The sequence below is a fragment of the Pituophis catenifer genome, unplaced genomic scaffold (assembly GCF_029215685.1).
Source record: "Pituophis catenifer annectens isolate HBS135680 unplaced genomic scaffold, rPitCat1.0.hap2 SCAF_3, whole genome shotgun sequence".
Taxonomy (NCBI): Eukaryota; Metazoa; Chordata; class Lepidosauria; order Squamata; family Colubridae; genus Pituophis; species Pituophis catenifer.
The window spans coordinates 22963464-23085359 of record NW_027256883.1 but is presented as its reverse complement, the minus strand read 5'-3'; the positions used below and the strand labels follow the sequence as shown (position 1 = coordinate 23085359).

At 37.8% G+C, this 121896-nt stretch overlaps 2 protein-coding genes across 2 annotated transcripts; one reads left to right on the top strand and one right to left on the bottom strand.

Annotated features, from left to right (window-relative positions):
• The first annotated feature begins 19520 nt into the window (after positions 1–19520).
• Positions 19521–62705, top strand: EMC2 (ER membrane protein complex subunit 2). Its single transcript, XM_070940375.1, has 11 exons — positions 19521–19586; positions 27133–27246; positions 30066–30130; positions 33818–33903; positions 36651–36708; positions 43130–43215; positions 43370–43429; positions 45676–45757; positions 46415–46525; positions 48199–48303; positions 62322–62705. Exons 1-11 carry the CDS (start codon positions 19547–19549, stop codon positions 62406–62408), a joined length of 894 nt encoding a protein of 297 aa, XP_070796476.1. The 5' UTR covers positions 19521–19546; the 3' UTR covers positions 62409–62705.
• A 55468-nt stretch (positions 62706–118173) lies between these two features.
• On the bottom strand, positions 118174–119115 carry TMEM74 (transmembrane protein 74). Its single transcript, XM_070942058.1, has one exon. It carries the CDS (start codon positions 119113–119115, stop codon positions 118174–118176), a length of 942 nt encoding a protein of 313 aa, XP_070798159.1.
• Positions 119116–121896: the final 2781 nt, after the last annotated feature.

The window sequence follows — 121896 nt, the reverse complement described above, 5'->3', positions numbered from 1 at the left end:
GGAGTAGAATTCCTGTATCCGCTATTCTTGGAGAAGTTGAAAAGTTGCTGAAGGCTGAAGCCATGAAACTGTAGCATGACCAATGTACACGCAGAAAGCATGCTTGCCACATAAAGTAGGTATTAGGTTTGAAATCCCACCTGCAAGAGCTGAAAGGCCAAACAACAGCAACAAGAAAGTTCAGCAATTTAGACTGTGCCTAGACCTTCACGCAGGAATGGAAACTGAAAGACCTATCAAGTCCCAAATAAAAGCCAGACCTTTATTTTTTTCAGTAATGGAAAACAGCATTTGGCTCCTATGCTGGAATTTAGGGTTATTCACTCTAGTCCAAACCGGAAAAAAGGAATTTCCCTGAAAAAAATAGAAGTGAGAATTAGCTATGTAGCCAGAGTAACTGCAAAAACTGTAGAAACTCACCTCAAAATGAATGTGAATTTCAGCAAAAGCCTATAGAAGTAAATGGGTGTTTCCTATATATATTTCAAATGAACATATAGATCTGTTTTCCCAGATCATCTGTGATATACACACATGATATATGTATAATATAAAATAATGAATTGTTTTAAGACTAATCCCAGTTTTTAAACATTCAGTAAAAAATGTGTGCTTTCTTTTTCCCTTTTTCTTTAAATGAAGGGAAACATTCTTCAATAAAAGCAAAAACTTTTTTCTCACAATATAAATACAAATCCCAGTAGCATTAATGTTTGGACCAGATCATAAATTCTTACAAGTCCTGTAAAATACCAGGACTATTCAATCTTTCTAATTTAGAAGAAATATTTAGAGAAATACCAGAGATCCTTGGAATAAATCCATTTGCTCAAGATGAAAAAAGTTGAGGAAATCAGGAAAGCTTTCCATAGTCTTAAGATTTCTGCTGAATCTAATATCCAGAAAAATAACATTCAGATCGTAACTTTATTTATTTCTGCACAGATGCAATTTGGATAATACCTCAGCATTAGTAGAATTAAGTCACCAATTTCAAGGAAGCTTTAATATATGACACCTTTCTCACAAATAAACGTCTGATCTCAGTTTGTTTAAGCCCAATTTCTCCTAGAGACCATGATTTTCTTTGAAGGTCTGTCCGGCCCATATCCATTTTAAAGGTCAAAAACTACAGGTAGACAGAAAGTCATTAACAGTTAGCATCTGGATAGCAACTACGTTTCATTTATATTTAAATTGGAGCAATGGCCAAATGTGTGTTAATAAAAACTGTACTTTGTATACAAACTACACTCCCTTTTATTCTCTACTGTTTAAGTCATTGGTATTACAGGGATCAGTGAGTACTTTTTTGTGTAAAGAAAGGCAACCCTCATCATCATCATCGGTTCCTTTCATGCAAAATGCATAGGGCAGCAAGCTTCTTCCAATGAATCTATCCACAGCAGCATCTTCAACATCTTCTGATTTGATGTCTACTATCCCTAGGTCATCTTTTAATGTCTGATGCCAAGTGTTGCGTGATCTACCTTGCCTCTGCTTTCTCTCTAGCAGCTCCTGTCGTGCAGCGTTTTTGGGGTATCATTGTTTTGGCAAGTGAAGAATATGGCCAGCTAGACACATTCAATGTTCCATCACAATAATCTGCAACTTCCTGGAACCACTTTGCTGCAAAATTTCCTCATTGGTAGTGACATGGTCGCCCAAGTGATACCCAGAATTATCCACAGGCAACATAGGTGGAACCCATTGAGCTTTTGTGCTGTGCGTGCTGTTATTACCCTTGTTTCACAGCACTATAAAAATAATAATCCATGTGTGCCAATCAGTCCACTTTTTTTTACAGACTATGATATGCAAGGCAATCTTAGGATTGCCCAAAGGATAGTGCATGTAATGCTTCTGCTCACAAGCTGCACCGCATGCCAATTTGCTTTCAAATCCAATTCAAAGTGTTGTTATGACCTCTAAACTCTACATGGCATATGATCTGGTTACCTGTGGAGCCTTCTTCATTACATCAGCCCATCCTACCTTTCAGGCAGGAAGGCAGGGGTGAAATCCAGCAGGTTCTGACAGGTTCTGGAGAACTGGTAGCGGAAATTTTGAGCAGTTTGGAGAACTGGTAGCAGAAATTTTGAGTAGTTCAGAGAACCGGCAAATATCACCTCTGGCTCGCCCCAGAGTGGGGTGGGAATGGAGATTTTGCAATATCCTTCCCCCTGGAATGGGGAGGGAATGGAGATTTTGCAGTATCCTTACCCTGCCATGCCCACCAAACCACGTCCACAGAACCAGTAGTAAAAAAAATTGGATTTCACCACTGCAGGAAGGGTATGCTGTGGATCACGTTACATCATTCCAACTACTGGGGTCCAGGAAAAGAGCCTTCTCTATCTACCATTGGCCTTACTGCTTGGAACATTCTCTCTCCTCCCCAGAGGTAAGGCAGGCACTCTGCCTCCGCTATCTTGCTTGGGGCTCACAGAAGAGCACCCAGCCATGGTGCTGATTAGTGCCCTGAAGGCCCTTCCTCTGCCTTATAATTAACTTTTAATGTTGAATTTTAACTATCTTTGCCTCTTTTATAAATTTCACGTATGGTTTTTATGTTGTAATATTTTACTTGCACACAGCTCGGAGTCTCTCTGTGAAGGATTTGGGCTGCTTCTAATTTGATAAGTGAATAAATTTTGCTACATCAGTAGAAGGACCTTCTCACTCCCATTATATGCATAGGGTGATTGTTCCAACCTTTATCCTTCTCCCAAAGGACCATAACTAAACATGGAGCTACATGGGTAGTAGAAAGGAAAGGAATGGGATCTTAGGTGATAGGATAAACTGTATCATGCGCTTCAAACTGGAAAAATGAATGCCAACATTTAAATCAAGAACACCTTGCATCAAGGGAGGCGTCAAGGACGTTTCTCCTGATGTGCTATTTTGGTATATAATTTCATTCTGCTGCATGAATGGATTTTGCTAAACTCTTATTGCTTACTGAAAAACAGCTGTCACCATTTCACTATCGAGAAGCAATCTTTCAGAATGAGAAGCAGAGTTAGGAGGACCTCATGGTCCTTTCATGAATATATTGTTTACAGTATTACTAAACAGTTGTTTCAATCTAATTTCCAATATGGCATTCAATCTAACATTAGTTTATCTTTTTTGGGATGGGGGAAGGAACTTAGCTTTGAAGAATATACAGCGATGACGATGTATTATGTATATGTATATATATATACATAATATAAAAGTTTAACTAAATTTAAGGAAAAAAGATTGCCCCTCTCCCCAAATTCATCATCCTCCAAGAGAGAAAAAAATATTTCAGCAGAGACCCCATGACTTTTTTTCTTTTTGTAGCTGAAATCTGTATTTAGTTTTAAGTCTGGCAGAACTATCTACTCTTCTCCAAAATTGCAAACATCTTTTTTTTTAATGACCCCAGCCATTTGTCTCATCAAGAGGTCACAGTCTTCTGTAGCTCCTGTCTTGAAGCCAAAAGAAATTTAGAATGGGTCCTTTCATCTGACCTTCACCTACACAGGACTGATTAAAGTTGGCTCGGTTATGTTGGGATTCATAGTTTTGTTCCCGAGAGTCTTTCATTTACAACAAAGCTGTCAATTTGCTGGCTGCAACCAATCCCTTGCTCAGCCCTTTTAGTGAATCACTCAGAACCTGTAACATTTTCACAAGAGTCAGACAATTAACTGTAGACAATTTTCTGCATTTTAAGAAAAGAAATTAGAAAAAAAATAAGTGCGATAAACTACTAAGTCTGGTTTTTTCCATAGAACTTCTGCCTCCGTATGAAAATATATTTCAAAAGGAGAGGGAAAAATTCCATCCCTGTGCCCAATCCTTAAAGTACTTGTAATATAAAAAAAAAATGACTACAGTGGAAAAATGTGTGCCTCCCATCTCCTTGATTTATAGAATGAATGCACACACTAGGTGTATCCCTCAAAAGCTATTTTGGTGGATATTTTTCCAACTGGCTAGCTAATCATACTGTGATGCAAAACAGATCTCTGTTTTCAGTAGCAACAGGAGGTAATGGATTGGTTCTCATTGGCCAGTAGATCCATCTCATCCCGACTTGCACTTAACACATAGTTCTCTTCCAGCTACTGTATAATAGCAATCTTTTCAGATTTGCAAGTAAATCATTGAGAAAGGTAGGGTTGGACTAGAAGACTTCCAAGGTACCTTCCAGCTGTATTCTGATTCTGATTCCAGATCCTTCTGACAACCCTGCTCAAGATAGTTGTAAGGAAGTGTGGGAAGTTTGATATCAAAATATATTTTATTCTTTATACTGTTTCCATCTTCCCTTAAAATAACTATTTAAAATGACTACATCTTCCTGTCAACGACTATTTCAGCTTCAGTCACAACAATACACGAGCAAATAATAGATACAAACTCAAGGTAAACTGCTCCAAACTCGACTGCAGAAAATATGACTTCAGTAACAGGTCAATGCCTGGAATGCCCTACCTGACTCTGTAGTTTCTTTCCCCAAACCCCCAAAACTTTCACTTTAAACTGTCTACTGTTGACCTCACCTCATTCCTAAGAGGTCTGTAAGGGGTGTGCATAAATGCACCAGCGTGCGTACCGTCCCTGTCCTAATATTCCTTTTTACTTACTCTTTTCATGTATTCAAATTATGTTTATACTTTTACCTGTTATCTTATATATGCTTGATAAATAAACTTATGATTATGATTAAAACATTAACAGAATCCACAATGGACCAAGAATCAGAGCCTCCACTAGATAATTGACAGTCAAGCTGAAACTAAGCTAATCAAGTTTTTTAAAAAAAACCAAAGATCTTTTGCTCAAACTTCCTCAAAACCCCAAATAAGTTACCCAGCCCTAATCCACATATCAAAAGAGAAGGTCTGCAAACAGAAATAGAGTTCATTAAATTGGTCTCCCAGCAGAACTGCACATTCACAAGAATATACACCATACACACATGCCCCACAAGTGTCACCCTAGAATCAGCACATACATGCTGCCACACCCAGGACAAGCTTCTCTATAAAAGCATCCTGCTGTACCCCACTTCCCTGCAGCTGCTCCCAAAGCAAACCCCTTTGCTTTTGGGAATAAATATTTGTCCTTTCCTCAGAGCTGTCTGGATTTCGTTATTTATTCTTGTGCAACCTCATCTTGTGATGGAACCCCAAATATAAGGGGAGCTATACATGGGTATAATTTGTGTTACTGTATTTATGTAAAAGAACAGGCAATTGTTTTGCTTATGTCCACTTCCTCCTGGCTTCAATCCACATGTGGTTCCCACACCTCCCACAATAACTATGGCCCTTGACCCCCAAAATAGATTATGGTCCATGATTTATGGTGTGTAGCAATTGCATGTAGATTCCATGCAAAGTTGGCACTCTGCCCTCCTAGGTCTTGTTGAAAATGATCCGAGGTTGCACAGCAGCCGTCTTGATAAATCACCTCCAGGGGTCATTCCTCCATCATTAAAAGGGATATCAAATGAGTTTAGTGTCTTGAAAAAGAGCAGGCACAACCTGCTACCTGTTATGTATGTTTGTTGCCCAGCGTGCAGCATTCTTATATCCTTGACGATTAGCTTTAATAATTTCCAACTCCAAAAGGACAGCTATAAATAACTTGAAATGAAACACATTATTTGTGCTGGTGCCATTGCATGCACTTGTTTAGGTCTCTTATTGCTAACTGGAAACATATGTTCCTTTAGAAGCTGACCGTTTGATGGCAGCAAGTAGGGTTCCCAGGATGACTCACGTGTAGAATGGCAACATTTGACAAGTTTCAGTGGTTGGTTTCTGGGCTTGGGGGAAAGGTACAGTGAAATGGAAAAATTTGGTATCATGCTTGTTGTTTTATTTTTTAAAAGCAACCATCTGTCTCTAATGAAGTTTATATAATAACACACTACAAGCTACAGCATCATATGGCAATGGGGGATCTTTAATAATCTCCATTTCCTCTATCTCCAAATCTGATCCAGATCATAGTCACTATGAGGCATTCTAACAGAAGTTAAGTCATTTTGGTGGAGACAAGTGCCTTCCAAATCAGCATCAGATCATGTCATATGAATAGATGAACGAACACCCAATTCCTTTTCCTGAAATATTTAAAATCAGGTTCATTTTAGCTAACAAGACATGGATCAAGACTAAACTGGAGTCACGTTAACTGGCAGAAGCACAGAGTGTCTCTAGCAACTATGTCCATATTTTTGGAACAATATTTGCACGATACCTTTTCAGATGTGTCAAGAATCACAGAGAAAGGATATGTGCATGAGTCACAACTCCTCTTCCTATTTCTTCTGAATCTCTCAAGTGCTGAAATGAAACGAGGTACCAGAAATTAATTTTGAAATCATACCATATATTCCACTAGTGGGCATCTGTGGGCTCCAATAAGTCCACACCATCTTTGGGCTGCTGGGCATTGGATGTGCTTCTTCATTCAACTGTAACTTCATTGGCAGGACAACGTTTCTGCCTATTTTAGGATTCATACATTTTTATCTTGAGCTGATAACAGTAGCTAAGTCTTTCTGCCACTTGTATGGCTTGCTAAAAAGAGAGGAAAGAGTGTGAGGATTTTTGTATTCTGACAGTTCATGTAGGTGCAGATTTAGAAATGACTAGTGCAGTTAAAAACGCATCGCACAATATTTGAAAGATTGAATATACAGTATTCATGAATATCTGATCCATCTACCTTCCAAGTGTAACTTCAAGGGTTGCACACTTGATACTGATGTTAACCCTGAAATGAGCCTGGATGAAGCCATCTTGGAGACTCCAAGGTTGCCACACACCGGTGGGAGTGGGGGGGGGAGGAATAGTTAGATGGGGTTTTGTAGCCAAAACAATATAGTTTTCCTGTGGGAACCAAGGACATTTGCACAGGTGGCTGGCCAGAGGAGGAGACATTACCCAAGTGACCAGCCAGCACTTGGATTGGACAACTTGACCATTGACTGGGGTGGGGGGAAACCTTTACTCAGGTGAAAGCTGTGGGAAAACTCAGAGTCGGCTTTCACCAGTTTGTGCCAATATGATGTATCCAATAAATAGTTCTTTGAGGAACTTGCCTGCCTCAGAGTTTTGTTTCCTATGGGTGCATTACTTGGAACACTGACAGATGATTCTTTATCACTAAGGGACACATGTTCTCTATAATGTATGATACATGCCCAAACTGCAAAGCACATCCTCTGACAATTATAGACAATATTAGACAGACGCTTCTCTTTCTAGAATTCACAGAGGAATCTTTAGGTCACATTTTTGAGAGAACAGACTCCTATTCCTTATTCAAGGGTCTTAAAATCTCTACTAAACTTTGACAAGTAGACACACTTCCATATTAACAATAGCAATAGCACTAAGACTTATATACCACTTTACAGCCCTCTCTAAGGTTGACAGAGTCAGCATATTGCCCCCAACAATTTGGGTCCTCATTTTACCCACCTCGGAAGGATGGAAGGCTGAGTCAACCTTGAACCTGGTGAGATTTGAACTGCCAAATTGCAGGCAGCCGGCAGACAGCAGAAGTAACCTGCAGTACTGCACTCTAACCACTGAGCCACCGTGGCTCATTTAACAGTTTGAATCCCTGCTGTCACTAGCAGTTAGTGTTCACCCACTTAAAACTATAGTAAAAACAAGCCATGCATGCCAATACTGTTGGTCAACTTGCTGTCAAAACAAGAAAGCTGATGCCCTACCAACTCATTGGGTGTTGTTTCTTTTGCTGTCTGAGTCCTCTGGTGGCTAAGAGCTTGGCAGATGCCTTTAACAGCTGTTCTGGAGTTTGTTATAGTCAGAAATATATGTTAGATCTGGCAGGGTTGTTTATTGGAAGCTGAAAGAGTGGAAAAAGTTGATCTTGAGGGACTGGTGAATGGGAATAGAATTAATGATGAGCTTGACACTTGGAAAAGAAACCATCAGGGCCAAAAGGCCAGCTAAGCAAACACAACGTGGTTCTCCTGTGATGGCCGGTGTTTTGTATTTAGAAGTGGTCTGGATAATGAAAAAAAGGAAGAAAGGGAAACAAAGAGAAAAAAGGTTGTATGGATAGAAGCATGCCTTGAAAGATAGATGTGGTGAAATATATCACAGTTGATCTGATGTCACTGAATTACTTATCTGTGACATTAAAGTCCACCTGGTGTGCTATTCATTCCATAATGTCTACCAGTTCTCTATCTGAAATACATCTACATGATGTATGAAGATGTAGTTAAGGCAGAGAAAAGATAAAAGCAAAACCACTGGAAAATACAGGAATCAGAACAGATTTATAAGACTGTCATAAACTAAATTACAGAGGAGCTTGCAAAAATATTTAAAGAATTATTATCCAGGCACAAAATTGACCAAGGAAATTTGAAAACATATATTAAAAACTCAGAGGGTAAAGAATTGATTTAAAAAACATAGCCAAATATTAAGCAAATTTATAGTAGCTAAAGAAGCAATAAAGAAAATTAAAATTGGTAAGGCACCAAGCCTAAATGGGCTAATGGTCCTATCTTACAAAATGAGCTACAAGAACTAGCAGAACCACCATTGAAGACAATGAATGACATTCAGACAACAAATCAATACCCCCAAAACCTGGAAAGAGGTAAATATAATACCTCTTTATATATTATATAAAGGTATATATTAATACATAAAGAAGGGGATGAAGCCAGTCATATAGACTATTTCTTTATAATCAAGTGAAGATATTCACTACTCTAGTAGCTATTATAGTAACTATTTTCATTACCATATTAGTAGAGGAAATGCATTTCCAAAATCACGCATACAGATCAGACAATTAAAAAAAAAGATGAGAGGTAATAGAAGATATATCATAAATGCATTTGAATTCTCCAACAATAAGAAAAAGAAGAGATATATTTCTAGATATGGAAAAAGCCTTTAAGAATTTGGAAGGAAATTTCACTAGTGGACAGACAAAATGAATTTCAGAGAGCAAAAGATACAGTAGGTACTAGCAGAGATCAGAATGAATGGATCATTCTCCATAAGCTTTTCAGTTAGCAAAGGATCACAGCAAGGGGGTCTATTCTCCCCTGTAGCATTTGTAATTGTAACTGAGTCTTGGTCACCAAGATTTGAAAATATAAATCAGTGGGATCAAAATTCAGCATGAGGAATACACGATGAAGTGTAACACAGATGATTCTAACAATTAGGAAACACCAAGCTCAATACGACAATTGATGGAAATAGCCTAAATTTTAATACACCACTTACTACTGTATGAGCTTTCCATTTTTGTTTTTATCAGTCCAAAGATACTAGCACAGATTCTCTGGAAATCCTGCTCCCTCACTTTCTGTAATCTAACCTCAGTAACAATGATACAATACAAACTGTATTGTTTAAAAAAGTTTGATTATTAAGTTTGAAATTCAGAGCTGCCAGACCAAATCCTGTAATATATGTAATCCTAATTTTTTTTATTATAATGTACATATTTTGTTACTTGACACGTACTTAATATACTATTTTTAATTTTTAACCTCCCAGAGTGGTTGAATTGAGCAGCACATAAATTTAATAAATAATTTATTATTATTATTGGTCAATGATAATCATGATGATAATGTTTGGAATAATTTGGTCAGAAAATTAAGGCTTGACCAAATATTAATTTTAACTGCTTCAATTCTTCTTAACCAAGACAATTTAAAAGTTTTCTGTATTGCAATATTTGGCTTATATATTGTTTCCAGATATGTGAAGAATTATTTTTAAAGTACTCATTATTTTATAGTTGTTGCACAGACAGCCTGATGCTTAAATTGAATTTTGCATTTTATCTACCTATTAAGTTCTTGCCAAGGACCTGGGGTCCACAATGCCTATTACCAATGATACTATCTTTGCTTCCTTTTGATACAATCATTCTACTTCTATTTGCAGGTCTTCATATTATCTTCTCCAGTTCTTTCTCTTCTGTTCTGCTGTTCTTACTGACAACTGTTAAGCCTACGGTGTTATGTAGCAGGTGCCTATCTGTTTGAATTCTAAAGTCACAGAGCACTTTACCTTCTTCATTTTCTATGTCTTTCTCTATTTTATTGTCCCATCAGTTCTTGCTTGCTAGTATTTCTAGCAGATGTTGCAATTATTATGGTTTTGTCGCAGTCAGCCAGATGTTCACTCGATTTGACATTTTTATCCATTTATCGAGTCCTACCCACAGACCTGGGAGAGGCACAGGTTGATATTATTATCATAGTTGACTGATGATGATGATGGTGATGATTACCTTATGACAAAATGAAGGCTTTGGTCAATATGTCTGGCAATGTGTTTATTTTCAAAGTTATCAGCAGCATCTTTTTCTCTGCGATATGGCTCCAACTAACAAACCCAGTGGTTTTTTAGATGTATTGATTCTTCTATATCTGCTGCTATATTTTGAACATAGATTTTTTAATAGATCATTGTTTTGAGAGTTTTATAAAAAATAATAGTTGTGATTATGGTATGTTATAACTCTCTATGGGAAATCTCTGCTTCTAAGGGAAGAATATTTAAAATAAATGCATCCATGATAATGTAAAAACAAAGAGTCTTATCTGCCATGAATTCTTGCATTCTGCCTGTTAAAAACTGTCAACAGAAGTAGCCAATCTTACAGTAATAAATTTCATGGGATAATTATTATGGTTTGTGAAGCAGTCATTCCTTTTATTTATTTTGCAGCTGATACCACTCATCTTCCATAAAAGATCTTGGGTTGTATTTTTATAAAGGGTGTTTCTCTCCATCCATCTTCTTAGGCTGTGTAACTTCACAAATGCCTTATTATAAAAGAAGTACAAAAATCCTTGGCTTCACAAGATCAATTATTTGTCTTTTACATATTGCCTATTACAAATCAGATGTGAAATTGAAGCTAAATAGGCAATTTTGGACCAACTATATTACTATTCCAGAATCAATAATACATATATATTATAAAATGGAAAATTCAGGATTTTATAATTTTCTGCTTAAAATAATATTATACTTTGTACATGAAATATATAATGTTCTGCCCTGAGACTTCAGTTTTCTTCAATTGGAAACTGGTAGAGTTTAACTTGGAGAAACAACAGTCAATTACAGATTGGGTGGTCCATTATCCTACTGGACACCCAAATATTACATGGTTTCCAGAAAGACTGTGGTTTAATTGTGGCTATTTCATTTTGGTTCTGAACACTAAACTGTTATTACAGAATATGTATTTACTGGAGAGATAATTGCAACTCTATTAACCACAGCTTGATAGGATTATAATCAATATCATACAGACCACCACTGTAATTGAAAAGATTTTGACATTTGCAATTATCCTTTGCACATTTGTAACTATGCACCTTTATTCTTTTATGGATAAACACCGGCATTTAGCCCTCTTTATTAATCATGTCTCACACATTTTCATTATAAGGTAAAATTACATGTTAATCTCCTTCCCTACCTAAAAATATTCTCCTGATTACAGCCTAGTCTTTCACTTTCCCAAACAAATCTTTTTCTTTTTAATTATAGGTAGATCTTCTAAACCTTTTTAGTTGTCTGATTTATTTTGTTTTTATCACCATTAAATGTATTAAATTAATAACACTGTTATAAAATATAAATATATTGCATTTATTCATTTATTTGGCTTGTTATGCCACTTTCTAAACATGCAGGTCATGGACAAGTGAGTTATGCAAACACAGGCTTTGGGAAATTTATTAGTGGTAGCATAATACAGTACTACAGAAAAAAACAGTTACATTAAGGCGGAAACTCTGGAACTGTAACAAATATTAAAAATGAATTACTGTTGTAAATGTGCTCAAGAACTCAAAAAAATATTCCTAGTGTGTGTATTTCAGAACCTAATTCTGGACCGCAAGCCACACTAATTGTTAATGACTTTCTAGTAACAAATTCAAATATTTTTCCTTGATCCAGTAAAATAATTCAGGCAAATCTAATTGTGGAGAAAATACATCTTGCTAACTATCAAGACATTAGCTGTGTAAAAGACCCTTCTTTGTTTCACATTGGTGCCAATAAACATTGTTTTCCCATCATAATCACTGCACTTTAAAAAAAAGAAGAGAAGGAAAAAAGTACTATTCATATTTAATATAATCTTGATTTCATGAGGTTCTACGAAAAATGTGGTATTTTATTCCTTAAAAAAAATAGAGAATTCCAATTCTCTATTTAAGTAGCTCTTAAATATCTTGTAGAGGTTTCAGATATTACTTAATAACATCCATGGCCTTGATTTGGGGCCCAAGCATTTCTCGAACTTTTGGTTTGCACATCAAAACATTGAAGCTGGGCTCAAGTCAGTTTAATTAAAAGTATAGAGAATACAGAACAGAAAGTTACCAGTTACCATCTGCAGGAATTGTCCATGAAAGAGGGAAAAAAGCTCTGTTGAAAAGGAAAAAAAGATGAGGCCCAGAGAGGTAACTAGGCAGAAGCTTGCTAGATCATTAAAATAGGAGCAAAAAAGGGGATCCTGCTGATTGGTGGGTTTCCCCCATTTTTCTCTCCCCCCCCTCTAAAAGCCTCAATTGAGCCTGATTACTTCTGAGTTATGTCTGAATATTCGGCACCTTGTTTCCAGGTGAAATATTCCTGCAGAAAGCAAGGTCATGTCAGTCAGTCAGCATCTCAAAACATTTTAAAGCATCTCAACAGAGGGCACATTTGTTGTTGTTGTTAGTTGCAAAGTCATGTCTGACTCATTGTGACCCCATGGACAATGTTCCTCCAGGCCTTCCTGTCCTCTACCATCCTCTGGAGTCCATTTAAGCTCACGCCTACTGCTTCAGTGACTCCATCCAGCCACCTCGTTCTCTGTCGTCCCGTTCTTCTTTTGCCCTCAATCTTTCCCAGCATTAGGCTCTTCTCCAGTGAGTCCTTCCTTCTCATTAGATGGCCAAAATATTTGAGTTTCATCTTCAGGATCTGGCCTTCTAAATCAGGGTTGTTCTCCTGTAGGACTGACCAGTTTGATTGCCTTGCAGTCTAAGGGACTTGCAGGAGTCTTCTCCAGCACCATATTGAGATGTTAATAGAATGACTTCCCATTTAAACCCAGTTAAGTATCTGTTTCCACTGAACCATGTGGAATGATGGTTCCAAATGACAAAACCACGCACATCCCTGAAGAAACTGAAAAGGATCCTAGAACACCAGGCAGAAGGATTTTTTTAAAAAAAGATTAGGGCGTTTTTATCATGCCTTTTTGTCAAAGGACATCATCCAGAAAGACAGAGAACACTGGATATTATGAGCTGGGTCCTTTGATGGTACCCAAGATAACAGCGTTTGGACATATTTCCAAGATGAGGGACTTCTGGCAAGAGATGAGCTACACTTCCCAAGCACTGGAAAGAATGAGACTGAAATTGGTCTGGCAAATGTGATCCAAGAGAGACTGAACCTTATGTCTGACAATTTGGGTTTCTAATGAGTCTCAGTGTATTTTTAATTATTTTATTTTATTTTATGGCAATCCTTCATTTTTGTTTGTTTGCCGCACAGAGATTATTGAATAGATATAGGTGGCAATGCAAATTAGATGAATGAATAATTGAAGTCCTGTGAGGGAGGGAGAAGAGTTCAGAACATACTGTGTGAGATGGAAGACTGCAACTGGCATGGGAAGGGATATGTAGGATGAAGGCGGCAATGGAGAGAACTTGGTAAATATTGGTAAATATTGCTGACTTGTGTTTTACTGCTGACCATTATGAAGATAAAATATGCTTTCCTGGCTTGAAAACAATGTCACAACATACAATGTGCAGTGTGTATCTTTATGCCTGTATTAAAAGAGACAAGAAAAGAGATCAGACCTCAGATTGCAACTGAAGTATGATTATTTTCATTTTTGGGGGGGTTTGCTTCCTTTTTATTTGTAGGTTGCCCAATAAATTAACAACATTTTGTTTATGGGTAAAACATCTTCTACTAAGGCCACTTGCTCAAAATAATGTCTTTAAAGAATTATTCCAAATGCAACAGCTTTTTGAGGTATAATATTGTTGCCAAAGGGCCTAGTTAAATATGTTACTGGAACTTGTGCTGGATACTTCCAGATGATGCCAGTGGTTCCTGCCACTTCTAATATACATGACAACTCTGAACTAAGCGTTCTCAGCTGTTGGTGACATAAACACGTACAACATTTGGATTTCAACTAAAGATTCCACGATCCCCAGAATCATATATATTATTATCCTAACAATGGTTTATTCGTTGCATATTAGGCAACCCAGAAAGATAATATTGCTATTCTGGATTTTGAGTATGTGTGTGGTCTGTAATTTTTTTATTTTGCAGTATTTTATGCAGTATTGCCTTAAAATCATTCAAGAAAACATCTGTATCATTCGGGGCTGAATTATTTGAGTCTACATCTGTTGTTTTCCAGACACAGCATCCTTTCCTTGGAGATGCTAGACTTTGTTCTATGCCTATTTAAATAAGCCTTGATATCTTAAGCACACCAGGCATGTCTCTGTTAAAAATAATGACATATTTCTCAAGACAAAATAAGAATGCTCATAACTAGCCCAAAACATGGTTTTCAACAATCTCTTTTCTGTTTTTAATTTGCAGCCTAAATAAAATAGCATTCTGCTTGCAATTAAACATGCCAGCAGAAATCAGAACCGGAGTTTTATCAACACTAGGATCCAATCCAGAAACAGTCAATTGAGCCAAATTTCACTTGAGTTTATGAGCTGAGTTCTTCTTCTTTTTTTAAAGGAAATATGAAGAGTATTATGACTTCATCTTTATAAAGTTCCTATAAGATTGGAGAATAACAATCTTGCAGAACCCTTCAGTTTCACAAAAGATCATGATTGAAAACATTTTTTTTGCAAATGTGAGCATTTGCAATGGAGGGAATTTTTATGCATTGTGATTCAGTTGACAGCCTGTCCCCATTTCTGTTGCTGTAAAACATGGATTGTGTAGGTTAGAAGAGAATGGTGATGTGAAGTTTTTATATTTTTTGCTATTTTTATGCAGAGCATAATTGCATAAAAATGCAATTACCATGATATCTGGTAATTTTCTTAAGAGTTCCTTCATTGTGAAGTGGGTGGTAGAAAGGCTGCTGTAGGTAATAATATAGATAAATGGGGAGATATAAAATTTTCATTGATCTTAGATTCCTGGAAGTCAAATGGGATATAAAATTAAGTAACAACAATAAGAAGGATCACATGATAGACAGACACCATTATGAGTAGTAATGGTTATTCAGTACAGGTGGTCTTCAAGTTACAACAGTTCATTTAGTGAGCATTCAAAGTTACAATGGCATTGAAAAAAGTGGCATGCTTATCTTCCCAAACTGGTGAATGCCATCTTTAGGGAGCTTTGCCCATAATCTTCCTTTTCAGCTAGGCCTTCCTCTTTGAATTGATTAATAATGATTAAATATTTTAATCAACTTGATTAAAGTATACTTGATCTTTTATTTTTAGCTCCTTGGAAGTTGCTTACTACAAAATACATTTCATTATAAAAAGTAACAAACATTGTTTGTTAATATAAACATTGTTTATATTAACAATACTATTACTTATACTAATAAATATTATTTGTTGATCAACAAAATTGTCCAACAACATGTCTCTGTAAGGCATCCACATCCCAGATTAATGATGTTATTTCATGGATTTATTCAAATGTTGTGGTTTATTTATTTTCCGTGGACATGTTTATAAACATCTGCTCTAGATCACTGGCTTTTTTTCTCCACAACTGATAACAAATGCAAGACACATTTGGAAAAAAAATCACACTACTAAGGAGTAACAGTTACTGTATGTTATAAAACAGAGAGATTTTTTTTTTTACAGAAGAGCACATATTCTTGAAGATTTATTTATTTACTTATATTTATTTAAATTTATTTAAATTGATTATCTGTGTACTCCAAAGGACTTTTGACAAGATGTCCAATGTTTGTAAGGAGTTCCCAGAGAACATTCTAACTAGCAAATTCATTAATAGGAATTAATAGGATTTTCATATATTGTCTATATGATCTAGGAGCGTCCTTGAAATATACAATTGTAAATGTCTGAGGATTTCCTTTGACTTTTGGACACATTTTAGAATCCAACTTAAATCTATCTTTGTTGCCTCACTAGGCTTTGTGTAAGCAAGGGAAAAGAGGGACTTTCATTATGATGGAAGCAGCCAATATACAAGAGGTCACAAGTTTAAACTATGTTTTGACTATGTGTGCATATTTTAAAATACACAGAAGCTCAAAATGGCTGTGATTCCAGGTTTTAAAAAACCCACATTAAGCCCATAAAACAAAACAATGACCAGTTTTATATTGGCATGTTGCCACTATGGTTAGTAAGAGGTTGGGTATATCTAAACACAAATCTAGGCAATTGTGGCTAATTAAAATGGCTAAACAAACCATGATTTAGGAAATAAACTCATCTAGTAGATAAATCAAATTACGATTTCACATATCTTTTCCTTTCTCTCCTTGCTACTGGTTTGTAGCTGAATTATGCAAAAATATCAATGTTCCCATGCTTACTATGCTCAGCTGTGACTTTAGTATTACTGAAAAGAATGCAGAGTTTTGAGAGTTATGAATCCTATGGTTTCATTTGGATTCTCTGAGATAAAAAGGAAATGAAAACTAGTTAGTTCAGTTACAACCCAGTTCCTTTCCCTGCTAAAGTGGTAATTGCTGAGTCTTGCTAAATATAGCTTCTAAATTCTAAAATCTTGTGTTATGTTATATGCAAAGTTCTGCCTATTGATTCACTAACAACAAAGTGATATACTTTAGAGAAGCAGTAATTTCAGAATCCTGGACAGAAATATATCTAGCCCCATTCAATAGAATTATAAAGTAGAATCTGAAAACTTTATCAAAGTTTCACCAAGAATAAAATGAGTGTGTAGAGAAAGCATTACTATTATTGCAGGATAAATAAGTATGGCAATCAAAATAATTCATAGTTTTGTGTGTTTACATTCATTGTGTAACATAACTTCATTGGTATTTGGAGTGAAGAAGAAATCTAATACATGTTCATTATTGCATTCCCCTGGTTTGTTATGTTTCCACTTACAACTCTACTCCCAAGTGGTTTTGACACCTATAGCCAAAGCACAGTGGTCTGGCTCATGCACCATGTTAAGTCACAGTGTGCCTTAATCATGATTAAGCATGGTTAACCGTAAGCTGGATTCAGACTTTGCATTAAGCCCAAACCAAGCAAACTAACTCTGAATTAGAAAAATCTGCCTTATTCCTGAGATATTTCAGAAGACACTTGAACTCATGCCAAGAAATGCATTCACTCAGACCTGAAGTTCAGCCATCTCTGTTGTACACTAATGGCAGCTTTAAGATATGTAAACTTTAACTACCTGAATGTCCCGACATCTTGAACTTAACAAGATTGGAAAATTCTGCTGTAGATGTTTCTCCAGAAAACCTTTTCCAATGACATGTAATTCTTCTTTGGCTAAAGAAGATAAAAAGCTGATCCCTTCCCCACCCTATGTTGACACTTCCCCTTCCACTTCCATGTGCTGGCATCGTGGCATCTGCCATCAATCCTACATCCTTTTACTGATAAAATGCATCAGTAAAATATGACACATTTTATCAGTAAAAGGCATCTGGTTGCACAGATTGCAGGTTACAGATGAAACTCTCTGTCTTCTCTTCTTTTCTTCCCTGCAATCCAATTTCAATCCTCCATCAGTCTAACCACTATATGCATCCGAAGAAGTCGGTTAAAACATACAAAAGTGTCTTTTCTATCTTTTTTGACACTTTTGTATGTTTAAACTGACTTCTTCGGATGCATATAGATCAAGAGGAAGGAGGAATAGACCTAAAACAAAACCGATTGGATAAATTATTAGAATCTAAAGAAGGGAAATTAATTTTGAAAATTTATAAATACTTACTTGAATATGATTTGGCAGAAGAATTGGTCAAAGGGCAGATGATAGCGTGGGCGAGGAACATTGGGCACAGTATACAGTTAGAAGAATGGGAAAGGGCATGGGAAAACAATTACAGTATGACAAAATTGGTAGCTTATAAAGAAAATCACTATAAGATGTGGTACCGATGGTATCTGGCCCCTGCAAGGTTAGCGAAAATGTACCTGAATGTAAATCCGGTTTGTTGGAAATGTAAAAAAACACAGGAATTGGTGCATATGCTCTCAGTGTACATAAAATAAAAGATACATTAATCAAGAATCATAAGGTACAACACTTAATGAAAGTCATAGGTTACAAATAAGCAATCAGGAAACAATATCAATATAAATCGTAAGGATACCAGCAAAAAGGTTACAGTCATACAGTCATAAGTGGGATCTCTTATATAAGGTTGCTGAGAATATGTATTTTAAGTTACAAGCAAGGCTACTTGACAGAATCCGCATTTTACTTTTCACAAGAAGTTACTTTAGCTACTTGGCAATTCACCCAGAGGCCTTATCTATGCAGTTGGCACCTTAGGTTACAATGGAGCTATTCTCAACAGCAATTAACAAAAGCTGAATTAGGTTACACTCTGTGTATGCTCCAGTGGTGGGTTCCTCCCGGTTCGGCCGAGCCGGTAGCGGTGACAATATGACGTCACCGAACTGGTTCTCTTTGTTTGGGAGCTGGGCCTTCCCGCCCCCCTGCGTTATTCTTACCTTTTATTTGGCCCCACCCCCAATCTATTCGCTGCCTCCCGAGTCCCAGCTGATCGGCTAGAAGGAAAAAAACTGTTTAAACTCTTGCTGTGGGGCTTCAAAGGGCCTCCCTACAGCTGATCAGTGTTAAAAGGCAGTGTGGTGGTAGACCAGTGCCTCCAAAAAGAAATGGGTAGACCAGTGCCTCCAAAAACGAATTGAGCAGACCGGTACAGTTCTGCAAGCAGTTAAAAGCCTGGTAGACCAGTACCTCTGCTAAATCCTAAAGAATTGTCACGTGACCATCAAGCCACACCCACAAAATAAGCCACACCCACAGAACCGGGCTGGAGAATTCTGGAATGGAAGTCCACAAGTCTTAAAGCTGCCAAATTGGTGACTCCTGCTCTAAGCCTTTCACTGCCTTTTTAATATTACTTAAAATATTTCATTCTTCTGGGCCGGGCTCACGGTTTCCCACAGATGCAATGCAAACCCAAGCAGGTGAGCATCACCAACATGCCCCCTTTCTTGCTTCTGAACCAACACCTCCAGAAGGAGCCCGGCTATACCCACTGATTGGCAGCAAGACCAGCCAATCGCCTCCGTCTTTCCTCAACCGAGCGAGTCCCCCGGGCCGTTTGACAAAGCCTAAATCTCCTTCTTTCCCGCCCTCCGCGCTCTCAGCCAATCAAGATCGCGTTCGCAAACCTGCCGGCACGGGCTGGCAGTCTGAGGGCGGGGCTCTAAACGGGATCACGTGAGCCGGTCGCTCGGCGAAGGGAGGGGGGGGAGCCCGGCAAGATGGCGAAAGTCTCGGAGATGTACGACGTGACTTGGGAAGGTAAACCGGCGGCTGTGGAGCGGAGGGGAGGGAGGGCGGTGTAGACGTAAAGGGCTGGGGTGCTTACGACGTTTCTTTGGTTGCGTGAGAGGGACTTGTTCGCATCTCCGGGAGGTGCGACTGGGGGGTGGGGGGCTTGTAATTCGCCTCTCGGAAGCCTCGCTCGTCTCCGTCGCTTTCCTCCTCTCGAGGGAGAAAAAAAAAAGTGCGTTGGGAAGCAATTCTCAAAGATAACTTACGCAGAATCCGGAGTAATTAACCCTGTAATCGCCATCGCATCTTGTCATTTGCGTAGTGTGTTCAAAGGTATATATATAATAACCCTTCGCACTTCTGTTTAGAGGAAAAGGGATAATGGTGGTGGTGGTGGAATCTGATCCACTGGGAAGTTATGAATATAAAATAATAATCCCTAATTTGATCCTCTCCGGAGACACTTGGCGGCTTCCATCCCAAGAATTCATATCCAGGGGGAAAGAATTATACACTGAAGAACCTGGAGTGTGAAGGTGAAGTATTTCACGTTTGCCTATGTTGCTTTTTTCCCCCCCCTCTCCAGGTTTCTTTTCAAAGCTGTCAACCTTCTAGAAAGCTTTTGTCAGGTTTTTCATGGTTCCCCGAATGACAGACACTTGCTTGGGTTGGCACATTGGTTCAAGCTACACTGTTGGCTCAGCATGATGTGTAAACCAAGCCTTTTTCTGAATCAAAATTCAGTGTAAAAATGCAATACATAATCAAAAGCGTGTTGCATGATCCGTCGTCCCTTATAATCTGTAGTGGAGATTTTTTTGGGGTAACAAAGTCTGTCTGGTTTGCTTTCAGTGATGGGATAAGCAGTAGTTAAGATGATATAAAAGTAGGGTGATCTTGAGTGTGTAAATTTAGAGTGCAGGGAATGGATGTTAAAGGGAATGGTCTGCCTGCCTTTTTTTTAATATATATATATTAATATGCATACTGAAGCTAAGGAAAAATGATGGAAATGTGGATATCCTTTCATTTATCAGGCTTTCAGAACAAATACTTTCTGAAATATGAACGTAGGGGGGGTTATTCAAATAATGTTCAAACATAAGACTTGAATCTTACATGGAATGCAGCTTTGGGATACAAACAATACTGATATTTATTCAGAAGCCTGGGTAGATAGAGGACTGGGCATAGGCCTGCAGACTTGATGTGGGTTGATGTTTTGGTACTTCTGAATTCAGGATAGTTAATAGGTGAATTTATTTATTACAGATGTATTGATTTTAAGCTACTAGTCTCTTAAGATTGAAAAAAAAATAGTTTCAAGTTCAGTTCCTACTCTATAAAAAATTTCTACAATACTGACAATGGAAATGCTGCAGCACTTCCTAAGGAAACGCTTGACTTTCATATTTCTCCAAAGAGCCCATGGTAGCACCTGTTATGTTCGCAACAGCCCTTTGAGGTCAATTAAATAAAAGTGACTAAGTACAATTTGCATAACTGTGCCCTGTGAGACAGTGGGAGACATCGTTAGCAAAATACTTTTGTTTATTTACCTGGAAATAAACAATGTTTATCCTCTAAAAATATGTGATATTGTAGCTTTAGAGTATTTATTTTGTCTTTTTATTGTGATTTTTGGGCTTGCTTTGATTTAGGATCATGAATTACATGAGTTTGTTCTTGGATAATAGATAATATAGGTGCAGTAGATAGGTGTTTGGATTGGTCTGTTTATTAAAGCACCATGCTGGAAGCCAGAGGACTGAGTTCTAGTCCTGCCTTTAGCATGAAAGTTGGGTGACTTTGGGCCAGTCACTGTCTCTCAGCCCCACTTGCTTCACAGGTTTGCTGTTGTGAGGAAAATAGAAAGAGGAAGGAATATTAGGTATGTTTATTGCCTTGAATTATATATAAAAATAATACAGACAGGATAAAAAAAATTGATGTGAACTAGTAACTTTGAGCTGACCACAAATTAACAAGATTCTTCTATTTTATATTTATAATGGTATGTGGGAATGACCTTGAGAGATGAGGGGAGAGATGCTGCTCTGGGAGTGATCAAATAAAGAGCAGTTGGAGCCTTCAGCTGAATAATCTGCAAAGAAAGATAATAATAGTAATAATCTGCCCTAATTTATCAGGAGGTAAAAAGAGACAGTGTGAGATTTGTATTTTCAGACTTGCAAGATTGTGTTAATGTAGCCTTACAATAATTTAGAATTAGCTCATGTGGTTTTGTTTCTTGTCAGGTCTACTTGACATATATTCTGCTTCCTCAATTTTTTACCATGTTTTCTTAAAGTAATAAAGCAAATTGGAATATTTTGTTTTCATTCATTTGAGTTAGCAATGTGTAAATATGATTTTAAGGTTTCTATACATTTTGTGTATTGTATCTATATAATATATATTGCTCTAATTATATATTTGTATATATTAGAGCTAGTTGTTGTAGTGGTTAAGGCATCAGGCTAGAAACCAGGAGACTCTTTCTAGCCCCGCCTTAGAAATGGAAGCCAGCTGGGTGATTTTAGGCTACCCTAACCCAAGCCCCAGGAAGGAGGTAAAGGTAAATCCTTTCTGAAGAAGCTTGCCAAGAAAACCTCAGAGACTTATTCAAGCAATCTCCAAGAATCAGACACAATTGAATGGGGAAAAAAGTGTGTGTAGGCACATATACATACACATACATACATACATACATACATACATACGTATAGGTATTGTATACCTATACGTATACGTATATGGAAAAATCAGGACATCCAGGCAATTCAAAATCAGTATAAAGGTTTATAGCAAGCTCATGCTCTCTACAAGAATCTGAACTACTAACAGTCAAAGCAAATAGGCGGTAGATAAGAAATAATGAAATTCAAGGCAGACTAGACTTAGATCTCTTGTGGGCATGAAGGGACGCAAGACTGTTGATGCATTTGGCCTCTTCCTTGGGTTCTGCCTCGTCATCTCCAGGTATTATTTACTGTTGCTCTGCATGTAATTATACATCTAAAACCATAGAAACGTAGAAGATAGGAAAGTCTAATTAAATCTTTTGCTATTAAGATAAATTAACCAACAATTCTGTGTAGATAAACAGAGCCCAACCTATATGATCCTTGAACTTTATTAGAATGTTATTTCCATATGGATTTCCCATGTTAACATGTTTAAACCTATCTTGTGTATAGAGGATAATCCTTCACCTATCCACTTTTGCCTAAATTTAGTGGGAGATCAGAGTTTATAGGACACTGTTTAACTGAAAATAGGGGAAGCAGTTTCCATGAAATTCAAACAGGATTTTAGGTAAGCATATTTTTAACACATGTAAAATGACAGGTAAGATTTTATGCATGTGCAGAAGGATATAGGATGTAGATTTTATATTTTGTATCTGAAATCCATTAAGTTAAGGTTTATTACAGTCTTATAAAATCACTATATTTATCCCTCCTCCCATTCCAACAACAAAATACGGAGAAACGGAGGATCCCGGATCTGCGCACCTTCCGCCGCGCTCTTAAGACCTTTTTATTCCATCAGGCTGGCCTGGCCTAATCTTTTCCCTTTTTCCCTTTTTAAAATGTAAATTTTAATCTGTTTTAAATTATTGGGGTGTTTTAAATCTGTCTTGGGCCAAATTGTTTAATTTGGTTTTACTTTGCTTTTAAATTTTGTATTTATGTGTTTTATCTTGTGGCTGTTCACCGTCCTGAGTCCTTCGGGAATAGGGCGGTATATAAATCAAATAAAATGAAAAAAATGAAAAATGAAAATGCTTTGAATAGGATTGACCCATTTTCAAACTTAGTGCTCTATTTAGTAAGAATTATATTGGATATATTCAGAACTAGAGATATTTTCAAAGTTACTATGACTGACACTGATCAATATTAATCCAGCTTCCCATTTATTTTTAGTGAAAATATGCCATTCATATATTTGCACAACAAAATGTCATGAAATTAATGAAGGATATGGGATTAATGAATACACATAAGTGGGGGAGGGGAGTGAGTGAGTGAGTGATTTCATTTGATTGTTGTGTAAGTGCTGTTGCTGTTGTGTAAGGGCTAAGAAATATCAGTTCTTGCCTCACTTCAAATAATCTTAGGAAATCTGGTCCTTGTCAGCCTTGAACTGTTTGGATGCCTTAAAATTAACAATTTGCTAAATTCATATATCATGCCAAACCATAAACCATGTTTTCAAAGTGGGTGGATTTATAAACATATTATGATTACAGAATCAGATCTGTAATATTGGGATAATATAATGTTAATTATATGTAATAATTACATATTATTATGTAATAATAATATTATTATATAATATATAATATAATACAGAGTTACAGAACTATAAGGATTACTGATGTAACTCATTTGGCTATATTTGGCATGTCTGAATCCAGCTGATGTGACTTCAGAAACCTTAATTAAAACACAATATAGCAGAGCATAATGTGTTAATCCAACTGAGTTAACTGGGAGAAACCAAAACTGCCATTGCTTCTGGATTATGTTATGACTATTTCAATTCATAAATGGGGACATAGCAGTAGAATGTCATGTTATTTTAAAATATGAGAGGAAGCATATACTTCTCTACCCTCATAAAGAAGGTAGGAGAACATCCAAAGACTTTTTCTGATGAACTATGTCATGGTTCAAATTATTACCTGAAATGAATCCTATTATATAAAGGTCAAGTCTTAAACTGTTACACTCATACATCATAAATAAAATACATCATAAGTAAATAAATAAAAAATTAAGAAACGTTAGATTATCCCAATCTTTAAGGAGAAAAAATGAATAATTTTCAAACACACACACATTTTTTTTTTTTTAGGATTAGGACCTTTCTGAGTGGTGCAGGGAGCCTGAAGACAAAAGGAAGCACTTTTCATAAATGAAGTTTATAAAAGGTGTCTATTTTTTGTAATGACAATGTCCACTCTTAAAGGAATATCCAGTATTCATTTGTAGCTGGATATAAAAGAATATTTAGCTTTCCTTAGCCTTCATATTTCTGGAATTTCACTTTTTTTTTTCAGTGTTCATACTTCATACATTTAAAAAAGAGATATAATCCAAATATAGACGTAAATGAGAACTTGTATAAGGAAGATAAAATTATCAGCTTGAATATTTATTGTGCATTGCTGAATAATGAGTGAACCATAGTGGAAATGTTAGAATAAAGCTCTGAGAATAATCTTTCTTTTTAAAAGCTTATCCAAATGTACGATGAATACAAAAATATAAGAACTAAAAATACTCAGAAATAATGTGTAGAAAACCATACAGGTCCTGGACTCACAACCACAACTGAGCTGAAAATTTTGGTTATAAGCCATTGTGGATATTAAATGGGTCACTGTCTTGATTTTATAATTGTTTTACAATGACCATAATCATAACTCAAGCCACCATGGTATTTCTGTTCTATCAGGTTATTATAAATTTAAGAGATACATCAATAGGTGTAATTTTTACAATCAGGTGCTATAATTCTCCTTGTTTCCATTTTTGAGAGAATTAAATGTATTAAACTAATTCTAGCTGTGGAAAAACTGTAACTTTTAGCCTGATAGCTTTTTTCATAAATGTAATTAGCTATATGAATTGTTTGAAGTATATTGTAATCTCTCTCTTAAAAGTAATTCTTAATATTTTCAATAATTTTGAAAGACTCAGAACAATAATAAGCATTGCATCTAATTTGGTAATAGAGAGCCATCTACAGTAGAAAACATTTCTTCTTCTTCTCCTTCTATATATATCTTAAAACCTGGTCCTTTAGCTTATTTTAGGCTACAATATTTGTCCTGCTGCTGAGAATAATGCTCTTTGAAGAGTAGTTTTCTTCTATTCAGCAGGCAGACACTTCAAGTTACTTACATTCTTTAAAAAAATAATTATCAAATGACAAAACTTTTTTCAATATTTGAAATCCTGTAGTATACTCTGACATAGAATCATTTTTTTTGTATTGGAATTAGTCTTACATAAATGTTCTACCAGTGGTGAAGTAAATTCACAGTAAAAACACAGCTTTTAATATTTTAATCTCTTAGTCTCGGTAATAGATGCAATATTCACTCAGGTTGTTTATGTTCATTTTTTAATTTCCAGGAATCGTCTTGAGTCAGGAACCATTTAGCTCTACTCAGGCACATGAAACATAATATACAGTGGTTTTGTTGACTTTTAGAATAAAATGCAGTATGTTTCCAACATACTGAGATTTTTTTTAATGTTGGGGAAGGAGGAATGGAATAAGAACAGATTGTAGAAAGAGGTTTATTGAATCTAAAGTTGACAGTTTTATTAAATTTGCACATCTTGTAATAAAGGCTAATTAATTCAGAGGTATGTATTTCATATTAAATATCAGGTAAAGTATTCTGCAAGTCTTTTCCTTTTATTAATAATAATAATAGCATCAATTACAAAGCAAACCTGATGTTTTCTTTGGTAAATGCTGATTTTTTTTAACCATATAAAATTGTTAGGCTTAAAACAAATCTTCAGAGCACTCTGCCGTACACTGTGATTTTAAAAACCTGTAGAAAGATTTCATGATCTAATATGATGTTTTTAAGCTTTAAAGTTTTATATTACTTAGCGGCATATTTGACATCCATTATATTATTCTTGACATTTACTTTTATTATAGCCGCATCTATGATAACCTTAATACTTTCAAAAAATAAGTGAATTGTAGAAAGAAGCACTGTTGCTAATAAAGTATTAGTGGATACTTTATTAATTAAGAAAAATTAATACTTTAAAAATATAAAGTGTACACATATATGTTACTACATTAATTTTAATAGTAATATTTTTCACCTATATTTCTATTTTGATTTAGGAAATAGTAAGAAATATACCTGTATGAGTTAACATTACACTTTTATAAGTTTTATTAAAATAAGAAAATTATATGAGTTAACCATTTAATTATGTATGGTTTAGAGACTGCTGAAAACAACCTGAGAATTCTCAGAGGAAATTGTAAATGGGATGTGTGATAGTATTATTTTTTATCTATAATTGGATATTGTAATCTTAAAATAAAACTGTTCAGCATTCAGAATAAGCTCATTTTACATTTGCAGTAAAAAATGGTTCCCAGAATAATTATAAATTGCAACAAATATTCATAGAACAATAGTCTTAAAATACCAATCAGATGGTTTCTAAACAGTAAGATAATATTTAGAAATTTACAGTTTCAGTTCTGTAAGATGTTTTTGTAGTACTATGTATTTTTGGCACCAAGAGGGGTAGTAATTCAAAATCAGTTTGGAGTTTTATACTCTGTAAAGATTAGTCATTCCCAATAAGTAGAAGTATGCTGAACTACAGCAGTAAGTTTCCAATTTTAAATTTTGTTGAAAGGCTGTGTGAACGTAATACGAGAAATAGAATTATACACATGTATTCATATGAGAGCCGTGATCTCAGCAAGGATTATTTGTTTAAATTGAATATCACTAGAAATATTGGACATTATTGTTATCCTATTCTAATTGTCATTTTGTTTCTTTCAGAGATGCGAGACAAAATGAGAAAATGGAGGGAAGAGAACTATCGGAACAGTGAGCAAATAGTTGAAGTTGGAGAAGAGTTAATTAATGAATATTCAGCTAAGCTTGGTGATGACAGTAGGTTAAAACTGTTTTACTTCTCTTTATTAGCTAGCCCTTCTGATATGCTGTGGTATATGTCATGTTTTAGATTTTATTAGTATCCAGCTAAAATTTGCATATTTTGTAATAAAAGGCCAACAAAGCCAGACATATGTATTTATATTAAAATATCAGATAAAATAATTAGTATACAGGATCCAATCTGGGTTGGTCACAATTAGAATACAGTTGATTTCTCCATCATGCCATCTATTTTAGTTAATTTTTTGGTGCCATGCTGATGTACAATAGGTCCATAAACTTTGTATGCTTAAAATCAATCAGTATTCCTAGACTTCTGATTTTTACAAGTATAGCATGTGGCTAGGGAGCTTGTAGCTACAACAGATTAAGTTATTCTCTATTCATAGAGATACTTTGGGAAGTATCTTCCCCTATCGCTCCCAGAAAACTTTAAACAAATTTCAACTAGTCAAATGTTTAGGGATTGAAATACGGAAGCTTATTCCTGAAAAATTAAAGCAAAGTCAATGACGTGAAATCAATGTGAAGGTTGCTTTTATAATACAGTTGGGCAGGAGAGTGTAGGGTATGTCTGGATTTTCATTAGATGCAGTATCATTTACGGAGAGAGGACTCATAGGTTCATAATACAAATTCTTCCCAGAAAGAAGCTTGGCATTCCATATTTTATATCAGAAGGGAATAGTTGAAGAAAAAGTTTTAAAGGAGCAATGTATGCAGTGCAGGCTAAAGCATCTGAGTGTACAGGATTTATTAAGATTCCTATATAAGCAGGAAGGGAGTGAAAAAAGATTTGATTTTAATTAGTTTATTTTATCTTCATTTTTATAACTCAGTTAACCTAATTCGTACAGTATGAGCAGTTTATTTTTGGCAGATCTCTCAAAGATCTGACCTAGAATGTTCTTTATTTAATTTTAGGAAGTTTTGATCTTAGTAATACTTAAATTCAACAAGATACAGTTTTTCTGAAACGGATTTATTAAATGCTAGGATATTGCCAAAAGTAACCATGAGTAGTGAAATCCGCTTTTCTTTCAGAAGAATAAGTGAATAGTAAACTTGTATGGAACTGATTTCTATTTTGAACCAAAGTAAATTATTTTGGAAAGAGTGATTGTCTTATCACAGTTGAATATACTCATTGACCATTTTTGGGTGAATTACTCTATAAATTTATAGTAACAATAACATTCATGAATTTAGATAACACAACATTACTTTGATTACAAACAACAATATTTTGTTCCAGTTCATTTGTGGTATATGTCATTGTTCCAGAGGGTTGCAGTAAATGAACTGTCATTTCCTGCTGTCATGTCTTTTACTCTTCTTTTGGTCTGCATTAACTGTGTAGCTTATACTTTAGTACTCAGAAAGCATTTTTATTTTGCTTAAGAAGTTCATCTATTCTCAGAATCCTTTCAGATTTTACACAGGAGAAATCTAAAAGCTATTGCAGATATGCATACACTTGCCTATGATTATTCTTTTCTTAATAGAAGCTGAACACCCTTGATTTGCATGGGAGTTGAAAGAAGTTCAGTTTATCACACTGGGTTATTTTTGATCAAGGGGTATAATCTGAATAGTAAATATATGAAAAAGAAGGAATGCAGTATTAAGATGGATTTTCATTAGCTCTGTACCTAAGAATGAATAATTATATGACTGATAGCATTTTTATTTATTTATTTATTTATTTATTTATTTATTTATTAAATTTATATACTGCCCTATTCCTAAGGGACTCAGGGCGGTGAACAGCGAACGATAAAAATACATGTAATACAAACGTTAATAATAAAAAACCAATTAAAATATACTAAACATTCTGGTCCTAGATAATTCAAGACATCCCAGTTTAAAATAAAATCAAAAAGCAATATAAAGGGAAAGTTAGGCCAGGCCGGCCTGCTGAAACAGGAATGTTTTGAGGGCACGGCGGAAAGTGCGCAGATCCGGAATCTTCTGTATCTCTGGGGGGAGCTCGTTCCAGATGGTGGGTGCCCTCACAGAAAAGGCTCTCCCCCTGGGGGCCGCCAGTCGACATTGTTTGGCTGACGGCACCCTGAGAAGCCCCTCTCTATGGGAGCGTACTGGGCGGTGAGAGGCTATTGGTGGCAGAAGGCGGTCTCGTAAGTACCCCGGTCCTAAGCCATGGAGCGCTCTAAAGGTGGTAACTAAGACCTTGAAGCGCACCCGGAAGACCACAGGGAGCCAGTGCAGCTCGCGCAGGAGGGGAGCCACATGGGAGCGCCATGCTGAATTCTTTAGACTAGAGTAATATTTCTCCTTGGAGCTTCTTCCATGAACTTTAGAATTCAATAAATACAGCAACTTAGGGATTTTACAAAAACGTTATTTAAAGGGAAACAAAAGGAGAACAGTGCACCTATATCAGCAAAGTTTTTTTCTGAAAACTATTATTTGCCAAAACCACAGACTCTTTTTTAAAAAGTTGGTGACCTCTGAATCATTCCATAGTTGATTTGATATCCCATGTTGTTTTCCAATTCAGCTTTTAAGATGAACCAGTGTATAAAAATATATGAGCAATGAAATTAAAATATGTTTAGCAAATACTTATACTTTATTTATTTATTATACTTTATTTATTTATTTAAAGTGTGGTTAAACACACAAGGAATTTGTCTAAATATTCAGGTTTAGCATTAGTGTGATGGGTTTCCGTAAGATTAAGTATATGGATGTTATAAAAGGCAACATTTCCTACAATTTGCTATGAGCTAATTAGCAGGTTTGTGGGGGGAGGAAGTTTGTGTTTCATGATGTTTTGTATTATCTAGTTTGGATAATATTTGAGCAAGTGATGATCGCCGCGTTGGATTGCAACCGAGATGACTTGGCATCGGTAAGTGTTCCAACATTTTATGCAAATCTGGTAAATCTAATCTTTGCTAACACAATAGGTAGGCATTCTCCTTATTTTCCTCTGCAGTCCATTACTGGAGTATACAGTATTTCTGCAGTCTACTTTTAGGGCTATGTAAATCTTGTGAAATACACTAGTTTCCTTTTTAAATCTTTGAAACGTCCATGTCTTTTCTGAGACTCACATGACTGATTTGGAAAGTGTCTGTACAAGGACATATTTCCTAGGTGTCCAGGAGCAACATTCAAAAGTTTTAAATGTATTCGGTATGGCTTCCTGAAACTCCCTATGGAAGAAGGAATCCTGTGAAATAGCATATTATATCAAATAAGAAACTGCACTGGGAAAGAGAAGTGATTAAACACTGTGAACTTTTCAATTTTTAAGATACTATTTTGAAATGTTACCTAATTTATTCTGGACAGTTAATAAAACAATGTGATTTTGGGTAGCCAGGCATCCATTTTGGATGAAGGACTTTATATTGAAATATTTGGAATTTAAAGTAGAATATATTTATTACAAGAGTATAATTGCATTTTTATTTTTTGGACTTTCCAGGTTGCATGGTTTAAAAATTGAGGGTACCTCTTAATGCTCTAGGCATATTAGTTCAATAGCTTAAACATGGATTAATAGTATGTACCTACAAAGCTATTCCTTTTTTCAGCATTATGGACATTGCTTCTTCAGATATTGTTTTAATATGTACTTTGATGATGGCTTGTTCTACTCTCCCGATATTGGCACTCACATATGATTTAGTTGTATTTGCTTCTGATAACAGTGATATATATTCATTCAGTTTTCACAGTTTTCCTTCTCACAATTATATGCAAGTTAACTAGCAAGGGGCATCTTCAGTAGATATTTTGAAACTTTTTAAAACATTAGTCCCTTTTCTTTAGAGGACATATTCATATTTTTCATGTACATTTTCTTGTTTTACTGCTATAGAAATGTTGCTCTTGCTCATGGAAATATTTTTCTCTTTTTGGTCAAAAAAGAGTGCTATAAAATCAGTTAATTTGTTTCCTGAGGTGAAACAGCAGATGAATATTAAATTTTCACAGTGTTTTCAATCCATAATTTTGAATAGCTTAATAGTGGACTCATTTTTGTCTTTTATGTATTCTTGAACTTGTTCTTGGACACTGCATTAAAAGTTACGTATTTTTTATTGTTTCATTATAAAATAATGAATAGTGCTTATACTGTCATAATTTAAGTTTAAGTGAAGCCTAATATCTTTAAAATAAACCTACAACTGTATTTAGAGAAATTAAGCATATTTTACGCAGTGAAAGTAAGGAAGATTATACACACTGCTCATTGTTTCATTTGCTGAATCACATTGTATTGGCCTTCAGTGATAATTCTTTCAAAGTTTTTTTAAATAAACTAGGACAATTATATATATTTGTAAGATGAATTCAGGATGGCTTGTGGTAATTAAAATAGTATTTTTCACTGAAACCCCCAATTAGCTAAAATAAAACAGCTGTATAAACTAGCTTTCCAAAGTTCAAAGCAAACTGTTTATAATTAGAAACAAGGAATAAAATCATGCTAAATGATCTCTGATTATATTAGGCCAAAACCACCGGGCACAAGGCCAGGTATAATAGTATCCCCAAAGTGCAAACCTTAAATTTTCAACACCACTTGTTCATTATTGAGAACCTCTGTATATTGACTGAATTTTACCACATTTAGCCCTGTCCAATCCATACTCATTGCAGGCAGTGATTTTAAACTAGATAAAAATCGGAACCAAACATTCTTTTTCTCCTCCCCCTCCAAAATATGCATTATGACTTAAGTATGCTTGGCATCAGTTTGTTTTTTTCAGGAATGGTCAAACAACTGCATCTTAAAATAGTCAGCATTTCCACGGTAATATACTTACAGTTTCTAGAACCATAAAGAAAACTTGAGGTTTTTATTGAATGACACTCTTAAAAGTCAACAACTGAGAGATCTGAATTGGGAAGAAATGTTTGCCATCATTTCCAGATGAAATACGTTATGCTTGTATTTTGATCTAACAGTTTCTTCCAGTGTGTAACATCTCCCATAACATTTGCGTTCTTTCCCCTTATGTCTCTCAGGTGACCATATTGCCCAAATATGCAATTTAACAGATTTAATGAGATCACCTTTTTTTTTAAAGCCACTAATCTTATATTTGCAGTCTGGATTTTATGTAGGTATTTATTTTAATAGATTAATTTCTATAGCTGACCTCTCAAACAAGTGAATCTGGGCTGCAAATAATCATAAAATTAATCTAGGTATCAATAAAGGAGAATATTTGTAGCTAGGGATTGAAATGAGGGGTCGTTGGTGCTCTCTGGGCTTGGTTGTTTTCTTGCAGACTTTTCATTACCCAAACTACCACTGGCGATGTTACCTATGGTAGTTTGGATAATGAAATGTCTGCAAGAAAACAACCAAGCTCAGAGAGCATCCAGGATCCTTCAAATCTAGGTATTCCCTGAGTTGGCTACTAGAAACATTGGGGGGAGGGGGGCAGGAAAAAATCTAGTGATCAATCATGTCTCACCATTGAGGTGTTTTTTGTTTTCTTTTTAATTTATGTATGTATTATTTTTAATTATTATTTTTACATTTTATCAATTTTTATTTATTTTTAATTTTTGTCAGGATTATGGACACGTGTTTATCCCAAGAATACTTAAACTCAGTTACTGATGCTTGACCCACTACCTCCACTGGGAGTGGGTTCCAAGCTTCCACTATTTCTGTGAAGTAATACTTTCTAACATGACTTTTGAATTTCCCTCCTGTCAGTATGAATTTATACCCTCGTGATCATGACTTGGATGTGCTTTTTAGCTGTGGGCCTTTTGTTAAAGAGGATCTAACTCTGTTCTTTTCGCCTTCCTTTATGTCTGTAAACCCTCATTCAGTCTTTCAAAGTCAGTTCTAGTCTTTTAATTGACACTCATGTGTGAGGTCTTACCTTTACTATCACTTTTATTCCTTATGATCGCTTGTCTTGTCAAATATCTTTTCTGTGGTAGTTTTTAGATTTAGACCCTCCAGCTACAAAACATTTAATTTTCTTAGTCTATATAATGTTCATGTTTTATTATTTTTGATAGCTTCTAATCATGTTTCCAAGCACCGATTCCCTGAAGTAGTTGAATTTAGAATTTGTTTCTGTCTAACAAGGTATATTAAATTTGCATTTAATAGCTGTTACTGATTTAGGTGAAATAATAATAGTTGTTTTCATTTTAAATAATAGATTTATTACAGTAAATCCAAATTAAATATAATGTATTTTTTATGTAAAATTGTGCACAAAGAGATTTTTGCATGCACTTCCCATTACTGAATTCTGCTAGCAGTACAAGTTGCATTATATGTTCGAAAAGGAAAAAAACCTGATCTTATTAATTAGTTATATGTTCCTTTAGGCTTTTTTAAAACTTGTGTTTTGAATATGTTTGTAGTCTTGGATCTATCTATATACTGGCTTCTTTCAAATATTGTTGAAGTGTTAATTTGATATTTTGGTTGTGCTGGGATGGGTTGCCAGATGAATCTCTTAGTTACTGCATTCAAATAAACATCACTGAAACATTTGAAAATTATGTTCCTTACCTACTCATTTTTCTTCATGTTTTGAATTTATAGTATTGCCTTCAAGAACTAAGACGGCAATTCCCTGGGAGCCATAGAGTTAAACGGTTAACTGGTATGAAATTTGAAGCCATGGAGAGGTAACTGAATTCTAAAGAATATTTTCCAGATGCAGCTTTAAAAGACGTCTCCCAGAATATATAAATATAAAAGCTATGAAGGAATAAATTAAGTAGATGAAAGTAAGGTATGAAAATTATAATTAAAGATGAATTAGAATGGAAACATGTTAGAAAATGTAATAGAAATGTATATTAAAAATTAAGGTTATGCAACTTCTTAAATTTAACAGTCTTTTAGAGACAGTAGCATGGTCCAATTGGTTTGACATTGTCCTGTATTATAGAATGCTTTGTTCAAGAGTTCTGTGCTTAACTCATAATCAACTATATAAACTGGAATGTTCACAATTTGTTTCCTTAAAGAAAAATAAATACTATTAAATTCTGAAGGAACTTAATTCTTTTTTTGACATCTTTCAAATTTGAAACAAATGGAACAATGGTCTCATTCATATTCTGTTTCTGATTATTTAAGGAACCTTTTTGAATATAAATTGACTAGATGTCAGCCTATTAAGTATTAAATTAAGTATTTAACATTTCTGGTGAAAAGAATGACATGGGATAGATAATCTTACATTTCTGACCATCATAGTGGTCATTAGAATTGGAATTCTTTATTTGCCAAGTGTGATTGAACACACAAGGAATTTGTCTCCAGTGCATAAGCTCTCAGTACATACAAGTAACAAATGATAAATCATGATTATAATCCTAAAATACATTCATCATAAATTATAAGGTACAACACTCACTGATAGTCATAGGATACTAAATAAACAATCAACATAAATCATCCAAGGATACCAAATAATATAAATCATAAGATATAACCAACAAAGTTATAGTTATAAGAAGATGATGAGATAGATAATAGGAAAGATGAGAAGGATAATAGTAATACCGCCCTACTAGGTAGTTTTTGTTGGAATTAGATGTTTAGCAGAGTGATGGCATTCGGGAAAAACTGTCCTTGTGTCTAGTTGTTTTGGTGTACAATGCCCTATAGCGTCATCTTGTGGGAAGAAGTTGAAACAGTTTATATCCAGGATGTGAGATATTTTCACAACCCCCTTTCTGTCTTGTGCAGTATACAGGTCCTCAATGGAAGTTTGGATGGTAGCAGTTGTTTTTTCTGCAGTTCTAACTGTCCATTGAAGTCTGTGTCTGTCTTGTTTGGTTGCAGTGCCAAACCAGACACTATAGAGTGTCTGGTGCAGTGCCAAACCTATAGAGGTGCAAATGACAGACTCAATAATTACTTTGTAGAACTGTAACAGCAGCTCCTTGCGCAGTTTGAGCTTTCTGAGTTGGCGTAAGAAGAACACTTTGTTGTGCTTTTTCGATGACATTTTTTGATGTTATATTTCACACATCTTTCTCTGTGATCACCAGATATGTGGGGGGGGGGGGGGCAGAGGGATGGGATCAGTTGTAGGAGGCTTGGCTGTTATTAGTGTATCTGAGATGGAGATGGTGGCAATAGTTGACTGGTTTCCTCTCAAACCTACATTGTTCATGCATTTGACTGTTGCAGCATCTTGCAGTGATATGTTTGCAATTTGTGCATTTCTCAACTGGCTTCTGACAAGCATAGTCAATGGAGAAGTCAACAGTAAAAGCTCAAATTTGGTCACTTGATGTCACACTAGAAACCCTGGTGACTCAAGCAATGTCTAAATGGAAACTAATATTGTACGTCTGTTGCAGTTATGTGATGTTTCACTTAGAGATGGTGTTGCTTGTCCCAATTATGATTGCCAAGCAAGAACCACCTGTAACAGAATATGTCTGGCATGGCTTGCTTTCTTGAGAGTGAGAAGCCATTGTCCTGAGATGTCACTATAAATTGGAATAAGCAGCTGAAAATGTTTTAATCTGTTTCTGAAAAAGCTATGTGAAGTGAGAAGAGCCTACAGTAGGTATGAAGAAAATTAGACTCTAATATAAAAAATATCATCATATTTCAGTAATAACATAAATCCTATGTCGACAACTCTAGCTTAGAGTCTTAGCATCTCCACGAGTAAATCTTCTGAAGTCCAATACAGGTAGTCCTCGATTTATAACAGTTCACTTAGTGACTATTTGAAGTTACAATGGCACTGAAAAAAGTGACTTATGAACATTGCAGCATTCCCATGATCACGTGATTTACATTTGGATGCTTGACAACTGACTCAAATTTATGACGGTTGCAATGTCCTGGGGTCATGTGTTCACCTTTTGCAACCTTCTGACAAGCAAAATCATTGGGGAAACCAGATTCACTCAACAATCATGTTACTAATTTAACAACTGCAGTAATTTACTTAACAAATGTGGCAAGAAAAATGGGGCAAAACTCAACAAATTTCTCACTTAGCAACATAAATTTTGGGTTCAATTGCAATAGTAAGTTGAAGACTACCTGTAATGCAATAAAATGTATAAACTTTTTACTAAATGATCCTCCAGGCAAGTTACAACAATTTATTAATCAAGATAAAAAATCTGGCCACACATGGTAACAAAAATGTTGAGTCCGGTTAAAATTGTACTAAAGTGTTGTAGTGTCTGCACTGAGGACAGTGGCTTCAAATGCACCAAAACACAAACCAGCTACTTCAGTGACTTTAGATGAACAACATTATACCTATTTATGTCCATATCCAGATGTTATTTTCCAGCAGGTTTGCACATCTTACTGAGTTAGGCTTTAAGTATATAGACATGTTAGAACACTGTTAAATTTACCTGCAGGTGTTTTCTGTTCATATTTGCAGCTATGATGATGCAATACAGTTATATGACAGGATTTTACAAGAGGACTCAACAAACACTGTAAGTTAAATAGAAAACTAAGCATTGCCTTTTCTTCCTTTGTCTTTATATTGTAATACTTTCCTTCTGGTTAATAGTTTGTGTCAAAATTCCAGTATAAAAAGTCACCAGATTTAATACATTTTCTTTGAGAAGGAGCTAATGCTTCTTGCCTGTATGGTAATAGAACATTGGTATGTTTGAATGCTGATAAATACTGTAGACTTCAGAATAATAGCCTGGTATATTTAGAAACTTTAATGAAATTTGTAAAAGACCATAATTTTAAATAGTTGTGAGAGAAAAATATCAACAAGTTTGAATATTATTTTTATACTGACAATTTAAAATGATAAATGCTGCACATATGGTGAAGGTTAAAATCTGGAGAATCTTGAACTGGTTCCAGTGAATTAATTGAAGTGAATTGGGAAACGCACTTGTAAAGGAACAGCAAGTAAATTCAGGAGTTGTGTTAACTTTGTTGTTTCTGTTGTCCAACTGAAAGAAAAGTCAACCTCCCCACAATACCGCCAGAGTGAGTTACTGCAATGTATTTTTTTTAATGGGCCAAATTTAAGAACCGTTCATAAATTTCACTCAGTATGTAATATAGTTGTAGGAACAGTGGGAGAGGCTAGGGCTTTGTGTCATGTTACATCAGTTCAGAGAGCAGCCTACATTTTTGGTTGTGGTTTTCAAATCCTGAACAGTTTTAACATGAGATTATGTAAAGAATAATCTATAGCAATATAAATCTGTGCAAGTGTACATTCAGTGTGGAATTCCTGCTTTTTTGGTCTGACAGAGAATATTGCATTAACAAATCGGGCTTCACATCTTTGGAACTCTTATCTAAGATATGCACACGCCCTTTTCATTTTAATTTCCTGATGCTTATTATTTTCTTTTCATGCAAGAAAAATGATTAATTGGTATGGTGTTTTTTTAAATATTTGATTCAGAAAGCTTTACTGATTAGAGTGAAAATGATACGCAAGTAATTCTGAGAATTGAAAATAAGGGATTCTGCAATATTTTGGTAATCATATTTTTTTTTAAATCATCTTGAAAATAATGAGAATGAAAAGAATTTCTTTTTCCTTTTAGATAAATAAATTTATCTAAAATATTCTTGTGTTAGATACAAGAATAAACTGATCAGTTAATTTATTAAAAAGTGGATATAACTTCAGTTGCTTTGAAGCAACTGCTTTTAAAATTAATATGTAATATAAGAAATATTCAGTTGGAGACACTGTAGTTCCATAAACTATGTTTGGATTTACAGTTAAACCTGAATGAAATAATGAGAGATTAAATTAACTGGAAGACATTTTCAAAATTGCAATCTTAGTGCTGTTAACATTTCTGCTTGTTTTTGTGCAGGAATCCAGTTTCTGTTATTTCCAATCCAGAACATTGTAGCAAAGCTTCTTAAAATTGCCAAATCATTTATCTGAAAAGTATACTATTACTTTTCTTATATTACTATAATATTGTAAATATTAGTCCTGAGTACCTTGTCTGTCTTAAATGTATTAATCATGACTATTGAGCAAATGCTTTTTCTTTGGTCAAGTATGGGTACTTTGATTTTGTGTGCTGAAGAATGAAGGTTAAGTAAAAAGTTTTGATAAATTGTCAGGTATTGGAGTTGTTTATATGTCATCTACCTGTTAATTATTTCCATGTGCACATATGGCTGCTGTAGGAAAAGAAATGCTTCATGGTTTTAAACTGAAACTATTCCTGAGTTTGTCTTGGCACTAACCTGAGCTTAAAGCAGTCTCTTATGGTGTGCTGACACATGGAGTTGCTTAGATATATTAAACATTTTCTGTTGTTTGGCAAGTGATACATCAGCTTTCGTTCACATAAGTCATGTAAAGATCACGCATTGCAGGAGCTGACAGTTTGAGACAGGAAAGATAGGGGCTGCATAAGGATAAAAAACAATTTTACTACCCTACAGTTTTTTTCTATTAGATTACAGAGGGTTGTAACTTTACCTTATATAATGGAAAAGTACCTCTTAAAGCCAGTCATTGTTGTATTGCAGTTATGAAATGAGAATAGGAACAAATATGTAAATATTTCTAAAGACGCATTAAAATAAAATTTCTATATTAATACTAAAATGAAAGTCCTAACCCGTGGGCTATTTAAGCACTTTCTTGATGGGAATTGAAAAACAGTTCTGAGCAATATAATTTACGTAAGGCCAAGTTTTGTTACAGTCCATTAGCTTCAACTAAGGAATCCTTGGGTAGGAATTAATCTCTCTCTCCAATTTCTGATGTGTCTGATAGATTTCCACTCTGGAACTTTACTGCTTTTAGAGCATTCCTAAAAAACATTTCTGTATTTGTGGAAGGAAGCAGAGAGATTTGGGGTATGAATATAAATCATCTCATGGGAAAGTGAGTGAGAATGTATGATTATTGCATTTGTTCACAAATGACAGTGTTGTGCCATTGTGAGTTTCTGTCCCATCATCTTAAATATTCTATGTGTAATTGTGGGCTTACAGCCACAGTTAGACTGGAATTTTTATGGCTGATCAATATGGTCATTAAGCAAATCGTCACATGACCAAACCGATTTTATGGCCTTCTTAAAACCATGGTTGTAAAGCAAATCACATGGTAGTTACGCGAATCACATGGTTGTCAAGCAAATCCAACTTTCCCCATCGCTTATTGGAAGCTGGCTGAGGAGGTTGCAAATTGCAAGCACATGACTGCAGAACCTGCAACTGTTGTAAATGAGAGATGGTTTCCAAGCGCCCAAATTGTGGTCATGTGATCAGGGGGTGGCGCAGTGGTTGTAACTTCAAAGTCAAGCCATTAATCACACTTTCAGTGCAACTGTAACTCCAAACCATTGTTAAACAAATGGTCGTAAATCAAGGATTACCTATATGGGCAATGCACAGGATATGGAATTTTCAGGAAGCCTTTTGATGCTTTCACAAAAGTGGAAGGTATAGGCAAGCCAGAGGAAATTGCAAAATCCCAGTCTAGCCAGCGGATAAGTGGCTGCTAAGTATTGGGGAAGGTGCAAAGGGGTCCACGAGAAGCACAGGACAATTGGAGGGTGTGTGAGAACATGGGGACAGTCAGGGAGGGTGTGGATGGATGAGGAAGGTCAGGAAGGATGCCTGAAAGCGTGGCATAGATAAAGGAAGTAGTGAGGGAAGTACAGAGAGGGTTGGGGAGGGTGGATAGGATAGCATGGTGGTGGCAGCATGGTGTGAGTCTGGAAGAGCTGAGGGAGAATGTGCAGGTAGGGGAGACCTACCTAGAGACTTATGACTTTTCCTGCTGGTTTCCCCATTGACTTTCTTGAGACATTGGCAAATTGCAGTCATGTAATTGCTGGATGCTGCAGGCTGGTCATAATTCTGAGCTAGTTTCCAAGTACCGAGATCATGATCACATAACCACAGGGGTGGTGGGATGGCCGGAATTTTGAGGAACCAGACATAACCATCATCTGCTCAGCGCTATTATAACACAAAGTGGATCAACTTGCAAACCGTGCTTTGATCAGACCATGAAACGTTTTGAATGAAAAGGAGGGGAAAAATTATCTCAAGATAGTTCTCAGGATTTTTTTCTAATTGCAAATACTTATACAAATACATTCTAGAATAATGTCCGTTCATATCAATATACAGAGCCAAAATTGGTATCCCATCTTTATTACTTTTATAAGCCACTCAAGGTGGAAAACATACCTAATACTCTTCCTTCCTATTTTACCCATGGCTTAGGACTGGGGTCCTAAGCGCTCCATGGCTTAGGACCGGGGTACTTACAGGACCGCCTTCTGCTGCCAACAGCCTCCCACCGGCCAGTACGCTCCCACAGAGCAGGGCTCCTCGGGGTGCCGTCAGTCAGACAATGTCAACTGCCCCCCCCCGGGGGGAGAGCCTTCTCAGGGCGGGCTCCTGCCCTCTGGAACGAGCTGCCCCCGGAGGTACGGAGGATCCCGGACTTGCGCACCTTCCGCCGTGCCCTGAAGACTTTGTTATTCCAGCAAGCCGGGCTAGACTAATTTTAACGGTTTTAAATTTTAAATTGGATTTTAATGGGATGTTTTTAATTATGGGCCAAAGTATTTAATCTGGTTTTAAATTGTTTTAAATTTTTATATGTTATGTATTTGATCTTGGCTGTTCACCGCCCTGAGTCCTTTGGGAGAAGGGTGGTATATAAATATAATTAATTAATTAATTAATTAATTAATTAATTAATTAATTAATTACAATAACCATGTGAGGTGGATTGGGATAAGAGAGACTTGACTGTCTTGACATAACAGCTGGTTTTTATGCCTAAAGTGGGACTAGAACTCACAGTCTCCCAATTTCTAAGTCAGCATCCTAATCCCTATACCATATTGGCTCCCCTGGTTGCTGGCTGAAGAGAGATAAATCTTTTTTCTGATTTCTCTAATGTATTCCTTGCTTTGTGTTTAATATAGCAAGTATGGAAGAATTGTGTGGTGGGACCAAAAGAATACGTGTAGGTTTAACTCCAGAAGTGTCTCTGATGTCTATTTCTATATAGTCAGTGAATGCAGCATTCGCTTGGCTTGAAAAATGTCCTGCCAGTAAAAAAATTATTTTTATTATTAAATGTACTGTATATGCTTCCCAACTTGGTCTGTTGTGTGGATGTTTGGGTAGTTTAGGGGTGGGGAATTTCTGGTGGGTGGGGGTGTGTTTGGGGATTGTTATGTGAGTTGGACCTGGTCTTTGGGTGTTAAGTGAATTTTGTTGTATGGGTATACACATACAGTGACAATAAAGTTGTTGTTATTGTTGTTGTTGTTGTTGTTGCTGTTGTTATCTCACTATCCAAAGCAACTTTGATAAATAGAACATATTACAGTGAATGGATTGACTTGAAGGGTTAAAGTTGCCAATTCCGGTTTTACCAGTGTTTCTGCAACTGGGAAGTACCTATATTTTAGTAATAGTTTAGGGCCCAATCAATTTTTACATCTGTTGGGATTTGCGAAGTAGTGACTTCTATAGGGTTGCTGAAAGAATAATGCCATATATAGGCATTATTAACATAGGATTTATAAGTGTGTTGCTCTTATAGTTCTAGATTTTTTTTGAGCCGACAGTTGAAACAGTGTATGGGAGAAAAGATTGGTTAGAAATTGGCCAGATTGCTAATGGGATGTCAGTTTATTAAGTACAGATACACCGTTATTAATTTTCCAAGTTTAAAATTCCAATTTCACGTAAAATAGTCGTGGTTGTAAAATTTGGCAGATTATTGCTTTCTTTTAAGATTATACTACTCGGGGGAACTTGAAAGTCTGCAACTGAAGAAAGTTGTTTGGCTACCAGTAGTACAAGGAATTTCATGCCCTGTTTAATGCAGGCGATCTTAGAATGAGATAAAGCACACACTTCACCAACTCCATCGTCTTCTGATGTGATCAAATGTCCTTTAGTAGTGCAAGATAAAGATCAGTTTCTACACACATGCTGGAAAAGAGTATAATGTTTCCACTAAGAAGAAATTTAGGAGTCTGAATAGCTTCTGTTGTGTGGGAATACTGCAGTTAACAAATACAGCAGGAATGACTAGAAAGTCTTAATTCCAGATCATTTGAGGAGGCCCTGTATTTTTGAAGGAAGATCATTTAGAGGTGAAAAGAAAAAACCTTTCTCATGGCAGTAAACTATCTTCTCAGCTGCTACAGATGAAGTTTGTTTTAAAAGAGGCTATAGAGTAGGGGTAGAGAATCAGCAATGGCATGTGCCCCAGATTGCTAGGACATGCCTTTTGTTTACCTGTTATGAAGCTGTTAATTCAATGGAACAGCTGCCAGATAACTTAGAATTTAAGTAGCTGTGATAATAGTTGAAATGTTCTTAGAGTTGTTACATTGCCAGGAACCGTATGTGTAATATTGGCTACCTTTTTTCTGTGCTTAATGCAATATGTGGAGGCTGCTCCAGCAAATCCAGATTTCTGCTTTGAGATTTATGGAACGTTGCTTCCAAAAGGTTCTTTAGCGCAGAAAGACAAAGAAAAGTCTTGGAAATCCTGAAAGTACAGTTTGGTTATCTCCAGTGACTCTCAGCGTGAGACAAAAGGCATAAATGGTCGGCGGAGCAACTTTGGGGTTCTTCAATGGTTGTAATTATCAGAACCTTGACTATCACTTGTACGATGCATACAGTTTGAGCATATAAATTAAAACATAACTCCAAAGCAAGAAAAGCTATTTAAATCTCTCCGCAGGATGTCACCGTGTATGAATCTGTGTGAAAACTCCTGTCATGCAGTTGCTTAGCGATGCAGTTTTTTTGTTATTAAAACAATAATTTGCAGAGTCAAATTACCTGTTTCTCAAAAACCCAAGAGGGGGATCTACGAGCACATAATCCTCTGTCAATTTTAACCTATAGGCAGCCCGAAAACGTAAGATTGCCATTCGAAAAGCCCAGGGGAAAAACACTGAAGCCATCCGAGAGCTGAATGAGTATTTGGAACAGTGAGTGTTTTATAAGAATATGCCTTGTGTTTCGTTAATCCTAATCTCTTTTTTTAATTAAAAAGGCATTTACATTTGATTTCTTTCTTTGCCTCCTTGCCGTTCATCTTATAGAATCTATTTTTAGCTCTTTTCTCCACCTTCCTTTGTTCAGATTTGTTGGGGACCAGGAAGCCTGGCATGAGCTGGCAGAGCTCTACATCAATGAACACGAGTAAGTTGCTTGCAAAGCCTAATTCATAAAGGGCTGAGAAAGTTTTGGGGTTTGTTGGGTGTTTTTTTTTTTTTTTTTTTTGGCATACAAAAAAGGATTTCTTTCTTAAAGCTATTATTGGAAGATTCTTAATTTTATTCCAGTAAAATAAATAGCACACATATTATTTTTCCCAGGGGCCATTCTTCCCCCTGTTTTATAAATAGGAAGAAGGTTTTAAATTTTTTATTAGAATGCATTTTTATGGACTTGTCAATAAAAATTTAAGCTGACCTATTTTTGGTAGCCTGGTTACAGGCATTTAATTAATTTTGCCTGATGTAAATACCGATACGCTAAATTCAGGAAGGGCATTCATGAACCCCATTTAAAATTTTATCACTCTTTGAAGAGACAGGCTAGATACGATTTGCAACAGAGACAAATGTTTTCTAAACAATAAATAAATTGACATTAAAATAAGATTGTTGTCTCTTGCACTCAAGAATGTTGGCACTTTTCTATTGTATCTTGAAGGTTGTTCACTTTTTATTGCTTTGAGGGGAAATCCCAGCATGAGCGGATTAGTGTACAGCTGTAGTTCAATTTTTTAAAATATATGTCATTAATTCTAACCTTCATTCCAAAAGCAAATTATTGTGTTTCTTTTTTCTCTCCAGTTTTACTTTTTTAGCCCAAATCGTATGGTTTCCAAGCATATTTCAAGGAATAAGAAAGTAATGAGAAAAGCAATTATTTTTATTGAGTTACCAAAAATAACTTTATTTATTTTTTAAGAACATAGCTTTTGTTGAGTAGTCCATAGGCCTCAATGGGTAATTTTAGTTTTGATTGATTGATTGATCTATTTGTTTTTTTTTTGTTTTTATTTATTTAAATTTATACTTTGCCCATCTCATTATCAAAGCGACTTATACATTGCTCTCAGTGTATTAACAATATAAGTGCAATATATATATATATAATAATTTATAATTAAGGGATTCAGAAACAAAATATTATTGTCCTATTATTAGCCTTTTGTGGCATATTTTATTAACACCTTTATTATGACATACTCTGATATAGACTACAGTATATCCTACTTTATCAGAAGCATGGATAAAACAGGCAGGTGACAATTAAAAATACACATTTATATAAATTTAATAGTAGGCATAAACTGATGTACTGATAAAATTAGAGATTAAAAGTATCCAAAAATTTGAAACAGAAGTCAAATATTTTCACAAAATCCACAAAGAATACATCTTCCCATTTGTCATTGACTCCTCCCCAAGCCAGATTACAAGAAGTAGCACAGAAAAACTTGTGAATTTTTAGGGTTCAGTAAATGCAACACAAAGGGTTAAGGATATATTAAGATCTACAAATGAAATTCAGTTCTGATTACTGTAGATTATAGTTATCAAATTGCCTTAAACAAGCAAACAAAGCCTTTGGTGGGTTTGTTATATTATTACGGCAGTTCCTTTGTTTGCATTTGTTTTTTAGGTGTGGTTTTATAGGATAGACTGAAGTCTGATTTTGTAATAAAAGTTGTGGCTTTTGTTCTGTTTTTTTTTCTCCCCAAAATGTGGGTTTGGAACACATGTTTGGTACTAAATCTGAAGCAACTAAGCATGGACTTTCTCTTGCTATTGTATGTTGGAAGTCAATTGCCACAGATCTTGAAAGCTTGTAGAAGTTGGGTATATTTTATAAAAAGCATGTGTTTCAAAGATGTCTATTTAAATCTTCAAAATACATGAGTTTAGTGACATTATTGATCATATTTAGCTTACATGAATAAACTACTATAATGAAACACACTTAAAACCACATTGTATATGAAAGCACTATGTACCAAATACTACTTTTCATTTTTTTTTATAACTTTGAGAATTGAGAAATTTAGTAGTTACAATGCTGAAAAATTACTCTTCCTTTTGCTAAACAGAACTTCCAATTGAAATCTTCAGTAATATTCTGAACTGCAGATGCTCCAAGGAGTAATCTATTTTTTATGTGGATAAGATTTAGTGAATCCAATCCAATCCAATCCAATCCAATCCAATCCAATCTAATCTTACCCACTTTGCAAAATCTTCCTCACAGAAATTTCTTTGTCATTTAAATTGCATTTAATAATGTCTTCTTTTGCCTGTTCTATAAAAAATAATTATTTTTGTTCAAATAATTTTAATATTGTTTTCATCTTGATACTATAATAAACACCCAAATCTTTGCATCTCTTTTGTCTTCAGTTATGCAAAGGCTGCCTTTTGCCTGGAGGAACTCATGATGACTAATCCTCACAACCACTTGTATTGCCAACAGTTTGCAGAGGTGAGTATTTTAGAATATTGGGAGCAGCTTGTACTTGTCCCAAAGGAATGGTTAGTTGGCAAGATACACTATCTTCATAACCTGTTTGTTTGTCCTCTTCTGTGGATACCAATTCAATTTCTCCCCATGATTTTCCATCCTTTTCCCCTTCTCTTGTTTCCTAGTTCAGAAGTCCTTTTTCTTTAATGAGGATATCTTTATAAAGTTTTTTTTAATAATACATTTAAATTATTTTTTTCAATCTTAAATTTTAATTAAGTTTTTAATCTTTTAATTTGTTATAATCTGTAAAAGAAAAGCCCATGAAAACATACCTTTCTTGTATATTAAACCAAACTAATCATATATATTTGTATGCCATACAATAAAACTACTAATAACTGGAGTGAGTTTATTTAATTAAAGGTAAAAATAAGAGGCAAAATGAAAACTGATAAATACAGGTCAAAATTACTAGCTAGCTCTTCAGATGGATTCCCAACAATGCCTGAATTAAATATCTAGCATCAACTGTCTCAACTATCTTACCTGGTAAAAATTTCTTTTTAGGGAGGAAAATTGTGTAACTTTTCCATGTATGTAATACATGATAAATTATATATTGTTTTAAAATTGACATCTTTAGAAAGTCTATTAAAAGAAACATTTAATTTACAGGTTAAATATACTCAAGGAGGGCTTGAGAACCTTGAGCTTTCCCGAAAATATTTTGCACAGGCATTGAAACTGAATAACCGAAACATGAGAGCATTGTTTGGTCTTTACATGGTAAGTCCAGAAAGCACTGCATTTTTGTTCAAAAACGATTTGCCTTGTTATTTAAATTTGGAAAAGGAAGGTAGAAAAGTTGACCTTTTCCAAAGTTACTAATGGAAAAGAAGAAAGATTTTTAAGATCTATTGTGAAAAAGCCTGGATTGGCTCAGTTCTTCTCTACTAATATGTAGATTTACTTAGCATTAGTAGCATTTATATTTTCTATGCATTTTGTTATTATTTGGCCAGTATCAGCATTGAATTGTGGTGATGCCATAATCACACTATAAAACTTAAAGTAGAACTTAAGAGTTACATTTGTTAATTTATTCTACAATACAGTATATGCAGATTTGCTGATAAATTAATTTGCCTTAAACTAATCTGTTGGAAAGATGACTTTGAATAGCTTTGACTTCCAAATGTCTTTTCAGCTATGAAAACCTATTTTGCATGAATTTATCTTCTCTTTAAAAAAAAACAAACATAAATCCAGTTGCATTGTGGTAATGCAGTGAGTATAAACAGTGAAATAGATGTATACTTGTGATGTTGTTTACAGGTACTCCTTGACTTATCACCATAATTGGGACCGGAAATCAGTCATAATTTCAAGGTGCTGGTGCTCACCTATAAAGCCCTACATGGCTTAGGCCCGGGGTATCTGCAGGATCATCTCCTGCCTTCCTCCTACCGTCGGATGCGCTCACACAGAGTGGGCCTCCTCAGGGTGCCGTCAGCCAGACAATGTCGGCTGGCGGCCTCCAGTGGGAGAGCATTCTCTGTGGGAGCGCCGACCCTCTGGAATGGGCTGCCCACCGGCCTCAGGATAGCTTCGTACCTCCTCTCCTTCCACCGCAAATTGAAGACGTGGCTTTTCCACCAAATGGGCTGAATCCGTAGGGGTGACTTCAAACAATTTTAAATAATTTTTAATTGATTTTAATTTAATTTTAAATTGATTTTAATCTGTTTATGTAATTCTTTGTTTTGTTTTGTAAGCCACCCTGAGTCCTACGGGAGAAGGGCGGCATATAAATTACATAAATAAATAAATAAATAAATAAATAAATAAATAAATAAATAAATTAAGTCATTACAGTCATAAGTCAAGGCACTGATGTGATGCAAAGTAATTTGGTTCATGGTTTTAGCTCTTGTGAACCATTGAGTGTCACTTGGCAAATGAGCAACCATATAATACCATGTTTCCCCGAAAATAAGACCCTGTCTTATATTTTTTTGAACCCTGAAATAAGCGCTTGGCCTTATTGCCATGCGCTCAAAAGCCCTATTGGGCTTATTATCAGGGGATGTCTTACTTTTGGAAAAACAGGGTAAATAAATACCTTTGTTTCAGAAGTTGTTCCATGATATGGGGGACTTTTCAAACTACATTGTTTTCAAACTACAAATTCAAAGAAATTCAGAAGCTACTTTTTTGGATTTTGGTGGACAAATCTACCATATCTCTTGATTATTGTCCAACGGAATCAAAATACTTATTGATTCTGAATTCTGATTTAAAAAGTATTAGTTTTTCAGCGTAGATAATAGGACAAGATACATTTCAATCCAGTTGGTTACAGTTTCACTGAAATGTTTAAACCATTTTCCATATGTATGCTATATTTTAGCTTAATTGTCAAAAATTGCTTCCTGATTTGTTTCCTGTTGTACTTCTAGTCTGCCAGCCATATTGCCTCCAATACCAAGGCCAGTGCAAAAGTGAAAAAGGATAATATGAAATATGCTAGTTGGGCTGCAAACCAAATCAATAGAGCTTACCAGGTGAGTGTTTTGTTAAACTCAATAATTTTTTCATAATATATTAGTTTTTAAAGCTTGATGGCACAGAAAAGGAAATGATCATAAAAAGCCACTCACATGCATATTTGTGTGATGACCTATATAATGCAGAATTTTTAAAAACCATTCTTGTGGAAACATGAATACACAATAGAAATTATTTAATTTCTGAATGTTATTTTGTTATCACAAGGACATACTGAACAGGTACAAAAATCCATCCTACCTGTTTTTTAAGTTTTTTCCCCTAGCATTGCATCATTAGAAATCATTTTTCCACATTTCATGAGACACAAAGCTATTTGCTAACAGTTATTGTCTAAATGTATCCAATAGGCTTTAGTTTATTTGTTACATTATTGTATTTACTGTATTTATCTTTGGTCTTTTGTCTTGGGAGTGTATCCTTATCTACATCAACTCTGCAGGCAAAGAGACAATGAACTGGTCTAAATTTCACCCAGTGAGCTCCCAGTTCAGTCCATTGCACACCATTGCCCTGATGTATTTTTGTCTTAAAGCCCTGACTAGAATCTTTGATTAATTAGGTTTGTACATTTGTAAATTGAAAATTATTAAATCCATATATTGTGAACAAATACCTAACACTGTGTCCAAGCAATCAAAATGACATTTATGTACATGGAATCACCAGATGGAGAATATAAAAATAAAATTGCCTATATTATTGTTAAAAGGAGACAAAGGAGCGCAGTTATATTATCAAAGGCATGGCCAGGTGCTGACTGTGGAACAGATTACGAACTGTTTAGATGCAGTTTCCAAGTTAAGCTAAAGAAGAAAGCCAGTCAGTTTCCACAATATGATCTTGAACATATGCCCACCATTTTCAAGAAGAACATTGGGAATTGCTTTGAAGTCCTGAAGTTCACTAATAGAAAATTGGAGGAATGGTGGAATGAGCTTAAAGAAGCTGTGTGGGATAAATGTGAAAAGAATCTGCCAGTAGGGAAGAAGGAAAAAAAAGCTAACTGTATATAAGAAGAAACTGTGGAAAATTGCAAAGAAGAGTAGGCAAGAAAGACAAAAACCTCAGAAAAGGACTTAAAGAATTTAAAACAGTTCTTAGAAGATGTTGTTATATAACAACATCTGTAAAAGCATTGATGATACCGATAAAAGAAAATATTTGAAGATGGAAACAGACCTAGAAAAATAACTCTGAACTCAGAAGGGGGTTGCAACTTGAATTGGTAGGGTAAAGTACACTAATAGATAGATAGTAACCAATTCAACTTCTGCCAGCCTAGCACTTCTGCCAACCTAGCAGTTCGAAAGCAAATGCAAGTAGAAAAATAGGGACAACCTTTGATGGAAAGGTAACAGCGTTCCATGCACCTTTGGGGTTTAGTCATGCCGGCCACATGACCACGGAGACGTCTTCAGACAGTGCTGGCTCTTCGGCTTCGAAACGGAGATGAGCACCGCCCCCTAGATATGGGAACGACTAGCACATATGTGCGAGGGGAACCTTTACCTTTAACCAATTCAAAGGAGATCAAATAAAGGTAAAAGCAATGTACTGTAATATTGTACAGTAGATATGTCAACATCCAAAATATATGAGAAGATGTTCCCTTCTTATAAGGGAACTAGCAGTTAAAGTTACATCAGCACTACAGTCATTACCACTACCCAGAGAAATATGGCAAGCAACAGAAGAACCAGTAAAATTTCTAAGCAACCTATTTTAGCTTATCTGGAGAACAACAGAGTGGTCAATAATGAAGAAAGTCAATTTACATTCAAATACCAAAAAACAGAAGACTTAACGAGGTGTACAAACTATTGTACAAAACTTTTAACTCCACAGGCTAGCTAAATAGTGCTTAGTATCATCCAACACAAATTACAGCCTTACATAGAAAAAGATACTAGATATTCAAGTTGATTTTAGAAAAGGTGGAGGAAAACATGGAATTATTGCTGGTGCATGTTGGATTGAGAAAGCCAAACGATATCAAAAAGAAATCACTGTGTGCTTCATTGATTATTGAAAGGCATTCAACTGTACAAATCACATCAGTCTATAAAAAGTGATCACAAAAATGGGAATGCTAGAATATCTCATTGTCCTCATGAGCAATTTATATATAGGCCAGTAAGCCATAGTAAGGACAGAACATGGCAAAACAGCCTGACTTCAGGTTAGCAATATAACAAATCTATATACTCTCCCCTTATTTATTCAACCTATTTTCTGAATGTATATTAAAGAAAACTGGATTGGTAGAAGATGAGAATGGTTTTATAATTGGAAAAAGAAACAATAATCTACATCAAGTTCAGTGAGAACGGAAGAAACGTCTTGGGTGAGAAGTGAAACTTCTTCAGGCAAAAACAAAGCAAGTCCAGTTGCCTTTTGAAAAAGCACCCTTGGGACCACAGATTGGCACTTGATAGAACAGCCATGAGGCCTTGGAAAAGATATTCCAATGATGCGATGTTTCTATGAGGAGCTGAGGGAGTTGAAGCGCCGGAAAAGACGCTTAGAGAGTAGTTGGAGGGCCAGTTTTTCTGAATCTGACCGGACACTGGTAAGATCTCATATTAGGAATTACCTAGTGGCGATAAAAGCAGCGAAATGTAGCTATTTTGCTGCTCTTATTGCATCATCAGATAATCGCCCAGCCGCCCTGTTTAGGGTGACCCGCTCCCTGCTCCAGGAAGCGCGGGAGGACCCCTTGGAGGGTAGAGCCGAGGATTTTGTTCAATATCTGTATGACAAAATCACTCAGATTCGGGAATATCTGGACTCTGACTGGGTAGTCTCAGGGGGAGGGACTGGGGCAGGTCTTGAGAATGTTATCTGGGATGAGTTTGATCCTGTGACCCCTGAGGACGTGGACAGGATTCTGGGTAGACTGAACACAACCACTTGTTTATTGGACCCGTGTCCCTCTGGTTAGTGCTGGCTTCTCGGGAGGTGACACGAGGCTGGTTCCAGGGGATTATAAATGCTTCGTTGGGTGAGGGTGTCTTTCCTGCCGCCTTGAAAGAGGCGGTGATGAGGCCTCTCCTCAAGAAGCCTTCCCTGGACCCGGCAATGTTGGTAAATTATCGTCCGGTCTCCAACCTTCGTTTTGTGGTGAAGGTTGTTGAGAGTGTGGTTGCGCAACAGCTCCCCCAGCACCTGGATGAAACGACGTATCTGGATCCGTTCCAGTTGGGCTTCAGGCCCGGGTACAGCACGGAAACGGCATTGGTCGCGTTGGTTGATGATCTCTGGAGGGCTCGGGACAGGGGGTGCTCCTCTGTCCTGGTCCTGTTAGATCTCTCAGCGGCTTTTGATACCATCGACCATGGTATCATGCTGCACCGGTTGGAAGAGTTAGGGGTGGGAGGCACTGGGTTACGGTCCGTTCTCTCTGACTGGTCGCAGTCTGTGTTGACAGGGGGACAGAGGTCGACCCCGAGGCCCCTCATATGTGGGGTGCCGCAAGGGTCGGTCCTCTCGCCTCTCCTGTTCAACATTTATGTGAAGCCACTGGGCGAGATCATCCGTGGTTTTGGGGTGGAGTACCATCAGTACGATGACGACACCCAGCTGTACATCTCCACCCCGGATCACCCCAACGATGCCCTTGAAGTGATGTCCTGGTGCCTGGAGGCCGTACGGATCTGGATGGGGAGGAACAGGCTCAGGCTCAACCCATCCAAGACCAAGTGGCTGTGGTTTCCGACGTCCCGATATAGTCAGTTGATGACATCACTGACTATTGGGGGCGAATCATTGGCCCCCACGGAGAGGGCTCGCAACTTGGGCGTCCTCCTGGATTCACGGCTGTCTATAGAAGAGCACTTGACGGCCGTGACCGGGAGGATTTTTCATCAGGTTCGCCTGATTCGCCAGTTGCGTCCCTTTCTGGATCGGGACTCGTTACGCACGGTCACTCATGCCCTCGTCACCTCCCGCCTGGACTATTGCAATGCTCTCTACATGGAGCTCCCCTTGAGGAGCACCCGGAGGCTCCAACTGGCGCAGAGTGCGGCCGCGCGGGTGGTAATGGGAGCGACATGGCGCTCCCATGTAACACCTCTCCTGCGCGAGCTGCACTGGCTCCCGGTGGTCTTCCGTGTGCGCTTCAAGGTTTTGGTTACCACCTTTAAAGCGCTCCATGGCTTAGGACCTGGTTATCTACGGGACCGCCTACTACCACCAATAGCCTCCCACCGGCCAGTACACTCTCATAGAGAGGGACTCCTCCGGGTGCCGTCAGCCAAACAGTGTCGACTGGCGGCCCCTAGGGGGAGAGCCTTCTCTGTGGGGGCACCTACCGTCTGGAATGAGCTCCCCCCGGAGATACGGAGGATCCCGGATCTGCGCACCTTCCGCCGCGCTGTGAAGACCTTTTTATTCCATCAGGCGGGCTTGGCCTAATTTCTTCCCTTTTTTAAATATGTAAATTTTAATCTGTTTTTAAATTATTGGGGTGTTTTAATCTGTCTAGGCCAAAATGATTTAATTTGATTTTATCTGGTTTTTAAATTTTTTGTATCTATGTATTTTATTGTTTGGCTGTTCACCGCCCTGAGTCCTTCGGGAGTAGGGCGGTATACAAATCAAATAACTAAACTAAACTAAACTAAACTAAACTAAACTAAACTAAACTAAACTAAACTAACTAAAGTAAACTAAACTAAACTAAACTAAACTAAACTAAACTAAACTAAACTAAACTAAACTAAATCTACCAAGATCAGAATTGTTCAAGCTATGGTATTTTCTGTAACACTCGGTGGAAGCGAAGGTTGGACTTTAAAGAAGCAGGATAGGAAGAGTATTGAAGCCTTTGAATGTTCGTGTTGGAGAAGACTTCTAAGAATTCTGTGGACAGACAAAAATAAATAGATCAATGGATCATCAAACAAATCATTCCAGAGGTCTCACTCTGGGCTCAAATGATCAGTTCAAATTATCGTACTTTGAAGACATTATGTGAAGACAGAGTTCTCTGAAGAAGACTCTAATTCTGAGAAAGGGAAAAGAAAGAGAAGAAGAAAAGAAATAACAAAATAAATGGATGCAGGGACAGTTTGTCATGGAGAAAATCTTTATGGTAATTGGGATTGACAACAACTTGATAGCACATAATAAATTGTGAACAATACATAGAATGCTTGTTTGGTTGATTTGTAATGCTGCCTAGTTGTTGAGTAAGTGAAGATGATTACACTCCAGCATTCTTGGTTTTGAGAGCCTTAGCATCAGTATTTTGGACCCTGTACACAGTATTTCTTCATATTGAGCCACAATGGCACAGTGGTTAAGAGTGCAGTATTGCAGGCTACTTCTGCTGACTGCCAGCTGACTGCAATTTGGCAGTTCAAATCTCACCAGGCTCAAGGTTGACTCAGCCTTCCATCCTTCCGAGGTGGGTGAAATGAGGACCCAGATTGTTGGGGGCAATATGCTGACTCTGTAAACCACTTAGAGAGGACTGTAAAGCACTGTAAAGTGGTATATAAGTGCTATTGCTATTAATATCTTCAATGGTTGGCATTATTAATTATGCACTGTAGCAATTTAGTTGGAAGTTAAGAAGATTATCGTTTATAAAATAGCCTATCGCTTTGGGCTAATTGGTTCATTCTTAATCATTGACAATGGATGCTCTTATTTTATGTTAATAAAGGTTAAATGCTAAGCACATAATTTCATAATATGAAAATTAGTTTTCTTAGTGATAAAAGATATCTATATGAAACTGACTTTAAAATAATATCAGCAATTTGTAAACTTGCTGCTAAAATTCAGTTCTGTAAAGTTAGATACTAAGAGTTCCTTATACTTTCAGTTTATTTCTAAATTCAGCAGTATAAATTATAAAATGCAATTTATGTTTTATAACTTTATGGTTCAGTTCCAAAGCTATTGGGAAGTTACGTTGGAAGTGAATCAGAATTATCGTTAACTGGCTCCTCTTTCAGTTGATACTTAACAGAACAGTTGCATTGTTACTCAACTAAAATATACTTAAAACAAATGTCAGCATTTCTTTGTGACTTCATGTATTTATGATACATTGCATACTTCAGCTGTATTTAACTGAAAAGTGACAGATACCATATCTAGCTAAAAACTGCAAGGGGAATTTAAATACATGGGATAAAATTACATAAATGAGAAATTGGCCTGAATATCAAGTTTACACCCTACCCTTATAAAAGATGCCATTAAAAAAACTGCTGAACACATACCAAACTTTGCTTGACCTGAGTGCACCATGTGGTTTGCCTTGTCCATATGTATTTAAAGCTACTAAAAACCTAAAAAACCCAGCAAATGGACTGAGAATGTAGGTATTGTTTCTTTGAAACATCTCTGTTGCTAAAGGTTGCCACCTTGTGAGCAGAGCAAAGAAATATTCCTGTTTGCCCCCTTTTTTAAGTAAGGAGGGTTGAACAAGAACTGAAGTTTTAAGGAAGTAAATAACTCCACCAATAATGGGTTAGATTTGAATCATTCGTGTATGCACAGAAAAACAGTGTAGTGGTTAAAGAATCAAGATAGAAACTGGGAGGCCATGAGTTCTAGCCACCCGGCTTAGACACAAAGTCAGCCAGGTAACTGTGGACCAGTAAGCTATCGGTGATCAGCTATAGGAAGGAGACAATGGCAAACCACTTCCGAGAAACCTTGCTGATAAAACTGCAGGGATTTTTCTTTCTTTTTTAAAAAAAATTTTTTTTTTATTATATTTTTATTGTTAAAGAATAACAAAAAGGAAAGAAAAAAAAATCAATACAAAAAATCAGTAGTAAGGAAAGAAAAAAAAAAAATTCTCCCAACGTGCTATACAAACGGAAAGGAAGTTTTAGGAACTTGAAGTCTTCAATTCTTCCAGAAATCTCTTTGATAAGGTACTGGTGTCGATTCATCCAATTTCCCAAGTGCAAAGTCCACAAATGGTTGCCAAGTGTTCCAAAAAACATTTTCTTTATATATACCACTTCTAATTTTAAAATCACAAGTCAATTTATCATTTAATGCAAATTTCCATGTTTCATTGTACCATTCTTCTAATTTTAAGTCAACATTTAATTTCCAATATCTAGCAATTATAATTCTCCCCATTATAACCAAAATCCTCACCAATTCTCTTTCTCCAGTTGTTAATGTTGTTTCATTCAATATTAATAATAATATGGTTTCCAATTTCAATTTGACCCTCTTCTTAATTATTTCAAATATTTCATTTTCTATCCTAAAGTTCAACCCCATTACATTTACACCACATATGAGCATATGTTCCGAGTTCCACTTTACATCTCCAACACATTTTATCCACTTTATTATCCATTTGAAAAAGTCTTATTGGGGTCAAATACCACTTCCAAATGACTTTATAGTTATGTTCTTTAATCCTTATTGATAATGTCCTCATTATTCTACTAACCCAATTCATATTCCAATTTTGATCAGAAATTTCAATACCCAGTTCTTTTACCCAATTCTCTTTCATTACCCTTTGTGAATTATTATCAAAGTTAATAATTTTATAAATTTTACTAACTAATCCCTTTGGCCCAGTTTCATCTTTTATTATTCGAGATGTCAAATTTTCAAATTCCATTTCCTTTCTACTCTCATCGTTCCTTTCTTTGCATTTCCTATTCCATTTATTCATTTGAATTCTTTCAAACCAATTAATGTTTAATTTTCAATAATTTTCCTCTTTCCTCATTTCATTTTCTATAAATTTCAACCATTCACTAATTGTTTCCACTTTCTCTTCTATTATAATCCTCTCTCTGTTACTATTTAATTTCATTGGGCAATTCTCTTTCAGTTTACCTAAATACAATGCGTCTGGTATTAATTTTTTTGCTACTCTGTCCCAAATTTTTAGTCAAACTATTTAACCAATAATTACAAATTTTAACCTTACCTTTAAAATTTTCCAAAAACCATTTGTAACCAAACTTCTTTATTTCCTTCATTTCCAAATTACCCCAAAGTTTAACATCTCCTTTTAAAATTTTTACTACTGTTTTTATATTAAATGCTCTATAATAGTTTAATAATTTTGGAATTCCTAAACCACCTTGTTTTTGGTTCTGATACCACATTTTCTTAATCAATCTTGGTTTTTTATCCCCATTACAAAATTTATCTATTTTTTTTTTTTTTTGATATACTCTAATGTCCTTCTCGGTTAAAAAAATTGGAAGCATCTCGAATAAAAAGTTAAATTTAGGAAGTAACATCATTTTACATAAAGCTACTCTACCAAACCAAGATAACTTAAGTTAATATTTCCCAATTTTCTCTTCAATTTCTTTTGTTACTATGTCATAATTTAGTTTCTTTAATTTTTTAATTTTAAGTGAAAGTATAATACCTAAATATCTTAAATTATCCTTTATCCTAATTCCAAATTGATTTTGTAATTTTTCTAATTTATTTTCCCTATCAATTTCCATTAATAATTCTGATTTTGCCCAATTTACTTTCAAACCAGTCATATCTTCAAATTCTTCCAAATGTATTTGAACTCTTTTTATATCATTTGTAATATTATTTAAAATGACAAGAGTGTCATCTGCATATAAATTAACTTTGACGCCTTTATAACCAGTGCTGTGGAGTTGGAGTCGGAGTCGGAGTCGAGGAGTCGGAGTCGGAGGAAATTTTGGGTACCTGGAGTCGGAGTCGGAGTCGGCAAACAATGCACCGACTCCGACTCCGACTCCGACTCCGGAGGCATCCTAAACAATGGCAAAAAGGCTGCTAACATAAAGTTATGAAAGGACGTTTTGTCTTCCTTAAAATGGATGCATGCACACGTCACAGAGTCAATTATTTCGCTATTAATGTTAGATTTGTGGATGAAAATAACAAAACAATAACACGGACCCTCGGAGTAAAGGACACTCAGGCACATCACACCAGTGATTACCTTCAGAAGTTAGTGGAGGGTGTTCTAGAAGATTTTGAAATTAAAAAGGAACAGATTTTATGTGTTGTGACAGATAACGCTTCTAACATGTTGAGCACAATTGAGAAGATGAAGGCAGATGAAGAAGGTATCAAACAGATATTAGACTTAGAGGAAGACAGCTCTGCAAGTATTAGAGAAAGTTTAGAAACTGAAGAGAATGCTGACATTTTTTTAGACAACTTTGTTGAAGAAGCATTGAAGCTTGCTACTATTCATCATATGCGATGTGCTGTTCATACACTGCAACTTGCCATAAGAGATGGATTAAAAGATCGCCATGCAGCTACATTAATTGGCAAATTACGGCAAGTAACTGTTGCAGCCAGGGCCCCAAAAACAGATGCAATTTTGAAAAGACGTGCAGGAAAAGGAGCCATTTTGGATCAAACAACTCGCTGGGGAAGCACTTATTTAATGGTGAAGCGTTTGCTTGAACTTAAAGACTTCATAGAAGAAATGGACAATGAAAATCTTGCATTAACTGCAAGCCAGTGGACACAAACAAAAGAGCTGGAGAACCTTCTTTCTCACCCCTTCACTGTCACCAAGAGGTTGCAATGTGATGATCTAACCCCGGGTAAATTCCTCTTGGAATGGAAGAGCCTGTTATATCGCCTGAACAAAAATGGAGGGTTAATAGCTGAGGGCATTGCATCTTCAATGATGAAAAGAGAGAGTCTTTTGCTGGAAAATGAAATCTTGTTAGCGGCTATTTATGTCGACCCAATGAGCCGACTTTTATTGAACAGTAAACAGATTGCTACTGGGAAAAAGGCCCTCTATGATGTAGCAGTTCGCATGAAGGGATTACGACCTGAAATACCTCCACAGGAGGATGGAGTTCTTTTAAGCAATAGTGGTAACTCAGAATCATCTTCTTCAAACGAAGAATTAGACTTTGATTCCTTCTTAGACAAAATGGAAGTTGCTAAAGGAAAGCAACGTCGCATAAGCGTTACAGAACCAGTAAATGTCCAAATAAAAAAATTCCAACAGGAGTTTTATAAAGCACTAAAAGAAGTTGAAAAGTATGATCGCTCATCAAAACTTACTGTTGAAGAAGCCATCCTTGTTTATCCAGAGATCGTTAGTGATGTGGCCAGAATAGTTACTGCAATGCCACCCACCCAAGTCAGTGTCGAAAGATTATTTTCAGCCCTAAAAATAATAAAGTCTGACTTAAGAGCCTCTATGAAAGAGGATCTGGCAGAGGCAATTCTCTTCCTTAGAACTCTACATTGAATTGATTTGCATTTGCTAAGCCTATAACTACATTTCAAGATTAATATAAACCATTTCTAGGTTTTACAGATTTTGTTTTTGGTTCATATAGATAAGCTTTGTTTTTGTTCTAAAACAACCAAATAATGTGGTTTGTATTTTTGAACTGGTAAAGTTCCTGTTCCTGATGTTTATGCCTGCTGCTACTATCCAGCAACTTGATTAATTAAATTAATAAAAAAAAATTAATAAAACTTTGTTGTTTTCATTGTGTTTGTCTTTTGCTTAAACTGTTCAATACAGTAGACTGTTGGCTTCCCAGCCAGTAGTCCTGTGGTAATGACATGTATGTTGCCTTTCTTTCCTTCAAGGAATGTATAAAATACATTCGCATATTAATACAGAGGAGTCGGAGTCGGGGAGTCGGAGTCGGAGTCGGAAGTACAAAAAACTGAGGAGTCGGAGTCGGAGTCGGAACATTTATCTCCCGACTCCACAGCTCTGTTTATAACCTATTAATTCTGAATTCTCTTCAATCAAAGTTGTTAAAATTTCCATTGCTAATAAAAATAGGGTCGGAGACAGAGGACAACCCTGTCTTGTCCCTGCTTCCAAATTTATATCTTGTGTAAATATACCATTTACCTTCACTCTTGCCGTACCCCTCTGGTACAATTTGGAAATAATATGAATAAATTTATTACCAAATTTTTCCATGCAGCTGCCAGGATTCAAAAATTGACTTGATGGCACAAAAAAATTGTAAAAGACGAGTCTTGTCATCACATTAGAGCAAAAGTTTTATATAATTAAGTGACATTAACGTGGTCATAGCACCACTAAAACAGGATGAGATGTTGAAATACCTAAATCTACAGTGGATTTTTTTAAAATTTTGCTTTCTGTAAACTACTCTGTGACTTGATTAACCATACATTTAAATTATAAGTACTTTTTTTTATCCTTCACTTTATTAATTTATTTAATACATGCATAAAAATTTATGTTTAAAATTTTTCATTGCCTTTTTCGGGTGAGCTGGATCCAATTACCATATTTTTCCATAGAAATATCATTTTGAACAGTGCATGTTGAATAATCCAATCATTTCATAGGATTCCTTAACTGCATTAATCGAGACCTACCTGTACATTATAAGGTATAGGTTGTCTTCAGCTTACAACCAGAATAGGGACTGGAAAATTCACTAGTAAGTAGTACAGTCATTAGGCAAGACATCATGGGACCATATCCAGTTTTACTATCCTTTTTCAATTGGTCGTTAAGTGAGACATATGTTTGCAACCTGCGACCTCCTTCCAGCTTCCTTATTGACTTTACTTTTTTTTTTTTTTTAATTTGATTTATATGCCGCCCTTCTCCGGAGACTCAGGGCGGCTTACAATGCGCTAAGCAATAGCCTTCATTCTTTTGTATATTTATACAAAGTCAGCTTATTGCCCCCACAACTGGATCCTCAATTTACCTACCTTAGAAAGGATGGAAGGCTGAGTCAACCGTGAGCCTTGGCGAGATTCGAACCTGCAGTAATTGCAGGCAGCTGGTCTTAATAACCAGCTTAATAACAGGGTGCCTTAGACCACTGTACTACCAGGGCTCTTGTTGGAAGCTTGCTGGGAAGATCAGAAATGATGTTCTTATTACCATTGGATACTGCAGTTGACAGAATTTCAGGCTGGTGGCTAAGCACTGGGCTCATGATATGACCATGGGGACACTGCAGTAGTCACAAGTGTGAGGGCCACTTTTAAGTTGCTTCTTTCCAGCACCATCATAACTTCAAACAGTCACTAGACCAGGGGTGTCAAACTCAAGGCCTGGGGGCGGATCCGGCCCGCGGGGCATCCCTGGAAACAGTGAAGGACTGGCCCACAGTGTCTCTGCCAGCAAAAATGGAGCGGCCCTCCCAAGCTCCATTTTCGCTGGCAAAGGCTTGCAGGAGGCTGTTGCAGCCGAAAACTGAGGCCACCATAGACACCCCCGACATGAGCTGGCCACACCCACCATGGCCACGCCTACTCCTCCCCCTCCCCCGAGGTCAAACACAACCCTGATGCGGCCCTCAATGAAATCGAGTTTGACACCCCTGCCCTAGACGAATGGTTGAACTGAACCACTACCTTTGGTAAGGCAGTATAATCTATTTTACAGTACCAATTGCTGTAAGATGAGCAGGGTGTATCCTTTTACCCTCAAATCTTGGCTGTTGGCCTCTTAAAAATAATTTATTAGCTATTGCATAGTAGAATGTTGGATTCTATAACCCTTGATCAGATCTTACAGGATTACTCTTACACTCATGAAGAGTTGATAATGATGGGCTGTTTTGCCAATGTTTCCTGTAATTTAATGAGACGTGGGAGCATTCTCAGATGTGTCTTTCTAGCCATATGGTATAGATTTAAAGCACACACAAACATCTCACCTAAAGAGCATGCCAAATTACAGAATTTATATAATTTAGAGGCATGTCTTCACCAGCCGTTTATACTAGTGGTATAGCTGTATGAGAGAAAATGTATAGCTACAGTGGTGTAATAAAACATAATGTAATAAACTAAAGTATAGCTGGGTAACTTATATTGAAGACTTCTCTGTGTCTGTGTTGCACCAGAATAAAATATAGCATATTATTGTTTCAATCATGCCAATGCCATTCAATTGAGCTTTTTAATACCTTATATTTCTTTTAATATATTTAAAGATAGAATAAATCAAAGATTTCTGAATGCATTTTGGCAATCAGCTTTATTTTCCCTTAAACTGAAATGCACAGGATCCAGTCAATTTCTGAAGAGAGTAGAGTATTGCAATATAACCTTTTGGTTTCCTCTTATTTTCTTTGAAATCTTAGGCTATAGAATCAAGATTCCTCAAGTTTAAAAAATATTCAGAAGGTCAAAAGTGGGTTAATAGTTTAATTTTGTTTCAAATGTAATATTACCCTTTGTCAATGGTTCATGAGATGTTTAATAAATTAATTATGAGAAAACAAATATTCCAATCAGACAGTCTGTTATTCAGGGCAACATTAATTAAATAAATATATATGTATATATATATATATAGACATTCTTATTTATTAACATTTGAGAATATATTACAGTTACATAGACAAAATAAAATTCATCCATTCTCAGAAAATTGGGAGTGTAAAGTATGAATGGTATGATCACAGTCAATTTCTTGCCTGTTTTTTACTGCCCCACTCCTCACCTCTGGTAATTATTTTAAAATGTTTAAACATTTTTAAATGTAGGTAAAGGTAAAGGTTCCCTCACACATATGTGCTAGTCGTTTCTGACTGTAGGGGGCGGTGCTCATCTCCGTTTCAAAGGCAAAGAGACAGCACTGTGCAAATATGCCTCTGTGGTCATGTGGCCTCTGACTAAACGCCAAAGGCACACAGACCGCTGTTATCTTCCCACCAAAGGTGGTCCCTATTTTTCTACTTGAATTTTTTATGTGCTTTCAAACTGCTAGGTTGGCAGAAACTGGGACAAGTAATGGGAGCTCACCCTGTTACGTGACACTAGGGATTCGAACCGCTGAACTGCCAACCTTTCAATCGATAAGCTCAGTATCTTAGCCACTGAGCCACCCCATCCCTTTTTAAATGTAGAGCTTAAAATATATTCCTTTATAATCAAATTTTGCTGAAATATATTTCAAATGAATTTTAAATAAATAAGTAAGCTTTTTATAATTGTTGAAACTTATTGAAACTTTGGCTATTGTACTTTATTTGCACGTGTTTTTTAAAAATATACTTTTTGATTTTGTTTTGCATAGTATGCTGGCCGTAGTAAGAAAGAGACCAAGTATTCACTGAAAGCTGTAGAAGACATGTTGGAGGCTCTCCAGATCACTCAGTCGTAAAGCTTAAGAAGGATGACCGGTGGTGATAGATCTTTTTCTCCAGCTCCATAACTGAAATTCTGTCCTCACAGACTTAAAAGTTAATTTTAAATGCCTCATTATGTTAACCATGGTTTCATGTCAGTAAAAGCTGCTACCTTGAATGATATGTTTTATAAAAAAATATAAGATTTCTATTTATTGCTTCTATGATGAAAACTCACTGCAGTTAATAAAAAGAGTAAATTCTATTGAACATCGGTCTCTTCAGACCTGGTAGAGCAAATGTTTAAGCCATAACTTGATGTAAAAAATAAATTAAGTGATAATGCAGGATTATTTATTGCACTTGTGGATGTCTACAAGACTTGTGCAAAATAGAAGTCTCCTATGGAACATGAACTATGGATCAGACTTAAAAGTTCACTACAATGATCAAGTAATATTCAGCTGAATATTTTGTATTGCACAATACTATTAATATGACTGTAGCACCGATTCATAAAATGGTAGAAAAATAGTGAACATTATGGATTAAGTACCACCTTTAAGCGAAGCCTTATTGATGGAGTTACTTTCATGCTGCTGATTCTGTAGCTGAAATGGCTCCTCCATTTGTTTAGATAAATGAAGACAATTTTAAAAAATATATAAAGATAATATATTAAGCGTGCATGCCACCCAATTCACAACAGTCAAAAGAAATTACAATAAAACTAATTAAAGACAAAAGATGGCAAGAGGCAAGAACAAAATGGAATTCAGTCATGCTGAACTGGCTTTAGTAGGCACTTTGCCTACTTGGGTCCTCTTCAAAATTGACCAGTTCTAGAGATTTTATTATGCTCCTATCTGAAAATATATAGAAAAATATACTCCAGGGGATGGTCAGACATTGAATTTCTTTCATGGCCTTGCTAATGGATCCCCACTTTACAGCAAATTGTGTTTATTATTGATTCTGTTGCTGGCCTTTCTGTGTAGAAAGGCTTTAGGGAGAATAAGTCATGCTTTCTTTTGGAACTTTTCAAATATTGTGAAAAAGCATTTGTTTCCTTTTAGATTTTCTGAATCTGTGCATAACTTAAATATGCTTTCTATGGAGGGAGAAAAAGGGAGTTATATGCAATGTGCTGGTGTGGAAAAGTAATCACTGCCTTAAATTCATAACTATTTAGCTACAATAACTACAACCACCCTTTTCCCATAACTTGCTAGCTGCGTAGGAATTTTTGCCCATTCCTCCACAGCAAACAGCTTTACTTCATTTTTAAAAATGCCTTTGTGCTTTCTCCACATTCTTTGTCCAAATGCCAATTTCCATGCAATAGGAACGTAGTTCAAAAGAATGAACATCTGAGAATGTCTCAAAATTGAGTTATCTCAAAATTGAGTTAATACACATAATAGGTTCCAAAATGGATCTGTTGTAGGACACCGCAAGCAGCTGTTTGAATGGAATAGTCTCATTGCATCTCTTAACTTGACGATTCTGTCACTCAAGTCTTTCCTATGTAAATCCAGTGAATATGAAATGCTATTTTTGATTAAATAAATCTAAGATGTATTGGAAGTGTTTGATATTGAATACCGTCAGGCAAAATGAGAATCCAGGCAAAGTAGGAATCTCTTAAGTCTTTATTCCATTCAGTCAGTGTGCATATCAAATGTATTCATTACAACATAATTGATCAAAAGTAATTATGGGATGCTTGATTGTAAGATTCAATAATTGCTTGTAGCAAGCTAGGTATTTCCAAGGCTGGAACTGGAACTCAGTTCGAAATATAGTTTTTTTTAAAGGATTATTGTTTCATTGGGCCATTCAGTCATAAAAAATATTACATTGAACATATCCCAGGGTCGAGGGGGGGGTAAATTCTTGTCAAGGTGCAAAAACACATTTCCAAGTATGTTAAAGGACAACAGTTTTTTTCATCTGTGTCAGATAAAGTTCATTTGCGAAGTTGGATTCAGACTGAAGAGTCAAAAATTGTGTTTAAATTACAGTATATTTTATTTTTTTTCCACCTTTATTTTAGATGTAAACAATGCTTGGATTAATAATATATATTAGAGTATGTGTTTTAAACTTTTACTGTATCCATATTTGACTGATAAATGATAGGGATTGGTTTTTTTTAAAAAAAAAAGGATTAGAAATCAATTTGATATTTAAATTAACACATTAATTTTAATTAATTACAAGTAGTCCTTGTTTAATGACTGACTCATTTAATGACCATTTCCAGTAATAATAATAATAATAATAATAATAATAATAATAATGATGATGATGATGATGATGATGATGATGATGATGATGAAAAAATAACTTTGAGACAAGTTCTTGCATATACCCTCTGAGGGAGATGGGCAATTGAGAAGTATGAAGTATAAATTTAAAAAAATATGACCCCTTCAAGTCTAAAGCAAAGGAAAACTGAAATCAAGTGATAAGCACAGTTGTGGCTTCACTTAGAGACCACTTCCCTTAGTTGACGGTCTCAATTGTGCTTGCTAAATGAGGATTACCTGTAAACCAAACATTTTTTCTTCAAATGTACTTTTCCAGGATTAATTGATACAGTATAAGTGATGTGCTATTAACAGCAGATTTTTAATAGCAAAAATGCATTAAGGCTGTTAATTTTCTCATAACACCCTTTCTAAATTCCCTATATTGAGCTGAGATTGTTATCAAATCAGAACTTGGCACTTGTAGAGGGTAGGGGGTTAGGAAAACCGCTTCAGAAAACTAATCACCAGTTAAATGAGTGCATTCTGTTTTCCACACCCCATCTCTTTTCCTGTTTAAATCACATAGTTTGGGCATTTTGCTTTTGAAACATGTTTCACTTGGCCCTGACTTCATGATGAGGGCTAGCTAAGGAAGGGAGAGGACTGTAATGATGCATTGGCAAGATTTTAAGCTATGACATAAATCATTAAAAAGGTATTTTCTGGCAGCATAAGGGGCAGGCCAGATTTTCTTGTCTGCAGAGAAAAAGGCTGAGTAGAGGTCTACAGGGTTAATTTTATTCAAGGGATTTGTCCTGCACATAAATCAGTATGCAGCTTGAATGAACATCTATATCAATAAATAAAAATGGCTGTTTCTCAGTCATTGTGGAATGGGCATTGCCATTCAGTATGATCTGCCTTTTACACTCAAATGTTTTTGACAAACCTCTCATTGGTTAAGCATTCATTAGTTTGCTTCAGCCACATAAATAAAATATTTTGTTTGGAAAAATTGTAGAAACGTAAATTACGAAATATACAATTTTAGCCTATTAGTGAGCAAGTTTTAAAAATTATTGTTTGTATATTATTGATTCATCAGGCTTGACTCTTAATGCAAAGGGAACTGAACTGAAGAAAACCAATAAGATTAAAAAAAACAACAACCAGACTTGTTTTCTCCTTCAATAAACTTCTGCCCATTTAAAAAATGTCAAAAAATGTCTCACAAGCTATAATCCAATTCCCTGCATACATCAATATAAAAAGGTCCAACTTCATTAATGTACTTTATAACTAGGCTAATTGTATAAAAGTCTACAAAAGTAATGTATTAAATAAAACTCTTGAAATATTTTCTATCTTCCTAGAAATACTTAGCTGAGGTTTTGGGTTCTGATAAGGATTTAACGAAGGAAGAATTCACTTAAATAGCGTTCCATCATTTGCACAATCTATCTTTTGGGTGGTTGGCAGGGATGGGCTGCTGGGATTTCGCAGGGCTTTGAGAGAACTTCTAGCTAAGATTCTGTGCAGTTCAGAGAACTCCCAAATCCCATTCCTGGTTGGCCCTGCCCGCCCTGCCCCTCCCAGGAGTCCCCACGCGGTCCATTTTGGATGCAGGTAAGTGCAGGGCACGCGTGGAGGCTCAGGGATGGTGAAAAACGGACCTACTGGAAGTTCGGCCTGTTTCCAGCCTCCAGAGGGCCTCCGGAACCTGGGGAGGCAGTTTTCGCTTGAGGAAAGCCTCCAGAGCCCAGGGAGGGCAAAAACGACCCCCTGCCGTGGTGCAGGAGGCTGACTAGGCCATGCCCACCATGGCCACACCCACCCAGCAACTGGGCAGAGAACTCCTTGCTAAAATTTATGAAACCCAACCCTGGTGGTAGGTGAATTCGATTTTGCTTCTGTTGTCTCATATTGCTACAGAGCCTTAGACATTTCATTTTATTTCTCCCTTGGCACAATTGTCTTTGTGACCGCATTCATGTTTGCTGCGTGTTGTATTATAAAGTTACGTGGGCTTCAGACATTTTACAACAGAAGGACCAAAACCCCTAACTACATTTTCTTTCCTACCGAGAATTCCTTTGCTTGCATTTTCCATCCACCCAAGAATATCACTGTGTCCTTTGCCATAAAGTGGTTTATACAGTAAGAGAAGATTTCATAGTAATAAACTTTACAACTCAGAACTTGCAAGTTAGCAATGGCAGTACAATAATACTATTTATGCAAGAGGTGCACTACCTAGTGGAACCAAAATTGCATGTATAATATTTGTGTTAGAAATATGGGCTCTACACTCCTATTAATGAACCCCTAAAGAACAATTGAATGTTTACCAGCTGCATTGCAGTATTGGCACATGTTTGCCTTGTGCTCAACAGAAACATCCTGAATATTTACCACATCTTACTGCCAAGCCAGCTCTCCCCAGTTCTGTAGTCTGTGAGGTCATGGAATTCAGCAGCAAGTCATCCAATTTAACTCCATCTCCTATCAGTCCTGGCCTTTTAATAGTTCCTTCCCGAATAAAATAACACAGAGTGCTGAATGCACTCGTTAACCACAGAACATGGAGTGGGCAATAAATGAATACCCAGGTATTATTGAAGTCCAACTGCCATAATTTATAAGAATATCACTTTTATTAAGAAACTCTTTATTGCAGGGTCCATGTCTGTGTGGTGGTGAATTTTTTGCCACTTACTCAGAAAGGCAAATGTATGCAGATTTGTAATGGATTCAATAGTAACTATTACAGCTAAAGTACTTTACAACTGCATCTGTTTTCCCATTGTGCTGAACTAAAGCATGGTTTGATTGGTTGGTTGGTTGGTTGGCTGGCTGTGATGGTTTTCATCAAGCAAAAATATATCTTGTAAATAAAGTAGTATCTATCCAAGGGACGGTTGCAAAGAATGGCATATCTTGCAGTTGTCTTCAGATAAGTGAGCATCCTCAGTATCTTACAGTGACTGAAATTCTACAGCTTATATTGTTTTAGATTTATCACACTTCCGTGGACTTCTTCCTTGCTATTACTCATGTAAATGAATAGAGCAATTAACCAAGCAAGGAAATCTCAGGGAAATCTCCAAAATATAAATCTACCAGAAAGAAAATTTTAATGCAGGAACACTTGAAAAAGCTTAGGCACTTTAAAAATTGTTATGACTTTGGTTAAACTTTAGCATCTCTCTCTCTCTCTGTCTCTCTATCCTCTCTCCTTTTCCCTTTTCCTCTTTGGAGGGGCTGAAATCTCATCTTGGGGTTAAATTTGGATTCATATATTAAACTTGTTTTCAAGTTTTCAAGTCACAAAGGGGCAGTGTCCAATATACTATGATATATTTATGGTAGGAGCTGCCTGCAGCAGAGATGAAATTAGAAACTTCAAAATTTTCTCTTACGGTGCTTTTTTTTTTTAAAAAAATGTTTTTCCAAGTCCGGAAAGCAAGAGCCATGATTTTTTTTTTTAAAAAAAATTATCATTAAGACCGCTTTTCCATAATTTATGCTAAGAGGTTTTGGCCTGTTTACATATTTTTGAATTTGGCAAAATTAGTAACGTGATAGTCCATTTTTAGTGAACATATCAAGCAATAAATAATGACACATGCTGTTTAGGGAGAGATCTGTTCTTTGGGGGAGGGCTTGGTGGCCCTGAAATGGCCAGGTTCTTCCAGCCCAAATGTTGTAGTGTTCAGCAGTATGTTTTAACTCTGAACTAAAACAGATGCTGATCAGTTCTGTTCTTATTATCAACTTGATGTTGAGATGGTAACCAGACCCTTATTTGCAATGTTAACATTTGGAACAAATTAACAGCAGTTAGGCTGAAATGAGAAACCCCCCACTTTACTAAAGAGGTTCAGTACATGTAATGCTGTAAAATCAGAAAGCCTGAAGTGTGTTAACTAGAAATAAATAAGTTAACTGTCTGTCATGCGTTCCTCACAAGGGATATGTTGTTTCCACTTTCAATGCCCATTTTTAAAAGGATTTTTTAAAGCTCTCTTATGAGAGATCAGCCACTATCATCTGGAGGAGTCTGACTCTTCAGACAATTTCTGTCTCATATTCCCACCATATAGGAAAATGGGGGAAAAGCAACATCATAACCACAGAGTTAGATTTCTGTTAGTTTTAATGTAACCACCAAGAGCAACAACAATATATATCCATAAAACAAGACATTAAAGATTCTGTCTCTTGCTGGGGGCAAACATCTCTTTTTTTTATTTTTCTATCTAGAAATGTTTGCAGTGAAGGAATAAAAACAGTTTTGTAAAGTTAGTTTATTTCCTCAGTTCCGTCACCTCCCTTGGCACTTTATATTTTCTGAGAATATTTCACCCTATTTTGCAGCCTTTAAAAGTTCAAATTAATTTCAGCAATCAGTAAAATTTCTTCCTTCGAAGACAGGAGTGGGCAATCTAAGTCATAGAAACCTATATGGTATGGTGGTTATGTATGACCTGGTCGCTGAAATAAAGACTATTATTGACATAGAGATTAAAAGCCATTAAGACCTGGCTTTTTTCACAGGCATTAGGCTGTGCTGTTGTGTGGCTTAATAGCACCCACACTCAAATAGTTGATGTACAACTCCACTAGACAATGCATATCACCACTGGCACATTGCATTCCACTTCTGTACACTGATTACATTAGAAGACAACAAGCTCTCATCCAGCTATGGTCAAGGATGCTAAATAAAAAGGCCCACCCTATTCACCAGGATAATACAGAGTCTATCACAAGATTCCAGTCGGGTTTCAGGTCTGGGCACAGCACGGAAACGGCATTGGTCGTGTTGGTTGATGATCTCTGGAGGGCTCGGGACAGGGGTTGCTCCTCTGTTCTGGTCCTGTTAGATCTCTCAGCGGCTTTTGATACCATCGACCATGGTATCATGCTGCACCGGCTGGAAGAGTTGGGGGTGGGAGGCACCGTGTTGCGGTGGTTCTCCTCCTTTCTCTCTGACCGGTCGCAGTTTGTGTTGGCAGGGGCGCAGAGGTCGACCTCGAGGCCTCTCATCTGTGGAGTGCCACAGGGATCGGTCCTCTCGCCCCTTCTGTTCAACATTTATGTGAAGCCGCTGGGCGAGATCATCCGTGGCTTAGGGGTGAGGTACCATCAGTACGCTGATGACATCCAGCTGTACATCTCCACCCCAGGCCATCCCAACGATGCCCTTGAAGTGATGTCCCAGTGCCTGGAGGCTGTGCGGATCTGGATGGGGAGGAACAGGCTCAAGCTCAACCCTTCCAAGACTGAGTGTCTGTGGCTCCCGGCATCCCGATATAGTCAGTTGACTCCATCACTGACTATTGGGGGCGAGTCTTTGGCCCCCACAGAAAGGGCTCGCAATCTGGGAGTCCTCCTGGATATGCAGCTGTCCTTGGAGGAACATCTGACGGCTGTAACCAGGGGGACCTTTTGTCAGGTTCGCCTGATTCGCCAGTTGTGGCCCTTTCTTGATTGGGATTCCCTGTGCACAGTCACTCACGCCCTCGTCACCTCTCGCCTTGACTACTGCAACGCTCTCTACATGGGGCTCTCCTTGAAGAGCACCCGGAGGCTCCAACTGGTCCAGAATGCAGCAGCGTGGGTAGTGACGGGAGCAGCATGGCGCTCCCATGTAACACCGCTCCTGCGCGAGCTGCACTGGCTCCCGGTGGTCTTCCGGGTGCGCTTCAAGGTGTTGGTTATCACCTTTAAAGCGCTCCATGGCATAGGGCCTAGCTATCTTCGAGACTGCCTGCTGCTACTGACGACCTCCCATCGACCCGTGCGCTCCCACAGAGAGGGCCTCCTCAGGGTGCCATCAGCCAAACAATGTAGGCTGGTGACCCCCAGGGGGAGGGCCTTCTCTGTGGGGGCACCTACCCTCTGGAAACAGTTGCCCCCAGAGATAAGGAGAATCCAAGACCTCAGTGCCTTCCGCCGTGCCCTTAAAACCCCCTTTTTCCAGCAAGCCGGGCTGGTTTAAGAAGAAATTTTTAAATGTTTTAATTGGTTTTCAATTTTTGGGCCAAATTTGGGCCAAAATATATTTGGGCCAAATATATTTTAACTGTTTTTTAATATTTGTATTTCATGTTCTTAATTCTGGCTGTACACCGCCCTGAGTCCTCAGGGAGAAGGGCGGTATATAAATTGGAAATAAATAAATAAATAAATAAATAAATAAATAATAGATAGATAGATAGATAGATAGATAGATAGATAGATAGATAGATAGATAGATAGATAGAAATCCTATAGGCCAGGATGGAAAACAGCTATTGACTTAACATCTACTAACTTTAACCCAAGAATGCCTGGAGAGAGGACTGGTCCAAGGTACCTTCTTATGGACTAACCATTAGTGAACCCTCTACCAAATCACATGGTTTTATTAAATGGCTTTGCTTTGTCTGGTCAAAATTGAACAGAATTAGGTTTGCTACTGGAAGAAGTGCCTATGCTCTACCAGTTGGGATGGAGAGATTCCTCTTGTTCTGATTGTGATGCTGAAATGCAAACTATTACACATATTCTGCAAGATTGCCCACAATTCTCTGGTTCCCTAGAAGATCTGAACGCAGCAATGCCAATGACAATCACTTGGATAACTGAATTGGACATCCAGTTATGAGACCACTGCTGTTGTTGTGGCCCCACCCTCTGAGCCTATCTCATCGGAGGAAGAAAGCTCTGAACATGAGGAAGAGGAGTCAGCCAGGCCTTCCTCTCCAGGCCCTTCCCCTCTGGCACTGTCTCAGGTGCCGGCCGAGGGAGAGGAGATTAGCCAGGAGCCAGGTGTCTCGGATGAGAGCGAAGGAGAGCCGTCATTCCTGGATGCACACCAACAAAGGCGTGATAAACGGTTGCAGCAGTTAAGGAGGCGTGCTAGGGATTAGAACTGAGTCACTGGACCACACCCCAGAGACTATATAAGAGAGGTTGGTGGCTGGTAAAACTCCGTGACGAACAAAAACTAACTTTGGCTAGTCACTTGAACAACATCTGAAACTGCCGAAAGGGATATTGTTTTGCTGGACTATTTGCAATGCGTATGTAATTTTATGTTATCTGTTGCAGTAAAGGCTCTTGGCAGACGGTGATTATATTGCTGCCAAGTTTGAGATAACGACCTGTGTGCGTGCCAAGTACTTTCTTAACCCTCGGCTGGCTGTGTTTGTGTGTGTGTGTGTGGACGGGGACAGATCAGCTGTAACCTGTAAAACTTCTGTATAAAATTATGTGGATTGTGTGTATATGTTTGCTTCTCTTCTATCGTTCTCATCATACGCTAAATAATAATAGGGGTCAGATGAGTGGAGTCACCTTCAGCTTGTTATGTTATGGTGCTTCTTCATTTCATATTTTGGATTTTAATATATTCTACATGTTTTAATGTTATATAGTTTGAAGTATTTTTGCTCATATATTGTTTATTTTCATGCTGTAATTTATATCACCCAAATTATATCACTTTGCTTACTCTAGTTAATAATTAATTTATATAAAAATAACAGCTCTATTTCCATAACTAATTTTTTAAAAATCAATTGGGTGAGGAGAGGAAATTAGGATATCATGGAAACACCAAATATATATCAATTGACCTAGCCAATCAAATGCAATGGGGTTAATTTAGTCCCAGATAAACTCAACCTTGCTCAGTATCAGCTTAACTCTGCTTAATCAACTATATTCCCTACATACTCCTTAATTAAGGATTAAGCATTAAGCATTCTTATATCAGTGATTATGAAAAAGTGGATTAAAGCAGATTTTCAAAAAAGAACAACTTGCAAGAATCCATTTATTCAGAGACATATACAGGTAAAAAATCATGGAATTTTACAGATAAAGAACTGAAGACTTTATTATAAAAGCTATAACAAAATTGAGAGGTTAGTGGTTTTTGTGAACTTCCATCAATTCAGTTTCATGAATGTTTGGCCCAATATTCCATCATCAGCCTTTCATTCCAGAGTTTTAGGTCAGACATCTGTTTTGTTCTCCATTGATCGTTGATATTTTACTTATTCTTCAGTTTTAATCTCTATCCCCCACCCATCTACTTAATATCCTTCAAATTGAGAAGTTCTGTATTATTAAATTATAGTCTCTCCTACTCAAGTTCTTATTAAACTGAGGTCACAAAAGAATCCAAAACTATGATGAATTTTATGATCCCATATTTATTTGCCACTGAAGAGAGTAGAGAATTGTGCAATGTAAATACTAATACTAATCAAAATGGATGCAAGTGGACAATGCTTGATGGCTGGCAGACCTGAGAAACTACTATCCAAATTTACATCTCTGTATTTATTTTTCAGTGCTGTTAAAGCATACCCGATATAAAATAAATTATTGTAAGTGCAGCCAAGAGCCTTGAACAATTTCCAGAAAGGCTTTTTCTACATCTGATATAAAGTCCCTGTCTATCCAATTAATATGGAGTTAACTTTCTGCTAATGCTTACCATGACCCTTGGTCAGATACGTATCATTTTCATTTCAAAGTTATCATGACACATTTCAAATTAGGCTTCTTTCTCAAAAACTGGTCAAGTATGATCCCCTTTGGCTCACTGTTAATCTTCTTGCAGATGTGGCCTTTAAAGTCCTACTTTGAGATGCAATACTAAATCAAACTCAGCTACCATCTTGTCAGCTGAGTCTTCTCACAGTTCTGTTGAATGGCTTGAAATTTTACCTCATAAATAGGGTAATCAGGGGAAAAAATCTGATTTCACCTTAACTACTTCCTTGTCACATTTTTCTAATTTAGGGTAGGTTTTAGATTACTGCTTCTAAAATTGATGTAAACTTCCAATCAGTGATTAATGTTACAAGCTAAAGATTGTTCTGTAAAGGCACGTCAATAAGAGGATGGAAGGAGTCCATGAACAAGGGTTCTCTTAGTCTGGTTGTGACTTGGGTGATGCAAAACATAACCTTTGGTCAAATTTCCAACAAAAGGCCATGACCTTTGTAACTTTGCTGGAAAGGACTCCACCATGAATCTGTATCTTTGTTTGATAGAGAAGAGTGAAGGAAAGCAAGTTAACCAGTCTTAAAAAATGGGGGTGGGGATGCTATTTCATAATGTAATGGAGACAGTGATTGCTATGATTCCTGAGCTGAGGGGAATGGAATGGAATGGAATGGAATGGAATAGAATAGAATAGAATAGAATAGAATAGAATAGAATAGAATAGAATAGAATAGAATAGAATAGAATAGAATTCTTTATTGGTAAAGTGTTATTGGAGACACAAGGAATTTGTCTTCAGTGCATAAGCTCGCAGTGTACATACAAATGTTAAATCATGATCATAATCATCATAAAATACATTCATCATAAAACATAAGATACAACACTCAGTGATAGCCATAGGATACTAAATAAGCAATCAACATAAATCATACTAGGATATTAAATAAAACAATTAATATAAATCGTAAGATACAAGCAACAAAGTTATAGTCATAGAAAGATAAGGAAATAGGTAAAAGGAAAGATGAGAAGGACAATAGTAATACAGCCCTATTAGTAGTTTGACAGTGTTGTGGGAATTAGATGTTTAGCAGAACTAAATGAAAAATAACTAAAAGGAGAAGGTTGAAATAATTGGTAGTGAAAGTTACTGAACTTCTGCAAATCATCATTTGAGACTGATTTATTGAGATACATTTCAGATAGTTTGTATGACAACATTCATAATCTCTTACTTTGGGGCCTTTTAAAATCCCAAGAAATCTGGATATCATCAGGTTGTCTGCCCTTTATTAGATAGTGCTTATGAGATGAGACTCTAAAGAATGTACACGCTTTCTTGACATACATTTTCAGTCTGTGTAGAGACAGATATAGTCCTCTTCCCCATAGAAATCTCCAAATGTACTTCAAATGTTCACATCAAGTAAAACTTAGATATTTGCACATTTCTTTGAGAATTTTGGCTAGTTTAATCCAAATGCTTTTGGCTTCCCTAGAAATGCCTTGGGTATTTTGACAAAGTAGGAATTGTCAAGTTTGCCTGAAATATTGTTTTTGGTGGGATTTAGTGATAGCCACAACTCTTAACATGAACAAATTTTGAAAGTTTGCCTAAAGCCAATAGAGCTTCAGAGCTTATTGTAAATGAAGCTCCAGTGTGAATACATTTCTTCTCTCTTTCTCCTATAAATGCATAACAGGTTATGAGAACTGTTCCATGAATAATTGGGAATGATCTAAGGTATTTTCTTATAAGGAAATTCAAGAGATAGAAGTCTATTCAAGGACATAGTACTGAACTCCGTAGGAAATGAAGCAACAATGGGCATTACTCATAGACTGAGGTAGAAGAGCATGGTGGAATCTTGAGTCTTACTAAAGATTTAATGGTTATGTTGGAATAGAGTATCTGGGAGAAGTGGCTAACTGCAACTCTACAAAGAGTTATTTGTTGTTTGCTGCTTAGAAATGGAGATGAACACTGCCCCTAGAGCCGGAAATGACTAGCATGCATGTGTGGGGGAATCCTTACCTTACCTTACTGACAACTACTACATGGAATAACCATATACAGAATTGTCTCCCTGACAAATGGAACTGTATGCTCTTATTTGTCTCATATTGAATTTAAAATTGGTTGCCTGGTTTATGGTTCACTAAATTGTACAAGAGAGTCAATTAGGTCTTGTTGTTAAGGGATCAAACTAGGAACTGTGAGACTGAATTATAGTCTTTCCCATAAAGCTGGGTGACCTTGGGCCAGTCACTTTTTCTCAGTCCTAGGAAACAGATATTGTCAAAACCGTTTTGAACAATCTCAACAAGAAAAAGAACTAATCCAGGCAATCCCCAGGAGTCAAAAACTGACTCAAAGGCTTAAAAAAAGTGTAGCCTGGGTAATTAGTGTATGGTTCAGAATGTTGTGTGAATCTAAGCAATGGGTTAATTGAATAAACCCTATTAATTATGAATAAACAACATGCAAGCTATCACATATGTACTGACACACCTTAAATGCACACTAACACAATGTGCATTTGCGTTGGTTGCTAGGTGAAGCCAGTCATTGTCTCTCAGTCCAACCCATCTAACACGGTTGTTGTGGAGAAACAAGAACAGAAAGGAGTATTAGGTATGTTCTCTCCCTTGAGTTATTTGTGTATATAAAAATAATGGCAGGCTATAAATAAATAAATAAATGAATGAATAAATAAAATAAATAAATAAATATGAACAATCCTTTTTGTTATTTATTTACTTCCAACTTCCAAAGTCCTTGTACCCTACTTCAACAAACACAGAAAGAAAATGCATATATTCTAAAAGAAAAAAAAGTCAATATTCTGGTTTTATTCATTTCAAGATGTTTAGGACTATATCTTCTGGGGTTTTTTTTATCCAAAGTTATCTTTCTGCAGCTTTATATAGTTGGCTAAACTAAAGATGTTCATTTTGGCCTGACCGGTGTCTTGAACCCAAGTCTTTGTCTTGTCACCACTGCTCTGTAAGGAATTGTTATAGGATTGTTAAGCACCAGGATCTTGGTTGTATTTTTGTTTTGAAACTTGAAAACCTTCTGTCAGATTGGTTGGGTCAAGACTCCTTAGAAAATCCCACTCTGATTGAAAGCTATTTGCAATTTAATCGCTGCTGTTGAGCCAAGAAAGAAAGAAAGACAGAAGAAAGAAAGAAAGAAAGAAAGAAAGAGGGAGGGAGGGAGGGAGGGAGGGAAGGAAGGAAGGAAGGAAGGAAGGAAGGAAGGAAGGAAGGAAGGAAGGAAGGAAGGAAGGAAGGAAGGAAGGACAGGTTTGCTTCGTATCACATTCCCAAATGGGAGATAAAAATGAGGTGTAAAGTGTATGTAATGTGGCTCGTATTTAAGATCAGTAACTGGAGAGCTTGCTTGTTAGATCTGCCAAGATGATAACGAAGAAAATCTCTTTGTGAAAAGGTAAATGGTGGAAGGAACTGACAGTGATATGTGCTAGCTGGAAAACGCACAACTTTTTTTTTTTTTAAAGCCTTTAAAACATTGGCATAATTGTATACTTTGGATTTAGGCCTCCTGATAATGATACTTTTTGACCCTTATTTTTGGTCCGATTCCAATCTGAAACAAGTTAAAATACTTTTCCTTGATACAAACATGAGTTCAGCAGGATATCTGAATTTACAGTACATGGGATGGTGCAGTGTGCAACGGGGAGAAACATTTTCACTTGAATAGTAGATGAAATTTCAACATTTGTGTGGCTGGCTGAAATCTCTAAACTTTTTTTTTTTTAATCTAATTCTACATATTCTATGGAATGAGATGATGGGAACCTTCAGTCAGTTTTTATCCTACCTGTCGGTCTCCAAGAAGATTTAAAATATATTTACCAGAATTCCCAGTCAGTCCTAATCCTTCAAATGGATGCTATGTGTCAGACCCCAAGAACCAAGAATGATATGTCGAGTTACTTCTGAATAGTTTTATGTTATTTGCCTGCGGACAGAATCTTGCCAGACTGAAGCAACTATCTGCATAACTATAGATATACTCTGTGAACTTCTGGGGTGGGGGAGAGGCATCTTAGCCCTCTTCCTGCCTACAAGACATTCCAAGCTCCATTGTCTCTTTGCCCTTTGGGAAGCAGACCTTTCCTCCTGGAATTCCAGACTGCATTCCACCACATTAGTTTACCCAAGCATCTGCCTTGATTCTTGCATATATTACCAAACCATGTTTTAGGAACAGGTTCTCTTGCTTCATGTTCTCCTCCATCAGAGATAAAATCTCAGCACATCATGTAAGACTGAATGTAGAATCCAGCGGCGAAATGCACTTACCTTTGCTACCAGATCGGAAATGTAAGCATGTGTGTGTGCTTGCTGCACTCGTGTGCACCTCTTCTGCGCATGCACAGAGGGTCAAAAATGGGATATAATGATGTCCTGGCGGGTGGGCGGAGCCTCCCGCCGCTGGCCATACCACCTTGCACGAGCCGGATAGATGTGGCTTGATTTCACCGCTGGTAGAATTGTGTATTTCAAACATATTTTGAATGTGTGGGGTGGTGCATGGAAGGAACACCAACCAAAGTATATTTCTGCATTTGAAGATGTCAGATGTTTCATTAAAGGTAGCATAATGAATAATCCCAAGAAGGAGCTCAATATTTTGAGTTTTCTGACAAAATCCTGCTCAGGCTCTGATTTAAGCCCATCAGTTTCTGACAAATTTCATTTGTCCTAAGGAGATATATTTGTATGGTAACAATTCTCAATGGAAATCTGGACTTGGTAAACCATTTCAATATATTGAAGATGATTTGTAGATAGCAAAATTACCATGTTCTCCCAGTTTTACAAGTCTTTCTTCTGACGTATTCAGTTCACCTGTACTTATTGGAGTGTTACTCCTTCTGAATCATATTAAATAGGAGAGTTCTTATATGATGGAGAAGCAAATCAAACTTCATTACTTTCTAGTCCAGCAATCTGCATCATGAACTCTGGTGCATTCTGAATAATAAACCACCCATCAAGATTCATTCCGTGCGGCCGCGCGGGTGGTAATGGGAGCGACATGGCGTTCCCATGTAACACCCCTCCTGCGCGAGCTGCACTGGCTCCCGGTGGTCTTCCGGGTGTGCTTCAAGGTTCTGGTTACCACCTTTAAAACGCTCCATGGCTTAGGACCCGGGTACTTGCGGGACCGCCTACTACCACCAATAGCCTCCCACCGGCCGGTACGCTCCCATAGAGAGGGGCTCCTCCGGGTGCCGTCGGCGAAACAATGCCGACTGGCGGCCCCCAGGGGGAGAGCCTTCTCTGTGGGGGCACCTACTATCTGGAACGAGCTCCCCCCAGAGATACGGAGGATCCCGGATCTGCGCACCTTCCGCCGCGCCTTAAAGACCTTACTATTTCACCAGGCTGGCCTGGCCTAATTTTCCCCCTCTTTTATAAAAGATTTTTAAAATTTTAAATATCTTTTAGTATTTTATATATTCAATTTTAAATTGGTTTTAAAAGTTTGGGGTTTTAAATTTGTTGGGGCCAAAATTATTTAATTTGATTTTATTCTATTTTTTAAATTTTGTATTGTATGTGTTTTTATTGTTTGGCTGTGCACCGCCCTGAGTCCTTCGGGAGTAGGGCGGTATAGAAATCTAATAAAATGAAAATGAAAATGAAAATTCCCTCCTTATGTGTGAATTCCAGTTGTGTCAAACATCTATCATCAAGGACTAGTTTAAAGGAACTCATTTATTGCATCATGTGACAGATGTTAACATATATTGAGCTATTGCTACATAGGAATGTCCCATGAAACTTAACCCATTTTCTTATTGCTAGTATAGTTTTTTTCCATTCTAGATATTTATAGTAAGTTGAATCCAGGGGTGAAATCCAGCAGGTTCTCACAGGTTCTGGAGAACTGGTAGCGGAAATTTTGAGTAGTTCGGAGAACCGGCAAACACCACCTCTGGCTGGTCCCAGAGTGGGGTGGGAATGGGGATTTTGCAGTATCCTTCCCCTGCCACACCCACCAAGCCACACCATGCCCACCAAGTCACACTCACAGAACTGGTAATAAAAAAAATGTGGATTTCACCACTGGTTGGATCCAACAATGGTTTACATTTAAGGAATGAACTTTTCTATAGACAGGATATATCCTGAAGAGCTTCAACCAATGGAAATGAAGAAAAGTCTTTATAGCGACATACAGTTTTCTTTTGGCATCGTTAGAGGTTCAAATCAATTGTATCTAAAAATAAGCCAGCAAACACTATAGATCTTTCTAACATGGTCTAATATCACAGGTTAGTTAGCAACCTTATTGCCACATTTTATGCTAACTGTAGCTTCTGTAATTAACCAAATCCTCTCTTGTTGATTGTATCTTTGTAAAAACTCCAAGTTCTCTTGAACCCTTTACAATTAAAAGGACACATTTTGATTTGTGTTCCTGGTTTTTGTGGTGGTTTCTTATTCGGGTTCTCTTTGTATTTAATCTGATGACAAGTTCTGTTTATGCTTATGAACATTTGGAGCTTTCATTGCAGCAACATTTGTCAAAAATAATTAAGTCTTCAAAGTCTGGATATTTTGCCTGGACATTCCTTTGTTCCTGGAACTATTTTTTTCCCCCTTTTCCTTTCCCTGAATTAGGATTTGTTGCAACAGCTTGTTTGATCTTACTTTTCTTAAGGAAGCTCTATATTTTCTCTAAAGAAAATAGCCTAAGCATTCTAAACTGACTTTCAGTTGTTTTCCTTTAGTCAACAAAGCATTTTGAAAGAGAAAATTGCACGCTCATTACATTTTACTTCTTTGGTGATGAAAGGTGAATTTTTAATATTGAAAATTTTCATTGATTTAAAAGCACATTAACATTTTTATCTTGCTTATTATATATGTGATGTATGTATGTGCGTGTACGAGTATGTGTGTAAAAGAAATTTATTTATTTTTCTTTGTTAACAGATGATTGACTGATTTAATCAACTTGGTTTGCTAAACACAAGTTCACATTTTGTGCCAGAGGAACACGATTTGTTTGGCTTTGATGTAATGTTGCATAATCCCAGCTACTGTGGGTTGTAAACGTTGCCTTATAGTTAAGCTAATTCTACAAGCTCAGCTAATTGTGGTTTATTCAATACATAATCATTAAGGAAACAATGACTAGGTGTAATTGTTGTTGCTGTTGTCATTTCACTCATATTTCTAAAAAAAGACTGGCATCATACGTAAAACAAGAAAAATGAAAAAAATGTAGAAATAACGCAGAAAGTAATCGGACTTAACTGTAGAACAGTTAAAACCCATTCTATCTTCTCTTTTCACATGTATAAAGTCAACTTTAATTTTATCCTACGGAAATATCTTGAAAATATAATTTAAGTTGCCATTACAACAAAAAAGGGAAAAAGGAAGGAAGGACGGAAGGAAGGAAGGGAGGGAGGAGGAGGAGGAGGAGAAGGAGAAGGAGGAGGAGGAGGAGGAGGAGGAAGAAGAGAAGAAGAAGAAGGAGAAGGAGAAGAAGAAGAAGAAGAAGAAGAAGAAGAAGAAGAAGAAGAAGAAGAAGAAGAAGTAGTTAGACTGAGGTACTCAATTTAGACCTCTAAGGCCCCACTTAATTAAATGCTCTTTGGGTTGCATCCACAAGAAGTTCTCAGCATAGATTGGTATTTAGGTCAATACTCTTTTGAAGTATTCAATACCTTGACAATTCATGGTGGCTCAATGTACGTGGAGTTTTCTCACTTCCCAAACTGGCAGCCACACATTTTACCACCTGCAGTTTCTGCACTGTCTTTGAATGCAAATTTGGAAATAGCAACTATGGCCTAAATAGACTTCTATAAAAGTGTACACAATGTACATGGTTACCCTAGCAATGCAATATGAGACCATATGTTCACAATTTTCCTGGGGGAAAAACTGATACTTCTCTTTGCTATCTCAGATGTCCCAGAAATGCTTTGGTGGTGGTACTTCTGAAGACCACCATTTTTCCCTGGGTATTTAAGTTGCTTTCTATTATATTTCTTTTAAAGTGCAAAACTCTTCTGCCTTAGGTATTACTGCACTTGCCACTCAGTAAAACACTGTGTTTGTGTGTGTTTTTGCCATTGTTAATTGTATTTAATTCTGTTGGGTTGCCATTCTATTTTCTTGCTTTTACATGTTTCTTTTACTGGCTGCTATGCCATGAATATACATTTTTTACACTTTGTGCTCATACTGGAGTAAAAGTATTTTAATAACGATGCACACCTATATACATACGTGACATGGTATGTGATTTATAAATAAAGAAGTCAAGACTGTGCCAAAATTCATTCAAATATGACATGTTTGGCTTGGCCATCCCTGGAATTGGACTCAATTAAAAGCTAGAGTTGAAATGTTTTATTTATAAAATGGCAAACCATCACCTCTTAAAGATAAGAATCTTTTCAAGGCTTCACGATTGCTTCTCTAGACCTTCTGAAGAACTTTCAACATTCCTGCAAAACCATTAGCACCAGAAATGCCAAATTGATGGCAGCCGTAACATACATAAAAAATGAAGTGAACCTGATTTATAAGCTTCATAATTCCATATTTCAAAAAAGGGCTTTGATCTTCAAGATTATCAATGCAGATAGAATCCTTTCAACTTTATTTCTGGTTCCAAGTTAGGTATTTAGAAACAAAACAATATCAGGGCAACAGAGAGATCCAAAACTACCCATCTCACCAATTCTTTCATTTAAAAAAAGGGAAAACATCAACAAAGCAAAAAACAAACAAACCCCACAATATTAAGTATCCAAATGAAAATTCAACTTTGCTGTTTATTAAAATCCAGTCACGCACCTCATGTTGTTTGGCTTGTTTTGAAAGAGTAAAAAAGAAGGTAGATGAGGATAAATCCACAGGAGGTAGGAAGGGTAGAAAGTTGAGATATCCTTTATTAAAGTAGGTATTGCAACTGAAAGCCTCTTCAAGAAGTTAACAATAAGCAGAATTCCTAAATGAATGAAGTATTTTTTTTTTTTTTTTTGTTATTGTCATCAGAAAACCAGCAGTAATGGCTTGAAAAACATTTGGCCCCGAGCCTGGATGCCATTGTAGGAAACATCTTTTCTTTTATATGATCCATGTTTTAATTCTCTTGGAAACAGGAACATTCAGAAAGAAACATTAGATAATGTTGCTGTGGTTAATAATGATAATGATGAAATGAGGCACAAGTTCTTGTGGGAACAGGATGCCCTTGATGACTTCTTCCCCCACCTGGGGTCAAGTACTGAGGCATGTCCTCGGTCACTCCATTTGCCTGTTTATTATTTTAGTTATTACATATTTGTATCTCTCCTTTGGGTTAGAATCCTCACGGAGTGTCTTACAACAATAATCGAAGACAATATGCACAGAACAAAAATGTTAAAAATGAACAATGAGTTGGACGGTGATATTCAAAGTATGAAAGCAACATGAAAACTTTCCTTCCTTCCTTCCTTTTTTTTAAACAGCAATGCTGAATAATGAATGTCCAGTGTTTTATTTTACAACTATTTTATATACAATCTGTCCATGAGTCACTTAATCCATTTTTTGTCACCTCGTCCTTCTTTTTCCTTTGACCTCTGAGGAATTCTTAAACCCATTAGTATCAGTCAACACTTGAACAAACCCATAAATGGTTGCTTAATGGTCATTGAACAAACTCGGCACAATTAATTTGATTTTCTGATTGTTTTAATTTTTAACCAATGATGTGCTCATTTCTTTATTTTTTTTCTGCATTTTATAATAGAGATTTTTCTTTTAAAAAATCAGGTCACAAAGTAAATCTATAGAATTATAACCAGCAAAATCTGACTAGAATAAAATAAAATAACAGAGTTGGCAGGGACCTTGGAGGTCTTCTAGTTTAACTTCCTGCTCAAGCAGAAAACTCTATACCAGTGATGGCTAACCTTTTTGCCGTTGCATACCAAAAGCGGGGGAAGAGCGGGGGGATCATGTGTGTGCATGCCCACACCCATAATTCAATGCCCACCCATGCCCCGCCTTCCCATGCACATGCTCCCCCTGCGCGCCCCCCGCTTTTGGCATGCGATGGCACAGTGGGCCCATTTTTCACTCTCCCCAGGCTCCAGAGGCTTTCTAGGAGCCTGGGGAGGGCAAAAACAGCCTTCCTCAACATCCCCCCAGAGGCCCTCCGGAGGCCGGAAATAGCCTATTTCCCAACTTCCAGTGGGCCCGGGAAGGCCCAAAAATCAGCTGGCCAGCGGGCACATGTGTGCTGGAGCTGAGCTAGGGCAACGCTCATGTGTCCTCAGATATGGCTCCGCGTGCTACCTGTGGCACCTGTGCCATAGGTTCACCATCACAGCCCTATACCCTTTCAGACAAATGAAACATCTTAAAAACTTCCAGTGTTGGAGCATTCACAACTTCTGGGGGCAAGTTTTTCCACTGATTTATTATTCTGTCAGGAAATTTCTCCTCAGTTCCAGGTTGCTTCTCCCCTTGATTAATTTCCATCCATTGCTTCTTGTCCTGCCTTCAGTTGCTTTGGAGAATAGCTTGACTCCTTCTTCTTTTGTGGCAACCCCTGAGACACTGGAACACTGCTACCATGTCACCTCAGTCCTTTTTTTCATTAAACTAGATATACCCAATTCCAGAAATTGTTCTTCATATCTTTTAGTGTCCAGTCCCCTAATTATCTTTTGCTCTTCTCTGTACTCTTTCTAAAGTCTCAACGTCTTTTTTACATCATGGCAACTAAAATTGGATGCAGTATTCCAAGTGTGGTCTTACTATGGCATTATAAAGTGGTAAGAGCTGTGGTGGTTAGAATGCAGTACTATGCAGAGAGCTCAACCAATCTCATTGTACATATGTTGTGCACTGACAATAAAGATTTGAATTTGAATTTGCAGGCTACTTCTGCTGACTGCTGGCTTTCAACAGTTCATCCCATTGCTGGTATTCAGCCGGTTCTATCCGGTTTGAGCGAACCGGTAGCAGCGGCTGCAGGAGGCTCCACCCATCCGCCCGGACATAATCACGTCCCAATTATCCCATATGTTTTTGATGCTCTGCGCATGCGCAGAAGGCCGTCACATTTGCAAACCAGTAGCAAAGGTAAATGAATACCACCCCTGGTTCATCAGTTCAATTCTCACTGGCTCAAGGTTGACTCAGCCTTCCTAGATTGGTAAAATGAGAACCCAGATTGTTGGGGGCAATATGCTGACTCTGTAAGCCACTTAGAGAGGTGTGCAAAGCACTGAGAAGCAGTATATAAATCTAAGTGCTACTGCTAAACTGTGGTTGTTATCCTTCCACTTTGAGGGACAACACAGAGAAAAACTGTCTCATATGGCCTAAAATAAATCCAGTGCAAAATGAAGTAACTTCAGTAGAGAAGAAATGCCACTTATCCTCACCCCCCCCCCCAAAAAAAGGATGGTGACAAATAACCTTTAAAAAGTCACAATCCCACATGCTTTGCATGACTGTGTGGGCTTCAGACAGTGAGAGGTTGTGAGTAAATAAGACTAAAACATGACTAAAACCAGATGTGAATAAAACCCATCAGTTAAAACGTTCCTCACCCATTGCTTTGTCACTTAATAAGGAAACCAACATTAAATAGCTATCAAGGATAAGGATCCTTCTCACGTGGCTGCAGCTGATTTATTCTGTCTTGGTCATACCATCCATCCGCCTCCAGCAAGAGCAAATTCAGGAACCATCTGCCAGTACGAATTATCAAATGACTACATCATACAGCCCACACGATTAAGGCCTATAAAACTATAGTAGTTAGTTTCTCCATTTTTATCGCTTTTTTCCATTGTCCCCTAAAATGCAAATAAAAATGCCAACAGGAAAATCCAACACTCACATTAATCAAAATGCATTCCAGCAACACTTCAGAGAATCTAAGTCTGGAGAAATCCCACAATTTGGATGCTTTCAATAGAGATGAGTTAGGTTTGTGTGTGTGTGTGTGTGTGTGTGCATAGCATTGATATGCTTTATTATGTGTTCATCAACTGTACTGAGCCCATATGAATCCAATTCGAAGATTGACTTGGAATTTGGGGTGTTGTAGGTGAACACATCTGGATTGGCATAGGCTGAAAAAACCTGACATACTTTGTACTCGTTATAGGAAAGTGGATGGGTCTACTTGATGGAATTCTAAAAATTCCAGTCAACTACAATGCCTGCTTTTTTGGATATAAACCATACCTTTTTACAGCATGATACTGTGAAATCTATTCTAATTTTGCACACAACATCCTTGTGTGGCAGATTGGGCTGAGAAATATAGCTGAGAAATGGTGAATATTCATGCAGTAGATTCTAGTTTTGTTCCAACACCAATACATCATACTAGCCTCTTTCAGTTTCAAATAATTGAAATCAGCAGATGGCTGCTAACATGGGTGTGAAGATTAGAATCTCCCAGTTACAATGAATAAACATTTCCCACACTGATCTACAAAATTAAAAAAAGAGAGCAATTTGCCAAACTTAAAGAAACCAGTCTTCTTCTTGATGGAATTTCCTCAGGGTTTGATGTTAGTTTTAAGGTTAGCTTTCTGAAAATGGGGTATGATGGCTTAGTGGTTAATGATGCTGAGCTTGTCACAGGGGTGAAATCCAGCAGGTTCTGGCAGATTCTGGAAAACTGGTAGTGGAAATTTTGAGCAGTTCGGAGAACCAGTAGTGGAAATTTTGAGTAGTTTGGAGAACCGGCAAATATCACCTCTGGCTGGCCCCAGAGTGGGGTGTAAATGGGGATTTTGGAGTATCTTTCTCCCAGATGTGGGAAGGGAATGGAGATTTTGCAGTATCCTTCCCCTGCCATGCCCACCAAGCCACGCCCACCAAGCCACACATGCCCACCAAGCCAGGCCCACAGAACCGGTAGTAAAAAAAATTGGATTTCACAATTGGCTTGTCAGCTAGAGAGCTGATAGCCTGGGTTTGAGACCTGAGTTCCGTGCAATGCTGTGAGCTCCCATTACTTGCCCCACCTCCTGACCACCTAGCAATTCGAAAACATGTAAATGCAAGTAGATTAATAGGTACCACTTTGGTGGGAAGGTAGCAGCTTTCTGTGCTCCCTTGGTGTATAGCCATGCTGGCCAAATGACCATGGAAAATGGTCTTTGGACAACATTGGCTCCCTCAGCCAAAAAAGAAAAAAAAAGAACACAGCACCCTAGAGTCAGTCATGATTGACAGGAAACCTTTACCGTTTTTTAAATTGCAAATCCAATGTTCAACAGGGATAAACACTGAAGAAACAATATGGAGGAAATTCAGCAATGGTCAAGACGATGCAAAGAGACGAAGATAATATTGGCACAAGTAACCCTTTCCCAGATGGACAATGTAATTTTGCTTTACTTTATTAAATCCCTTCAGATCCCTTCTTTGAAACATTTCTTTGAAATGTTTCCATCGTATAATGGATCTGAAAATAAAACTGAAAAATAAGATGGAAAATTACTTACTACCTGGGTATTATAATATTTTAACTTGGAAACAGAATGGTATGTTTTTTGGAACAGTATAAGAAGTTTAGGGCACATGATATGGTAATATTTCCAGCAAACATAGGGCAGAATTATTCTTTCCATGCCAGCTGGTAGAATACAGCTAGTTGATTAATGTGGAAAACAATTCAATTGATTCAGGACATTTCTTATTTAAAATGAGAGAGGAAAGATTTTTTTTTCCCCTTGTGGTAGAGAAATGTTTCAATATCACCCTCTTCTGGATAGTTTTAGAAAAAGCAGCTTATGTTCTAAGCAACTTACATGACTCAGTTGGTTTCCAAAGTATGCACGAGAAAATAATTTTCTTTTAGTAAAAACAAATGTTCACTAAAATTTAATAAAAATACAGGAACGATTGGCTTGGCTACTCTGGGTTTCTGACTTAGGTTCCTCTGGCAATTTCTAGTCTCACAATCAAGGAAGAAAAAAATAAGAATTTATAAGGCAACAACATATAGTTATTACAACTGTGATCCAGAAATTAAGTAATCCCAAAAATAACACTCTTGTTCTTTGCATAGCCTGTAACACTTAATCACCAACAAAATCAAATGATAATTAAAAATATAGAATACAAAATTATAGTTGTGTAATTTTTTGAGCACAATAGTCTCATTAAAAAATCCTAATTTATAAAACAATAAAATCATTTTAGGTGCATGCAATTTCATAGGTAGCAAAACAGCCAATCAAACATTTCAAATAACAGAGTGCTACAGTAACCAATACATGACAAAGCTAGGAAGCTTATTGATGCAATCAATCTATCATACTATATCATAAACTAACCACAGATTGTGTTCACACAATATAGTCATAGAGAAGTCGAACATATTTTACTCTAGCTATTTAAATCCAGTTCCCATTCTCATATACTATACAATATGCAATGCAATCTTAGCTACATGTCTGTTTGGAATCAGAAGCTATTCAGATACCATCTTTCTAACCCACTCTGTTGATTGCATGGTCATTCGGATCACACAAGTTGTCTTTTCACTTTCTTTTCTTCCTCACTTTCTTCTGTAGACTTTGGCTACCAAATTCCTTGTTTATTCCTTGGGTTATGTGAGAAAAGATTTAAAATTTAAAACCTTATGCCACCAGACTTGAAATTTTGGGCTTAGACAACTTAGAACTTTGCCGCCTTCGGTCCAACCTAAACGTAGTACATAAAATTTTCTGTTACAATGTCCTACCTGTCAATGACTACTTCAGCTTCAATCACAACAATACATGAGCACACAACAGATACTTAAGAAACTTAAGGTAAACCGTTCCAAACTTAATTGCAGAAAATATGACTTCAGCAACAGAGTGGTCAATGCCTGGAATACACTACCTGACTCTGTGGTTTCTTCCCCTAACCCCCAAAACTTTAATCTTAGACTGTCTACTGTTTGTTTATTGATTGATTGATTGATTGATTGATTGAATTTCTATACCGCCCTTCTCCCGAAGGACTCAGGGCGGTGAACAGATTAAGATTTCATATACTGTATATATAATAATTTCTTTTTATAAACAGTAAATAATAAATTGAGTCAACTTGGTGTATCTGCTAAGACCTTGACATAGAATTTAAATGTTTATACTAGCCCTGCTTGTTGAAACAGAAAAGTCTTCAGGGCACATCGGAAAGTGCGAAGATCTGGGATTATTCGTATTCCAGGGGGTATTTTGTTCCAAAGAGTAGGTGCCCCTACAGAGAAGGCTCTCTCCCTTGGAACTACTAGACGACATTGTTTTAATGATGGTACTATGAGTAGTCCTACTCTGTGAGAGTGTATTGGCTGGTGGGAGGTTATCAGTTGCAGCAGGTGGTCTCGTAAGTACTCAGGTCCTAAGCCATGGAGCACTTTAAAGGTAAGAACCAACACCTTGAAGTGCACTCGGAAGGCCACCGGAAGCCAGTGCAGCTCGCGTAGAAGAGGTGTTACATGTGAACGCCATGTTGCTCCCATAATTACTCGTGCGGCCGCATTCTGGACCAGTTAGAGCTTCCGGGTGCACTTCAAGGGGAGCCCCATGTTGACCTCACCCCATTCCTAAGAGGTCTTTAAGGGGTGTGCATAAGTGCACCAGCCTGCCTACCATCCCTGTCCTAATGTTCCCTTTTTTTCGAAACAATTTCATGTATTCATAATCATGTTTATACTTATATCTATTATCTATTACATGCTTGACGAAAATAAATAAATAAATAAATAAATAAATAAATAAATAAATAAATAAATAAATAATACTAATTCAACAATCCAATGCTTTACAAAAGTACATAATATTGTCTTCCATTGAGCTTTGTACACAATTCTGGATCAAATATGTAGGCTGGGTTCATATGTGATTCACCAGTATTCTATTTATAGTTCCAGAAATTCATAAGAATGGACAAAGACTTCATTTTTGGAGCTCAATTTATTGAATGAAGTAAGGGACAATTGGGAACCTTAAGCGACTGAATGTAACCCTAAAAAAACAAAACCACTTCCAAAAATCAAAAGTGACACTTTCCATTTTTGGAACACAGAGTTCGGCTTCATGTTCAAAGCCCTCAGGGTGATGGAAATGGCCCTTTTTTGAGTTTACTATTTGATTGAGGGAAATTTGTGTGTCTAGTCTAATGAAAAAGAAGGGCTGATATGATAGCAGTCTTGTAGTACTCAAGGAGCTGTCACAGAGAAGAAGGAGTTGACCTATTCTTCAAAGGACCTGAGGGCAGGACAAGAAGTAACAGATGAAAGATCATTAAAGAGAGATTCAGTCTAGAACCAAGGAGAAATTTCCTGACAATGAGAACAATGAATCAGTGGAACAGCTTAATTCTGGAAGTTGTGGGTGCTCCATCACTGAAAATTTTCAAGAAGAGACTGGACAGCCTTTTGTCCAGAATGGTATAGGATCTCCTACTTGATCGGGGTTGGACTGGAAGATCTCCAAGCTCCCTTCCAACTATATTATTCTCTGTTCTCTGTTCTACATATACTCCAAATCTCAACTAACAAATGCTCTATCTTACACACTGGCAACAAAAATCAGAACACCAAATACAAGCTGGGCGGATAAGACCTTGTAGACGACCCTCACTCTGTCAAGGATCTAGGAGTACTCATCTCAAACAATCTAAGCCCCAGAGCTCACTGTAACAGCATTGCCAAAAAGGCATTAAGAGTTGTTAACCTAATTTTGTGAAGCTTCTCCGGGAACATTGTACTGCAAACTAGGGCATATAAAACCTTTGCCAGACCAATTCTCGAATACAGCTCATCTGCCTGGAATCCACACTGTATATTGGACATTAATATAATTGAGCGGGTCCAGCAGTATTTCACGAGAAAAGTACTCCACTCCTCTTGCAATAGAATCCCTTATGCCACTAGGCTCGAAATTTTGAGCTGGAACTATGCCGCCTACAGTCTGACCTAAGCATAGTACACAAAATTGTCTACTACAATGTCATACCTGTCAACAACTACTTCAGCTTCAACCTCAATAATACACGGGCAAACAATAGATACAAACTCAAAGTAAACTGCTCCAAACTTGATTGCAGAAAATATGACTTCAGCAACAAAGTGGTCAATGCTTGGAATGGTCTACCTGACTCAGTTGTTACATCCTCAAACCTCCATAGCTTCAACCTTAAACTGTCTACCGTGGACCTCATCCCATTCCTAAGAGGTCCGTAAAGGGGGCGTGCATAAGCGCACCAGCATGCCTACCGTCCCTGTCCTACTGTCCCCATTTATTTGTACTCATTTCCTGTGTTCATGTCCATGTTTATACTTATACCTGTTATCTTGTACATGTTTGACAAACTAAATAAAATAAATTAAAAAATAAAAATACATTGTTGACTCTGTTCATAGTTGGTAATGATTAATACATTGAAATTCTTATGATTACAGTAGATATCTTGCTGGTATAATGGCAGTTGCATTCCAATTCAACTGCAAGGCAACGGTTTGAAAAACATTATTCTAAGGTGTTGAAGTCTTCCCTTCTCCTTCCTAATTAATCTTCTTAACATTTATAACAATTGACCAAACTTAGAACTTACACTAGAATTTCACAAGAGGGTGCTGTTACATTAGAGTGCCCATAAAAATGATTTTTCAGCATCTTTTATGAATCTCTTTAACTTCTTATAAATTTTTAAATCTGGAATAACATTGAATTTTCATGCAATACAGCATATTACAAGGATATATAAGAAGAAGAATTTGAATTTATGGTAGTTGTCGCAAATAATCCTTTGGATGATGCTTTTATTTTGTTAAAGGTACAAAATTCCCCAATACTAACTAGGCTACAAAGACATAGATTTTTCTCTATCTTTTTGCTGTTATCTAGTGGATATCTAAGATTTTTGCAGCTCTTATATTATAGCCCTAGTACATCAATTATCAGAATCCCCAAGTTGTAATGCACTGAATATTATTGTATTGTATTGTATTTTTATTTATTTATTTATTTTTCAGCATCCAGCCAGGATGGATTCCTTATGTTTAAGGCTAGATGTATTTGACATTTGGGATTTTTTTCTTTTTTTTTGTACACAAGATTTTTTTTTTTCATTGTTAGCATTGGAAATTTGTTTTTCTGTTTTGTATTTTACTTTTGTTGATAAAAGAAAATAAATATGTTTTTTTTTTAAAAAATCCCCGAGTTATATTGCAAGGATGGCAAAATACATTCAAGAGTTGCTGTGATACGACTCCGTATTCATCTAGGTGGCTAGAGCCTGACTAGGTGGCTCAGTGGCTAAGACGCTGAGCTTGTCGATCAGAAAGGTCGGTGGTTCGAATCTCTAGTATAGGTCTACTGCGTGAGTAGGGGGTTGGACTAGATGACTTCCAAGGTCCCTTCCAACTCTGTTACTGTTACTTCGAGATTCATCATCATAAACCATGGGAATTGTATTGCAATAACTAGAAGGGTCCTTATTTCTCCTGGGGAGTGGGAATCAGAGGTGCATTGCTTCTAAAGGTGGAGGCTCCTTTCTGATTAACATGATCAAACCTGGGAATAGTTTTTGGAAGTAGTTTGCCATTGTCTTATTGATAGGCCTGGGAGAGTGGTCCAAAGTCATCAAGTTGGCTTCAAGCCCTAGAAAGAACTAGAAGTCACGGTCTCCCAGTTTCAAGCCAATTGCCTTTATCTCAGTGGAGATTCAAATTTTTTTACTACCGCTTTTGTGGGCATGGCTTGGTGGGCGTGGTCTGATGGGTGTGGCAGGGGAAGAATACTGTAAAATCTCCATTCCCACCCCATTCCAGGGGAAGGATACTTTAAAATCTCCATTCCCTCCCCACTCCAGGGGAAGGATACTGCAAAATCCCCATTTCCTCCTGATCAGATGAGACTCGGGAGGCAGAGAATAGATGGGGACAGGACCAGTCAGAGGTGGTATTTACCGGTTCTCCGAACTACTCAAAATTTCTCCTACCAGTTCTCCAGAACTGGTCAGAGACTGCTAAATACCACCTCTGCTTTATCTGCTTTTCCAATTTGGCACTCAGTAAGATAACATAATAAAATATAAATGTAGAAATGTAATAAATAAGCAAACATGCAGGGGGGATTTGTTTGCCAGGCTTACTTTTTATTGATTTCCTTTTCAACGTACCTTAATATTGGGTGGGGCACCGGGGGGAAAGTTCAATGCAGAATCTTACAAGTGTCATGTCTCTTGTAGTCAATTTTTGGATTTAAACCATTTTTTTTTCCAGAGGCAGTCTGTTCTACTTTCACACCAAGCTTAGCAGCTGGAATCAAATCAAATAAGATCAAATCAAATCTTTCTATTATGGTCTTTGACCAGCCTTTATTTACATAGTAGGAAAAAAGAAATAGTTTGGTACAGCCATTCATTTTCAGAGGTGAAACAAAAGCCATAAGACAATAAAACAACATATTTAATTAAATGTTTTGTGCAATTGCATGACTTAATGAAGATATTTGGCCACTTGGTGCATGAGGGTAGAGTTAGCATCTCTTAAAAAGTAATAAACATTAAAAATTTATCAACATGACTGTCAAAGGTTCTTTTAAACTATACTCAATTTGATGTGCTCAAGACACCAAAAGAGCTAACAACAAGACAGGTCCCTAAACAATACACACACTCACAAACACTCATACTATTACTCATTCTTCACTATTCTCCACTCTTCCCCCCTTCAATGGTGATGTACAACATTCAAATTTATAGATGATTAGGGAGACCAAAGCACATCTAGGGGCATCATAAAAAGGATATTGGCAAGAATTTCTATCTCTCTGGATCAGGGGTGAAATCTACTTACCTTCCCTACCAGTTTGGAGGTGTACGCGCCGGGCGCGGGCTTGGCACAAACCCTTCTGCGCATGTGCAGAAGGTAAAAAACAAGTTACTTCCTGGTTAAAACCAGGAAATAATGACGACCGGGCGGGTGGGCGGAGCCTCGTGCTACCATCACTACCGGTTCTCCGAACCACCTGCCACCATTGCTACCGGTTCAGCCAAACCGGGCCAAACCGGTAGCATTTCACCCCTGCTCTGGATCCACAGTCTCTGCAAGTAAAGAGGCCAATGAAATCTTCCCACCAGCAGAGCAAATGGGAAGGCATAAAAGTGGGCTCTGGAAAAGGCCTATGTATATTTGCTTAGCCTTAGAGTGTATAGATATCTTGCAGTGGAAGGTTTGCAGCTGTCTAACATTTGGCAATAGAATTCAGGACGATTGGCGATATCATTTTGGTGATCAATGACCAGCGTCTGGTATTTTCTCTCTCATTTGTTACCTCTGAATTTTCATGCCCTGATGGACTTCATTTCACTGCATTTTTGAGTTCCTATAAGCTTGTATTTGTATCATTAATCAAACTGATTTCTCTAAACCTCTAATTTGATTGAATTTAATTTCTTCAATCACTTATCCACTGACTTTTGCCTTTGTATTAGGTATCTAAAATATTTAAGCTTTAGCCAGTTGTAAAATCTGAACCAGTTTACTCCTGATTTGCTGGGCGTGCATGCGCACCATGCGCCAAATGCAGGCTGTGCACACACATGCGCAGTATGCACCAAACGTGAGCTGTGCGCTCACCTGCGGTGCGCACCAAAAGGAGGCTTGGGAAGGTAAGTAGAACAGTGTGTGTGTGTATGGGGGGGTGATCAGCTGTGGAGCGCGTGGGAGCCTTTTTAAAAACTTTTTAAAAGCATTTTTTTATTACCAGCTCGGGTGAATAGGTAGTATAAAATGATTTTAAAAAGTAACAAAAAGGCTCCGGCAATCGTGCGGCACAGCTGTCATCATCGGAGACTTTTTTTTTTCTTTTTAAAAGCATTTTTTACTACCTATTCGCCCGAACTGGTAGTACAAAAATGCCTAAAAAGTACAAAAAAAAAAAATGTTCTGACGATCAGCTGAGCGATGTGCGATCGTTGGAACTTTTTTTAAAACATTTTTTACTACCAGTTCGGCGAACCAGTAGCATTTTTTTACTACCGGTTTGGGCAAACCGGCCCGAACCGGTAACATTTCACCCCTGGCTTTAGCTTTGTTATGAATGCCTTCAACGACCAGCCTGCTTTTATATCCTCCAGCATTAAATAATTTGCTCAGAGTATCCCAACACTGTTTTCCAGTGCAAACTTCAGATTTTATTTTATTCAGTCTTTTATAGTCATGTTATTGCAACTGGGAAAATCATGATTTTGACAATATATTTTTTTTGTTGTTGTGCAATATCTCTGTACTTTAATATGTACTTGGAAAAAAATACTTGTTGTTGTTTGTAATGATGAATACATACCTTCAGATAAAGTTCAGGCATTGCATGAATAATTTCTGAGTTTGATCTCTAATCTGTCCAGATAAAATAAGTTTAGGGTAAGTAATTTAAAAGGCATCTACCAATATTTGGATAATTGTTAAGAGTAGACAATGATCTACATATCATTTACAGCAGGGACACAGAATGGTAATGGTCTGTGGCAGTGGTGGGTTGCCCCCGGTTCGGACCAGTTCTATAGAACTGGTAATAAAACTGGAGGGAGGCTTGGCCCACCCACCCCGACATCATCAAAACGCTTCTGCGCATGTGCAGAAGAGCATGTGCGCATGCACGGCCCCATTGCAAACCGATAGTGAAGGTAAGTAGAACCCACCCCTGCCTGTTAGGAAGTGGGCCACACAGCTGGAGGTTAATGGCTGGAGACTGAGAGAAACTGAAATCATCCCCCATAGCTGGTCCTTGGAAAAATTGTGTTCCATGAAACTGTCTGTGGTGCCAAAAAGATCGGGGATCACTGATTTACAGTTCTCTTCCAATATACTATTTCTTATTTACATTTTTTCTTTCTTACTTTTAGTCAGGGTTGTCAAACTCCTGGCCTGTGGGCCAGATGTGTCACATACTGCCACGCTCATGTCCGGTTTAGCGAAGGGGGGGGAAAATCCCAATATGTCACGTGACGCTGTTGTGACGATGTGAGTTTGATTCCCCTGCTTTTAGTGATTTAAAGTTATGATATAAAAGATGACCAGGCTGAGCTCAAGGGGGGAGGGGTCAAACAAGTTCAGATTAATGTCAAATGCATGAGAAGCAAAAAATTTATTGCAAACTCCTGTTCTCAACAAGAATCTGAACTATTAACGATCAAAGCAAATTAGGAGTAGATAAGAGGCAGAGGAATTCAAGATGGGCTGCACTTAGATCTCTTGGGGACGCAAAGGGATTCGAGACTGATGAGATGTTTGACTTCTCCATCTGGCTCCCTTGTGAACTTCCAACATATGTTAACCAAATACAGGTAGTCCTCAACTTACATCAGTTCATTTAGTGACCGTTTGAAGTTACAACAGCACTGAAAAAAATGACTTACGACAGTTTTTCACACTTATGACCATTGCAGCATCCCCATGTGATTTACATCAGATGCTCGACAACTGGCTCATATTTATGACAATTGTAGTGTCCCAGGGATCATATGATTTCTTTTGTGACCTTCTGACAAGCAAAGTCAGTGGGGAGGACAGATTCACAAACTGTGTTACTAATTTAACAACTGAAGTGATTCACTTAACAAATGTGGCAAGAAAAACCATAAAATAGGGCAAAACTCACTTAACAAATTTCTTGCTTAGCAATATAAATTTTGGGCTCAATTGTGGTCATACGTTGAGGACTACCTGTATGTTTAAGTTCTATAGAGACATGTTTCGAACATTAGATATTTGGATATTAAATGGCTTATACTATTTTAAACTCTGAAATAGTATATACAGTATATATCTTAGATTTTTTTTGTTCTAGATATTAATTGGCTACCTGTCTGAATGTTACTGGTGTGCCATATTATCTTGATAGTGTTTCAAACTTGTAGTTGAAAGAGAGGGGGGGGAGAGGGGAGAGAGAGTGGGGGGAAGAGGGGAGAGAGAGAGAGAGAAGAGAGGGAGAGAGAGGGAGAGAGAGAGGTGGGGAGAGAGAGAGAGAGAGAGAGAGAGGGAGAAGGAGAAAGGAGAGAGGGAGAGAGAGGGGACAGAGAGAGAGGGAGAGGGGAGAGAGAGAGGGAGAGGGAGAGGAAGTGGGAGAGGGAGAGGGAGGGAGAGAGAGGGGGAGAGAGGGAAGAGGGGGAGGGAGAGGGAGAGACAGAGAGGTGGGGAGAGAGACAGAGAGGGAGAAAGGGGAGAGAGAGGGAGGGAGAAGGAGTGGGAGGGAGGGAGGGAGAGAGAGAGGGAAGGGGGGGGGGGAGAGAGAGAGAATATGAATAGTTAGGTTCCAAATCACAAGTTGGGAAGTCAAGAAAATAGTCCAGTTTTCTTGAACAAATAAAAACAGCCCTTTTAACACATCATCTTAAAACATGAAGCATACTATACAAATCATAGTTGATTTCATATGGTAGCTCCAAACCAAGCTAAAAACATTGTGTTTTACTGTGTTGTGTAAATTTCCCTGGTATTAAGATTGTTGAATTAGTTGTCTGCTTGATGTAAAGCAGTCCCCAGTGCCCCATGAATGATCTCATTTCAGTCCCATAAAACCCTACAGGATTTCTTTATAAAACTATTTTTCCTTGGAGACAAGATTTATCAACTGATATATCAAAATCAATACATTAAAGCTTTTTCCTCTTTATTCTTGTCAAGGGGAAAAAAAATCACCTAATAAATTTCTAGGTGCTAAATTGCTGTTAAAGATGCAGTAATGTTTGAAAAATGTGTATAGTTGCACATTTTCCAAAGTTGTTATGACTTTGGTAAAACCAACCAACCAACCAACCAACCTCCCTCCTTCTTTCTTTCTTTCTTTCTTTCTTTCTTTCTTTCTTTCTTTCTTTCTTTCTTTCTTTCTTTCTTTCTTTCTTTCTTTCTTTCTCCTCCTTGGTTTTATCCATCAACTAATATGACACATCCTCCCATGTTTTACCCAAGGCAGATGTTCAGTTGTGTCCATGACAACGAAGTAGGAAGCAGTGTCAGTTCTACAGACCAAGGGTATCAGTCAACTAACTATGTGCTTAATGCAATTTAGCATAATATTATTCTTGCATTTCAGCCTTTCAGCCTACTGTTTCTGTCTTTATTTACAGAAATATGCTTTTTCCTCCCTTTGAGCCTCTGACTACCTAGCTAATAACCTTCATTTCAGTGTGGTCCTTTGAAAAGAAAGTTATAAAGCCACAGTGACTGGGCTCCTGCAGTGTGTCAATAAGAATCATTGACTACATGCTCGCATCACTAAGGGTACCATATCTGGGCTGCAAAGATCCAGATTATCGTTCGATGGCAGCACAGGGTTAAGCAGGAATTGTATTTCAGCCCAGGTATGGTAATCCTATCTGGCACTGAACAAAATTGCTGAACATTGCAATTCTGCCATTTCTGCACATAATTTCCTTGCTCTGATCTAATTCTATCTCCATTGTAAAGATTACTAGTTTTATATGAGTATGAGAATATACTCAAATTCTATCCTGAAGAATTGAGTAATACTGATAAGCATCTGCATAAAAGCATCCACAGATAAAGAATACATTTTAAAACTCAAGTTTGTTATTTAGGGTATGGTCTTAATGTATAGCAAACAAAGAATTTCCTGCTTTCGCAGTTTATGACATGCATTTTATAATCAGTATAATTTTTTTCATGCTGATTTCCTAAACACATCCCAGCAGGTACCATTCCCCTACTAAGTTTCTGACAACGGAGTTGCCCCAAAAATTCTTCTAGTGCCCCATTCTACTATCTAATGATGAAGTTTCAAGTCAAATGCTAATCTGATTACAGATTTTTAAAGATCATGTATAGAAATATTCTGATATCGGCACGTTCTCCATGTGTAATATTGAATAGTATGTGGTGCTTCAAATATTTTTGAATATATATCTACTGTATATATCATCTCTCTCTCTCTCTCTCTCTCTCTCCCTCCTCCCCCCTCTTTCCTTCCCTCTCCTATCTGTCTGTCTGTCTATCTATCTATCTATCTATCTATCTATCTATCTATCTATCTATCTATCTATCTATCTATCCAGACAGACAGACAGACAGACAGACAGACAGACAGACAGCATGGCCACTGATCTGGAATGACACCAGTTGACACTTTTCAAGAGTTCCTGCACTTTCATACAACTAATATTAAAAAGGTAATTGGTGAGTTGTGCAAGTAAAGGGAATTGCCTTTATTTTATGAATTGGCATCCATAGTGCCTTCCATCTTACTTTCCTCTTTATATAATCATCTTATTATCCTTGAGGAGAAGTAGCCCTCTTTAATCAATAACGTTCCAGCAATCCAGTTCTCGTAATATATCAATGTTGTACATATTTAATTTCCTTGAAATGTCCAGCTGCTCTTTGGGGATCTACAGAGCTTCAACTAAGACCATGAAGCTTTTGGCGTGAGGTTGCTGTTATAGCCTGAGAAGCCTCATAATGTTTGCTCTCAGTATATCCATATGGTACTTTGGGAGTTGTTAATTGTGCAACAGGATAAATTTGCTTGCCTGTATTGACATTTCCATAGTTACACCAAGATATTAATATCATATGACTGGTGGAAGTAACTGCATGGGTGTCATTGTAGGACTGGGAGCTAAATTATATATATATTCCCCTCTCTCTGTTTTGATTGTATGCTATCCCTTTCTAACAGAAGGTTTGTCCAGTGTAAACAATGACAATTGAAGAGGGGAAAACATCTGACTTAAACTATCGGCTACAAGGACATCGTTACATCAGCAGTAGGTAAGATGTGTAGCAAAATATCTGAGTAATGCATTCTCATCTTACTGTCTTTCCTAATTATGAAGAACATTAGTAATGATGTTTTTATTAAATCTTCAATGAGCCAGCAGACCTTACTTATGAGGCTAATAGCAGCTAGAATGGAAAGGGTAATTGTTCATCAGGAATAAATGTATTAAAAGGAGGGGCAGGAAAAGACAATTATGCATTTATCTTTTATTCAGTTTTATCTGAATATAGTTCCATTCTTGAGAATTATATTTCCTGACTAGAAGAGCTGATACCTGGAAATAAATACCAAAGTGTCTGACAATTAAAATCTGTGAATGATATAAACATTAACATTAACAATCTTTCAAAATAATTACCCAAATGCAATCTAAGCAAATACATCATGGAGATACATCCATGGTTGCCACGATGTTGATAAAAAAGATGTTGAGACTCTAGAAAGAGTGCAGAGAAGAGCAACAAAGATGATTGGGGGACTGGAGGCTAAAACATATGAAGAACAGTTGCAGGAACTGGGTATGTCTAGTCTGATGAAAAGAAGGACTAGGGGAGACATGAAAGCAGTGTTCCAATATCTCAGGGGCTGCCACAAAGAAGAGGGAGTCAAGCTATTCTCCAAAGCACCTGAGGGCAGGAGAAGAAGCAATGGGTGGAAACTAATCAAGGAGAGGAGCAACCTAGAACTAAGGAGAAATTTCCTGACAGTTAGAACAATTAATCAGCGGAACAACTTGCCTCCAGAAGTTGTGAATGCTCCAAAACTGGAAGTTTTTAAGAAGGGTTGGATAACTATTTGTCTAAAGTGGTGTAGGGTTTTCTGTCTAAGCAGGGGGTTGAACTAGAAGACCTCCAAGGTCCCTTCTAATTCTGTTATTGTATTGCATAATTGTATGATCATGGAGCTACATAATAAATCTTCAAGTTCTGCTCACAGCAGAGATTTATTAAGAAAATTGACCTCTATATTCCTTTGTGAAACATTCTCTCCCCCTCCACTTTTTGTCATGAATTGTTGTTCTGTCCCTAAGTCATGTTTGACTCTTTACAACCTCGTGGACCATAGCACATCAGCCACTATCCCCCTTGTCCTCCACTGTTTCCTGGAGTTTGCCCAAATTCATGTTGGTTGTGTCAATGACACTATCACACCATCTCAACCTCTGCTATCCCCTTCTCCTTTTGCCTTCAATATTTCCCAACATCAGGGTCTTTTCCAATAAGTCCTCTCTTCTCATTTGGTGGCCAAACTATTTGAGCTTCTGCTTCAATTTCTGTCCTTTCAGAGAACAGTCAGAGTTTATTTCCTTCAGAATTGATTGATTTGATCTCCTCGCAGTCCAAGGGACTCTCAAGAGTCTTTGCCAACACCACAATTTGAAAGCATCAATTCTTCAGCACTCAGCCTTCCTTATGGTCCAACTCTCACAAGCATACATTACTACTGAGAAAGAAGGGCACAGTAGTGTCTTGTATATGTTTTCCTAATTTCTGTCTTGGCAGGTATTATTTGGTCCAAGGTAAATATAGATAATCTTGCTGAGACAACGAAGATTTTCAAAACATTGAGCTTTCACCACTAGGTGATTATACCAGTAGCACACATATAATTTTGAAAAAAATAATTCTATCTATCAGAAGGCAAACCGATCAGGGTAATTCCCTCTCTAGCCCATTATCTTTAATCATCCCCCACAATTTATTTATTTTAATATTTCTGTTCTGCTTCCCATTACTGGAATTCTCAACTTACAACAAATAGTGAAAATAATCAATTACAGTCATTACATAAATAATCAATTCCAAACAGCACCACAATTCAAAAGCATCGATTTTTCAGTGCTCAGGCTTCCTTATGGTCCAACTCTCACAGCCATACTTTGTTACTGGGAAAACCATAGTTTTAACTATACAGACCTTTGTTGGCAAGGTGATGTCTCTGCTTTTTAATATGCTCTTTAGTGTCATGAATTAGATCTCACATTGTTTGAATGCATTACTTGGTTTCGATTAGACAAAGATGCTACCACAGAGTCAAATAAACATCCTTGTCCCATCCATTTTGTTGGATTTATATCTTTAGGGATTGAAAGATACAAAGTTGTAAAGGTGGTGGTAGATGAATAAAATCTTTTTCAACCTATTAGCAAGTATGGTATCATGTATCACAGACCAGACTCTCTTTTTAAAATTAATTAATTGATAATTATTTTTTTCTTTTTTAATTGATAGGAATAGAAATAAAGCAAATGTTTCTTGTGTTTGTTTTCAGTACTTCATTATTATAATCTTGTAATGTATTTATTACAAGCCAAAGGAAGAAAAATCAGGAAAACAAAAACATCCATAATAAGCAGAAAGATAAAAAGAGAGACAGACAAAAGTATACCATAAATTAACTGCTAAATATATTCTGATGTGAAGTGCCAAATTATATTTTTAAAAGCACTGCTGCCTTGGTACATAAAAAGGGACAAAAATTTAAAATTCAGCTTTATCAACTGAAATGGCCTAAAGCAGTGTTTCTCCACCTTGGCAGCTTTAAGATGAGTAGACTTCAACTCCCAGAATTCTTCAGTCAGCATGATCGCTTGGGGAATTCTGGGAGTGGAAATCCACACATCTGAAAGCTGGCAAGGTTGAGAAAAATGGCCTAAACTAACAAACAAGCTTTTGAATTCTTCAAAATTCTTAATTAGGCAACAAGCTAATATTATAATTTGACAAGGAAGAATGATCTTGGTTGAAAAATTATGTCAGATGTATCAAATGTTCCTGAGTACGTCAATGTCCTGAGTGTCAAAACACTGCATATGAGAGCAAGTGTGGTAGAGAAGCAAAAGTGCTAGAAACCAGGAGACTGTGAATTGCAGCCATAGAGTAGTCTTTGGCCCAATCCCTCTTTCTCCACCTCACAGAATTGTTGTTGTTGGGAAAATAGGAAGAGGAAGGAGTATTAGGTATATTTGCAACAGTGGTGAAATCCACATTTTTTTACTACCGGTTCTGTAGGCATGGCTTGATGGGTGTGGTGTGGCTTGGTGGGCATGATTTGGTGGGTGTGGCAGGAGAAGGATACTACAAAATCTCCATTCCCACCCCACTCCAGGGGAAGGATATTGCAAGATCTCCATTCCCACCCTACTCTGGGGCCAATCAGAGTGATATTTGCCAGTTCTCGAAACTACTCAAAATTTCCGCTACCGGTTCTCCGAACTGCTCAAAATTTCCACTACCGGTTCTCCAGAACCTGTCAGAACCTGCTGGATTTCACCCCTGGTTTGCAACCTTAAGTTGAGCAAAAAAGATCCATAGCATGGGTCCAGCCTATCTGAAGCACCGTCTCATCTGAATCCCCAAGGTGCTTTTTCAAGAGGCAACTTTCTGGTTTTTCATTGAAGACCTTTCGCTTCTCATCCAAGAAGCTTCCTCAGCTCTGTTCAGAGCTGAAGAAGCTTCTTGGATGAGAAATGAAACATCTTCAAAGAAAAACCAAAAAGCCCAGTTGCCTCTTGAAAATGCACCTTGGGGACAACCATGATCTGGATGACTGAGAATCTACATAGAAATCTCACCTGAATGGGATTGGTTCACCTCCCAAGAACAGTTGCAAGAACTGGGTATGTCCACTTTAATGAAAAGAAGCACTAGGGGTGACATGATAGCAGTGTTCCGATATCTACGGGGCTGCTACAAAGAAGAGGGGGTCAACTTATTCTCCAAATCATCCAAAGGCAGGAGAAGAAGCAATGAATGGAAACTAATTAAGAAGAGAACCAACTTAGAACTAAGGAGAAATTTCTTGCCAGTTAGAACAATTAATCAATGGAACAACTTGCCTCAGAAGTAGTGGATGTTCCAATACTGGATATTTTAAAGAAGAGATTGGACAATCATTTGTCTGAAATGGTATAGTCTTTCCTGCTTGAGCAGGGAGTTGGGGAGGGACTAGAAGACCTCCAAGGTCCCTTTAGACTCTGTTCTTCTGTTAAATGAGAACATTTCCCTCTTTTTGAATTGTTAACTTAATTAAAACTAACCATCAATAGGTCCTAAAACGCCTCTTATCCTTTATGTAACTTCTTCTTCCAACCTTGTAATGATGTGTTTAGCATTCTTTACAAAATGTACGTCTGTGCAGACTGTAAATTGCCAAGGCAGGAAGGAGGGAACTAAGAATTTTCAAGTATTTCAGTGTTTTTGTTCTGTCTGAAAAATCTGCTTCAGTGGAAAGATGTTGCTGATTTAGATTCAAACGTTGCAGCAACGTACACCTTGTAACTCACACTAGCAGGAGCAACCCACTCTGATTATCGTTATTATAAAAAGTGTGATAAAAATTTATTTCCAATAAAAAAGCAGATTTTTGCCTTCAGAATAACTTGCCCCGGAGGATGCTTGAGCTAATTCCAATCTCTTAGAATTCTTTAGAGAAAGAATAAATATGATTAAATTAAACAAAAATATTAGGGAAGGGAGAACCCATAACCAAATCTCTAATCCCTTTTACAATACTTCATACACAAGCCAGAATTGTGCTCTACTCAAAAAGGATGCCTTTAGATTAGAAAGAAGAAATGATGTTCCCATTTCATTGGGACTCTGAAAGAAATCAGATAGTTGAAAAACCTATCAAGTAACTGTAGGATGCTGAATCTTTATTTTCTTCATTCTTGGTTGAGATGCACAAGGCTCCAGCATTTAAGTGGCTGTCCCAGTTGAAAGCAAATGGACTGAATTCCATTCAATTCAGCACAAAATGTCTACTTCTGATACCTGATAAATTATTCACGGCAGCTATTTATACAGTGCAATACCGATTCTTACCTGACGATTGACTTCTTATTGTCTTTAGTGGAAAACAAACTGAGAAAACAATGTTCTGCCTTTCCTTGTAAAAGGCAGTAAGATGCAAACTTGGAATGCATGCCCATGCCTAAGCAAAAAACAGAAGTTAATCACAGGAAAATCTATCCATGCTGGAGTTTAGGCTATTTTTTTTTTTCATTTAAGTGTCTCATTGAGGCCCATGTAGGTAATACCACTTAACTGACCATGATTAATCACAACAAAGTAAGGAAGGTTGGATTTGTTAGTGATTGGATGGAACATTACAAATAAATAAAAGGACTAAAGCCCAGGATGATATTTCTCATCCTTAACAAATGTAAGATGTGTGGATTTCAGTTCCCAGAATTCCCCAGTCCACATTCCCCATTACTTGGTTGAGGACTTCTGGGAGTTGCATGAAATCCATGCATCTTAAAAGTTGCAAACTTAGAAAAACACTGGCCCAGGAAGATGAAAATGAGCCTGTAGTACAGTGGACTAAAGCACTGTTATTAACAATTGCTGCTTGCAATTGCTGCAAGTTCAAATCTCACCAGGCTCAAGGTTGACTCAGTCTTCCATCCTTTCAAAGGTAGGTGAAATGAGGACCCAGATTGTGGGGGCAATAAGCTGACTTTGTATAAATATACAAAAGTATGAAGGCTATTGCTTAACGCATTGTAAGCCGCCCTGAGTCTCTGGAGAAGGGCGGCATATAAATTAAAGCAAAAAGAAAGAAAGAAAGAAAGAAAGAAAGAAAGAAAGAAAGAAAGAAAGAAAGAAAGAAAGAAAGAAAGAAAGAAAGAAAGAAAGAAAGAAATCCCAGTTCCATACTGTTGTCAAGGAAAACCATATGTTTGCTCATCAAGTTATCAGGAGTAAAGCTTGAACTGAATGAAATTTGATTGTTTTTATTTGATTGATCTTTTTTTTCTCCTTGTCCTGTTCTTAATTTCTCCTGACTAAAGGAGTTGTGCTGATAACAATATCTCAAGACAGGGTGATGCTGACATTTCCTTCCTTCCTTCCTTCCTCCTTCCCTCCCTCCCCCCTCCCTCCCTTCAGTCAGAGGCTAAAATAACCATTTCACATCTTGAACAGTGGAAAAAACTAATGGGTGGATTTGCACATGATTCGGGATGATTTTCTTCTCTCCTAGGTGGCTGTTCATCCCCAGATTCCTAAGAGACTATGAGATCTTCTGCAGGACATTGATGCCCTTTGAAAACTCCAAGTAGTATAGGTAGCCCTTGACTTAAAACCATTTGTTTTGTCACCATTCAAAGTTACAATGGTGCTGAAAAAAGTGACTTATGACTTTCACACAACTGCGGCACCATCCCCATGGTCACTTGATCAAAATTCAGACACTTGGCAACTAGTTCATATTTATGACCACTGCAAGGTCCTGGGGTCATGCGACTTTGTGAACAAAGTCAATAGAAAACCCAGATTCACTTAATAATTGCATTACTAACTTAACTGCAGTGATTCACTTACCGTATTTTTTGGAGTATAGGATGCTCTGGAGTATAAGACGCACATTAGTTTCTGGGGAGGAAAACAAGAAAAAAAAATCTGCCTCTGCTTACCAGCATCCATCGGTATTCATCTGGCTAGCGTCCTTGCAGCAAACAGCAACAGCCTGGTCAGCTTCAGCACGTTATCATAGCCTGATTCAGCATGAGCAGTTGATTGGCGGTTGGATCGGCCTCCCGGAATACTGCCAATCAGGTGTTCCAGGCTGCAGGGATCGCTATAGCCCATTGCCGCCTCTGTGCATCGTGTTTTTGGCCTCGGTACACCCCATTTTTGGCATCTGCACATCACATTTTCGGCCTGTTCCAGGTGGTGGGGATTGCTGCTGCTTGGAACCGGCTGAAAATGCAATGCGCGGAGGCTGAAAACACGATGCGTGGTGGAGGCGGTCAGCAGCAATGTGTGTGGCAATTCCCGCAGCCTGGAATGGGTCTAAAATGGAGCGTGCGGTAGCCAAAAACGTGACATGCGGAGGCTGAAAATGGCCAAAGGGTGGGGGCAGGTGAGTGGGCGGGGCTTCAGCAACATTCGCTGTATAAGTTGTACAGACATTTCCACCCACTTTTGGGGGGGGGGAGAATTGCTTTTTTCCGCTGAAAAATTCACTTACCTTCGCTACTGGTTTGCAAATGTGAGCGCGCATGCGCACAGGGCCTTCCACACATGCACAGTGTCAAAAATGGGACGTGATTACACCTGGGTGGGTGGGCAGAGCCTCCCGCAACCACTGCTACCAGTTTGCCTGAACCAGATAGAACCAGCTGAATACCACCACTGCCCCAAAGTGACGTTCAGCAAATGTCATAAATGTACTACCATTCCACTCTTCTTTGTGAAGTTGTCCTGCTGCTAGAACTGCTTTATTCACAAATTCTTGAGTTTGTCTCTTTCTACTTATATCTATCAGAACAGGAACAACAACAACAACAAAAGATTTAAATGTTTCTGAACAAATCTGTCTTAAGACACCAACTCTGACTCAGTTTCTCCTGGCGCTCTTAAACATGCACTGAGAAAAGACGTTTTTTTTGTTTTGGCTGAGGTTTGGGAGACAAGATATTTTGAAGAACATGGAACTGAATCTTACCAGATGTTCGCTATAAAAATTGAGATCCCACTTCTCGTTGGGGCAGCTTACAATAATGTCATTTTTTCCATAAAGCAAGAGGAAAAACAACAACAATCATACCACCAAATCTTGAAAACAGAACGAGAGCAGCAAATTAAAATAAAGCATAATTGTTCTATTAATTCCAGGCTGCAAATGGATTCTATATACCGTATTTTTCAGAGTATAAGATGTACCTTTTTCCTCCCTAAAAGAGGCTGAAAATTTGGATCCGTCTTGTACTCCAAATGTAGCTTTTTCGAAGCTTTTTTTCAGCCTAATGAGGCGCTAACGAGGCACTAGCAAGCGATCTTCCCAGCTTTGCCTGTTCCCTCGACTCTCGGCCGCTGTGCTTTAACGAGGCGCTAGTGAGTGAAACATCTCCATCCTTTGCACTGACTCTCAGCTGTTCTTTAGAAGTTTTTTTTCAGCCCTAACTAGGCGCTAGCCGAGTGAAGCGATTCCCCTCCCCCGCGTGCTTTACCTGCTTTTCTCATTGCTGCTTCATCTCAGCTGTGCCTTAGAAGCTGTTTTTTTTATCCCCAAGCAGGGGATAAAAAACCAGGAAACTAATGTGCTAAAGCTGACCAGACTAAGGATGCTAGCCAGATGAATACCCAATAGGCAGATTTTTTTTCCTCCAATTTTCCTCCCCCAAAACTAAGCTACTCCGGTGCGTCTTATACTCCAAAAAATACAGTACTTGTAACTTGTAATGGCAAATATATCAAATAAAAAGCTATGTGCACATAGCACAGTAGACTATGCAAAAATGGAGTTGATAGTTTGGATTTTCGCATCTTGTGGAAACACAGAGATAGTCTTAGCATGGTTTAACCAGGTCATCATATTAAGCCACACTCTGGTTAATTTGTTTTAGGTCCAGTATGTGAGCATACTTGTGACTTTGTTTAGCTAGATTCGGAGGTAAGAGTGAATTTTTCCCCCTGTGTTCTTATAATTCCAATCATATGATCACACAAAAATTAAAAAAAAGATAAGGTTTGTAAAACAGAAGCTTATGTACCTGCTTTTTCCAACTGATTTCAATTCCCAGCATATAAATAATTCAAAGTTACCACACAAGTGAAAAATAGTGTGTATAATTTAAATTATGTTGTTCTACTATAAGTTAAAAAAGAAGATGTGCTGACAACAAGCTAATTTTTAAAATGTTTATTTTACACTTCCACAGATCACGATTCATCCTTTTATAAGGCATCACAAAAGAGTTAACAATAAAACATGTTTTTGCTTTTAAAACAAAACATAGACTTTACTAAACAAAATTGCATGGGTTACCACAGACACTTCCCAAAAGAGAAAGATGAAAAATGCTTAGGAAATTATTAGTGGTCACTATAATAAATAGGGTTGAAAGTTATTATCTTACCCTGAGGCAGAGTTGAGAGAACAGAGTAGTATGGATAAATTTACCCTGGAGATTAGAAATAGAGAGCATACAAATGTCCACAAATTTAGAGTAAATTATCCAGTATCTTCATAATAGAGAGCATCCACAATGTCCGTAAAATTACAGTAAATTATGCAGTATCTTTCTGAGAGTCAATTATTTTTCTGAGAATATTTTTCATTGACTCTCAGAAAGAGTGCTAACAACCAGATGACTGCAAGGAATATAAATCCTTCCATTCTCCACCATTCATTCAGAACTGAAGAAGCTTCTGGGATGAGAAGCAAAACATCTTCAAGCAAAAACAAAGAAAGTGTACTTGCCTTTTGAAAAAAGAGTCTTTGGGAGTATCTCAAACACATTTCAAAGTTAATAAAAACTTTGATTACCCAGATAGCTTGATATCAAAAAATTTCACTGCTCACACAGTGTGCAATGTAGCCCAATAACATGCTCAGCAACTGTTTTGTGTTCAAGAAGTTCTTTCTCTAAATATCTGTGTACTATTTTCTTCTCTTATGCAACTTTTTTCAGATGATTACGACCCCCCCCCCATGAAATCTCAAATCCTTCCCTTAATCCACTTCTTCTTCCTTTTGGATTGTGCTGTTTATGGAAAATCTTATTGGGCTTTCCAAACATGTGTCAACCAGAGGTGGGTTTCAGTAGGTTCTGACCAGTTCTGGAGAACCTGTAGTGGAAATTTTGAGTAGTTTGGAGAACCGGTAGTAAAAATTCTGACTGGTCCCGCCCCCATCTATTCTCTGCCTCCCAAATCCCAGCTGATTGGGAGGAAATGGGGATTTTGCAGTAACCTTCCCCTGGATTGGGGAGGAATGAAGATTTTACAGTATCCCTCCCCTGCCACGCCCACCAAGCTATGCCACGCCCACCAAGCCATACCCACAGAACTGGTAGTAACCCAGTTGAAACCCACCACTGGTGTCAACCACTGAATATCTGGCTGCTGGGTTGTAACTCACAGGATAGTTAAAGACATTCAGAATTCATGAACAGCTTCTAGATAAAACATGAATCTTGAACTTGGTAATGTAGAAGACTCTTTGAAAAACAGAGTTCTAGATAAGCTTGATAGTTTTGTCGCTGGCTAATGAGTTGGCCAACAAGATGTTGGTTTTATTGTATTTTTACACATGCATTATGTACGGTGATTGTAAGCCACCAAGAATCCATGGAATAGAAACACTGAAATATATAAAAATTGCCCCAAATATATAAACCTTACCCAAAAGCTTGAATTTCCTCAAGCTTTAAAATAGAATACATTTTGAAGCCAGGCTATGACTGCCAAATAATCTGAGTGTCATTTTATATGTTTTATAGTATATTAACCCTCTTTTAAGAGGAAAGGGCATAAAGATGTTTTAAAATAGATCAATAAATTTAATTCTGACCTCTTAAGAAATATTCTATCTTTGTAGCCTAGCTAACTATCTTCAGAGCAGACCCATTAGAAATTCCAGGAACAAACTCCTGTTTAGTCATTTGCCATGAAATGTACAGACACAGCCGGTATAGTAATCTTAGTGAGTCAGTAAGATATTGTTCTTGAATGTTGCCGTTTAAAAAATTATGTTGCCGTTTAAAAATTATGACATTTCTGACACTTCTGTTTCTTCAGGCATTTGTGGCAAGGAAACAAGGCAGTTCGATTTTACGTAACCCTGGGATTTATCTTGTCCAAGAAACTCAATGATGGCTTTACAGCCATAATACACGACCATCTTTTATTGGGTTGCTTGGGAAGAGTTGACTGCATCAGAACATATTTTTATATGGCCATAACAAAAAGCAGCACTAGATGTTTTCTTCTCCATTTCTTCTGACCCACATGAAGACCTCATTAAAGAAGCACTAATAATCACCATGATTTGATTGAACAAACATCTTTCAAAGCTAGTTTTGTCATGGCCAACTTGATCAACAGGTATGTAAGCTGGATTTGCTCACAATTCTTATTCACCTAAACCAGGGATCAGCAACCTGTGGCTCTGGAGCCGCATGTGGCTCTTTCACCCCTCTGCTGCGGCTCCCTGTCACTCAAAATATGCGTCACAACCACCAATGTGCAACACCCGCCTGCACAAGATTTATTGAGCTTTTCAACCCCTGGTAGGCCAACCATGGATAAATCCAAGAAAAGAAAAGTTTCAGAAGAAAGCAGAACATTTAATTCAACTACATATGCTAGTTTTGTGGCCGCTCAAGAAATAGTCAGGCACGGGAAAGGTTTTGTGGCTCCTGGTGTTTTCTTTTCTGTGGGAAATGGGTTCAAATAGCTCTTTGAGTGTTTAAGGTTGTAGACCCCTGACCTAAACACATAAGACTCTGCTACCTCTCTTTATTTATCCAGTTTATGTGAACTTCTGGGTATGTTCTGACATTATACAGGTAATCCCACGGTCCCATAAATATATATTTCCTTGTTCTTTCTGTTTTAAACTAAGCACATCAAAGAGCAACAATATGTTTAAGAATGTGGTATATGGCTATGTGTGCAGCAGTATTTAAGGCTACCATATCCCTAAATAGCAGGAAAGAAAACTTTAAAATTTTACTTCTATCCAGATAGCACTAACATTATCTACAACTTCCTTCTCCCAGACTGTGCAACCCTGTATCATGCTGTATCACATAGCCTGCAATTAATTTTGGAAAAAAAGGAAAAACTAAAATACAATTCTCTTTCAGAATGAACGGACTGAAATAAAATTCACTGTTATAAAACCAGGCAATAGCATTGGGGAACATGTGGCCAGAGACATTTATGAATGCAGAGTAACAATTTAGTAACACAATAAATTGTTGTTATCAATAGATTTGTGTAACGCAACTTGGATTTATCCTGATGAAAAAGCTTCAATTGCAGAAGAGACATAATTATCTTTACTGAGTTTGACCAACACAGTGAACCAAACTGTGGTCTACTTTGTTGTGTGAAGAGTATATTACTTGATTTGGTTGTGTGGAGTGCACCTTTTGGAAAAACCCAGGATTTCCAGATCCTTAAAACAAGCCTGCAAGAAAGCATGGCTAACATAGCCCACTTTAACAGAGAATTAAAAGCCAATATGCTTACAATCATTCTGGTATTTTAACCACTACGGCACCCTCTTACAACAGTGCTGAGTCTCCGTCTACTGGTGACGGATTCTGGAAAGTAGAAACAGTACAGCACAAAAACCGAACCTTACAGGGTTTTGCTTACCTCATAGCTTGAGAAATTAATTAATTAAGAGCCGAGGTTAGAATGCAGTACTGCAGGCTACTTCTGCTGACTGCTGGCTGCCTGCAATTTGGCAGTTTGAATCTCACCAGGCTCAAGGTTGGCTCAGCCTTCCATCCTTCCAAGGTCGGTAAAATGATTGTAGAGGGCAATATGCTGACTCTATTTTAGAGTCATTTAGAGAGGGCTATAAAACATTATGAAAACGGTATATAAGTCTAAGTGCTGTTGCTATTGCTAATATATAAACTGTGTATTTTAAATCACTTTTTAAGTGGGTAAAGTGAGTAAAGAATATTTTAAAGCAGCATTTTCAACCTTGGCAACTTTAACATGTCTGGACATATTAATGCCATTTGGAGAATTCTGGGCGTTGAAGTCCGAATATCTTAAAAGTTGTCAAAGTTGAGAAACGCTGATTTAAAATGATACATAAAATCCAAACTCTTCACAGCCCTCTAGTCACTTATCCTTTCGCAGACCAGGACTGCTATCCTTTGAGAAGGATGCGTTACTATACTGCTCCAACAGAAATAAAGAAATAAAAGTGTGGTTGTGATAAATAGAGCAGAAGACATTCCAATTCAGCCCTCTTGTTTTTTTCCACTTGCATCATCCTGACATCTCATGTCAAGAATCCATTTTGCTTTGGGAAAGGAATCATAGCCAAAAGCTCAGAGGTTGCCAGGATCAAGAAGAAGGCCCCAGAGGGTTACAGAGGGATCAAAGCCCACTTTTCCGTCTGTATCCTCTATTAAATTAAAGGGAGTTGGTACACTTAATTTTGGAATTATGGAAATATGCAAATATCCATTGACTGCCAAATCACTGTCCAGCCAACTCACAGGGGTACCTGGAAAATGGTCCAGTCTGAAGTGTTTTAGAATTATGAAACTAATTATACCACCATCTGGGCAGCCCGCTTATGCCTTTTGTTTTAAATACCAGCACACTTTCATAGCATGACATTTGCACGGTTCAGTTAAATAGCCTGATCTAAGTCAACTAGCTGGACTTAGAAAGCTTCAAGAGATTTCCTTCGTCCCCCTGAGCCCTGGGTCCTGATCTACATTAGCTGGCACTCTGGAGCCCTTTTACTCTTGGTTTTTGTTGAGGCCTGTCAGCCGCCAGCCCCTCCAGCAGCTGAATCAGAGGCAGAGAGAGAGAGAGAGAGAGAGAGAGAGAGAGAGGGAGAGAGAGAGAGAGAGAGAGAGGGAGAGAGAGAGAGAGAGAGAGAGAGAGAGAGAGAGAGAGAGGGAGAGAGAGGGAGAGAAGCGGAGCCTGGACTGTCCGTCAGCCCTCAGATGGAGAGTCAACAGCCCCCAGGTCTGGAGGTGGCTGATGAGGAGGAGGAGGAACAGCTGGGTGCAGTGCCTGATGCGCGGATGCACAGAAGGCAGAGGAGAGCAGTGGAAATCCTTGGGCCGATCCTTGGGAAGGAAGAGCCACTGCTGCTAACAAAGCCCCACCCTAGCTCTGGGGATAAAAGGCAGGGGGTGGAGATGAATAGATGTGGCAGACAACTATTCATCTTCCAGCCAGATGGACTTGTTAGTCCGCGGTGAGAGAGAAACTTGTTGCCGGGCCTGCTGGCGCTCCTAATAAAGGAATCTTTGAGTTAACTTCAGAGGGTTTGTCGTGTTTGGGGAGCTGGGTCAGAACAGTTTTGTAGCCTATAACATCCCTTCCACTGAGGGCCCTTTTTATTGTCTCAAGCCACTGCAAATATTTGGTACCATCTTGGATACTAAAAGCATCGATGGACAAATGAATAAGGAATGCTTGAAGTGATGACAGAAATATGCTGGGTAGGAATATAATTATGCATATGCTCTGTAAAATAGATGCTACATAGGCTGAGAACCCAGAAAAAATTGCACTGAATGATGGGTTGGATTGTAAATCCAAATTACAAGGAGTGTAAAACTGAAAATTTAACATCCATGTCTAAGGTAATTGGTTTAACAGAAGCAATTGATGCAGAAAATGATGAAAATCTCAAATAGATAAAACTGAAAAATTGGTAGAAAGTTTATTAAAGATGTAAACATGGAAATATTAAGATGGGCAAATGGTGGTAGAAAGGTTCGGATTAATATGTGATCAGATGTAAAATCTCTGTGTTGAATGGCCGGGTAGAAGCTTCTGTTCACTTGGTTAGTTATACTTTTTTCATCTTGCACCTTAATTCTATTGGCTTATTGTGTTATTTCTTACTCTTTTCTGTACTTTGCATAACATTGCTTATCTCACTTAGAAGAGAACAGCACCATGAGAAACTAGTATCCATCCCATTTTGATTATGAGAAATGTCCTGATAAATATGACTATTGTTATTTGAAGCATCTCCATCCACGTCTGAAGTAATTATCTCCATCTTCCTAAAGCTTTTTGTACAAATCTGCTGTAAATGAGCAACCCTTCTGGAAAGAATTCATTCTAACAAGTTCCTATATTTGCAATAATTGAAGCAGTACTACAAAACTATTTCATGGATGCTATTGTGATGTAGGTGGTTTAGAACAGGGGTCTCCAACCTTGGCAACTTTAAGACTTGTGGACTTCAACTCCCAGAATTCCTCAGCCAGCTTTGCTTTGCTGTCTACAAGTCTTAAAGTTGCCAAGGTTGGAGACCCCTGGTTTAGAATGAGAACTATTCATGTTTTAGAGAAGTGAGTGGGGTCGAGAGAGAATTATGGATTTACCGAGACAAAAAAAAAATCTACAGAAAGTAGAAAGCACCATTTTCTGAGCGACAAAATTAATAATATTTTCCCCAAATATTACCCTCCAAATCTCTTGTCCTATTAAGACATGGAGAATCATAGGACTTTTTTGGAAAAGAATACCGACATAACCCAGAAAATGTTTTTCAAACTTGGCAATTTTAAGATGGATGGACTTCATCTGTCAGTATTCTCCAGTCAGAACTGTAGCCAGGTTTAAAAAGTACTGACGTAGAAGAAAAATAGGAAATGCTACCCTATCATGAGCATATGGTCTACTAAAATGCAAAAGTCAAGATAGCATCTCAGGTTTAATGACATGGGACTAATCAGGGATGGGTTCAACTTACCTTTACTACCGGTTCGCAGCGGGGCCGCACACGCACGTGTGCTTTGCTCGCGCTTGCGCGCGCTCTTCTGCACATGCACAGAAGCATTTTGATGACGTTGAGTTGGTGGGCGGAGCCTCCCGCCGGTTTTACTACCAGTTCTATAGAACTAGTGCGAACTGGGGGCATCCCACCACTGGGACTAATTCAATAAACTTGGCACTTCACACGATGACTGCAATATCAAATGATGGAACATATATGGGAATAAGATATCCCACATTCAAAACTCCAGATTATTCATTACTCCTTTTTAGTGAGCCTATCTCTGGCACCACAAATAACCATCTATTATTTCAGAATTAAGTAAAATACATCACTCCAAAATCCAAAATTATACAAAGCTAATCTCAAAAACCTTCCAATAAAACATATCAAAAACTTTCTCAGGACCCACAGAAATTATAGTTGTTCAGACTTGTTCATTTTGAATTATGCCAGCATATATCAAGTCTGGTTTAGATATGAACAGATAGCCTGTCCTTCGACACATGATGTCTTGCTATTAAATCTAGCAATTCAAAATAGTAATAGCAATAACACTGACTTATTTAGACTTAATGCTCCAACACTGGAAGTTTTTAAGAAGAGATTGGATAACCATTTGTCTGAAATGGTGTAGGGTTTCCTACCTAAGCAGGAGGTTGGACTAGAAGACCTCCAAGGTCCCTTCCACTTTGTTATTCTATATCTATTAACCACTTCAAAGTTCTTTACAGCCCTCTCTAAGCAGTTTACAGAGTCAGCATATTATCCCCAACAATTTGAGTCCACATTTTACCAAGCTCGGAAGGATGGAAGGTTGAGTCAACCTTGAGTCGGTCAGGATCAAACTCCTGGCTATGGGCAGAGTTAGCCAGCAATACTGCATTCTAACCACTGGCTCTTTATTCTGTATATAAATTACTATGTGCATCAATCAGCTAGTTTTCTCTGTATGCAGAACAAAACATGTGTATTCTAGGCTGAAATTATTTGGGTGTTAGAGTGGGATAGAGCCAAAGCAATGGATGGCAGCAGCCACAACAGAGAAGGCACTGACAGAATTATGGGAAGGTGACTGGATGGATAGTTGCACAGCTGTCTTTGACTTCAAATCAACTATTCAATTAGTCTGCCTGCCCTCTTTTCCTTACCTCCCCTTATTGCCACCACCAATGTCCTTGGCTTAAAGCTCAGCATAAGGAGAGGTAGAAAAAGGAAGGTAGCAAGGAGATTGGTGGGTGGATCAATGCACAGGCAATTGGAGGAGGGGAAAAGCGCTCTAACTTTGCTCTACTTGCCCTATAGGTTTTGTCTGGATTTTGTTTCAGCTGAAATTTGGAACTTCTAATTTGTTTCAGGTTTTCTGCCAAACAATATCCCACCCAGAAACCTGGCAGAACTTCCAAGAAACAATCTTGTTTGCTCCAGGTTCAAAACAAAACATGCTTTCCATTTCATGCTTATTTTAAAGAACATACAATATAAATTGGATACATTCACTATGTAGTAAGGGAAACCACCTTGATAGAAATATGTGAGAACTACTATCTAGGCAGGGGGCAGAGACTTTCTTTAAGTCCTGGGAAGTAAGATAATGATTGGAAGTACCTCAAGCAAACACTTCTCTGATCCACAGGAATATAGGAAGGAAGGGGAGGGAATAGTACAGTCAGGCTTACAAAATCATATTATTGCACCTTCTCTTAATAAAGTGTAGTTCTAATCTTCCTGTAGCCTTTTCTGATCTTGTCTACCTAGACTTGGCTGACAACCCAATCAAAGTCAATTAAAGAACCAGCAATTGAATTTGCCCAAGATGCTAAGTCAAATCTGGGCACCTACTATTTTTCGGAGTATAAGTTGCATCTTCCCCCCCCCCAAAAAAAAAGAGGGTGAAAATCTGGGTGCGTCTTATACTCTGAATGTAGCCCCGCCCAGCCTCGCAAACGGAGATTTCAGAGGCTGAAAGAAGCCTCTGAAAGAAGCTTCAGAAAAAAAGATTCAGAAACGAAGCTTCAGAAAAAAAGCCTCCAAACAGAGCTTCAGGAAAAAAAAGACTCTGAAAGGCTTTTATCTAAAATAATATGGCAAGCAACAAAAGAAGCATCAGTAAACATTCTAACCAAATTATGCTAGCAAATCTGGAGAATGACACAATAACCAACAGATTGGAGGTTAATGTATATACCAATATCAAAGAAGAGATAGTCCTTCAGAATAAAAGCCTCTGAAAGAAGCTTCAGAAAAAAAGCCTCCAAACAGAGCTTCAGAAAAAAAAGGCTTTTTTTCTGAAGCTCTGTTTCGGAGGCTTTCAGGGGTAGAAAAAAAGTTTTTTCTGAAAGAGTTTCAGAAGTTTCATAGGTAGAAGAAAAAGCAAGGCACAGAGCTCACAACCAAGGAACCTGTTGCTAAAATTCACTTCTGGGAACAGCTGATTGGGGGGAGGCCGATCTACCCACCAATCAGCTTTTTTTTAATTTTCCTCCCCAAAAACTAAGGTGCGCCTTATACTGCGGTGCATCTTATGCTCCAAAAAATATGGTAATATAGAATTGGAACAACTGACTGAGATCCACTCTTGACTTTCTACACAATCCAGCTTGCTCTGCAATGATATGATGTCAATCAGGGATGGCCTCTTCATATATTTAAGACAGTATGCAAGTGAACAGAGGGCCCATATAACGCATCAGGGCCACTGACAGAATCCAGCACCCAAGAGTAATTGCTAGAATCCTAACAACCCAACAAGACTCACAATATCTTGCCTAACTCTTCACATTGCCACTTCCGTTTCCTCCAATATCTTCAACATAGCATCATTGTGTGGGAAACTGAAATAGTAGGTCTAGATAGAGATTTAAGAGCAGCATTTTATTTCCCTAATGCCCCAAAATGGTTCCACAAGAGTAGCCATCATGGTGTAATGACTAAGGGGCTAGACTAGGGTTAGGAGACCCAAGGTTCAAGTCCATTCTCAATCATGGAAAATTCTGTAGCTGAATTTGATGTAAGCCTCATGGAACTGATGATGTAGGGTACAATTGGAAGCTGGGGTCCTGGATAAGAGTTGGAATATCAATCTTATGAATAAGTAACTAAATAAATGAAATAGCTGTTGCAGTCTGATAATGTAGACAGTTTAATGTGGTACCACCCTGCTGACTATCACAAATTCTGAGTAAAGCTTCCTTCAAAGTCCACGTGCTTGGAAATTCACCATAGCTGGTTTCTATGAAGACCAAGACAGCTATATACTTTCTCTAGACCAGGGGTCTCCAACCTTGGCAACTTTAAGACTTGTGGACTTAAACTCCCAGAATTCATCAGCTAGCTTTGCTGGCTGAGGAATTCTGGGAATTAAAGTCCATAAGTCTTAAAGTTGCCAAGGTTGGAGACCCCTGCTACAGACAGTACAGGTAGTCCTCGCCTTATGACCACAAGTAAGCCCAATATTTCTGTTGGCAAACAAGGCAATTGTTAAGTGAGTTGCACCCTGTTTTACAACCTTTTTTTTTTTTTTTGCCAGAGTTGTTAAGTATTGACTTTGCTTGTTAAAAGCTGGTTGGGAAGGTTACAAATGATGATCACAAGAAAACAGGACAGTGCAACAGTCATAAATACATGCCAGTTGCCAAGTGCCTGAATTTTGATCATGTGACTGTGGGAATACGGCAACAGTTGTATGAAAAATTTAGTCATAAATCAATTTTTTTGGTAACTTTGAAGGGTGACTAAATGCATGGTTGGAAGCCAATGACTACCTGTAGAACCTACTTTGAACGCGATCTCTTTTCTTTTTCCCTGTTTAATATGATACATCTTTATAATGCAAAATTTCCTTTTGATGTGTTGGCAAAGGCGCTTTTGTCAGTAGCGCTAGCTATTTTAAGGATCCTTTGCTTCCATTTAATGCAAATTATCCCCTACACCCATTTTTGCTGCTTCATTATATCAAGGCCAGGCTAACTTGTTACAGCAAGAGCTTCCTCTTCCACGAGTGATAACTCCATATTATCACTTGTAGAGGATTTCACTCGGAAATTGAAAGATCCATACAGTTTGGCTGACTCCTTGGAAGCTGCAAATCGGTTCCTCCTGTAGAGTTCTCCTTTCCACATTTGCATCATCAGTAAACTGGACAACACAACACCTCCCAGGGTCAACAGACAGAGCCCAGCAATTACACACCGATCTAGGTGAGCCCCAATCCGGGCACTCTTCTTCTCTAGGCGCTCCATCTCCCGTGCTGCCACTGTGCTGGGATCCACAGTTACATCTCTGGGCACCACATAGGAAACGATCACCAACAAAATCCCAGTGACCAAGAACAAGATGGCACTGATGAAGCTGTAATCAATAGATTTTCCACCAGCAGTTTCGGAGCCAGCATCATCCTCTTCCTCGGACATTAAGGAAGGTGGATCGTAGGGCCATTCTGAAGGCATCTCTGTGTCAGGGTCAGGATGGGGAAGGAACTCTTGGTCTTGGCAACAGTTACCATATGCAAGACTCCCTGGGTGATTGAGGTGGTTGGTGTTTTCATCCACGCAGGTGAAGGACGTCTCCGATTCACAGCAACAGGCATTTTTGGAGGCGGTCTCCTTCTCTTCCTTTGAAAAGTTGGAGCAGGTGAGATGACCAGCTGCCGTAATTTCTGGGGACAACGATGATACCGCAAGGAGGGCGAGAGAAGGCTGAGCAAGTTCTTCCTTGGCTTCCTGCTCAGCAGCTTTACAATGCTGCTCGCAGCATTCGGCAGTCATAACTAGGAATCTATTCTTCGTCCCACTTTCATCAGGCCGGCCCTGGCATGATGATGTAGCATGCAAACTCCAACCTACACCGTGGCACTCGGCGGATGGAACTCCCTCTCTGGTGACTTGCAAGATCTCCATACATGCCATGGGTGCTTCAGAGCACAAGTCCACTTGACCATTTACATCTCTGCCGTTTTGGCAAATGCAAGCCGGTTGCCATTTCAGTGGTTGTGAGGCGTCTTCGCCCGCAACTTCTGACCTTTGGCTCCCATTTTGCTGGTTTCCGATTCAGCCACCACCACCACTCAATTAAATAAATTGACTTGGCGATGCCTCCTTTTTGAGCCTGCCGTTGTCACAGGAAGAGGAGAAGCAGCTTCGTCGGTAGATCTGTTGTGAAACAAAGGGAAATGTAGCAGAACTGCAAGAGAGATTATAGAGTCATTACCCTGATTTTTATCCCAGTGTCTCTGCAAGCGGACGGGAAACAGCCAATGCGAAGGCTTTAACCGGTCACTGAAAGCTAAACTCTGCTTATCTTAAACCAATTTAGGAACTCTAATCGGCTTTTAGAAATAACTCTTTGCAAATTTTGGGGAAAAAAAAGAAAAGAAAGAAAGCTCAGCCAACATGGATCCTTCATCCCTTCCAGCACTCAAGGGCAAAGCCCATCAACCCCCTGCAAAATGCCAACCGAAAGGGCAAAGGCAAACTTGGCATCTCACATTCACCCAGACCCAAATGTAAAAAAAAAAAAATCTAATCAGAAAGGAGCCAGCCAATCCCTCCCAGCTCAAGTCACCCAGGATCTGTGGTTCTCCAGGGGAAATCTGAGCATCCCAGGAGAAGGAGGGGGGGGGGGGGTCAGAGGGGGAATCCCATCTCCCAGCCTCTCTGATCCCAAAAGCTGCCCATGAAATCATCTCTAGAAGATGAAGGTTCAAATGGGGCAGCTCTCCGCTTTCCTCCAAGCGCAATCAGAGAAAGAAGCAAGGCTCGCCTGAAACAGAAAGTGTGCGCCTGTTGGGATGGGGGGGTTGGAGGGGGGAGAAGAAAGGGGAAAGGGGGCAGGGGAATCGCCTTGCGATTTATGCCGCTCCATCCAAGAGCCTTGTCCACATTCCCCCCGACGCGTGGGAAGCCGATCCAGAGGGCGATTTGCAAAGCTTCGCAGGTTTCTCCCCCCCACCCCGCACATCCGAGGTGTGTCCGACTCCCCCAACCCCGTTTTAGAGCGCGGGGTATATCAATCCCGTCCGCTTTTTTTTTGCTCTTTTAGCAAAAATAGCTATTTAGCTATTTTAGTGCATTTTTTTTAAGGTCAACACCTAGCAAATGGACTAAAATCCCATTAACCGGGTGACATGAAGACGTCCGGATCGAGGGGGTGGGGTGGGGTGGGAAAAAAAGACCCTTAGGAAAGTAGAGCTAAAACTCCCGTCCCTTTTTATCACCGGGCAGCGCCCGCTCAGCCCCCTTCCCTGTCCTCTTCACGGACCTTTTTTTTCCAGAGGTTTGACTCCATCGGGAGCAAAACGAAAAAAGAAAAAGAAAAAAAGCGCCGCTGTCCGTCCCCCGCTGGCTCCATCGGGCCGCCCCGAACGGGCACTTGTTGTTGTTGTTGTTGTTGTCGCGGTCCCTTCTCCACGCGCCTCCGTCCTCCTGCCTCCCTCGAGGCGAGAAGCGGGTGGAGAAGCGGGGGACTGGGATGAGCCGGCGGGGCGGAGCGCTTGGTTGGGGCATTCTGGGAGATGTAGTCCCGCCCCGCTGAGGGAGGCAAGGCGAACAAGAATCTGAGGTCAGGGTCTTGGGGTTCAAGCGCGGACTCTGACGAAGGTTGCTTTGGGTTGAGCCCCAGAACGGCTCTCAAGGGCGAGGGCTTCGGTATCCTGCTCTTTTTCCCCTCCCTCCTGCACCAAGTTTCCCATGTCTTTAGAGAAGTCTCGCTTTGCGATCTGACCAGATCCGGCCATGAATGGTGTGAATGGGTTTTAATGTTTTTAATTTTTAAATGTTTTTATAGTGATTTTTTTAAAATAAATAAATAAATAAAGTCTATGGAGATTCTCAGTCATCCAGGTGGTCATAGTTGTCCCAAAGGTGCTCCCCCCCAAGAGGCAACTGGACACCAGAAAGTCCAGTTGTAGTCCGCCTCTTGAAGGAAAAAAAAAGCACCTTTGAGATATCTTTAGAGAAGTTGCTTGATCTGGACAGTGGTGAAATTCAATTGTTTTTTTACTACCGGCTCTGTGGGTGTGGCTTGGTGGGCGTGGCGGGGGAAGGATACTGCAAAATCTCCATTCCCACCCCACTCCAGGGGAAGGACACTGCAAAATCCCCATTCCCTCCTCACTCCTGGGGGAAGGATATTGCAAAATCTCCATTCCCACCCCACTCTGGGACCAGCCAGAGGTGTATTTGCCAGTTCTCCAAACTACCCAAAATGTCTGTTACCGGTTCTCTGAACTACTCAAAATTTCCACTACCGGTTCTCCAGAACTTCCTGGATTTCACCCCTGGATCTGGAAGAAAGGAAGAACCAGTAACAGTAACAGAGTTGGAAAGGACCATGGAGGTCATCTAGTCCAACCCCCTGCTCACGCAGGAGACCTGTCCTAGGGATTCAAACCACTGAACTGCCAACCTTTCTGATCGACAAACTCAGTGTCTTAGCCAGTGAGCCCCCAAGCCAGGGAAGGGAGTATTTGGAGTCTTGCCAAGGAATTTTTCAAGCAGAGGAGAATGGCGTTTGCACAAGTAGTCCTTGACTTACAACAGTGCATTTAGTGACTGTTCAAAGTTACCATGGCACTGAAGAAAGGGACTTGCGATGTCAGTTTTTTCACATTTGCAACCGTTGGGGTATTCCCCCATCGTCATGGGATCAAAATTCAGAGGCTTGGCAATTGAGTCCTATTTATGAAAGTT

Excerpts from the sequence above, each read along its gene's own strand:
- EMC2 (XM_070940375.1), top strand. The coding sequence starts at position 19,547 with ATGGCGAAAGTCTCGGAGATGTACGACGTGACTTGGGAAG. Across the intron at positions 30,131-33,817 it reads ACCGAGATGACTTGGCATCG|TATTGCCTTCAAGAACTAAG; the intron begins GTAAGTGTTCCA and ends TTGAATTTATAG. Across the intron at positions 48,304-62,321 it reads AAATCAATAGAGCTTACCAG|TATGCTGGCCGTAGTAAGAA; the intron begins GTGAGTGTTTTG and ends TGTTTTGCATAG.
- TMEM74 (XM_070942058.1), bottom strand. The coding sequence starts at position 119,115 with ATGGCATGTATGGAGATCTTGCAAGTCACCAGAGAGGGAGTTCCATCC.